Source organism: Odocoileus virginianus, chromosome 24 (genome assembly GCF_023699985.2).
Source record: "Odocoileus virginianus isolate 20LAN1187 ecotype Illinois chromosome 24, Ovbor_1.2, whole genome shotgun sequence".
Classification (NCBI taxonomy): domain Eukaryota; kingdom Metazoa; phylum Chordata; class Mammalia; order Artiodactyla; family Cervidae; genus Odocoileus; species Odocoileus virginianus.
The window spans coordinates 41,264,965-41,372,160 of NC_069697.1; the positions used below are offsets into that span (position 1 = coordinate 41,264,965).

General features: G+C 39.2%; 2 protein-coding genes, 1 non-coding gene and 1 pseudogene across 4 annotated transcripts; 1 reads left to right on the forward strand and 3 right to left on the reverse strand.

Moving 5' to 3' along the window:
* Positions 1-16,205: 16,205 nt before the first annotated feature.
* On the reverse strand, positions 16,206-33,510 carry SLC35E3 (solute carrier family 35 member E3). 2 transcript variants are annotated; one of them, XM_070454625.1, is made up of 5 exons: positions 32,869-33,509; positions 31,923-32,033; positions 27,932-28,090; positions 22,930-23,012; positions 16,206-18,639 (listed from the first exon to the last, which is right to left on the reverse strand). In XM_070454625.1, the coding sequence occupies exons 1-5, from the start codon at positions 33,268-33,270 to the stop codon at positions 18,453-18,455; spliced, it is 942 nt and encodes a 313-aa protein (XP_070310726.1). In that variant the 5' UTR covers positions 33,271-33,509; the 3' UTR covers positions 16,206-18,452. The 2 variants fall into 2 exon arrangements, with proteins under 2 accessions (XP_070310726.1, XP_070310727.1); XM_070454626.1 differs by lacking the exon at positions 31,923-32,033 and having other exon boundaries at positions 32,869-33,510.
* Positions 33,511-39,068: 5,558 nt separating this feature from the next.
* Positions 39,069-88,029, reverse strand: NUP107 (nucleoporin 107). Its single transcript, XM_070454627.1, has 28 exons — positions 87,921-88,029; positions 85,939-86,030; positions 85,338-85,424; positions 84,527-84,642; positions 82,531-82,675; positions 77,430-77,533; positions 72,501-72,628; positions 69,669-69,717; positions 64,735-64,806; positions 64,248-64,336; positions 62,021-62,099; positions 59,879-59,992; positions 57,360-57,450; positions 57,139-57,215; positions 55,219-55,278; positions 54,314-54,459; positions 54,139-54,187; positions 50,510-50,579; positions 50,077-50,195; positions 49,347-49,385; positions 48,881-49,031; positions 48,451-48,563; positions 47,739-47,841; positions 46,991-47,151; positions 46,270-46,395; positions 45,766-45,879; positions 40,015-40,182; positions 39,069-39,403 (listed from the first exon to the last, which is right to left on the reverse strand). The coding sequence occupies exons 1-28, from the start codon at positions 87,926-87,928 to the stop codon at positions 39,296-39,298; spliced, it is 2,778 nt and encodes a 925-aa protein (XP_070310728.1). The 5' UTR covers positions 87,929-88,029; the 3' UTR covers positions 39,069-39,295.
* On the reverse strand, positions 51,309-51,440 carry LOC139030966 (small nucleolar RNA SNORA38). Its single transcript, XR_011483401.1, has one exon. It is a non-coding gene; the product is annotated as a small nucleolar RNA SNORA38 (small nucleolar RNA).
* A 1,118-nt stretch (positions 88,030-89,147) lies between the features above and the next one.
* On the forward strand, positions 89,148-97,041 carry LOC110139111 (histone H3.3-like; annotated as a pseudogene).
* Positions 97,042-107,196: the final 10,155 nt, after the last annotated feature.

Genomic DNA, 107,196 nt, shown 5'->3' on the forward strand with positions numbered 1-107,196 from the left:
GCTCCCTCTTAAGCCCAGAAAAATGTTACAATCTAACTGTGGTTTTATTTTCAAGCCTAGAGGCCAGCTGTCATTTCTTTTAAAAATCTGGTCAGGATGTTTTCTATCTCTCATCACCTTATTTAAAGTGTCCTCATCACTTTAAGTTGTTTGGAGATATAAATCTAAACATAACGCATAAAAAACAGGGACAAAAATTAATAAAGTAATTTTAAAGTAAATTACTATTTTTAAAAGTAGACCTGGGGTAGTGGGGCTGAGGGAGATGTTGGTCAAAGGGTAAAAACTTGGAGTTGGAAGATGGGAATACTCTGCACCTACCAAATAGGGTCCTGATTACAGGAGAAGGGCTCGGGGCTCTTATGGGAAGAAGAGAGGAAGATGAGGCAAGTTGTTTTTGTTTTGTTTTTTATTTATTTTTTCCATTTATTTTTATTAGTTGGAGGCTAATTACTTTACAATATTGTAGTGGTTTTTGCCATACATTGGCAAGTTATTTTTTAAGAGGAGTTTGTTGGTGCAAGATGAGGTGATCAGTCAGGAGAAGTGTTCATTGGTAAAAGATGAGGAAAAGCTAGAGGCCACTAGGTTAAAGTTCACTGATCGGCCCTGGTCCTTTCAACAGAATATTCTCATTTCTTTTCTGACTTCTCAGACGATTGGCAGTTTGGTCTAGTTCAGAAGTCAAAAAAGAGGATATGCATGGCAGTTCCTCCAGAATGCGTGTTCCAGCTCTTTTTAAAATGGCTCCACTTATGTCATCTCCCACAGTATCAATTTTTTCAATTTGTCATATGTTTCTGCATCAGTGGATGTTTAAAAACATTTCTTTCTAAATGATATCAGTAAAGCTGATATCACTTATACTGGGAAAGTATATCCCTTAAAATTTAAACACAAATTTAAAAAAAAGTAGAGTCCTTATCACAATTAAAAATAAATAAGGTCTTTAAAAAAGGAAACCAGATCAGAACTTTGCCCAGCACAGCCACTAAGCAATAACGTGGAAAGATGAAGCCCATGTGACCAGCTGTATCAGAAGTTTCTGGTATTACCACTACAACCCTCTCAGCCAGGTTTCAAAACATTTTAAGGAGGAATTTGGCTGCGACCCTTATTTTTTTAAAACAAATATTTATTGGCACAGTGCACAACGTTTGAAAGACAGCCTGATCAAAACATACAAAGTCCCTGCCTTTCTGGAGCTTGCAGTGTGGTGAAGGAGAAAGGCTAGAAACAAAGAAAAGTGTAACTGCAAACTGGGATGAAGCATAATGAGGAAAAGAACTGGGTTCTTAAAAGAGAGACTAACCGGGGCATCTGGACATAGACGTAGACACAGCCTCCCTGAGATTTATATTAGGGAGAGTCAGCCAAGCAGAGGGTGGGGACAGCTTTGCGGGACAGAAACACTGACAAAGACACCGTGAGTAATGATCACTCAATTACTGAGAGAGCCACAGCGTTTTGGGACATGTTAACATTTTCTTGTTCATATATGTGTCACTGCACAAGTTTAGTATTTTGCATAGGGCTGGGTTCTCTGGCCTTTAGATTGAGAGCTCTGTGATAAAAGGAAATGTTTTCCTTTTCTTTCTACTTTCCTTGATTTAGCAGTGTGGTACACGCAAAGGTCTCTTGATTCATGCTACTCACTGAATAAAGGACCATTTCTTGGAGTCCACCTAATTGGGAAAGTCCCCTTGGTTAGACTGCTTCGCCCATGGATTTTGTATTCCTAGCATCAGAGTGTCTCCCATAATCAGTACTCAATAAATATTTTTGGAATAGTGAATAAAAGACTGAGTGGATGAATAAATCTTCTACTCTATTCACATATCTATTTCCATGTGTCCAGGGAAACCACTCAGCTAGTCATTAAATGAATGAATAGGGTGTGTCAGGCATTGTGCCAGGAATGGGGTATAAAAGTGAGCAGAAACAGACAAGACCCTGCCCTCCTGGAACTTCTAAGTCTACATATTACAAAAGTCAGAGGGAGAAAATTAAACCAGCACACATTGTGTTTTCTTTGTCGTCAAGAGAGGCTAGGTACAGAATCACACTTTGATTGAACCATGTAAGTTTTAAAAGCCCAGAGCAGGGCTCCCCAGTGAGCAGAAGCCAGACTCTACTATTTGGGCTAAGGTACAGATGGCGAAGCTGTGGAAAGGGGCTGGCCTCATAAGAAACACAGTTCTGTTGCCAACGAGAGGACAAAGGGCTCACAACCAGAGAGTAAGTCTGACTTCAAGTAACAGTGACTCTTGAAGCTAGGTTCCATCCCTCATCCAGTGCTGCAGATGGGATGCAGCCGAGAAGAAGCAAAGCAGAGAAGTTTCCACAAAGACAGGACTGAAGACGCTGCAGATCTGCACAAACATCTGAAGAACGTGACATGGGTGGTCTCACTATCCTTATTTCCAAAAGGTTGCCCTTTCCTGGTCAAAGCTGACAGTTAGGTCCCCTCACTGAGAGTTGGGGTGGGGATGAGGGAGTGGATGGGTGTCTCAGGCCAGGTTTGCTCCTAGAGAGGGAATTAGAACTTTCCTGCATCTCTGCATAGATTTGGCAATGGGACACCACACTTCTGTAACATTCCTATCAGACCACCATGGAAGTCAGACTAGTCTCAACCAGCAACCTGCACAGAGGAACCTGTCAGAGCAGACTGCTCAGCTTCACAGTTCACGGCGTCTACAGAGCATTTAGAATAAAACAAAACTTCATAAAGAATCAATGCCTCTCAGACTGCTCCCATTGAGAGAAACTTCTCAGGAGAATTATTCAGAGAAACTTCATTCACCAAGCTGATGGCTACTGTTCCTTTCTCAAGAGATAGATTCCTGTCTGTGACTTTAATAGCTTCTAGTTCCCTAGAAGAGACTAAGAAAAGGTGACGAGAACACTCGGAAGAACTATACAAAAAAGATCTTAACAACCCGGATAGTCATGATGATGTGTTCACTCAATTAGAGCCGGACATCCTAAAGTGTGAAGTCAAGGCGGGCCTTAGGAAGCATTACTAAGAACAAAGCTAGTGGAGGTGATGGAATTCCAGCTGAGCTATTTCAAATCCTAAAAGATGATGCTTTGAAAGTGCTTCACTCAATATGCCAGCAAATCTGGAAAACTCAGCAGTGGCAGGACAGGAAAAGATCAGTTTTCATTCCAATCCCAAAGAAAGGCAATGCCAAAGAATGTTCAAACAGCTATACAACTGTGCTCACTTCACATGCCAGCAAGGTAATGCTTAAAATCCTTCAAGCTAGGCTTCAGCAATGTATGAACTGAGAAATTCTAGATGTACACACTGGGTTTAGAAAAGGCAGAGGAACCAGAGATCAAATTGTCAACATTCGTTGGATCATAGAAAAAGCAAGGGAATTAAAAAAAAAAAATTCTCCATCTGCTTCACTATGCTAGAGCCTTTGACTGTATGGATCACAACAAACAGAAATTCTTAAAGAGATGAGAATACCATTGGAATACCACCAGACCACTTTACCTGTCTCCTGAGAAACCTGTATGCAGGACAAGAAGCAACAGTTAGAATTGGACATAAACAATGAGCTGGTTCAAAATCAGGGAAGGAATACAACCAGACTGTATATTGATGCAGAGTACATCATGCGAAATGCCAGGCTGGATGAAGCACAAGCTGGAATCAAGACGGCTAGGAAAAACATCAATAACCTCAGATATGCATATGATAGCACTCTAATGGCAGAAAGTGAAGAGGAAGTAAAGAGCCTCTTGATGAGGGTAATAGAGGAGAGTGAAAAAAGCTGGCTTGAAACTCAAAGTCCAAAACACTAAAACCATGGCCTCTGGTCCCATCACTTCACGGCAAATAGAAGTGGAAAAACTGGAAGCAGTGACAGATTTTATTTTCTTGGGCTCCAAAATCACTGTGGACAGTTAACTGCAGCCATGAAATTAAAAGACGCTTGCTCCTTGGAAGAAAAGCTATGACAAGCCTAAACAGTGTGCTAAAAAGCCGGGACAGCACTTTGCTGACAAAAGTCCATATAGTTAAAAGTATGTTTCTTCCAGCAGTCGTGTACAGATGTGAAAATTTGAGCATAAAGACTGACCACCAAAGAATTAATGCTTTTGAATTGTGGTGCTGGGGAAGACTCTTGAAAGTCCCTTGGATAGCAAGGAGATCAAACCAGTCACCCCTAAAGGAAATCAACTCTGAATATTCACTGACAGGGCTGAAGCTTAAGCTACAATACTTTGGTCATCTGCTGTGAAGAGATGACTCACTGGAAAAAGTCCTGATGCTGGGAAAGACTGAGGGCAAAAGGAGAAGGGGGTGGCAGAGGATGAAACGGCTAGATAGCATTACAGACTCAATGGACATGAATCTGAGCAAACTCCAGGAGACAGTGGAGGACAGAGGAGCTTGGTGTGCTGTGATCCATGGGGTTGCAGAGTCGAACATAACTTTGCAACTGAACACCACAAGTTCTCCAGACTCCAAGAAAAGAGGGATACATCTACCAACTTAAAAATATGCACAATGTGAGAGCTGGGAGTTAAGTTTTATTTGGGGCAAAATGAGGACTGTGGCCTGGGAGACAGCAACTCAGATAGCTCTGAGAAACTGTCCCAAAGAGGCAGGAGGAGAGGGGGAAGGTGAATATGTACGTGGTTTTGGTGAAGGGGGAATACACGCAATCAAGCATATATTTTTTCAAAAGGTTTCTACCAGTTTCGTGAAGAGGAACAGTCATCACCATTAAGGATTTTAGTGTTTTTCTAGATATGAGGAGACACAAGAATTGGGCTCATGAAATAGGCTCCTGAAAAGACCTACCTATCTGAAGAGCTGTCCTGCCCGTTGTCCCCTGAGCACAGAGCACCTCATGTTCTGCCCTTCACCCCAAACCCTTTTTAGGGGTGTTGAAGGTCAGTAGTTGCAGCAGCAAATGCACTCAATCCTTGCAGAGGTAGATAGGTAGATGGCAAGTGCCCATGGCAATGCCAATCTGTAGTTGACACATTAGATATATTACACACACACACACCCCTAAGGGTTTATGGGAACTAACAAAAAAGTTTTACCTACTGAGTAATTGTTTTCTCAGAAACAGGCTCTAAATATTACAAGCATAGGTTCCATGGCCATACAGCCTGGTGTACTAGCTCTAACACCAACTTTTCCATTCTCTGCAGGCCTCAGTTTCTTCATCTGTAGAATGGGGATAACAAGATTATTGCAAAGATTTGCTAAATACATATACTATTATTGTTAATGATAACAACATGGAAATTTCCCCTACAGGGATTTTAAGGGCTATAAATAATACTGCTGTTATCCCATCCTGACTACCTTCTTTCTTGTCTCTTTCAAATGCCGAGCTCTTTCCTGTCTCAGGACGTTGGCCTTTGCTATATGTAATCTTCCTGGGATCCTCTTCCCCAGTTTTGCACATAGCAGATCTCCTTTCATCTTTGAGCTCTAGGCTCAGATGCCGCCTCCTCCGAGGGGCCTTCTCAAAAACAGCCCCTCCTCCATCCCTCATGACTGTCTATCACGTTCTTTTTTTTTTCTTTTTTAGCTGCACTGCTCAACATGTGGGATCTTAGTTCTCCGACCAGGGATCAAACATGTGCCCTCTGTAATGGGAGTGCAGAGTCCTAACCACTGGACCACCAGGGACGTCCTCTACATTCTTGTTTATGCTCTTCACAGAGCTGATCACCCGATGAAGTCACCCTGTTTACCTCACTCCTTGTCACCTGTCTTCCATCATTAGAATGTAAGCTCCACTGTTGTCTTGTTTACCGTGACATCCTGACGGCACAGGGCCGTGGTTCTCAAAGTATGGTCTATGGAACCCCCGGAAAGGTCTTATAAGGTCAAAACTCTTTTCGTAATAACACGAAGACTCCTTTTGCTTTTTGACTTTTGCTCTGATGGTGCAAAGGCAACAGTGGGTAAAACTGTCGGCTCCTTGGCATGAGGTCCTGGAACCAGCGATGCTAGCAGTCATCATGTTGTTCTTCAGCTCCATGCACTTACAGGAAAAAAAAAAGCCAGTTTCACTTAAAAGTCAGTGAAGAATATCCTTGAAGAAGCAATGAAAATTATTTTTATTTAGTCTTTACCCTTGAATACATGATATTTCAGTATTCTGTAAGATAAATGGGAAGTACACAAAGCCCTCCAGCTGTACACTGTATATATGCTGGTTATTTTTAGGAAGAGCTCTCTCCTGAGTAAATTGCTTTTTTTTTAAATGAACATAATTTTCAGTGGAAAGAACAATGAACCGTGGATAGGAGCATGGAACAAAAGATGGGGGTTTTGAGAATTACCAACTTAGAGCTGACAGTGAAAGATAATATCCAGTAAGTACTGTTTTTATCCAATGGCTGATAGACAAGTTCTCTGCTCTCAAGGACCTTCTAAGAAAGTAAAGAAAGAGGAGAGGTCAGGATGGAGGTTTGCTGTGTATTTGAAGCTAGAGAAGAGGAAGGAAAAAGAGGCCAACAGGAAACCACTTAGGAAATGCATCAGTTAAAGAAACATCTCTGCAAAGCAATATTGCTTATTATCAGTAAAGCAGAGTGGTTATGGGCTACATGCCAAGATGTCGAGACAATCTTCTTGTAACAGTAACTGTTATGGTTTTATTCAGCAGAATGAGATTCTACTTATATGAATACTACTTTTAAAGATATTGCTTTTTTTTCCCTTTAACAGAGGATCCTTGCTCATCCAGAGAACTTTCAACATTAACTAATGGGTAAGCGGCAACATCACAGGCATCAAGTCCAGAAGTTTGTCAAAGGATAAGTCCTTATCCTTTCCTGTCACCTCTGGGTTCTGGCCCATCAAGAATGGAAGAATGAAAGATAGGAGGAATGAAAGACAGGGAGATGGGAAGGGTGATGCAGAGCACAAGAATTCCTGCCATTTTTAGTGGATAATTTAACCTGTGCATCTTTACAGCAGGACAGAGGTGACCAAGACTGGGTTAGAATGGAGATAAACAGAAGAGCATTTGTACCCATGGGTACTCATCAAGTATCCGTGATGAGAGGCCATGCTTCTTGGAGCCCCCTGGTGCTCTGTCAGGGGAGGAGTAGACAGAAGTTTCAGCTTGTTTCCTTGGCAAAATCCCTGAGTTTCAGAAAAGCATTGATTTTTTTTGAGGGATAAGAGATTCACAGGCTGGACATCCCTATGAGGAATGTGGTTTGAGTACAAGCACTGGATGTTCTCAAGATGTTCTTTGATTTCAGAAGAATAGTCCTCTGTTTGGCTGAATTCTCCACGGCAATCATTTCATTATAATGAGATGTTTCCTCTCAGCACACAGGTTCTGGCCAATGTCCATACTCCTTTGTGTGTGGGCACTGGGAGGCCCTTCAGTGATGCTCCATCTTCCTTCCCATGGTTTTATGGAGGTCCTGGACCATTACGAGAGGGAGTTTTTCCTATGTTCTTTAGTGAGTATCTGTAGAACCTTCATACAGATGCCTAGCTCCAAGACCCAGGCATGACCTTGCAGTCACTGGTGATCCTGCTTCCTTCATCTATCACCTTAAATTGAAGAACTGGGAAAAGTAGTGGAGACGAGGTAATGACTGAATAGATGGAAGGCTGCTGGGGCAAGGGAAGCTTGGGGTAATTAGGGATGACCAAAGTTAGGGAGCGCAAAGAGGACGGTGGAGGGCCGAGCAGGCCACCTCCCACTTGGTTGGAAAGTTTGCTTTTGGATGGAAATGGCTCATTCACCCCCAGGCCGGCAGTGCCATGTGTAGACTCCATCTGTGAGCCCCATGTCCATCAGACCACTCCCTTTCTTTCACCCACCTCACTCACCTCCTAAGGTTTGGTGCTCTATGGAATGCAAGGATGCCCGAGGGCAGGCTAGGTAACTAGTCTATTTTCGCTTTTAACCAGTTACATTTACTTATTGCTTTCTGGATTGTAAAGTCTATCAGATCAAGTCTTCCTTTCTTGCCCCTTTTTACCCTCAAATGTTCACTGTATACCTTTAGCTGCATGGATCAATTAAAACTGAATTAAACAAGTTGGGGTTTACTTTCCCACTAGAACAAGAAGACCAGAGACAAGCAGCTGATGGCACTGCTTAAGCAGCTCAGCTCTTCTGGATGAGCTTCCCTCACCTCGTCCTTATCAATTAGCACAATTCTAGACACCCACATTTTGGGGGGTGTGGCAACATGCTAATAAGAGAATTTAGCATTTCTAGCCTCTAGAGTGAAGGTGAACAAAAACAGGAATGGGTTTCAGTTAGGAAACCAACTACATCTTCCATAGCACTTTTGCCTTTTCCCCCCTGTATAGTGTTTTGTTGAACTGTACAAAGCTTTCTAACAAACATAGCCAGGGTATCATTCCATAATTCTCTAAGAAATCCAGTCCCAAAGTTAGTCTTGCTTTCAAACTCCAGGCAGAGAAAGACCTGGAGCGTCTGCTCATTCCTGTGGTAAAGCGCAGTTCTGCAGATTCCAGGAGATCTCAACAGACTAGTTGATTTTGAGCCTCCCACCTCCTGGGTTAAGGCCCACTCATCACCCTCCTGCACCAAACTGCTGGCTCTAATTTTAAATTGAGAATACAGGAATTGAGAAAACAGGAAACTGATTTTTTGGGGGGAGTGTAAGGACAAAATGAAAACAGGAAAAAAAATGAAGACATACGGTTGATTCGGATCATTTCATTTTAAAAGGAAAAATAATCTCATATGAGTAACGAAAAAAATCAAAATTTAGAGTGAACAGGAATCTAAAATGGCTCTAAAAACTAAAGTCCTCTTTAAAAAAGACATAGTACTGGCTGGTTAAATAAATATGCAGGCTTGCTCATGTGGCATGCCTAGTGTTTATGAGATTTTAGTTAAATAGAAAAATGTGAATTACTATGGTTTGGGTGATGTGCTGTTTTCCAAATTAAAAACAGTATAGCAAAAATAACCTCTAGATATCTATAAATAATTAAATTGGCAATAATTCACCTCCCAATGATTTCATGTTAAGTGTAAAGCAGCTTTGATAAATCAAATTAAATCATGTCTTCTAATATTTTATAAAAATAAATCCATTTAATGTTTTGCATACTTTCTAAAAACAGAATATATGAGTAACAAAGTGCATATGAACAAGAAACCAGCTCTCACAAGGACCAAACAAAAATCTTTCTCATTAATTTCATCTAATATACTCTCAATATAAGCAAATGAGAAATTATAATTTTAATCTGAAAAAGCACACTCTGGGGATTTCAGAGATGGAGGGGCCCTCGGGAATCATTCAGAGCCAAGCTCTCATTTTACAAATGAAGAAACTGAAAACAAGAGGCAAGGGGCTTCCCCACAGCCAAAGGTCACCCTGGTCAAAGGCAGAGTCTGGCCTGGGAGCCATGATTCTGAGGTCAAGGCCAGCCCTGCCCCACAGTGACTCACCTGCCCAGACTGGTCCTTTTCGTGGCAGGTTTATTTCCCCCTTTTTAACTTCAGCAGTCACAGAGATAAGAAACTGCATAACTGATCACCCCGTAGTGGGCCTGCAAGATTGTTTGCAAGTAAGCCAGCAGCTGGCAAAAAAACTGTTGATTTTATTAATCACCTCTCAAGAATATGTTCAATAACCAAAAATGAAACTCCTTTCCAGAGTAAAAGATCATCTGTTACAGAAGTATGTGCACCTCTTCTAGGGGTACACAGGAATATCTGGTGCTTTGCAATTTTAATCCTGTAATTAAAAAAAAAACCCATTCATGTCAAACAGCATTCAATATTGCCTGCAACAGCAATAGAATTGTCTATACTCTTAGATCCATATCCTTCTCTCATACACTGACCACTCAGCCTATTCCAACCTGCTTTTTGCCTCCACCACACCACAGAAACTGTCAATAAACACAATGGTTGTTTTTCTATGCATGTCTACCTTGACGTCCCAGCAACACTGTCACCTTTGGCCACCCTCTCTCCCATGATACCATCCCCATCTTCCTCCTAGCTCTTTGACTCTTCGTTTTCAGCTTCCTCTGTAGAAATACCTACCACTACCAGTATATGCTGGAGTTCCCCAAGGCTCAGCTGTAGACTTCTTGCATTATGCTCTCTTCCAAGGAAAACTCGTTCTGGTCTGTGTTCTCATCCTCATCAGATGTACCCCGGAAACTCCTTGTTTATCTCCACTCCACCCCAAAATCTCCTGTCCCAAAGACATACAGATAGGCACATGGAAAGACGCTCAGTATTGCTGATAATTAGAGACATGCACATCAAAATGACGAGATGTCATCTCACACCTGTCAGAACGACTATCTTCAAAAAGTCTACAAACAGCAAGTGTTGATGAGGATGTGAAGAAAAGGGTACTCTCCTGCACTGCTGGTGGGAATCTAAACTGGCGCAGCCACTATGGAAAACAGGATGGAGGGTCCTCAGAAAGCTAAAAAGAGAACTCCCATACGATCCCGCAATTCCACTCCTGGGTATATATCTGGAAAAATATGAAAACTCTAATTCGAAAACATTGACGAACCCCAATGTTCATAGAAACACTATTTACAATAGCCAAGGTATGGAAGCAACCTAACTGTCCATCAACAGATGAGCGGTAAAGATATGGTATATATGAATATATATGTATGTTATATATATATATATATACACACCACACACACACACATGTAAAAATACATAATGGAACTACTCAGCCTTAAAAAATAATTAAATTCTGCCATTTGCAGCAATGTGGATGGACCTAGAGATATTATGTTTAGTGAAGTAAGTCAGTAAGAAGCACTCCTGGATGGCACAAACAAAAGCTTATGCGCACCAGGACCCAGAAGCAAGCAGCAGTGACCCCACGAGAGACTGATGCAGACTTGCCCGTGAGTGTCTAGGAGTCTCTGGGGAGGCATGGGTCAGTGGTGGCCTGCTGCAGGGCTGGGGGCACTGAGTATAGCAGTGCGCGCCTGGGGCCTTTTCAAGGAGGTCGCCATTATCTTCATCACCTCCACCATAGTTTGGCCTCAGGTCAAACAACAGGGAGGGAACACAGCCCCTCCCTCAACAGAAAATTGGATTAAAGATTTACTGAGCATGGCCCTGCCCATGAGAACAAGATCCAATTTCCCCCTCAGTCAGTCTCTCCCATCAGGAAGTTTCCATAAGCCTCTTATCCTTCTCCATCAGAGGGCAGACAGACTGAAAACCACAATCACAGAAAACTAACCGATCTGATCACATGGACCACAGCCTTGTCTAACTCAATGAAACTATGAGCCATGCTGTGTAGGGCCACTCAAGATGGACAGGTCACGGTGGAGAGTTCTGACAAAACGTGGTCCACTGGAGAAGGGAATGGCAAACCACTTCAGTATTCTTGCCTTGAGAACCCCATGAACAGTATGAAAAGGCAAAGAGAGAGGACACTGAAAGATGAACTCCCCAGGTTAGTAGGTGTCCCATGTGCTACTGGATATCAAAGGGTAAATAACTCCAGAAAGAATGAAGAGATGGAGCCAAAGCAAAAACAACACACAGTCATGGGTGTGACTGGTGATGGAAGTACAGTCCGATGCTGTAAAGTGCAATATTGCATAGGAACCTGGAATGTTAGGTCTATGAATGAAGGGAAATTGGAAGTGGTCAAACGAGATGGCAAGAGTGAATGTCGACATTCTAGGAATCAGCGAACTAAAATGGACTGGAATGGGTGAATTTAACTCAGATGACCATTATATCTACTACTGTGGGCAAGAATCCCTTAGAAGAAATGGAGTAGCCATCAGTCAACAAAAGAGTCCAAAATGCAGTACTTGGACGCGATCTCAAAAATGACAGAATGATCTCTGTTTGTTTCCAAGGCAAACCATTCAATATCATGGTAATCCAAGCCTATGCCCCAACCAGTAATGCTGAAGAAGCTGAAGTTAAACGGTTCTATGAAGACCTACAAGACCTTCTAGAACTAACACCCACAAAAGATGTCCTTTTCATTATAGGGGACTGGAATGCAAAAGTAGGAAGTCAAGAAACACCTGGACTAACAGGCAAATTTGGCCTTGGAGTACAGAATGAAGCAGGGCAAAGGCTAATAGAGTTTTGCCAAGAGAACACACTGGTCATAGCAAACACCCTCTTCCAACAACACAAGGAAGACTCTACACATGGACATCACCAGATGGTCAATACCGAAATCAGACTGATTATATTCTTTGCAGCCAAAGATGGAGAAGCTCTATACAGTCAGCAAAAACAAGACCGGGAGCTGACTGTGGCTCAGATCATGAACTCCTTATTGCCAAATTCAGACTTAAACTGAAGAGAGTAGGGATAACCACTAGACCATTCAGGTATGACCTAAATCAAATCCCTTACAATTATACAGTGGAAGTGAGAAATAGATTCAAGGGATTAGATCTGATAGACAGAGTGCCTGAAGAACTATGAACAGAGGTTCATACAGGAGGCAATGATCAAAACCATCCCCAAGAAAAAAAGAAATGCAAAAAGGCAAAATGGTTGTCTGAGGAGGGCTTACAAAAATATCTGTGAAGAGAAGTGAAAGGCAAAGGGGAAAAAGAAAGATATACCCATTTGAATGTAGAGTTCCAAGAATAGCAAGGAGAGATAAAAAGGCCTTCCTCAGTGATCAATGCAGAATGGGAAAGGCCAGAGATCTCTTCAAGAATATTAGCAAAAAAAAAAAAAAGAATATTAGCGATACCAAGGGAACATTTCATGCAAAAATGGGCATAACAAAGGACAGAAATGGTATGGACTTAACAGAAGCAGAAGATGTTAAGAAGAGGTAGCAAGAATACACGGAAGAACTATGCAAAAAAGATCTTCATGATCCAGATAATCACGATGGTGTGATCACCAACCTAGAGCCAGACATCCTGGAATGTGAAGTCAAGTAGGCCTTAGGAAGCATCACTATGAACAAAGCTAGTGGAGGTGATGGAATTCCAGTTGAGCTATTTCAAATCCTCAAAGATGATGCTGTGAAAGTGCTGCACTCAATATGACAGAAAATCTGGAAAACTCAGCAGTGGCCACAGGACTGGAAAAGGTCAGTTTTCATTCCAATCAAAGAGAAAGGCAATGACAAAGAATGTTCAAACTACTGCACAACTGCACTCATCTCACACACCAGCAAAATAAATAATCCTCAAAATTCTCCAAGCCAGGCTTCAACAGTACATGAACCGTGAGCTTCCAGATGTTCAAGCTGGTTTTAGAAAAAGCAGAAGAACCAGAGATCAAATTGCCAACATCCACTGGATCATCAAAAAAACAAGAGATTTCCAGAAAAACATCTATTTCTGCTTTATTGACTATGCCAAAGCCTTTGACTGTGTGGATCACAACAAACTGTGGAAAATTCTTAAAGACATGGGAATACCAGACCACCTGACCTGCTTCCTGAGAAATTTTTACACAGGTCAAGAAGCAACAGTGAGAACTGGACATGGAACAACAGACTGGTTCCAAATCGGGAAAGGAGTACACCAAGGTTGTATATTGTCAAGGCACTTATTTAACTTATATGCAGAGTATATGATGAGAAACGCTGGACTGGATGAAGCACAAGCTGGAATCAAGATTGCTGGGAGAAATATCAATAACCTCAGATATGCAGATGACACCACACTTATGGCAGAAAGTGAAGAACTAAAGAGCCTCTTGATGAAAGAGGAGAGTGATAAAGTTGGCTTAAAGCTCAACATTAAAAAACTAAGACCACGCCATCCAGTACCATCACTTCATGGCAAATAGATGGGGAAACAGTGGAAACAGTGGCTGACTTTATTTTTCTGGGCTCCAAAATGACTGCAGATGGTGACTGCAGCCATGAAATTAAAAGACGCTTACTACTTGAAAGAAAAATTATGCCCAACCTAAATAGCATATTAAAAGGCAGAGATATTACTTTGCCAACAAAGGTCTGTCTAGTCAAAGTTATGGTTTTTCCAGTAGTCATGTATGGATGTGAGAATTGGACTATAAAGAAAGCTGAGTGCTGAAGAAATGATGCTTTTGAACTTGGTGCTGGAGAAGACTCTTGAGAGTCCCTTGGACTGCAAGGAGATACAAGCAGTCCAATCTAAAGGAAATCAGTCCTGAATATTCATTGGAAGGAATGATGCTGAAGCTGAAATTCCAGTACTTTGGCTACCTGATGTGAAGAACTGACTCATTTTGAAAAGACCCTGATGCTGGGAAAGATTGAAGGCAAGAGGAGACGTGGACGACAGAGGATGAGATGGTTGGATGGCATCACTGACTCAATGGACATGAGTTTGAGCAGACTCAGGGGGATGGGGAAGGACAGGGAGGTCTGGCTCGCTGCAGTCCATGGGGTTGCAGAGTTGGACACAACTGATAAACTGAAGTGAACACTTGAAATTAATATTGTAAATCAATTACATATCAACTTAAAAAAAGACTCCTGACTTGTAGACCTATATATGTGGTTACTTAATAACTTTAACTGGATTCCTCAAAGACACTTCAAAGTCGAGATAGCTACGTGTGAATTCAGTCTCCACACTCCCCAGTCCAACCTCTTCTCGTGTTTCCTATCGCAAGAGCACTCTCTTACTTCCTCTTTTAAGCTGCCCAAATCATACATATGTGATTCCTGACTTCATCCCTTCCCATGCTCTCCATTTCCAATCCATCTCAAGCCCACTTGATCCCACCTACAAGATCCTCCTGCTCTCCCCACTTCTGTCGTCTCGCCACAACCTCTCCGAGCGGTCACATCTCACTGCAGCCATGTCCTCTCCTAGCCTCTGTCTGGTTCTCTTTCATGTGTTTCGAAACAAACGCGCTGATTATGATGATGTGACGATGCTCAGAACACTCTGTCTTGCTTTACTAGATTCCTAACACAGTCTATAAGCTATTTTGTGGTCCAAGGACTGGCTTTCCTTTCCAATTTCAAATCATACCACATCTCCCCTAAATGTAGTTCCTACATTCCATCCTTTTTGCAGCTTAAAACTCATCACAAATTCCTCCAACCAAAGGACCTTTTACCAGAGTGCAATCCCCCTCTTTTTACTCAGCCCTGTCTTTGCTCAGCTAACTTCTACAAGCCATCAAGTTTTAGCTCAGTTGTCCTCTCCTCATGGACACCTGTGCTGACAGCCAATCCTGGGCCAGACTCTTTTGTTACATGCTCCAGAGAACCATGTGCCTTCTCCTATTTGAGTCTGAAATAATACATTTTTAATTAATTTCTATCTTTTCTGCTGGAGTAATGTTTAAGATCACAGGGAACACAGGAACTGTCTCTGCACAGTGGGTGGCACAGTATCTGGCATATAATGTATGTTTAATAAATCTCTGTTGAATGAATGAAATGATCATCCTAGTCCTGATGTTAGCAACTCTAATGTAGTTCAAGTTTGCATACAGAAAGGCAAAACAGAATATATCTAATAAATACGGTCTTCATTCTTTTCTTCAGACCTCTCCTTTGACCATTCTGCCTATTCATTCACCAACAACTAATCACCAATGAGGTCAACGTGGAGTGCTCCATTAGTTGTTTATAGATTTTTCAGAACAGATGACTAGTGATTTGAAAATAGCCAGGTTTAAAAAGTATTTTCAAAAATAAACAGGAGAAAATTTGCTTCATTTCAGAGAAGAGAATTTCTTCTTTATGTGATTTATAAAAAGATTTACTTTTTTACTTATTTGGTTATATCGGATCTCCCTTGTGGCGCACAGACTCTAGTTGTGGTCTGTGGGATTAGTAGTGTGGCACAGGCTTAGACGCCCCAAGTCATGTGGGATCTGAGGTCCTTGACCAGGGATCGAACCCACACTACCTGCACTGCAAGGCAGGTTCACAACCACTGGACCACCAGGGATGTCCCTCCTTTATGTTCTTCTAAAAGAGATAAGGACTTTCTTTGTTGTTGCTGTTTAGTCCCTAAATCGTGTCCGATCCTTTGCAACCCCGTGAACTGCAGCAAGCCAGACCTCCCTGTCCTTCACCATCTCCCTGAGTTTGCTCAAACTCATATCCATTGAGTCAGTGATGCCATCCAACTATCTCATCCTCTGTCGTCCCCTTCTCCTCTGTTTCCTTAGGGGATGCAGATTTGGGAGCTGGACAGGCCAGCGTCACTCCTGCATACACACAGATGCCATCCTTCCTCTACTAGTTCTAACGTGCAATTGGAAAGTAAAAACATCAGGTTCTCTTTATTTATAACAGGTAAAAACTGCAGTATGGTCATCTAACATACAATAAAAAAACAAGTGCAATTACATCCTTAACAAAAGGCCAGCCAGCATGTTTTCTCCCATAGCACAGAATTTCTGGTTTGTCTCCGTGGTTGGTCCTCATTATCTGGTACATTTTCCCCCCAGGAATTTCCTTTTCAACGGGAAGACAGTCTTCAGGGCAAAAAAAAAGTTTATCGGGCTATAGTTCCAGTAGTATATATTTTATTCACTTATAGATCCACAACCACCCCACCCCACGCTATCTTGCTCCAGCCTTCCCTGAATTCCTATTGACATCAGTCATTTATTACAGCTCTCCCCCAACATTTATTGTAACCCCCAAGTTGTATTTACAATTAAGAAGAATCTGTAAATAGCACAAATCGACTCAGCTGTTAGTGCACAGAAGTCACATGATCCTCTGAAATACTGAAGTACTTTTCTCCAGCTTTTGGGAAACAATTATACATTCATTTAAAACACAGAGAACATTCCTTAGACAAACATGACTCCTGAAGCTCATCTGGCAAGACAAATTGCTTTGTATTTCTTAGCACAATAAAATGTATCTTTGGAAAGTGAGAAGAACCAGAAGTATTTAAAACAATTAACAGAACACCACACATAAAAATCACACAACAGACTGACTGATACATTGAAATTCTGTCAAAATCGATTTTCAGTGAGGCTTTTCATTTCAAATAGGCCAGGGGGAAAAAATGGTCCTAAAAGGTGCATTTTTATACATGTGACGTTTCATCCTCCAGAGAGCTGTTTCTCTCACTTGAAGTTTCTAAAGAACATTTAGAAAAAGAATTATTATAAGAGGGATTTTCTGGCTCAGTCAATTTATTGTGAGAGGTTATCAACAACTGCTTTGGGTGCTCAAATGTCAAGAGTGGGAAGCCAGTAATAGATCTGGCAGTTCAGTATGTGACACTATTATATTCTTAAGTAAAATCATGGATTTCCCCTAGAACTTATTTAATTATCCCTTTAAAAAAATTCATGGAACTTGTTAAATATTGACTATTTCTCTACTTCTCTTTCAAATCTTTCCTCATATCTTCACCAAGTTTCTGCTTAATCTGATAAAATCTACCTTGACTTGCTCAGCCCACTTAGAAAGGTTGGCACAATTCACTTCAGACCCTTCGGTGTCAAAGAAAGTTCCACAGACACCTCACATGTGGGTGTGGGGGAGTGATGCCTGGGAGGGAGTCTTAGCAATTGTCGACACGAGTTGCTCAAAGAAGCCAGGAGAGCAGTCACCAGGATAAGAAGAAACCCGCTCAGTTTCTCCTGTAGGCTTCTCTTTGAGTCATTTAAACATGGAGCTCTTTTATTTTTGAACTTCATTAGTTTCTAGAGCTCCCTGAGAGCTCATCAAGAGAACACCCATAGAAACTGCAGGGTTTTTTTGTAACATTGACTTCTTACGTCCACTTTCTACTGGAGGAATAATACTTTCAGAACTGGTTTTTGCCTTATGGTCTCCTTTAACTGCACTGTGCTTTCCAGCAATCATATGTCATTTCCGTAAATGAAAAAAGCAAGACGTTATACTAAAACAACTAAAATAGAAATGCTAGCTTTAAATTCTGACTTGAACGCTTTGGCTTCAATTATAATAGAACTCATATTGCGGACCACCTATGAGCAAGCAGAGGAATCTTATGTGTCCTTCCTTAAAAGCCATTACACATTTGTGGTACAGTGATCTGAATTCCTTTGTCACCTTTATAAAACTGTAATTTCAGGTACTTCATTTGATATAACCAAACCATCCTATATACTTCATAGAACAGCCTTGGAAAAGCATCATGAGCCATGCTTTAGAGGATAAAGTTTTTCTTAAAAGGTACTCCAAAAGAGAAAGTTATATTTACTTTATTTTTTAATTAATTTTATTATTATTATTTTTTGGTCATGCCACACAGCTTGTGGGATCTCAGCTCCCTGACCAGGGATTGAGCCTGCACCCTTGGCAGTGAAAGTATGGAGTCTCAACCACTGGACCACCAGAAAATTCTCAAGTAAGTCATATTTATGAATAAAATTTCCTTTGCATGACTTTCTGTACACGATCATTTAATGAATGTTGCAACATAATTTTCATTTCTTCTTTGAAAGTAACTTGCCCACCTAATACTTCTTCTGTTGTCTTCAGGCAACTTTTTCTCTACAAAAACCTCATTAAGGACGTTGCACCAGTTTACTCTTACTTCCTTCTTGTTCACTGAGTTTAAAATGGGTATAGGCAAGAATGCCAAACAACGTACATAACATGCCAAGACCCTGATTAACTGACAGTGGATCCTTGAATAAAACATATCCTCCAAATAAAGTAATGCAGAACTTGAAGTGTCCAAACATGTTATAGCTGAGGTTTTCAGATAAGGATAAAAAAGAATAACAAGCCAGATGTTTTATATTCTCGCTCCTCACACACACACACACACACACACACGAAGCAAAGGCTTCCTATGGCGGGAGAGAAGTACATGAAACATAAGACTGAAGAGCAGCTCCCAAGTCTAAAGAACAGGAGCTTCAGTGAAGTCCTGGGCAAATCCTAGTTTCTGCGGGTAGCTTTTAGTAATTAATCAGAGACAGGAGATTCCCTCAACTCTCCCTGCCGACCTCCCCAAAGAAGAGAGAAAGGGGCTGTGATGCAAAGTTGGGAAAGGGATTCAGAACAAGGTACAGAGAAGCTCTTTTGTGGAGCGATTTGTGATGCTGTTTTATGGAGCCATTTCTAAACTTCCCTTGGCAAATGAGGTGAGCCGTGTAAGGCACCAGAGGGCTGACTCAAGGTCAACACAGCCAGTGTGCTTAAGTCTGGGAGGGAATCAGGGACAGGGGAGGGCTAGCTCTGAGCAGCAGTGACATGCCAGGCACTCCCCAGGTGCATAGCTAATACTGTTTTCTAATATTTAAGCATCATATTTCCCTTCACTGCAATAGCATTCTTCTCATTTACAGCAGTGGAGGCTTGCGAATTTTAAGTAACTTAGATCACAGAATCAGTAAGTGGCAGAGCCAGAGGTCAAACATAGATGGGTCTATTTAACACTAAAGTCCATGTCCGAGTTGAATTTACTGCCCGTAACTTGCTGCTGGGTGAAGGCATTTCCAAATCACTGTTCACTTAAAAGGCTAACTAAAGACACAACTGGTACCTTTACAAACTATTCTTACTGAATTTTCAATAGTTTTTTCTATATGAATTAGTACTTTATTATATTTCAGATGTCTGATACGTACCCATGGACTCTTCCTGACAACAATACTAGAAAGAGCTACCACCCTGCCCCGGCATCACAGCGAGGATTAACTAAGCGAGCATACACAAGGCTTCGAGCCGCCGGCAAGGTCCTATATGTGAACTATTCACAGCAGTGCTGCGCTGCGCTTAGTCGCTCCGCTGTGTCTCACTCTTTGTGACCCTACGGGCTGTAGCCTGCCAGGCTCCTCTGTCCCTGGGGATTCTCCAGGCAAAAATGGGTTGCCATGCCCTCCTCCAAAGGATCTTCCAAACCCAGGGACTGAACCCTGGTCTCCCACATTGCGGGCAAATTCTTTACTGTCTGAGCTACCAGGGACGCCCAAGAATGCTGGAGTGGGTTAGCCTATCCCTTCTCCAGGGGAACCTCCCGATCCAGGAATTGAACCGGGGTCTCCTGCATTGCAGGTGGATTCTGTACCAGCTGAGCTACCAGAGAAGCCCATTAACAGTGGTACTTACGCCTAGTAAACACTGGCCAGGCGCTGGACACATATTCTTTCAGACACTTACAGCAACCTAATCATGCAGGCACCATGACCCCCACTCCATAAATGATGAGAGCGGGACCAGAGGTCTCCCAGCACCCACTGAGGCAGTGGCAGAACTGCACCTGCATGCCCGGACGTGCCCCACTCAGCGCCCAGGTTCCCTCCTCTGCTCGGAGCCCAACTAAGCAACCAGGAAGTTCCTTCTGGCCAGGAGAGCACACGCCAGGTCACCGGGGTACCTGCCTGCCTCAACAGGGGTAACTTTCCTGTGGGACAGAGGACCTTCTCAAGGATGCTAATTATAACTGTAATAAAACAGGCTTCATTTTCAACTCTGACCTATCTTCAAGTGCACTGGCTCCCACATGTCAGCATTGCCTCACTCCTCAGCCTTTAAGTGGTCAAGGTCTGTTAAAGATATTTATATGAGAGGAAAGGCAAATTTAAAGAAATTCTTCAGTGAGTCCTTTTGTAAACTAGAAAAGAAAAAAACCAAGCAGGAGCAACCAATATTCAACATCTCCACCTCCTCTAATTCTCCACTTTCTTCCAGTCGGCTTCCACACAGGCACTCTGAAGTTCTTGTCAAAATCATCAGCGCCTCCACCTCACAAGCCCCTTCCTCAGTTACCTGGACGTGAGCTGGGAGCAGCCTTGGACACAGCTGACTCCCCTCCTCCTCTCTGGGTTTCTACACCCTCTCCTCCTTCCTTCCACCTCGACCGCCCCTTCCACCTGGCTCCTGTCATTTCCGCAGTCTAAGCACCGAAGTGACCCAGGACTCGGTCTTTAGACACCTCTTTTTCCTCTATCTGTGTGCTTAGGAATGTCAGCCAGACTCACTGCTTCAAACCACATCTACACACCACCAACTCTCTCCAGAATACCTGTGGGCAAGACCTCGATCCTGAACTCTCAGACTTGCTTCACCCCAAGCTGGGCACCTGGTCTTCCTCCCCGCCTCCACACCTCCTTCGGGCTGTGCTATTGCAGTCCCCGGCAACTGCCCTCCACCAGGGGCTCAGGCTCAACACGGGTGGGTCTACCTTCTTTCCTCTCATTCTCCACATCCAATCTGCCTGCAAAACCTGCTGGCTCTACTTGGAAATATACCCAGAGTCCAGTCACTTCTCACTGCGTCCACTGGGACTCTCCGGTACCAAAACAGCGTAGTTTCTACATGAGCGTACTGCAGCGGCAGCAGACGGCTCCCCTTCATCGCCTGCCCATTTCAGAGCAGCAGTTCTCACCTGGGAGCGATTCTGGCAAGGACACGTGTTTGGCTTTCATAATTGGGGAAAAGGCTGCTATAGGCATCTGGTGAGTGCAGGCCAGAAATGGTGCTGAAGATCCTCCAATGGACAGGACAGGCCTCTGCAACAAAGAACTGTCTGGATCAAAAGGTCAGTAGCACTGAGGTTGAAAATCTTTGCCTTGCCTGTTCTCAACACAACAGCCCAGGGGGATCCTACCAAAACAGACATAAAATCATGTCATGTCCCTGCTCAATGGCGTCACATCTCATGTAAAAGCTCTGCTCAGTTTGACCCCCTGTTACTCTGAGTCCTCCTAAAGCCACCCTGTGTTCCCCTGCTCCAGCCACACAGTCTCTCGCCTGCTGTTCCCTGCCTGGCCATGCTATCCACCCCACTGTGTGGGGCAGCCTCACTTCCTTCAGGTCTTTATTCAAAAGCATCCGTTTTGCGAGGCCCTCCTGACTACCTTCTGTAAAACTTCACCCAATATTTCACAACCCCTTCGCTGCTTCATCTTTTTCTCCTTATCACTTAACACTATCTAACACTGCATATGCACATTTTTCTTCTTTATAGCCTTTCTCCCCAGAACTTAAGCCTGTGAGAGCAGAGATTTTCGTCTCTTCGGTTCACCACTGTATCTTCAATGCCTGACATACAGGCAATGATACTCAGTATGTGAACATTTACTAAGTCAAGGAATGGTTTACAGTGGGCATTTAGTTAATATTTGCTGAATGAATGAATGGATGTTCTTAGTTAGGGCACACACTTGGATGCTTTGATCTGGCAGCATAAGTCCTGGCTAGACCACCCAGGTTCAAACCTGGACATCACACTTCTCGGCCGGGTGACTCCAAATGAGTTATTCAACCCCTCTGCACCTCCACTTCCTCTTCGGCAGGATAGAGACAGAATTTACTTCATTGAGCTGCTATAAAAACTACATGTTAATACACAGAAGGTGTTTCAAACAGTGCCGGGCACAGAAGAAACATTTAGTAAGTGTTGTTTTTGTCTCCTCTGAATTATTACTATTAGAACTGCTGTTATTTATTGTTAGCTGTCAAACGCTGCTTCTATATTTGTGGACAGCTCAGCATTCACTCATTACAAGCGAAATGCTAAAAGGGGGCAGCTGCGTTTGATTAAGATCTTCCCAAGTCATGACTTCACTTCTTGATGTGAAGTAATACTGAGAAAGCAGGCACACCCAGCCAGACAAGTACAAAAATAAACTCACAAGTCAGAGTGACTGGTCTGAAATTATTGTTTACTTAGATTAACCACTCCTTTGTATTATTATCAAACTATCAATAACTGAAAGGTGATGGGAAAGTATTTACCTCACTATTCACTCAACAAATGTTTATGTGCAAGGAGTGGTGCTCTGCATTAATTCTGATAAGGGAAAAGCTCACCTATTCCTTAAGAAAATTCAAAACCATTTACGATACAGAAAGCTAACCCACCTCCCCAGTTCACAGTTTGTTAAATCTCCATAAAGACTAAAAATAACCCATTCTACTCAATTTAGGCCATGCAACAGTAAGTGTGAGACTCAAATAAAGAAATCAATATGACAGAGTTTTGGAGAATATAAAAGACTATGCATTTGTGAACTGTTAAGAAAAGGATACGTGACTGGTGAAGTGTTCCCAATGATCCAATAAATCGACAAGTTCACCATGAAAGCTATTACTCCAGAGAGCAGGACCATCAGCTGCAAATAAACCAAAAGAATCATTAATGAAAAGCAGCTGCAATAATTACAATCATCAAGTGAAAATATACTTTATCAAGCACTTCTATCAACCATTAAAAACAAGACTTTTTTTTTGGCCGCACCACCGTGCCTTATGGGATCCTAGTTCCCCGACCAGGGTACCAAAACTGGGACCCCCTGCAGTGGAAGCCTCGAGTCCAAACCACTGGACTGCCAGGAAATTTCCCAAAATAAGATTTTTAAAAAGAGATAATCAATTTCGGAGAAAGCAAGAACTGAGGGTAAAAAAGCAGAATGAGCAGTATTTGAAACTGCAATTTTGTCTACAAAATGCAATGGAAAATTCTTTCAACAATATGCTGACTCTGAATGTAAATTTCCAGGTTAGTTTTCCTTATCTATCCAGTGAAAAATTATTTTCTAATAGTTTCTTATTATAAAAGTAATATATATTCATTATGGAAAAATTAGAAAATAAAGATGAGCAAAAAGAACATAAGGCATTTTTTTCCTTCTACTTTTACTGAGATGTAATTGACACAGCCCTGCGTAAGTTTCAGGCATACAGCATCATGATTTGACCTACACACATTACGAAACAGGATTCCCTTGTAGCTCAGTCGGTAAAGAATCTGCCTGCCATGCAGAAGACCCATGTTCGATTCCTGGGTGGGAAAGATACCCTGGGGAAGAAAACGGCAACCCACTCCAGTATTCTTGCCTGGAGAATCCATGGACAGAGGAGCCTGGCAGGCTACAGTCCATGGGGTCGCAAATGTCGGACACGACTGAGCGACTAAACCATAAACAGGCCATTATGGAATGGTTACCACAGCAAGAATAGAGAACATCTACCATCCATACATATACATAGTTAAACATATAGAAAAAAGTATTTTTCCCTGTGAAGAGAACTCATAAGGAATTCTTATAATCCCAACCACTCACCACAGTTAATACATTGGCATATATCCTTTTACACCTTTTTTCCTTTGAATTGCTCATTTTATTCTGATTTAAATTGAATCAGTAGGCATTCATTCGCTATCCACAAAACTAGGCCAGGCCTTATAAGGAACACAATGGGTTCTTGCCCTCAAAGATTTCAGAAACCACTCAAGGACATCATACAAATCTTTATAATATAATCACAGCTTATACTTACATAGAGCTGACTAAGCAACAAGAATCATCCTAAATATATTACATGTATTAATTCACTTAATGCAAACAGCCATGAGAGACTAAAATACTTTCCCTTTTTACAGCCAAGAAAACAGAGCACAAAGAGGTCAAGTAACCCGCCTAAGACACACAGCTAGGAAGTGGAAGGGCCGGGACCTAAACTCAGGGCAGTCCACTCCTGCAGTCTGCTCCTAACTGGCTCTGCTGTGCTGCCTCTTAACCCAATGACGCTCCCCCAGCGGCTCAGCAGTAAAGAATCTGCCTGCGACGCAGGAGGCCTGCACGAGATGCGGGTTCGATCCCTGCATCGGGAAGAGTCCCCGGAGAAGGAAATGACAACATGCTCCAGTATTCTCGCCTGAAAATTCCCATGGACAGTCCACGGTGTCAGAAAGAGTCAGACTCAACTGAGTGACTAAACAACAGTACAATACAAAATGCGCAGCTCAGGCAAGAAAAGAAAAGTAGTCTTGAGCTCTAACCCCATCAGTAGGCAAACAGACAGTAGGTTCTACAGGCTTCTCTAGACAGGAGAGGTCCTTTTGGGCTGGAATAGCAAGAAAGTCTTTGGATTAGAAAAAGAAATAACAGGGGCAGGAAACAGTATGGGTCAAAGCAGAGGAATAAACGCCGAGGTGTGTGCATGGGACATGAGTAAGCCTACTCGGCTGAGGATGGGAGACAGTGTGGCTCTCCCACTGTAGACACGCGTGACATTCTGTCCACACATATCCCACCATTTCATTTGAAAAGTTAGAAAACAAGTCAGACAAAGAGAAAGATCATATGATGTTGCTTATATGCGGAATCTTAAAAAAAAAAAGACACAAATGAACTTTTGTATAAAACAGAAACAGGCTCACAGACTTAGAGAACAAACTCATGGTTACCAGGGGTGAAGGGTGGGGACGAGGGATAGCTAGGGAGTTTGGGATGGACAGGTACCCACTGCCATATTGAAGATGGATAACCAGCAAGGATTTACTGTAGAGGATTCTGCTCAATATTCCATAACAACTAATTGGGAAAAGAATTTGAAAAACAACAGATACATGTATAACTGAATCACTCTGTTACATACCTGAAAATAACATAACACTGTTAATCAACTATACTCCAATATAAAATAAAAAGTTTACAAAAAAGGTTATAAAACCATTATCTACTGCTGAAATAGAATTTAGAGAAAATATTAGTTATAATTTGAATTACTAAGGAGTTTAAATTCCAAAGAAAACATGTCATATTTGAAGACTCTGTCCCCTATGGGTTTTCTCAGTTTTTAAATCAGTGCAGTTCTAACTGAATCAGGGGAGTTGGATTTGCAGTCTTTTAATTAGAAACAGTAATATCTTATTTTTTTTTTTAAAACAACAGTGAGGCCCATTAAATTTTTAACTAAGAGAAATTTGCCCCTTTTGTTTCTAGGAACGTATCACTGCTAATTTTACAGAGTTTACAGTATGTCACAAGCCTATTTCTTGATGACCTTCACATCATTAGACACAGTTACCCTCTCCTTTGAGACAATGATGCCCTCTAGAGACAAGAAGAGAGGAAGGTGATTCTCCCGTACCCAGCGGCCTCAGACGGCTGTGCTCTTGTTCCTTTGACCTTTATTTTTGGTCTTTCTGCTGAGGTCCTCATTTTTAAATGTCAGAGGCCCAGGCACATAAAGCCTCTCCCCTCCTAGTCTAAGGTGCCCAAACTGCAGTGGTTTGATAAATTAACACCACCAACAAAACAGACTTGCCCATGCCCTGCGTTTAACATACGGGAAGCAGAAGTTCCTGAGTAGGGGGACTTACTTTCTAACTTTATTAAAACAACGCGCCCAAAGTACAGACCCCTTTGATCTGGCAATCCCATTCTAAGACTATTCCACAGAATGAAAAGTACCAGTTGGTAAGGCCACATGTACAAGGCTGTTTACTGCAATACTGCTCATGGTAGTTAAGAACTAGAACTATTTTACAGGCATCAAAAGAATGATGTGAAGATATTTTTATGAGACATTGCTAAGTGAGAAAAGCAAGATACAGAAAATCCGAAGTCCCTGCTAACACAGCAGGGGCCCCAGTAAGGACTTGTTTGAATTTCTAAAAAAAAAGAAAATCTGTGGAATATGATCCCACTTCTGTAAAAGAAACAAGTGTATAATTTAAGTATACATGCGTGTATGCATGCTTGTGCATGTAGTATGTGTTTATATGAGGGCATGTACAGCACAGAGAAAAATATGCAAGAACAAACACTAGAATGTTAACATGACTTACTTCAAGAAGGGGTTGGGTAATGGGATGATGAAGTGTGTATGGGTAGTGGGGCTGGGGAAAAGGAATCCAGGATAAAAACAGCATAAGTAATATGGTTACATATAAATGAAATTAAACATATACACACATGCATGTATCTGTGGATACAAAAGGATCCATGAAATGGTCATTACCAAAGCGGTAAAGGTGATTATCCCAGTGTGGCAGGATTCAAGGGGACTTTCACTTTATAATTTTATGTATGTTCAAAAATATTTACTATATATATATAGTATGAACTACTTACATTATTACAATAAAATAAACAAAGCTATATTTTCATTATAAAAAAATAAATGCCCCAAATATTTGTGGGCTATAGCCTGGCATCACTGTGGAAGGTGACTGCAGCCATAGTGGAAGAACCAATATGGTTTTTCCAGTAGTCATGTATGGATGTGAGAGTTGGACCATAAAGAAAGCTGAGCGCCGAAGAACTGGTGATTTCAAACTGTGGTGCTGGAGAAGACTCTTGAGAGTTCCTTGGCCAACAAGATCAAACCAGTCAATCCTAAAGGACATCGACCCCAAATATTCATTGGAAGTACTGATGCTGAAGCTGAAGCTTCAATAGATTGGCCACCTGATGATGCAAAGTGCCGATGTGACGCTGGGAAAGACTGAAGGCAGGAGGAGAAGGGGGCGACAGAGGATGAGATGGTTGGATGGCATCACTGACTCAATGGGCATTAGTTTGAGCAAGCTCCGGGAGATAGTGAAGGCCAGGGAAGCCTGCGTGCTGCAGTTCGTGGGGTCGCAAAGAGTCAGACACGCCTGAGCTACTGGACAACAAAGAGGCATGGTTAGCACAGTAGCCAGGCATTAGAAGACCTGAATTCTAGCCCTGGTTTTGCCACTGACTAGCTGTTGCACCCTAAGCTAGTCCCTTCATCTTTCTCTGCCTCGGTTTCTTCATTTAAAGAATAATCTTTGGGGTTCCTGGTGGCTAAGTGGTAAAGAATCCACTTGCCAATGCACAAGACACAGGTTCAATCCTTGGTCCGGAAAGATCCCACGTGCCTCGGAGCAACTAAACCCAAGCACAACTACTGAGCCTTGTTCTCGAGACCGAGAGCCCCAACTACCGAGCCGACATCCACAACCGCTGAAGCCGCACCCCCAGAGCCCACCTCCACCAGAGAAGCCCGTGCACCGCAACTAGAGATTAGCCCCTGTCTGTAGCAACTAGAGAAAAGCCTGTGCAGCAACAAAGGCCCTGAACAGCCCCAAAATAACTAACTAAATAATAAAATTGAATTACAAAAAAAGAATAATCTTCTACCTTGCCTCCCTTAACATGTGATTATAAAGATTAAATGTGAGGATGGATCTGAGCTAGCACTGAAAACTAAAAATTGCATCAATAATTATTACTGCCTTGTTTCTTAGACACCCACCCAAACAATTAGAACTTACCAAAGCAGAGACTGACCAGGGACCGAATATTCCTCCTTCTGCGAACACTGGCTCAAAGAAGGGCACAGCGACCAGCAACATGGCAGATGACATCGGGGCCTGGTAGTATAGCAGCTGCATCGAGTTTACTTGCAATTCATGCTGTTTGGCTCCCACCCACTGAAAATAAGAAGAGAGAACAAGCTAGGCAAAAAAAATAGAGGCACTCAACAAAGCAAAGATGCAACTTTGGCCACAAACGTGGGAATGCGGGCAGGGCTGAGGGAAGGGAAAACGCCTAAGATTTCAAAGATCAATAATATATATGTATATCCTGAAAGCTCCTTGGATAAAAGGAGTTTTCTGTTCCATGTCTGATAATTGATTTTCTTCTTACTATGAAAGGAGGAAAAAAAATCCTCTCTTCCCTCCAGATCCTAGTAAATATGGAAAATCAATGCATAGGTATCAGAGATCTTGGGAAAATTAGGCAGGAATGGATATTTATAAGCAGGAATAAGCATGCTAATCTTCATAAGCAGGATAAGCAGGAATACAGATGCACTGTCAGACTTCCAATTTCTTCTAAAAATGGCCCCCAAAATGAAGACTGGGAGGCAGGGTGGACTCTTAAATGGAGACTAACAGAAACCTCATTTATCCCAGGTGGCCACCAACGTGTGTGGTCAGAAAGGTATGTGAGGGCTTTTCATTAACTTCAGAAAACTCAATCAGTGGCAGAGTAGAAGGAACTTCCCTCTCTATGGCTGACTTTTCTGCGAATAATCCCCCCCAATAAACTATAGATAATCACAACCCCTACAAAGGCTATCCTTAGAACAGACACTCCACAGCCTCAAACCCTTTCAGTTCTCAAAATGCTTCACAAATAGAACTGAAAAAGAGGTTTTAAAGCAAGTTTGATAGGACTGTCTGAATCTAAGACCTGGCAAAAACAGCCCGGCTTTTTTGAATAACTGCTCCTACATAATTCTTTTTCCTGTAGGTCCGGGTATCCTGTTACACAAATGCTAAGTCTATAGAAATTCACCAAGACAAAAATAGAAGAGCGGGAAATGTGAAGCACACTCCTGCCAGCCTTAATAAGAGTCTGTTGCGAACGTGAAGGACAAAGAGTTGATTCTTTGGCTTGGGACACCACAGTGAGCGAAAATGAATGCAGACGGTGTACGCACAGCCCTGCGTGGCCTTAGCAGCCGCGATGGGCAGCTGTGCGCCTGGCACGAGAGAGCAGGCCTAGAAGGGTGGGGACTCTCAGGCCTCCACCTGCCCTCACTGCAGCACAGCCTGGCTTCTGCGGTCCCCCTCCCATGAAGCTGCTCCAGCGGCCACGCGGACGGACTGCCCTCGGCCCCCTTCCAGCTGCAGCCCCCCCGCAGAGCCTGCAACTGCTCTGGGAAGAACCCGCCTCTGGTTTGTGCGGCTTTCTCACTCACCTCTTCCTTCTGCCTGGCTTTCCTTTTACCTCCCCACCTTATCTTTTCCCCTCCGCTGACACCTAGAGCTCTGACCTTCTTCCCTGAGCATCCTTTAGGTCACTCCTTTAACAGCTTATTGACCATTTCACTTAGATCATCTGCAGGAGCTTATTTAAGATTAAGCTGATCGCTTTTTTCCCCAAAAGAGCTCCCCCTGTGTTGCTCCAATAATTCATGATATAATCTCCCCCAAGGATCAGACTCATTTTCAGTAGGCTCTGCACTCTCACATTCAGTTGGGCCTTACTAATTCTTTCTCCAAAAGGTGTCTGGAGTTTGTTTTTTCCTTTCCATGTCCAGGACCACCGTCCTGTTCACGTCCTTCCAGTCTTCTCCTTAAACCATGGAGCACTTCCTGACTGCTCTGCCTGTCAACCTGTCTTCCCTCTTATTCATCCTTCACTGCCCCCAGAAGCTTCTAGAACACAGGGAATGATCAAGTCACTGCCCTCTCTGAACTCCTGTCCTGGTGCCTGCAAGATAAAGGGCACACTTTCTCCGCATGATACTCAAGACTCGGCCATCTGGTCTCACCCACCTCTCAGCCTTGTCTTTCCACCATGCAACTACAGTCCAGTCTCACCAAAAGAACCAACTTCTCCAAAAATGCTCTGTATTTTCACACATCATTGCAAAGAAAGACCTCTGCTATATTTCTCTGCTAAGCAAATTCCTATGCGTTCTTCAATTTGAACTTTCCCAGAGAGCCTTACCCGACCACCACCTTCTTGCAGAACACTCTCTCTTTCCATGGTGTTCCTCAGAACTTTCCTCATACCCTGAGCTATACTACCTGTGATCAGCTTTCTCCATGCATTTCTTTGATACTGGATTATAGCTGCTTTTCATCTCTGTATCAAGGTTGAGTATAAAGCAGAAATGTCTGCTGAATGGATGAAAGACTCAATCGTCTTTCTACAACTAAATCTAACACAGCTCTTAATTCATCTTAACTCATTCAGCTCTTAACTCATCTCTTAATTCCTTTCAATGTCCTAGTACTATGAGAAGAAATAACTTGGAAATTATACAAGGATACAATAGGAAAATACAATTTTCCTTAAAATGAATTTTTAGGGGGATATATCTATTCTGTAACCATACTTTTACCACTTAGCAATAATCAAAAACTTTGCCCATAACTTAGTCTAGTCTACAATCAGTCCTTGGTCAACCTCATTTCATATATCTACCTGAGAAATACAGAATTCTTTGACTCCAATCTATAGCAATTTTGAAACCTGTCTGAACAAAAATGGTCATATTGGCATGGCCAGTGAGTACTGTGAGTACTCTGAATTGACGTTATACATAAAGGATACAAGAAATTCTAACGTTCAACAAATAAAATTTCTTGCTCTAACAAATAATTCGTACTGAATCAAAAAAGTCCATTTAACAAAAAACGATAAATAGTATCTAATTAAAAATTTAAACTCATTGACGTATGCCCAAATGCAGTTTTCTTAAAGCACAAACCTGAGCTTCCTCTGATTTCTCTCTGTAGTAAAAGAATATCTTGGGGCCAAGTGACAAGACTGAGTGGGTACTCCATCCTTTCATGTCACTGCTCTCTTATATTTAAACTGCTTCTCTGCCACTAAGAAATTTATTCAACCTCAGAATTTTCTCATAACAATGTTTCTGAACTAACCAGTACTAGAATATGCTAAGGCTGCATTATTAAATCCCTAACATTCATAATAAAAATGCCTTAGTTTACAACTAGTGGATGCTTGTGAACAAAGTAAAATTGATCACACATTTGGCTCTGATTCCCCATGCAGGCACACCCAGAATTTTCAGTTCAAGGTCTTCAGTATAGACAAAATACTGTTTCACTGTACCCTTCGCCATTCATTATTCTTTCCCCACTATATAAGAAACAAACAAACAAAAAAAACTTGTTGAGATTTTACAGTAATGAAGTAAATAAATCCATGAACAAGTTTTCAGTAAATGCCTCCCACAGGCAAGGCATCAGGCTAGTGCAAGAAGTGAAATACCCATTGCTATAAAATACTGACAGAGACAAATAATTAGAATATACAAGCTGTAACAGCAGAATATCTTTTGAGGCAAAGATTTATAAATCTGAAATTTTCCTTTCCTGTTCAATTTTTTGGATTTGTACTTACTCCTTCATAGTAACATCATAATTAAAGAGTAAATGATAAATACCATAAAACCCATGAACACAATCCTCAAGTAAAAATGTCTTATTACTCATTTTATAAGGATTTCCCAAAAAACATTATACCATCACCCAAAACTCAGAGTGTAAAGTGTGGGTATTATACACTTACGAACAAGTAGGGAGATACTTGGTGAACACTATACACCCACGTTTCTGTCTCCTTTCTTCTCTTCAACTTGAGTCAGACAATTTATGCAATTATGCTTTCTTCCCAACAGTCTATTGTTTCTACACTGTATTGCCTAAACCTTGAGGCACAGCTTCAAAATTTATGAAATCTGCTAAAAGGCACATAAAGAAAAAAAAAATTACCAACCACTTGATAAAGGGATGTAACTAAAACACCAAGAGCAGCAAACACCGTTCCAAGGAAATTAAACTTCACATCGTAATAAGAATTTAGGATTACACCTAAAGTTATAGGAATCTGTAAAGAAAAAGAGGTAAACGTTGTTCAGATTAAATTTATGAGACATAAAATTATTATTCCTTTCACAGTGTCTTGCAAAGTTAACCATAAAAATGTCACTAGGAAACAATGAACTTCTACAAATATTCTTCCATGTGAAAAAAAAAAAGAACTGTTAATCCTACTTCCTCAAAGTTGAATAAAATAATTCTATATTTTTGTTCACATTTAATTTTATCTAAAATTCTGAGTAAAACAATGAGTCCATACATTGCACTTTGCATGAAAATACCACATGCGAGCACATCGGAGTAAATGGACTACAAAACTAGTGTCTAAACAACATATAAACGCAAGGGTATAACAAAAGCATTAAGATTTTAAGTTCTGTAAGTTACGAGGTACTAAAATTATTTTAGCCCATCTTTTTTTTTATGTAAAGACTATGAAACCTCCGCAGTATGTCAACGCAAACATATCCTGAGAGACATTTAACGTTTATCATAAAGTCAGTTTGAGATTTTCCACTTAACCTGATACAGATTTGCATCCCTCAATACAGCTTTCTTTCTTCCTCAGAAAGAAATCACAGCATAAGGATTTCCATCAAACAGTAGTTACCAGAACTCACACAGGTACACTCCACTGTGCTGAAAGCCCAACAGAGGGCCAAGATGGCTTTTTTTCACCTTTCCCAAATAAGCGTGAAGTTCACAAATGACTCAAGTGTGGATTTTAGGATCATGGGAAAGAGAATGGCGCAAGGTTACTTCCCTCATTCAAACTTCCCCGGGGGGAGAAAGATGGTCCAGGTGAGTTAAGAGGTGCACCTCGCCCGGCTGAAGCTACTCACCAGCGTGAGCCGTATTTTGGTGGAGAAGGTTTTCTTGTAGCAGAGGGTCTGGATGACTATGATTACCGGCGTGGTCATGGCCTTGGCCAGCTGATAGGTGCCTATGGTGTTATTCTGCAAAGATAAGTTGGTGAAGACCACGAAGCCACAGAAGCTGAGGGCCAGGAGGAGGAGCTTGGAAGGCGGCAGACTTTTGGGGGCAAAGATGTCCAGCTTCTGGCAGACGTACAAGCCCAGCCAAGTGACCACGAAGTGCACCAGGGTCAGGCTCATGTTGGGGAAGCCGTAGTGGACATAGATCCATTTGTTAAGGAACACAATGCAGATGGACACCAGCAGGTTGAGTAGGAGCCCGGCGGCGATGCGCCCGTTGCCCCGTACTCGATCCGCCAGCGATGCCATGACTCTCGCGTAGCCGGGGGCCGTCAGCCTCGGAAAGGGGCTCCCGGCCTGTCTCCGGCTGCCCTCTGCCTTCGCCGCCGCCACGTTATCGCAGCCGCCGGCTTCACGGTCCGGCTGCGGAGAGACATTCAACCTTCGGATCCCAGCCGAGCAGCAACCTCAGGGAGGCACACATGTTCTGCCGCCGCCCATTCAGCCTGCGACTACGCGGCGGCACGTCCCGCGCGCCCCGCCCCTTCCATCCGTGGTCACGTGGCTCAGGGCACCCGCGCTTCCGCCCTCTAGCAGTTAGAGGAGCAGCCTCACCTGCGCAGGCGCGTGGCGCCCCGGGTGAGGCGAGCCGAATCCTCCTTGCTCTACCACCCGAGTTAGCTAAACCCGGCTGTACCAATCTGGGACCCCTTTATTGGACATTTCCTGTGTGTTGGTTGGATCGACTTGTCAGCTGCTGTTAGTGTTGAGCAAATTTAGTCCTTATCAGACAGGGGAAAGCATTACTTCTTTTTTTTTTTTTAGCATTACTTCTTGAAAGCATATTTTTAAACATTTTATTTATAAAATCGAAACATACAGAAGAGTAGACTGTAGGATGAACCTACGTATATACTCATCATAGTTACTATTCAGATATTTTTTTGAAAAAAAGCTTGGCTTTTCATTGTCCTAGAAGTGTCCATTTTAGATGTTCTAATGTATTTCGTCAGAACTGTGCATAGTGTTTTACCATATTTTCAATTTATTTCATCTGTTGTTACATCACTTTATTCTAAACATGCATTTTGGTTTTCTTTGTCCTTTGATTAGCCTTGTGGGTAACTATTTTACTACCTTTTTTGAAAATTCTGATTTTGTTTCATTACTTTTTTCATTAATTCTCTCCTGATTTATTCAATAGAAAGTTTAATTCATTTATTTTTATTCAAAAATAGAAAGATGTAAAGCTGTGAGAGTCCTCTTTTCGAATAGCTTTGCACACAGTCTTCAGGACAATGTAATATTCATTTTCCTTAATTCTTTAGTTTGACAGTTTTCATTTCCTCTTTGAATTCAGAATTATTCAAATATTGAGCACCTGTTTTGTGCAAGGCACTGTATTTGGTACTTGGGAGATACTGGCAAGTAAAGCCAGACAAAACCCCTTCTCATAGATGTCAGTGAGAGAAGACATACAATTATAAACTACGACAAATGAAAGTTCTGAAGAAGTAACAAAATATGTTTCTATGAATGTGTACTAAGAGAACCTGATCTAACTTGGGGAGGAAGTCAATAATTCCTTGGGTCAAGGAATTACCTCAAGGAAATGATTCAAATTAAGATGAGAAGTTAATTAGGGAAAGTCTAAAGTCTGTCTTTCCTAACAGGGTCTTCCCGATAATGCTTTTCTTCCTGTCATGCCCGCAAACTCTACCAATTCTTACTAGAATTGTGTGCCTTTTCAATTGTATGTTTATACTGCCATCCTGTCTTCCAGTTTCGATCTGCAGAACCCTACCAGTGATTTACTAGCTGTTTACCCTCATTTGCTTCCCAGTTAAGAGCCTAGCCTTAGATAGCCTGTCTTCTTTTAGTCTACTCAATTCACTGTTTCCTTGTGATAACAGATTTAGACTGATAATCTTAACATGGTTGATAAATTTTTTTTATCACTCCTCTGTTTCTCTTAGAATATTTGAAGTTAAAACATGAACTCTGATATTTGGGTTAAAATATAAAAATATCTAATGGATTCCAACTGCCTTGATTCAAGGCATCCATGAGCCTAACCTCAATTTCTGACATTCACCCAGTTGCCCATTATTTCAGAACTTTTGTACATCTCCAAGGCTGATGTAGTTGGTTAAGTGGCTTTCTCTACCTTCTTCACCAAAGCATAGGAGCCCTAATCCTTACTAGTCCTGAAACGTGATTATTATCCTTAGTCTCATTGACAGATGTTGGAATAGAGGTCATGAGTGTTATCTTGCAGCTAGAATAGATGAGGGTAAGATTCAAACCCAAATTTCTATGGCTTCCAGCCCATTTCCCCTCCTTTTCATTATGAAAAATTCCAAACATATGCAAAATTAAAATAGTACGGTGAACCTTCCTGTACCCATCTCCTGGCTTCACCAACTGCCATTTTTGTTTCTTGTATACCCACTCCCACATTTAATTTTTAAACAGCCAATTTACGTTCATTCAAATGCGTAAATCTTATACAGTTTTTGACACTTGGATTCACTTTGTAATCCACACCCCTCTCAAGGTATAGAACATTTCCATCACCACACAAATTCCCTAGAAAATCCCCACCCCACACCAAAGAAGAAATCAGTTCTAATTTTTCTTCACCTTAGATTAGTTTTGACTGTTTTAGAACTTCATGTAAATTATCATATAGTATTTACTATTTGTGGCTAGGTTTTGCTGAACAGATCAGTTCTTTCCTTTCCACGTTGCTGCATAGTACTTCTTTGTTTAGTCATTCTCCTATTGATACGCATTTGGGTTTCCAATCTGAGGCTATTATAAATAATGCTGCTATGAATATTTTGTACAGGTATTTGTGGAATTTATTTTCATTTCTCTCATGTAAATATGTAGGCATGAAATTTCTAGATTAAAGAATAAGTGATTATAATAGTTAAAATGTTCCCCCAAGGACTACCCATTTTACTGTGTCCAAGTCAGTTACTCCACATCTTCTCACACACTTGGTTAAGTCTTATTGATTTTAGCCATTCTGATGGATGTGTAGTGACATTTCATGGTTTTAATCTGTGTTCACCATTGATCTGAGCATTTTTCATGGGTACACTGGTTAGGTATTTGTCCTCCTTTAAGAATCATCTGTTCTAAAAAAAAAAAAAGAATCATCTGTTCTAGTATTTACTTCTTTTTTTTTTTTTTTTGTCTTTGTATTAAGTTGTAAGAGTTCCTTTTTATATGTTTTATTTTTTGGCCTCGCTGCAAGGTGTGTAAGATCTTAGTTCCCCCACCAGAGATCTAACCCAAACCCCCTGAAATGGAAGCGCAGAGTCCTAACTACTGAGACTGACAGAAAGTTGCAAGTTCTTTATGTATGCTGGAAACAAGGTTTTTTTGGCCAGTTATTCTTTGGCAAATATTTCCTCCCACTCTGTGCCTTATTGTCTTAATGGTATCTTTAAAGATTGTTGTTGTTCAGCCACTAAGTCATGTGCAACTCTTTGTGACCCCATGGACTGCAGCATGCCAGGCCTCCCGGTCCTTCACTATCTCCCAGAATTTACTCTAACTCATGTCCATTGAGTCAATGGTGCCACCCAAATATCTCACCCTCTGTCGCCCCCTTCTCTTGCCCTCAATCTTTCCCAGCATCAAGACTTTTTTCCAGTGAGTCGGCTCTTTGCCTCAGGTGCCAAAGTATTGGGAGTTTCAGCTTCAGCATCAGTCCTTCCAGTGAATATTCAGGGCTGATGCCCTTTAGGATTGACTGGTTGGATCTCCTTGCTGTCCAAGGGACTCTCAAGAGTCTATTCAAACACCACAGTTTACAGGCATCAGTTCTTCAGCAGTTTTCTTTATGGTCCAACTCTCACATCCGAACATAACTGGAAAAACCTCAGCTTTGACTATATGGATCTTTGTTGGCAAAGTGATGTCTCTGCTTTTTAATACGCTGTCTAGGTTTGTCATAGTTTTTCTTCCAAGGAGCAAGCATCTTTTAATTTCATGGCTGCAGTCACCATCCACAGTCACCATCCACAGTGGTTTTGGAGCCCAAGAAAATGAAATCTGTCACTGTTTCCACTTTTTCCTCATCTATTTGCCATGATGGGATCAGATGCCATGATCTTCGTTTTATGAATGCTGAGTTTTGAGCCAGTTTTTCACTTTCCTCTTTCACGTTCATCAAGAGGCGCTTTAGTTCCTCTTCACTTTCTGACATTAAAGTGGTGTCATCTGCATATCTGAGCATAAATTTTATGTTTTGATGAAGTCTTAAGTAATCAATCTTTTTCCTTAATGTAACTGCTTCCTGTCTGTTGTATAGTAAATCTTTACCTACCCTCTAGGTTACAAAGATAGTCTCTATTTTTCTTAAAAGTTTTACAGTTTTAGTGTTTTTATTCAGGTTTATAATCTTTGTGTACAGTATCAACTAAGGGTCAAGGTTGACTATTTTCCATACAGATATTCAGTTGTTTTCCTCATAATTTACTAAACTCCACCCGAATTTTTTATTTGAAAAAATTTAAATCTTGTGCCCTTCCCATAGATTCACTGGTCCATAGATTCACTGGTTAACATTTTTTCATATTTGCTTTATCTATGTAGACTTTTATTTTAAAGCTAAACCATTTCAAAGTAAAGTACAGACTTCATGACCATTCATTTCTAAATATTTCAGTATGTTTCCTACCCAGAATACTCTCCTACCCAGCCACAATACCAGTATCACACCTAAGAAAATTAGCATTAATTCCACTGTACCAATTTACATATTCTGTCTCATGCTAGCATTTCAAAGGAATTGTGTTAAACCTGTATACCAACATGGAGAGAATTAAAATTTTTACTATGTTGAATCTCCAAATAATAAACATGGTATCTCTCCCCACTTATTTTGCTCCTTTGGTTTCATTAGCATTTTGTAGTTTTCTGAATAAAATCCTGTACACATTTTGTTAGATTTACACTTTGACGTCGGTTCATACTGCTCTACCTCATTTTTTAAATGGATGCATATTAGGTATAAGAATTAAAGAGGTTTTGTTAGGTAAACAATTCATCTTTGGAACACTTGAACTAGCATAAATCAAAACTTGAGGCAGAGTCTGAAACCTCTACACCTCTTCCCAAGTGATGCCAGGCCAGTTTCATAGTCAACTACTGCCGGTTTGCCTTGGATACGGATCAAAACCCATCTCTGATTTAAGCCAGAATGTCCTGAACTTAGATCACTTATGGCGTATCAAGATCACTTATGGTGTATTATATTTACGCCAAATACAAATTCTATGACTCCTATCCCAGGCTCTTGGGGCAGCATCTGTAAATACATATAAGAAACTCACCAGATGAGTCAGACGAGCAACCAGCTTTGGGAGCTGCTAATCTACATGTCATTTCCTCTTAGAGCCACATTCTCCCTTTTGGTTATCTCCTATTTATGAGTTCTACACGCTAGTCAATTTGGCACAAATGCTGAATCACAAACATGCACTCATCATTTGCAGGCCTTGCTCATACGGATTTCTTAAACTTGTAGTGCCTTCCCTTTCTTGATCTGTCTTTGCAAATTCAATGCATTACCCAGACTCCAGCTCAAATACTACTTCCTCAGAAACCTCTTAGCTGGAAATAGTTCCTTCCTACTCAGATTACTTGTATTTTTTAATGGCATTTAAAAGACATATTTATTGTATTTCCCCTACTAGAAGGGCTAGATAAGATCTTACTCATTTTATAGTCCCCAATGTATTCAGTGTTTGCCGTGTGCCAGATGCTAAGTCTTTACATGCTGCAATTTATGAGATAAGGTTTACTGAATGAGAATTAATCAACTAGAAGTGGCTTCAAAGTAAGATAACAACATAATATTATTTTAGAAAACATTCTTGCTTTGTTCATCTAATTAATTCTAATATTTAAAAACCACTAAATTTTATGATGAGGAATTACGTTATCTGGCTTAAAAATGTATCAGGACTTTCTATTTTTATAATTTTAAGATTTCAGAGTACTTATGATCACAGAGAAAAAGGAGAATAGAAAATTTAACTTCTTATTACATCAAAGAGGGGCATTCCTGGAATTCATATGAACAAAAATTTTAGTTTTTATATAGTTTTATTAATAAACACAGGGAAATGATATAATACATTAAATTTTCAAAGTTTCACCATAATATTCTTAAAAGTACAAAATTCAATGCCTAAATTTTACAGTTTCCCCATGGTAATGGAAAAGAAAAAAAACCAGTAATTATAAATACATGTATTTTACAAAAACACTCCCTTTATCATGGAAATTATCTAGATTACAAAGACTGAATGAATTATGACTGAATTTCATATCCTAGTGGATCAAGGCCCTGGTCGAGGAGCATCAGAGAGGATTCCCTTAACTTCTGTAGCAATTTCCTTAATTCTTCCTTAGAAAACACCTGTTTTTAAAAAAGAGAAAATGTTAAGAACGAGAACGAAGAAGAGTGTAAATTTATAGTTACCTAATCAACCTGATTAGCTTAATGCAAGAAGAAATTCCTCTTTTAAGATTTATGTAGCCAGATTTATTTTAAGCCAGAGGTCAGTATATTAGCATAGCTCAAAGCTACTTCTCTGGGCCAGTCTATAAACTTCTAACTGCTTACATATACAAAAATATTCTGTATAAAAAAGCACAAACATTAAAACTGGATCATTACTTGAAGAAAATCTAAGAACATTTAAAGAATATATGCATCTCACAAAATTAAATATTACTACGTGCGTGCATGCTAAGTCACTTCAGTCTTCTCCAACTCTTTGCAACCCTATACACTGTAGCCCACCAGGCCCCTCTGTCCATGGGGATTCTCAGGCGAGAATACTAGGGTGGGCTGCCATGTCCTCGTCCAGGGGATCTTCCTGACTCAGGGATCAAACCCGAGTCCCTTATGTCTCCTGCATTGGCAGGCGGGATCTTTACCACTAATGCTACCTGGGATGCCCCAAATATTACTACAAAGGCCATCAAATCATTAAAATTTAAAAGTGCAAACGCTCTAGCACTTACCAGATACAGTTTGTGGCGCTCAGAGGACACCATATCTGCTAACTGCAGGCATTCCTGATACTGACCAGTACTATGCAATATGGTGTGAAGCAGAAAACACAACATCGGCAGACAAAGCTTTCTCAGTAGAACCATTTGATGTGTTCTTTCATGGTCTTCCTCAGCATCCTACACACAAACCAAAATGCAACAAGCAGAAGCTAACGAGTTTCTGTAAAGCTTATTAGGCCCATTAAAAATAAAACAAGGCGAGGTTTCAATTTTTTTTTCGGTTGTGCCACTCAACTTGTGGGATATTAGTTTCCTGACCAGGGATCAAACCTGTGCTCCCTGCAGTGGAAGCTTGGGGTCCTAAATACTGGAACACGAAGATATTCCCAAGGTAAGGTTTCAATCACAGTATCGAGTAGACATGATTTTTTGGCAAAAAAACATGAAGATGAACAAAATACACTTCAGAGGAGTCACAAGGCTGATAAGGAAAACAAAATGCTTCTGAAACTGTATTTACTATGTCTTAAATAGACATCTGCATAAAAGGAAAAATGTTAAGACTAGAGCAAAATTCCCCTGGACATACATGGAAGGAACAGGCAGATATCGGGCATTCTGCAAGGGCATTTCACACCCTGTGGTCCTGCTGTGAAAAAGGGTCAGGACGAGGGGAGAGGTGCGCAGGGAGGACAACTTCACTGCAAATACTTATTCATGATGCTTTTGTATAATTTTTTAAAAATAGAAAAATTAAAAGAATGCAAAGATTTGAATAATACAGTGAATGGGACAGGACTAACATATATGAGAAAACATATATGAGAAAATAATGAGCATTTCTTTATAAGTATACAGGGATCTTTCTAAAAAGTTCTGTAGACACTCAAGAGTACAGAAAAAAGAATAGACCTCTTAGGTTCACTATATTTTCTTATAACAAAGTTGGAAAGTAAAATAATTCAAATAATAAAAAGGTACCCAAAATTTCCGAAATAATCTTAAAACTTGAAAGGAAATCCATAGGACTAAGTGTAAAACAAAATGTAAGGAGTTTCCTGGTGGCCTCATCAGGGATTAGGATTCTGGGCTTTCACTGCCATGGTCTGGGTTCAGTCCCAGCTTGAGGGAACTGAGATCCTGCAAGCTAGGCAAGACACAAAAAATAACATGTATCATATATTGTGTGCTATGCTTAGTCGCTCAGTCGTGTCCGACTCTTTGTGACCCCATGGACTGTAGCCCACCAAGCTCCTCTGTCCATGGGATTCTCCAGGCAAGAATACTGGAGTGGGTTGCCATGCCCTCCTCCAGGGGATCTTTCCAACCCATGGATTGAACCAGGCAGATTCCACCGTCTGAGCCACCAGGAAAGCCCAGGAATACTGGAGTGGGTAGCCTATCGCTTCTCCAGGGGGGGGGGGTCTTCCCGACCCAGGAATCGAACTGGGGTCAGCCTGCATTGCAGGCGGATTCTTTATCAGCTGAGCTACCAGGGAAGTCCTGCATAATAGTGTAAAAGAAAATGGGACAAACAACAACTGCTCCTTTGAAAAGCCTAATAAGATATCTAATTAAAATTTTTTCCTTATGACAATTATATTCATCATTAAAAATGTGTTCAGATGAGAGATTAAATTGTTAAAACATTTTTCAAAGGTAGATATAAGTAGAAGTGTGAAGCAACAGAATGTAATCTGGAAATTATACCAAAGAGTAATTGTACTAACTTTGACATACGTCAGGTTTCTATGCACAGGAAAAATTACTATCAATCTTTTGTTCTGTTTTGAGATACAGATACATGGAAGCAAATATTAAGAAATGCAAGCTTTGTATTTTCTTAGCTTTAAAAGGGAAAGCATCTTCATTTATTTTCTCAAATAAGCACTCATTCCCTTCAGAGACAGATTTAAAACACCTCAAGGCCTCACTCATAATTCATATTGGTGATTCCTACTTGGAGCCTAGTAAGAATGAGAGGACCGCTTCTTTCTGGGTCATTCCATTTGTGCTCCAATATACTCTTTTCCCCTATGCTAAAGAGGCAGAGTACCTGTGGTTCCTAGATCTCTTACCAACTCAAAGTAGCAGCTGGCTTTTTGATAACCTGGTCTCACAGGATGGATTCTGGCACCTGCCTCTCCTAAATCCTGTTGCTGCCGAGTATCAGGGTGTGAGCGCCTCTGCTGAGCGCAGGGGCCTGCCGCCCAGCAGACTGGTCGCCATCAAGCATCCAGAATCATGCCTGACGGGCCCAGCAGTCTGCCACGAGGAAGACAGAACAAACTGCTCTGCTACCACCTATGATATTTTTCTCATCTGAATGAATAAAAGCTTTGAAAAATCCTGTAAACATATAAAACAAAAAGATTCTATCAGGGATGTACAGTGCCTTATACGTGAGAAAAAATCATTAACTGGGATGTGTTGCTATGTATATATATGTATGTACCCTACTGAGGATGGGGGGGTGGGGCTGCAGCAGGGCCCCTAAAGAGAGAGCACACTGGAGTGCGCTGCTAAGGAAGTAAGGAAGTCATCCATGCAGATACCGCAGGGAAAGAGCATCGTAGGCAGAACAGCAAAGACGCCAGAAAGTTAGAACAGATGAGGGGAGCAGCATACAAAGACTGGGGAGGCAGTCAGGACCAGTGTATGTGACTTCGTTGGTCAAGAAAAGAACTCTGGTTTTTATTCACAGTGTAATGAGAAGCCGTCAGAAGCATCAGAGGAGGAGAGTGCTATCTCTTTGATTTTAAAAGGATTACTAGCTGATCTGTATGAAGGGACTGCCTGCGGGAGACTGGAAGCAAGGCAAAGACAGCTGGCGCTTCCAGCAGAATGTGGCCGCGGCAGAGGTGGTGAAGAGAAGATAGAGGTGGCCTGCCTGCTCCCCGTGCTCTGCCATCCCTGCCTGTGTGCCACCGGCCTCCAACATGGATGGGACCATCCTGCGGTTATGTCAAAAGTGAGGTGCAGATATAAGAGCCAGATAGCAGGTCAGGGCTGTGTTGAACAGCTGTGCCTTGCACAATGGTGCTGGACAGTAAATGAGTGGCTGCTGAAATCTACAGGTCATGTGCACTTGACACAGAATCTATCTGTGTAAGAGAATGGGTACCATTTCCTAATTCTTATACAAGTTATGTAAGTGCTAACAGGAGCCCTGAATAATTTTCTGCTTAGCTGAATATGTAAGAATATTAAGCTAAACTCAACTCAAAATATCATCCTTTATAATTAGTTCAAGAAATTGCTTCTTGTTTGGATTAGATTTGAAGAAGTGATTGACACAGAATGTTGATTTAAAAGTGTTTGTAAGCAAAATGGTAGCATTCATAATTTTCCATTCCAACTCCATTTTAAAAATATTCCAAAGTGCCTGTGACTTTCACTATCTAAGATTAATTAATACTTAGAATAACAAATACATAAGTATAAGTAAGGCATCGAGTCTTTTCAAACCTTAAATACACAATAGCATTTCGCAACACTGACAGTTTATCTTCATGAGCATCAACATAAATCAGGGGAGAAAAGTTTACCGTTAAGGAACCTGCTAAAGATTCACAACCACCGTACTTCCCTGGCAGCTCAATGGTGAGGAGTCTGCCTGCCAGGGCCGGAGACAAGGGTTTCGGTCCCTGGTCCTGGAAGGCCCACATGCCACGGAGCAGCTGAGTCTGTGCTCCGCAACCACGGAGCCCATACACCCAGAACCTGTGCTCCCCGGTGGAGAAGCCACTGCAACGAGAAGCTGATGCACAACTAGGGAGTGGTCCCTGCTCGCCAAAACTAGAGGAAAGCCCGTGCAACTATGAAGACCCAGCACAGTAAAGAAGCAATTAATGAATTAATTCAATAATAATAAAAGGAACCCACACATACACAAAAAGGTTCAAAGCTATGAAGCTAGCAGGGTTCTATTATGAATTTATATGTAAGATGTGGAGACTTTAAGATTATTACTGTATCAGGAGTAGCAGCAACAGTAGTAGTAAATTAAGAAAGCAGGACTGGGTTTCACCTCCACAGACTCTGGTTTACTTGGTCTCAAGTAGGGCTGGGCCTTTTTTTTTTAAATTAAATTACTTAAGAAGCTTTAGTATTTAAATTACCTGGGAAGCTTTAGTATTTTTTAGTATTTAAATAGCAAACTGTCCTTAATGTTTTGCTTCTGGTCAGAAAATGGAAGCCAATAAAGTGAGGAAAAAATGTAGTATTAAAAAACAAAACAAACAATAAGAAAGAACTTGACTATATTAGAATTCAGGGGATGCAGAAGGAAAGATACCAAAAACACTCTTAGGATTTTCCTATTCAAAATAACGTTATCCAAGAATCCAGCATTTATAATCCTTGGAACTGAGCTAAATGCACTGTTTCTGTCACGCCCCAGGAGCGAGCCTCAATACCTTTCCCTCACAACATTACTACTTGCAGCATTCTTCCTTTCCCCCACTTCTACTCATCCAAATTTACCCCTCGTTCGAGGTTCAGTCAAATGCTGTACCTTTTAAGGATTCCGTCCAGATCTCTTCTGCGTAGAAGCAGGTTTTTTCTTTTCCTGAAGTCACAAAATACTTCATATGTGCTTTTTTGGGGGCATTCAGTACTTCTGTAGCTGATTCTCAACCCAGGCTATACATTCACGCCTCCAGGTAATTTAATTTTTTTTTTTAAAGCCCAGCCCTACTTCAGACCAATTAAACCAGAATCTGTGGAGGTGAAACCCAGTATTTCTTTTTGGTATCTAAAAATATTTTTAAATTGAAAATCATTTCAAACAAACTAAATTACAACAATAGTACAAAGACTATCTCAATACCCCTTACCCTGCTTTGCTCATTCTTTACCCTACTTTACGACTTGCTTCTGTGTGTGTATCTATAAACACATTTTTTTTAAAAACCCTTTGAGGGCAAGTTGCATAATCATGTTCTATTACCTCTAAATGCTTCAGAGTTTATTTCCTAATAAGGAGAATTTTTTTCTAATATAGTCACAGTGCAGTTAACGACTTCAGAAAATTTAACAGTGATACAATACCTTAACATCACCGACTCAACACTGTCCTTTAATAGCATCTTTTTTTCTCCAACACAGGATACAGTTTAGAATCACATGTTGTATTTAACTGTCATGTCTTTTTGGGACTCTAAAAGGTTTTTTTGTTTTAATACAATTTTTAAAGGTTACAATCCATTTAGCTATTACAAAATACTGACTTTACTCCCCATGTTGTACAACATGTCCTCCTAGCCTACTTTACACCCAGTGGTTTGTACCCCCTCCTCCCCACAGCCCCATGATGTCCTCCTTTCTTCTCCCCACTGGTAGCCACTAGTGCAATCAACCCAGTATTTTTAAAAGTTCTCCAGGTCATTTAAATACAGTTGAGAGGTGCGAGCCACCGCTTTATGTATGTCTTATTCACTCTACTAGACTTACCTTCACCTCGAAAGACTGAGTTGAATACATGAACAATTGATTTTTGGTCCAGAATTTTAAAAAATTAGATTTCACTATACTGACTGAACATATTAAATATGGAGAAACAGTTTACCCAGGAGTCAGACATTCATATATTCCCTAACTAGTATTTCAGGTTAGACTTAAATTATGGAATGTTCAGTTATAATATAGTACAAAGGTTATACAAGATCTGTAACTGCTCCTATTCAGAAAGAACTTAAAAAAAAAAAGATGTAGCTTGTTTGATTTTGCTTTTAGTTATAAACAATGCTCAGAGCTTACCTCTCTAACATCCACCATCCACCCTCCATCAACAAACAACAAGACATTGTACATTTTTTCCTTCACATCAGCAGTTAGGGCATCCAAATGCCCTTTCCAAATACCATAATCCATCTGGAAAACAGATATAAGGCAGATATATAATAGACTATAATATATTTGCAAAGTACAGAGACATATATGGAAGACATATATGGACATCATTCTAAAGAACTGACATTCAGTAAGCCAAATATAAACTAAACATCAACAGATTGCAGTTTAATAAAACACTAAAATGTTTACCATGTAAATGAACACTATTGTCACCTGAAGGTACGTTTCATATTTGGTTAATTATCTACAAAAAGGTAACTAAACAGATTTCTTTCTTCAAAGCAGAACAGTAATAAGGAAGATCAACTCTTATAACAGGAATGTAACAGTTGAAGAAATGATCTCCTTAAATATATGACTTGTATTTTTGAGATGCAATGAGACATGTCTCATCTACATTTAACTTACTTCATATTTCTTTTCTTTGTGTTCATGGGCCACTTTCTCAGTAAAAGTTGCTTGAGTTGTCAAGGTAGGTTTTTGTGGAGCTGAATTCATATGCTTAAACCACTCATTAAAGGTTTCATGGGCTTCCTAAAATTAAAATAGAAAAATACAAAAAATGAAAACTTTTCACATATGTTCAACAAAATTTTTGGTTCTTAGAAGTAATTTTGCAGCAGTAAGAAATAAAATTGTTCAATATTTCTTTTTTATACAAAAAAATGACGAATATGTTTGTGATATTCACATGCTTATCTGTGTCCTTGACGAGCCTATTAGCTTCCAGAAAGAAAGAAAGAAATTCAGACTTAGTCCTAAAACCTAGCTAATCACTTCATTATTTGTTGAATGAATTTTGCATGAGTATGCTGTTATTTTAGTCATAATACAGATTATCTTGTTTTTTTTTTTCCAGCTGTTGCCAAAAGCAGAAATGCTAACGTTGAGTTAAGAATTCAAAGAATCTTAAGAGAACACACTGTGTCGGTTAACAATGATTAGAGGCGCATGCACAGGAGAACAAGGTCAGGACGTCCAAGCTCTTAGGGATAGTGAATCCCATAGTCACAGGGGAGGTGAGAGAGCAAGTCAATCACCACTTTTCAAAAAAGTTGTTGAAGGTTTGAGAGTGATCAGGAAAGTCATCATAAAGAAGGGCACTTCATGGTTTTCTCTACAATCTCACCAAGTAAGCTCTGATGCACAAATGTTCTCGGATAGCATTATCATCTTCAGCAGGAAGTGGGCTGTCCATTCCTTGCTCCTCCCACTGGTTATAGATTTCTGCTATTGAATCCTGAGGAATTTTCACAAATACTTCTTTTGCAGCTTCGTGCTTTTTTGAGGCTGTGGAAAAGATACACAGTTTTTCAATATATATGGATTTCTGTGTAGTGGTTTCTAAAGGAGTCAAATTATTAGTCTGCAACTTTCATAGCGATCTGTAACCATTCCAGGTCCCAAGTACTTCTGTTAAAGGTTTGGGTGATCTTTCTACCTAATGGCTGGGCATTTCCTTATTTTAGTGTGACAGTCACATAAAGGATTGATTAAATGTAGCTACTTTTGTTTTCATTATTTATTTATTTCAATTTTTGGCTGCACTGCATAGCATGACAAATCTTACTTCCCCAAGCAGGGACTGAACCCAAATCCATTGCAATGGAACATGGAGTCTTAAACACTGGATCACCAGGAAATCCCGAAGTTACTTTTACATACTACGTCTTAAAAAAAAAATTCCATTTTTCAAAACCTTGAGATTATATATAAAATTGAGTGGGACATAAAAAGTCACTATTAAATATGTTTTGTTTCACAATATCAGCCATAAGAGTGGGTATTTTGTACCTTACCCTACTGGAAGGGTTAGAAAAACAAAGTTTAAGAACAGAAAAAGAAACTCTGAAAAAAGAATATAAAATGGAGCATACCCAAGAATTTCCTCATTATCGCATTGCCTTGCTTTAGTGCTTCTGCTCTCTGTGCTGGGTCGAACACCAACCAGTCAATTACATCAATTTTTAATCGGTCTTCCTATTCATTTAATTGGAAAAAAAGAAATGTCAGTTGTGCTTTTTTCCTAAGATATTCTGCACATTAATAGAATTGGCTTACATCTGTACTACTAATGAATATTTTCCTTTGGGTTATACAAAATTATGAGAAAAAATAGCTTTTCTTGGTTGATTTTCACATTTAATAACTCTCTATTAAATTATAGAAAAAACTTACTGGACTATCAGTCTGGAATTATATATCTGAAGTGCCACCAATTTAATTATCTGATTCCTTTAAGTGCTATTCTACAACTTTTTCTTTCCTAGATAAAACTTTCTATTCTTTTCTGAAAATAAGGAATAAGTAAACTACATAAAAATTAGTTAATTGATCAAGTATCTAGGTGAGTAAAAATCCAATGCTCAGGTTTTTACTATTAAAGAAGCTTCCTTTAACATAACACTACTGCTAAGCAATTCCTTACACAAGACCTTAAGTTTGCTGCCAATTTTCATAACTAGGCTGACAAAGAAAAATTCTTAAAAAAAGAAAGAAGCCAGAGTATTTTAAAGTAGACATTTAGAAAAGCATAACATGAGGGATTATTCAGAATTACATAATACACCTCTTTTACCCTCATATTACCTCAGTAGTACCCGTATCCAGCGCTGGGGACAGGTCATGATGACTGAATTCACCATCATCTTTCTTTCGAATATTCTCAACTACAGTTTTTGTTATAGCTGCAATATCCAAATCTAAAGAATTTTTTGAAGGGACAAAAACAAGAATCAATCATTCACACTAATATTCTTTAATTACAATGATTTAGTGAATCTGGGATGACAATTCTTTAAAATATTAAAGAAATTATAAAAGAAAATGCCACAACTAAAAGATATTTTACACAAGTTACAGTATGAGTTATTTCATTCCAAAACAGAATTTCATTGAAAACTTAATTTCTTCTTTTACTCTCAAGAGAAACAGGATTTAAAACTAGAAGGCTATATGTTACTAAGACAAAATGATAATCTGCCTACAGAGCCCAACAGATGAAGCCTTTCATTTTTACCTGCCTCTTTGGCCAGCTCCAGGCAATGGTGGCGCTGTTCAAACTCTGTAACACCTTCCAAAAATAATGCATACTGGGCAACAGCAAGGTCTTGAGGCAAATGACAGGTATAAAATGCTATGAGATTTGTATGTTTCTCATTTATTAAAAGCTGAAAAATAGAAAAGGATCAAAATGTTAATATGTCAATAATAAAGCAAGTTCTAAGAAAAACAGCGCGATTCAATTCAAAATTTTAAACATATTTAGGAGAGATGTATACAGAGTTGTACTGCTAAACAGGATTAATTTTAAATTCCAGAAGAAAGTATTTATGATAATTAAAAGATATTTATGTATTCTGATGACCTTCCTGCCACTAGATATTAAAATACTATCATTCTGACTTATGTTTTCATTAAAATGGTCAAAGGAAAAAAAAGAATCAAATTGTGGATTTGATTTTACCTGTTTTACCAGAGTTTACCTGTATATATGTCTTTAAAACGTCAATGGAAATTTCTTCCTTCATAGGAAAAAAAAATAATTAAATTATAAATATAGCTCTTTATGTGTACCACCAATGTATCTAATAAAAATCCTGCCATAATGATTTTTAGTATTTACCACTGAGCAGTAACTACATGTCAGGGTAACTGCTTAACAAATTTCTTGTATTAACTTACCCTAACTCTTTGTGGGTAATTAGTATTATTGTTCACATTTCAGAGGAAGAAAGTAAAACTTAAAGAGGTCTTATTTACCCAGATTTACATGACTAGAAGCTTCTGAATAAGAATGTGAATCCAAGATTCTTAATCCAAAACCCCAGCTTTCAACTACTACGTCATTCTGCTTTCTATGAATACTCTGCTCAAAATGTTACCAATCATTTAGGACAGAAGAAAAAGAAAACAAAGGTTTAAAATCCCACAGAAAACTTAAGTCTGGTTCAGCTGGATTAGCTGGTTGATTCAGAGTTGGGTACTGATGAGGACTGAAGTTATAAACTGTCTCCAAACCAGGTAGCCATCAGCATTCTGCAGTCAGATTAGAACATTAATGAGTCATCTGCAGTGAGTTATCACTGAGTGACAATGTGAGACTATGGTCACCATTTCTAGAAAATAAAAACCAGAAAGTAGCATGTTTTCCTGACAACAGGTGTATAAAGCGTCAGCCTTGCAGAGAAGAGCATACAGCTCATTTTTATTTACTTTGGTCTGTAGTCCCAGAGTGCGGAAAAACAAAATGAGGTGAGTCATGAAGCGGAGGAGGTGTCCAGGTAGACTGTTCCTGCTTTTAGAAAGCCATTTGCTAAATTCATCCATCAAACCTACAAGCCATTAAAGCAAAGATTTAGATGGATACAAATCAAAAGAGATATAAACACTATCCAAGGACATTTATTATATTCATATAACACTCTTATCAATTCACTGGTCTTACTGTTATGAACTACCAGAAAAAACAGCCTCTGGATTAAATTCAAACTTTATTTTCTAAAAATTATATAGTTGCAGTCACATAGGTTGATATTTATAGAGATGATAAGATGTGGTAAGTCATATACACTGTTTTGATAACTTTTTACAAAATTACTTTAAAAAACCAAAGAACTCGTGCAAAGTAAAATAAAATATATCTTACCATCAATGTCTCCCAGGATAAGGAATTTTTGAACTACATGATAATGTTCTTGATTTTCTTCTAGAACTCTCTGAAAAATTTTTTACATTTTCTGTAAATTTATTATGGTCATTCTATAGTATATACTCATTGGTAAGCTAAAAACATAGTGTTGAAGGAACATATACAAACAAAGGGCTTCCCAGTGGCTCCGCAGTAAAACAATCACCCTGTAATGCAGGAGCCGCAGGAGACATGGGTTCGATCCCTGGGTTGGGAGGATCCCCTGGAGCAGGGCATGACAACCCACTCCAGTACTCTTGCCTGGAGAATCCCAGCCAGCCTGGGAGGCTATAGTCCATGGGGACGCAGAGTCAGACACGACATGCATGCATACAAAGAAAAGGCTGGAAATGAAGGGTATTAGGAAACCTAAATCAAGTATGAGAAAGATACTGCCATTGGGACTCAAGGCTGAACACTATTTTTGAAACAGAGAACTGTGATAAAACATTTAATCTCTGTGAATGTTATGAAACTTTTATTTTTAATATATTTTACTGTTTTCCTTGACAGTCCATGGTGAACCAGAAGAGAAGGGCACAGGGACCAAAGCAAAATAAACTGTAAGATTTTCTTCAACATAAACAGTGGTTTTTGAAAGCATTCATCTGCAAATGGCACTAAGAGTAATAAAATCCATCAAAATAGTGATTAGGCACAGAGTAGAACAAATTTACAAGTAATCTGCTGTAACTTGTTGTTACTTGTTATTTTTCTAAAGAAAATAATTCCTACATTTTTGGTCAATTTTTTTTTTCTATGTGGGATAGTTGATCTGGAGTCTGCAGCAAGGAAGCTGGCACCAGACTTCTCCAAATCCACATTTCCTTGCCTCCAATTCTTATGTGTCCAAGAGATAGGAAATCATAGACCCGCCTTTGTAGGAGGGTTTTAATTTTTGTTTAAATTTTCTTCCAGCAGTCTTTCATTTTTACAAATATTTTCTCCACCTGGGACTGTAATGCATGTCATGAGGCAGAGATCTAGCTTTGTTTTATTTCAGATGGAAAATCAATTATGTCCATACCATGTATGTAAATAAACCACCCCTCCTTCTCTGAAAGAAAGGTCACCTGTCCTTTATTAAGTTCTCATATATACTTGAATGTAATACGGACTTTTGTGTTCTGATGATCTGTTTATTCCTGTGCCAATTCCACTGTTTTATTAAATCTTTATATTATTTTATTATTGAGGAACAACATAACTACTGTTCTTTTCTAAATCTTATTTCTATTCCCACTTCTCTGTTACTTGAAAATTTTCTGTTCAGAAATAATACCCCAGAGCAATAGCTTTCAACATTAACTTTGGAAGGACTGATATTAACAACAAATCATCTCATCCAGGAATGTGCTAAATCTATTTACTTGTGTCTTTCAATAAGATTCTATAGATTTTTTTATGGAAGTACTCAAACCCTTGGTTATTTATTCCTAGGCATCTTACAGTTTTGGTCAGTAATTTAAATGAGACTTTTGGGGGATATTTAACTTATATGCAGAGTACATCATGAGAAACGCTGGGCTGGAGGAAGCACGAGCTGGAATCAAGATTGCCGGGAGAAATATCAATAACCTCAGATATGCAGATGACACCACCCTCTACTTTTTAATATGCTGTCTAGGCTGGTCATAACTTACCTTCCAAGCAGTAAGGAAAAGGAGTATATCAAGGCTGTATATTGTCACCCTACTTATTTAACTTATATGCAGCACACATCATGAGAAACGCTGGACTGGGGGAAGCACCTGGTTTTTCTAGTAGTCATGTATGGATGTGAGAGTTGGACTATAAAGAAAGCTGAGCGCCGAAGAATTGATGCTTTTGAACTGTGGTGTTGGAGAAGACTCTTGAGAGTCCCTTGGACTGCAAGGAGGTCCAACCAGTCCATACTAAAGGAGATCAGTCCCGGGTGTTCATTGAAGGACTGATGTTGAAGTTGAAACTCCAATACTCTGGCCACATGATGCAAAGAGCTGACTCATTTGAAAAGACCCTGATGCTGGCAAAGATTGAGGGCAGGAGGAGAAGGGGATGACAGACGGTAAGGTGGTTGGATGGCATCACCAACTCAATGGACATGTGTTTGGGTGGACTTTGGCAGTTGGTGATGGACAGGGAGGCCTGGCCTGCTGCGGTTCATGGGGTCGCAAAGAGTCAGACATGACTGAGCGACTGAATTGAACTGAAATCCTTTTCTTATTAGCTGTAACAAGTACAAAAAGGCTATAATTTTTTCATAACTTTATCTTGAATTTAGATACTTTAAAAATTCTCTTAATTATAGTAACTTATTGAGTCACAATTTTCTATATTTATACTTTTATCATATGTAAATGTTCCCCTCTTTCTAGATTTGTATCTATTCCGTGATTTTCATTTGCTGGAAAATGAAATGACTCTCATTTGTTTTATTTTCATTTTCTAGAATCTCCAAAACAGACTGAATTTAAAAAAAGAAAAATTTGATAGAGAAAGTATTAACTTTTTTTCCCACTATACAAAGAGATCTTACACAGCAAAAAGGAAAAGATAAAATTCACCAGAAAAATAAGTGAAATTTCTAAATAGGAAATTCAAAAATGGTCAATAAACACAGGAAAACTTGCTCAGCCTTATGAACAGACAGGGAAATATGAGAACAGTGAGTTTCTACTTCCTACCTCATCTGATGGGTTGGTAAAAACAAACTATGACATGTGGGACTAGTGAGAAGGCAGGGAAATGGTCATATTAATAAATTATTTGTAGGAATACGAATTAATTGCTATAACCAGGGAATTAAAATAACACTAACAAGAACATTCACTGCAATGCTACAAGTAACCCAAATGATTACCAAAAAGGGAATGATTAAAAAAGGATATATCATTCTATAGAATATTATATACCTATTAAAAATAATAAGCTAGGTTATTAAATTTATATCCATTAACTCAAAGACAGTCTCATTAAACAAGGCGGGGGGGTGTGCAGAGGAGGTAGCCATAAACTAATGCAGGTAGAATGACACGAAAAACAAACTCAAAAAAACAAAATCCTATATTGGAATATCTACATATATTTGTAAGAGTATGGAGAAGGACATGAAGGATACATATCCATGTTTTATCATCTTGGTGAATGAGAATAATCATAAAGAGGCTGGGAGGAAATTTTATAAAGGTCTTTCTTATATAATACATTTTTAGATTATTTTGTTACAAGTATATACTAAGGTCATTTTAAAAGTTTTAAGAATATTACTTTAAAAAATACTAGATTATTTTGAGATCTAGGAAAATAAAGTTTTGTTCATTTTCCATTCCAATTTTAATTTTTCAAGAAGAAATCAATCAATCAGCATACACGCATGCCATGTATTTCAATGAAATAAATTCTAAACCAAATAAACAGAACTGATGTATCATTTAAATATGCAATTAAGTTTCTTCCTTTTAAAGCATATTCTTACTTGAGTAAGCGGTGAGGAAAGGAAGAGAGGATATAACAAGATTCCACATACTTTGTGCCTTTCAGCTATAGTACACAACAATGTAACATCTAGTCTCCGATTCCAATTATCCTAAAATATTAATATTTACCTTTTTATCAGTAGCTTGAAGTTCTTCAAAAACCTTTTCTAAGGTCCAACTTTTGAAACAAAAATCAAGAACACGGATAAAGTAACATTAATATATAAAATGAACAAAGACTACAGAATAAAACTTCAGAGCATGCTACAAATCCTCATGATAAAAAACTAACCAATACACTCACTTTGCTTCCAAATACTCTCTAGGGAGTTCTTCGGTTTCATCCAGAGTCATTACTGATGTCCTGATCTCCTGTTCAACCAGACTGTCCACCATCACCCTAAAGTAGGCCCACACTGTGTCCTCCCAAGTATCACAGACAGGAAGCAGCTTTACCCCGTTTCAAAACAGAAACATGCAGACATAGGCAACAAAAAAAAGGAAAAGCAGTTGAACCTCTTGATATGAACTATAAAATCACTATAACAACATAAAACATGTGGATTATAAACTATCATAGCAAATAACCCTGTGTCTCCAACTTCTCCCCAAACCACAACTTCTTTGGGTGGAGGGGCCAGTGGGCAGCGTGTGGGATCTCAGTCCCCACATGGAGACAGTGGGACGGAACCAGTAGTTCCTACAGTGGAAGCGCAGAGTCTTAACCACCGGACCATCAGGGGAACCCCTCAAGCCACATCTTCTAACAAGTTTGGGCTCTCATAGCATCAATTTTCCATGCTGATATAAGATGGTGCTTCAACTAGTTAAGATAACATCCCTCAAAACAACTATGAAATGTAGGGATAGAGGGAGCTGTGAGAAGCACACGTATGTGAGACAATTCTAACAGTCATACTGTGCCTTAGTGGTACATTTCTGGATAAAGCTATGGTAACAAAAGTTATAAATAAATGTGTATTGTAATTGTATTTACAATTCTGAGAAACTGAAGTCTGACTGCACGGATTAAAACATCATTTGGTATATGGGATACATCAAATTAAGTAGCTCAAGTTACCATTCTATTTCATAATTATCACTGTTATTCTTAGAAACTAGCTTAAGCTCTATGATTACTATATTAGAATATTTCATGCAGCTGATTCCATTCCACAGGAAAAAAGAATTATTAAAATCACTGCATACCTGCTTGAGATTCCCACTTAGAGCTGCGTACATTGCTCTCTCATGTCTATTAAAGAGCTCCTGAAATACAAAGAATAAAACTGAACTACTGTTTATCTCAGTATGTCAATTTTTTCATAATCTGGAATTCTGCAGTATCTTCTAAACTGAACTTTTTCTTCCCGAACAGTCTCTAAACTTTAGTAAAAGATCTACTGGGGAACTAAGAAGGAAGGATCCCTTAGTTTGATGTAGTCAATGCTGAAATCTTCCAGAAAAGAGCTAAATTTCAAATACAGAGTGAAAGCAGATTCAACTCTAATGGATGCTTTGATTATTTTATAGTCAAATTGTATTCCAGATAGAATCCGCATAGATGTTTTCTCCTATAAAACTTCTAAATACCTAACACTGGTACTGATCTAAGAACAACATCAAAACAAGGCCCTTGGTGTACCAGTTTGCATCAAATTCCTAAGCAGAATTAATTATTTTCACCAAATTATCCTATTTTACTTTTGGATTCTATTAATGACATTTCCTGTTTTCTCACCATCCAAACAAGAGACTTCAGAGATTCTCACTACATAATTGAGTCTTCCTCTGCCTTCTATTTCCAGTTTCTGGTCCTGATCATTTTTCGTTCCTTTCTTTTCTACTCGCCATATTAACCGAGGACAGGCCCCTATTGTGTCTGAATAATTCTGATAGGCTTCTAACTAGTTTCTCGGTCTTTAGTTCTTCAATTTTAAGCCAATTTTCCACTGCCACGCTAATCTTAAAGCACTGCTGTCACGTGCCCTCAATGGTTTTGAGGGTTCACTACTCTCTATGGTACAAAGTTCCCATTCCTTGGAGCAACGTCTGAGAACCACCACTGCCTGCTCTTAATGTTTTCCATCATCTTCCCATTACAGTCAGTTCTGCTACAGTGCTTTACTGAAAATGTGAATTTGTTCCAATGCAATTGATTTATCAAGGAACAATTTGAACATAATACAAACTTCCCATTTCTTTATGCACAATTTCATTCACAGGAAACACTGGTCAAATACAGGAAACAACACCTAACTGAACCAAGCCACTTAGAAATACACAAAACTGAGACTCCTCAAACACCTACCAGCCCCCTGGGCTCTCCAGGTATATATTAAACTAAATTTTTTTCCATCAATTGTTACAATTTGGTTTTGACTTCAGATAGCCTCCTTCTATCACTTCTCAGTAACTCACAAGCTGCAACCCTCTGATATCCAGTATCACAAGCAAACTCCAGTTCTTTTTTAAGGTAAACTGCCATATTTATTGCAGTTACTTATATATTTCCTGTTTATTTAACAGAGTGAAACTGTGTGGTTTTTATTAAGTTTTTATCTTTTTAAGCATTACTGATGGTTTTTGAGTACTGTGCTCTTAACTCCATTTTCCCTCAAAGCTCTGGATTTTCTCCACCATTTGTCCTGCTGCAATGACTGCTAGGAATGCATAGGTCATGTCACAACAGAACTGACAATATTTCCTTTCGTGAGCCTTCTGCTCCAACCTGATAGACCTACCTTCCCTTGAGTTTTCCCAACCTAGGTATCCTATCTAGAATTCCCTCCTCTGTTTTTCATGACCAACAACTCAAATTTTTAAAAGATCGATTCAGTTCTCTCTTGGGAACCCAGCCCAGTGCTTATTCTGTGACTTCATTTGCTACTCCTTTTTTTTTTGGGGGGGGGGGGTATTTTTTGCCTTATTTCAGTGCTTAATTCTTGGTACTCAATGTCTGAATAACTCTCATTAGTAAAGCCTACCCTATTCTTCAGTCTGATTGAAAGTTCTGAAAAACAGGAACTTTAGTTCTTAACTACTCTCAAACATCCACAGCATTTTCAGCAGGCCTTCAGTGTATTAAAAGTAAAAATCAGTATCAGTAAATATTTTATTTTATCTTACATCTTCTGCCATTCTCCAACAACTTATTTTCCAAATGCATCTATATGGATTCCCTTCAACAGGTTCTAATTCTGTTCCTATAAAACAGTAAAAGAAATAAAGTTTACAGTTTAAAATGAAATCTTACTTCAACAATTTCTAAAAACAAAAGCTATACTTCACAAAATTGCTATTTAGAGTTAAGTATATCCCAACTCTCAGAATAAAATCTATTAAAATACCTCCATTAACATTGGGGTCATGATAGAGTTTCCAGCCTTCAAGTGTTGCAGCTCTCCACGCCTGGCCACAGCGTTTGCAGAGTCGCTGTGCCTTTAGAAACAAGAAAAAGAGCGGTTGGCCATATAACCAATGCAGTACCAAAGAAATACACGTGCTTTGTAGAAAAATATAAGTGATTTCACAAAGGATTAGACAACTTACAGCATAGATGTCGCAAAGGACGGTGTGGACAAATTAGTAATAGCATTTCACATATGCACGTCTTTCTGTGGTCCCTCCCCATCTTCCTTTCCCTAATAATCCCTTTGCTCTTTGATTTTGGGCTCACCACTAGGTGCTCATGGTGCCCGCAAGCATTTAATTCTGCTAAAGACAAATGGGTTAGAAGGGGTGATGACCCCTGATTTATGTAAAAATAAGTCTCTATAATGACAGGGGTGCTACTACTCATTCAGGCCATAAACATGGTATGTCTTTATGTTAAATGTGACCAATCAAAGGCACCTGATGTACCACTGAGATAAGACACATGCTTGTTGGTCCAGAATCTCTTCAGGAATGATCTCTCCCCCATTTAGTTCATATGGTTTGAGTAAATCATATGATTCCACCTCTGAACTCAACCATCAGGCATATGATCGAACAAGAATCATTCCCAGGACTATTGCCAGAGATGCTGGGAAAGAGACACTCCTTTTGCTGGGGCTGCTCGCTTGCAGGAAGATTCAAGGATGGAGGCGCTGGTGGCTGTTACTGACACAAACGGCTTCTTAAGAATGAAGTCACTGAGACGACAGCAGAGTCAAGAGCCTGGACATTAAGTGACATCGTTTGAGTCCCTGGATCCTGCCAGATATAACCCTCTACACTTCTCTGTTCTAGGGATCGACCAACTCCCGGCTTGTAAGTAATCTGAGTTAGGTTTCTGTCATTTGAACCTACAGAATCTCATTACTACACCAGTTAAAAAGCATCATACTCCAAACATATTTTGAATTTTATGGCTAATAAAAGTTATAAAAGCTATAATCAAAGCTATAATGTAGCAACATGGAAAAATACTTTTTAAATATTTGATATGTTATCTAAACAAAGGCAGGACAAAATCTGAATGCAGAATCTTAAAAACATTTGTCTAAGTGAAATTAGCTGGACAGAAATGAGCAACTATTATATGATTCCACTTACATCATAGCTAGAATAGGCAAATTCACAGAGACAGAAAGTAGACTGGGTTACCAAATACTGAGGGAAAGGGAGAATGGGAAATTATTGCATAATCATTACTGAGTTTGTTTGGAGTGACAAAAAAGTTTTAGAAACAAACAGTGGTAATGGTTGCACGACACTATGAAAGCACTTAACACCACTAAAATCAACATTTGAAAACGGCCAAAATGACAAATTTTGTTATATATCTTTTATCATAACAAAAAAATCAATAATGCAATATACCAAAAAACTACTGAGTCAGTCACCTGAAGTGGATGAACAGTACAGTGTTTGAATTATATCTCCACAAAGATTAAAAAAAATACCTGGAGGTGTACTACGTTTACAATTATGTTAAAAACAGGTAAAAAAGAAAAAGGGTTGTAAGTAAATTTTTATTTAAAACCTCACTATCTGTGATTATGCAAAAGTAGTAGGTCCTTAAAAGTTTTTGTTTTTCAAGCCTCTCAGTAACATGATTATATTTTTGTTTTCTGTTGTCAAAGTTACATCTCGTTTGCCATTGTGACTCCTAATATCCTGCACATAACTCGGCACAGTGGCTGGGCCTTAAATATTTTCTGAATAAATGAATATATGTTGCTTCTTTTCTTAATTAAAAAATAAGAATGATGTTTAGTAATCCAAGGGTTACTACTATAAGAAATTATTTAATATATGCTGGTGGTATGTAACAGAGAAGAACAAACAACACTTTGGACTAACATATTTCTATCTAAAGAACATCATCTAGAGTACAGCAAAACAGGTACAACATAATATTTGATGCTTGAAGCACCTATGCATCAGACTATCCCATTTAAAGGCGTTCACAAAACCATTCAGTAAGCTGTGTTATTAGATACTTCACATCCTACATGCAAAATCTTAACTGTCACAAAGGAGGTTACATTTTAAAGAGGCGAAGTTAAAAGGAAGAAGTATGAGGGCACCATAGTCTTCAAATGCTACACAGTGTCAACTAGAAGAGCAATCAGAGTCAGATTTATTCTTAACTCTTAAAAATCCAAACTAGAAACAATGAGGCTATGCCTATAGTACGAAGTACAAATATGGGAAGCCAAAGCTTGACTTCTTATAAAGAATTTTCTACCAGAGATATGCAAACTAAAGTGCACTGCTTTCTGAAATAATGTGTTCTTTATCACTGATAATGTTAGGCGTTAGACCCAGAAATACTGTGAAAAACATTAATGCATTGAGGAAGTATACTAAGTTGTCACAAAACTCCCTTCAAACTTAGTCTCTGACCTTCTGACACAGGACGAGCAGGGTGTGTATTTACCTCTTCTGTCATTCCAGCACGAATCAGAGTGAAAAGATATTTGAGTAATCTGACTTCATCTTCTCTATCCAGATCATCAAGTGGCATCTTCTGTCTTATAGGAGCATCAGGGTCCTACAAAAATTAATTAATCAACTATAAATTCTTTATAATGCATATATAATTTAAACATCATTGAGACATGATAAACGTCTGAGTTTATATACTGAAATAAACTAATTTAATTTAGTTAGGTAACAAAGGGAATTGAAAAAGTCGTAAGTGTTCCAAATAGACATAATTGTCTGCTGCCCATTCAAAACAGACTCCACTGGTCCACAAAGCTGCATGCCTTAGTCAAGGCAAGGCAGAGATATCACTAGCCCAGCCCAGAAACTCTAGAAATTCTACTCATAATTTAAGTAGACTTGAGTTCTACCCTGCTGTAGCAACTATATGGCCAAGTTAATCCTAACTAGAATTAGGCCTCGATGGAGAATGAGCAGAGAAACTCCAGGAATCACAATGCAGGCAGTGACCATAAGGTGCATAGCTGGTTCTTTCTGAGAATGTACCAGAAGGGAGCCCAGTATGGGATTAAAACTACATAAAAATAAACCCATGTCCAACAAAAGAAGTTTTAAAATAGATTTCTGATAAATACCTCTACCCTCCAACAGCTATTCCTAACTACCTTTCACGAATAGAAACAAATGAGCATTTAAACACTAGGGAGAACACTGGCCTCACTTCTGAGGCAAAGAACACACATGATCTACATGATGAATTTCAGATGAAAAGCTACTTTAATATGACTTCAAGGGAGGAAGTAATTCTTATTCCAAATGTTACTGAGTAATATGAGTATCAGTTCAAAAAATGGAATGCACAATAGGTCAACTGGCTAGTTCCACAAATATTTTTGCTGATATAATCATTCAATTTTGGAAGATGGTTTCTTTCTGACAAAAGGAAATCACTTTCCAGAAGTTAAGGATAAATGATTTTTAGTTGTTTGTTGTGGGATAATTTTCTACAATTTATTATAAGCACTGTCAGTGGTTTCTAAATAATTTTCATCAAAACACACTTTTGTTACGAAATAGAGTTTTACCCATTTTTTCAGTTCTTACCTACTTCTCTCACTCTTCACTATAAACTTCTAGTTCACATGCCTCCACCTATCACAAAGCTGTTTTGTCATTTCTACAGTTATTAGACTCTCATTTTTTTCAAACCCACTGTTACTCCCATTACTCATATCCTAGAATCACTTTTTTCCAACCTCAAGCTAATTCACAAAGCTTTATTTTCTCTTCCTGCTTTCTACATAGAAGAACCTTCACAGGTCACCATCTTATCATTAAAGAGTTAAACCTTGCTATAAGGTCCAAATTAATTTGTTGTTTTTTTTTTTCCATTTATTTTTATTAGTTGGAGGCTAATTACTTTACATCATTACAGTAGTTTTTGTCATACATTGAAATGAATTAGCCATGGATTTACATGTATTCCCCATCCCAGTCCCCCCCTCCCACCTCCCTCTCCACCCGATCCCTCTGGGTCTTCCCAGTGCACCAGGCCCGAGCACTTGTCTCATGTATCCAACCTGGGCTGGTGATCTGTTTCACCCTAGATAATATACATGTTTCAATGCTGTTCTCTTGAAACATCCCACCCTCGCCTTCTCCCAGAGTACACAAGTCTGTTCTATACATCTGAGTCTCTTTTTCTGTTTTGCATATAGGGTTATCGTTACCATCTTTCTAAAGTCCATATATATGTGTTAGTATACTGTAATGGTCTTTATCTTTCCGGCTTACTTCGCTCTGTATAATGGGCTCCAGTTTCATCCATCTCATTAGAACTGATTCAAATGAATTCTTTTTAATGGCTGAGTAATATTCCATGGTGAATTAATTTGTTTTAATGTTGGCAAATCAGAAATACTTTCTAGACTCTCTTTTACAATTTACAATCCATAGGCCACAGATGGGCTCAATACATGCCATTAAATTCAAATGCAACTTAGTACTTCTTAAGATTTAAACAGTATATGCAGTCCTTCAGAAATCTAAAACAAGGATTTAAGAGAAGAAAATTCTCAGTCTTTAAGAAAATCACTTAACTTTGAGGGCAACTTTCATTTCAAAGAACACTTACCAATTCAGTAACAAGAGGACGGACACTTCCTATATAAGAAGATAGTTGCCGCTGTTTCAAGGTATGCAGAGTATTTTCCCTGAAAATATATGTACAACTTCTTTTTAGGAGAACAATTTGCATATGTCTACTTAAAGAATCAAGTCAAGTCACAATAAGAGTACCAACTCAGAAAAAACATGTAAAACACTAACACAAAAGGGCATTTTAGCTCAGACAACTAATGATGTTGAACATTTTTTCATGACTTATTGACCATTTATTTATCCACTTTTGTAAGGTATCTCTTCAGATCTTTGTCTTTTTTATTGGGTTATCTCTTTGTTACAAGTTGGAGTTCTTTATGTTTCTTCCAGTCTGTGGCTTGCCACCAATTCATTTTGTCAACTATATCTTTTAATAAGAATTTTTAATTTTGGTAAAGTCAAATCACTCTTTCCCTATTACTGTTTTCTGTGACAATCACTTATTCTCCAAGTCACAAAAATGTCCTCTTATATTTTCCTCTAAAAAGCTTTAGGTTTTAGCTTTTACAACTGGGATTATGATCCATCTTGAATTAACCATTGGGTACAGTGCAAGGGGGGCTTCCCAGGTGGTACTAGTGGTAAAGAACCCACCTGGCAATGCAGATTAGACCTAACAGATGCAGATTCAATTCTTGGGTCAGGAAGATTTCCTGGAAGAGGGCACAACAACCCACTCCCATATTCTTGCCCGGAGAATGCCGTGGACAGAGAAGCCTGGCAGGCTACAGTCCACAGGGTCACACACAGTCAGACACGACTGAAGCGACTTAGCATGCACACATGGTGCAAGGGAGGTGTCGAGGCTAATCTCTGTTCACAGAGACATGCAGTTTTCTCTGAATGGTTTGTTCAAAGAACATTTCTTTCCATCTTGGGCTGCTTAGATGCCTTATTAAAAATCATATGACCATATATGTGTGGCTTTGTTTTAGGATTCTCTACTCTTTTTTATTGATTGGGAAAAAAAAAAGGAGACCAACAGGTAAAAACTTGCAAAAATCTTAACAGGTAATTAAACAAATTTTTTTTCTGGTGCTTCTCTGGTGGCCCAGTGGCTAAGACTCCACACTCGCAATGCAGGGGTGGGGGCCTGGGTTTGATCCCTGGTCAGGGAACTAGATTCCACTTGCCACATAGTTAAACAAGCATTTTAAAAATTTTTCTGAAAATTGAAATTTCCTTCAGAAAAATCAACACTAATCAACATTTAGGATTTTTTAAAAAATATACATTTGGTAATATTAATTTTCTAGTTGAGCAGAAAAAAATTGATTTGCAGACTTTACACATGTTACTGAATTCAAAGGCAAACTAAATGCTTCTCTTTTTTATATTATTTTTTATTGTTTCTGCTGTAGAGCAAAGTGAATCAGCTACACGTGTACACATATCCCCTCTTTTTTGAGTTCCTTCCCATTTAGTGAACTTTTTCTTTAACTCTTTAACTGTCCCTTTAACCTGGGGGTTGCTTTCTGGTTTCAAGGTTTTAACAATAAATCAGAAGCATTGCAGAATATAGGGAAAAGGGGGAAAAAACACACACATAAGTAGCTAGAAACACGGTAGAATTTTCTTGATGCTCAAACTATGATTATTTAGAAAATATAACAAAGTGAGTGCCTGATAACATGATCATGTCATTCTTTTATTCTTGAGGCTTCCTATCACATTTAGGATAAAGTTCCAAACCTTTAGCTCGGCTGACTGTCAAAGTCCTATATTAGCTGGCTCTCTTCAATCTCATTAACTAGTGTTCTTTTTCTTTGCTGTGTTCACACTTGCCTTCATGTGCTAATACTTTACCTTCTGAAAGTCTCTGCAGTTCCTGCTCTTGCCCAGAGCACTCGTCACTCAAGTTTTGCATGCTTGACCTCCTTTATTTCTTAAAAGCCTCTCACTCTTACTACCTGTAACCGTATTTCTCCAGAGAGGCTTTCCTCGGTCACCTCTTCTACTTAAAGTAACTCCCATTACTATCCTCTATCCAACAACTCATGATTCCTTTTTCTTTCAAAGCTATTAACACCTAACAGGATGTATTTACTTGCCGTCTTACACAATTATAAATCCCATAAAGGCAGGGCTTTTATGTTTTGCTCACAGACCAAATTCAGCAAGAAGTGAATAAATGTTTGTTGAAAAATGAATCAACAAAATCAACATTAAGTGACTTCAGGAATAAAAGTTTAGTGACTTACCAATACACCGATTTTGCATAAAATTCAATGTTATCGGAAAAATCTCCAATTTCATCTTTGGCAATGCTTTCTAACCAATCTACCACCAGCTAGGGAAGGGGGTGAAAAAAGAGCATTAACTATAAATTTTGCTGAGGGTTTTATCTGAAGTAGTACTACTCCTACAATTAAAAAAAAGTTTCTAATTCAAAAAACACCAAGTAACAATTTTTTCTACCACTATTTTTACTTTTTAAAGATGTAGAAATATTATGGCAAAATAAATTTTCTAGAAGAATAATACAGTTAACAGACTATTCCTGTAAATGCTAGGGCTATTATTTGAAAACTAAAAAACAAGGTGCTTACTTCCTTATAATTATAAATTAAAAGATGAAAAAGAAAAAAGTTTAAGGAAAAAGTTTCAAACCTAAAAAACTTCATTTTTTAAATGTCATTTACCTTTTCTCCATATTTCAACCCCAAAATGTGAAAACTCTAGTCATACCTGACTTTGTCGCACAAGTGAATCTCTCTGAAACAATGCTTCCACAACTGCTTTTTCACTGGCATTAAGAGCCTATTTAAAAAAATTGATGGAAAAAAAGAAAAGAAGATACTCAAGGAACATTATCTCAACAGAATGGTAAAAGAGAATCTGAAATAAGTATATTTCATCACCCATAACTATTTTAAGACAGCAAATCTGTATATCCATCTTTGAAAATTTTTTATAAATAAATTTCAAACTGCTAGATCAATGAGCAGCTACTCTTACTTGATATTTTAATTCTTGGTTACACTTAAAATTTTTAAGTTCTATTTCTCCAGAGATGTTGTTTTAGAGAAAAATAAAATATAAAGCAAAATGAAACAATTAATAATAAAGGGCAGGATGCAGTCATGAGGCATATTAGGAAATTAACATTAAAAAATTTTTAAATCTTTTCATTCTACACAGAAGTTGACAGATGATAAAACTTAAGAACAATCCAAGGTTCTAAAGACTGACTTAGACAACTTGACATAAATATTAACAAGTTATATCAAGCAATACAGTACAAGGATAACACACAATGACCAAATCTATTAATTAATTCATCTTATTCATGGTTCAAGGAAAAGAGAAACACACGAATCTTGCAAACATGTATGTGTGCTCAGCCGTGTCCAACTGTTTGTGACACCATGGACAGTAACCCTCCAGGCTCCTGTCCATGGGATTTTCCAGGCAAGAATCCTGGAGTCAGTAGACATTCCCTTCTCCAGGAGATCTTGATTGATGCCAAAATGTCATTTGATAAAAATACCCTCATAAATTAGAAATAAAAGAATATTTTGCCAATGTAATGGAGTATCTATTAAGAGTTGAAGCCTAGAGCAAATATACTTAACTATAAAGAAAGATACTCCTTTTAGAAGATAGAAAAAATTAGAATTGCTGTAATTATTCAAATTTACTGTGAAAGTTCTAGCTAATATATAAAACCAGAAAAAGCACTAAGTAGTTAAAAATATGGAAAAAGAGTCACAGTCATCACTATTTGTAGATTAATAGGAATGCCTACCTAGAATACCATGATAATCAACAAAAATCTATTAAAATGTATAAGTGAGTTCAATAAATAGCCAAATATAAGATAAATAATCTTCCAAGATGTGCATCTCATTGGCTGGGAATGAAATAAGTATTTGTAGAATAAATAAAAGATTGAAAAAATATTTTGAAATATCTTAAGTGAAAACGTAAGTTAACAAACATGGTTGAAGTCATTTATTATAAAATAAAAGTATCTTTTCTTCTTTTTTTTTCTTTTCTTCTTTTTTGACTATTCATAGTTGCTTTAAACATAGGTTACTTTTTGTAATGAGAACGCAAAAAACAATTAAACCCTAAAAGAGCACCTGGTCTTTATGGTTTTAAAGGCATATTTTTACCAAGGATTCAAAGAACAGGTTAATTACTATAATATTCAAACAAAGCACACGCACGCACGCGCGCGCACACACACACACACACACACACACACACACACACAGCCGGAAGATGTGCAGAGCTGGCACAATTCTAGGCACTAGAACTAGATAAGAAAAAGTCACTGAAAAGGAAAATATATTTGGGAAACTTCTAAAAAAAAATTAGCTAATAAAATTTAGTGGCATATTTAAGAATATATCATGACTCAAAGTTTATTCTGTTTGAGGATAGTTGAACATTAGGAGAACTATTAATGCAAACCATTATGCTAATAAATTAAAACAGTTATCTATAGGACTTCCCTGGCGGTCCAGTAGTTAAGAATCCACCTGCCAATGCAAGGGACATAGGTTTGATCCCTGGTCTGGGAAGATTCCACATGCCACGGAAAACTAAGCCCATGAACTTTAGAGACCATGTGCTGCAACTAGAGAAAACCCAGTGCAGCCAGAAATAAAATAAATTTAAAACAGGTATCTACAGAAGATAAAAAGCACTTGACTGCAACTCTTAGCTAGTTAGGAGAAAAAAAATTCTTATTCTTCACTAAAAACAAAATCATTCTTATCAAAAGTCAAGTACAAGAAAGGAATACCTGCTATCACTGATATAACTGTATGGGAGTTCTTAGTCCATGATATTAGGCAAGGGAGTTCTTAGTTCATGATATAAGGCAAGTAAGAGGAACAACAGACTATGGACTTCCTTGGTGGTCCAGGGGATAGGAATCTTCCTGAGAATGCAGGGGACATGGCTTTGATCCCTGGTCCAGGAAGATTCCACATGCTGTGGAGCAACAAGCCCATGCGCCACAACTATTAAGCTTGAGTGCTAGAGCTCCCAGGCTGCAACCACTGAGCCTGTGTACCCCAACTACTGAAGCCCACTCGCCCACAGCCCGTGCTCCACAGCAATGAGAAGCCCAGGCAATGCAACCAAGAGGAGCCCTCGCTCGCTGCAACCAGAGAAAGCCCATGCAAGAAAGGAAGACCCAGCACAGTCAAACAAAATTAAAAAATTAAAGAGTAAAACGTTCCTGAAAAATATAACAGAGTAGAAGGATTAAAAGAAATTATTAGTAGATGATTTCTGCCAACAGGGAAAACCCAATAAAATCACATTTAAAACTTACTGGAGCTAATGAGAGGTCCAAAAGATGGTCAAATATGAGCTTTAAATGTAAATCATGATTTGGCAGTGATAATTAATTAGAATATGTAATAGGAAAGGAACATTCTCAACATTTCTCGTACTATGACCATGTGAACTAGTACATTTCATCAGGAAGCCAGCACGACAATCTCTCAAACTCTGTCCCAACGATTTCACTTCCAGAAATACAGGAGATCCTCGAATATGTAGGTAAGTGTGAATGTTCAATGCATTAGTTACTATAATAAAATTACGGGGAACAATTTAAGTATGTCCAGCAGAATGTCTGAAAAAAATTACGGTACATTTATACTTTACCGTACTATGAAAAAATAAGGTAAACATATATGAATTGACATGGAAAAAACTAAAAAATATTGGTGAATAATAAAAACTCTCAGTGGACCTTCCTGGGGGATGAGAATCCGCCTGCCAGTGCAGGGAACACAGGTTGAACCCAGGAAGACTCCACACGCCACAGAGAAACTAAGACCCTGAGCCGCCACCAACAAGCCTGCGGACGACAGCGGCTGAAGCCCATGCACTCAGAACCTGCGGGTCTCAACAGGAAAAGTGACCACAGCGAGGAGCCTGCTCACCGAAACTAGAGAGCCCGCACAGAGCAGTGAAGACCCAGGGCAGCGAAAAATGTAATACATTTTTTAAAAAAATTTAAATTAAAAAAATGAAAAAAAAAAAATGAAAACTCTCAGTATAATGTATAAATGAGAGTATACTATACGGTAAAAAAAAAAAGAGAGAGAACCCCCTCTCCCCCCACCCAAACTATCCCTGCCACACGAAAGCCAGGGAGACTAGACAAAAGGTACTGCCATAATTCCTAAGAAAAATGATGGAAGTTTTGGCTTAAGTGGTGGCAACAGAAACAAGATGAGAGATCAGAAATGCAACAGGAGACAGAGTCAGCAAAGTCTGATACACAATGTGCTGTTGCTTCTGAGACGAGGCAGAGACCAGTCTGGACCCTGGTTACTCAAAGTGCAGTTTACAGACCAACTACACCAGCACCATCTGGGAGCTTGTTAAAAATGCAGACTCGCAGGCCCATCCCAGACCTACCTAGTCAGAATCTGCACGTTAACAAGATCCCCAGGCGACTGATGTGCACAACAAAGTTTGATAAGTGCTGGCTTAGGGAATGTTCATTGGTCATGGTGCTACCCACTGAAAAACAAGAGTGGGTTTGACTTTTGACAGGTTGGACTTACGGTACTTGAAAATTATTTTGCTTTAAAAGAAAAAAAGAAATACATTTGACCCTGGAACAACGCAAGGGTTAGTCAGGGTTATCGAGCCTCCTTGTACTCGAAAATCCAAATATAATTTTACAGTTGGTTCTCTAAACTGCCGGTTCCTTTGTATTGGAAGTTCTGCACCTGAGAATTCAACCCACTGCAGATGGCGTAATACTGTAGTATGGGTTTAGTGGGAAAAAAAAATGTGCATATTAAGTGGACCCATGTTGTTCAAGAGCAAGCTGTAGAAGGTGCTGACTTCTGAAGGGGGGCAAAGTGGCTAGGTTCCCACAGGTCTGCTGGGAGGTGAAGAAAACTGTGAGAAGACGATTTACAGAATGAGAGAGTCAGGTGACTCATTCCTTCAAGCTCTATCTTCTCTCTGCTTGGAGTCTCTAGAAGAGGACAGAATACATTCAGCACTGCAGACAAGTCTGCATGATTTAACAACGTGACTAATACCTGGCATGCTGCAGTCCATGAGGTTGCAAAGAGTTGGACACGACTTGGCAACTGAACAACAACTAATACCTTTACTAGGGACCACGTCACTGCAACAGCCTACCCAAACTGCACTAAAAAAAAGCTTCTGCTGAATGGCCTAAGGGACAACTCCTTCAAATTTCCTTGAAATTCAATGTTTCAAGTTCAGTGAAACAAACCCTTCACTGTCTTAGAGGGTCCTTTGTCTGAAGGAAGGCATTTTTAGAACACTGTGATTGCTCTTTCCAAGGTTTAACTAAATATTCAAAATGACATTCTCAACTTGATCTTAAAAAACACCCATAAAACTTGTGTATATATATGTATAAAGATGCAAAGGAAATGTCTGGTAGGATACATACTAAATTGTTAGACTGAACAGTATGAAGGCTAAAAGAGAACTTACACCTTTCACTCTACAGTGTACATCAGTTTTGCTTACTGTACCTTTTATTTACTTGTAAAATTTTTAAAATGGAGAAACTCTAGATGGAGGGTCAAAAATCAAGTTCTAATATTAAAACCATTTAAATGTTTAAGCATTTATAAAGGAAAAAACAACATAAAACTTACAGTAATTGCAAACATACTTTCATCTTCTAATGCAGACTGTATTCGGTCTCTGGGGAAAAACAACACAAAATGAAAAACCTTATTTCACAAGAGTAAATGAAATCACCATTAAGCTAATACATGCACAAACCTGCATTCCATCTGGGGTAACTCAGCCAACATGCTTTCAAAACAAGAATCAAGTAGTAAATGCCTTCTGACTCTAATATTGACAAAAATCAGGTCAGTTCAGTCACTCAGTTGTGTCCGACTCTTTGGGACCCCATGAACCGCAGCATGCCAGGCGTCCCTGTCCATCACCAACTCCTGGAGTCCACCCAAACCCACGTCCATCAAGTCGGTGATGCCACACAACCATCTCATGCTCTGTCGTCCCCCTCTCCTCCTGCCCTCAATCTTTCCCAGCATCAGGGTCTTCTCAAATGAGTCAGCTCTTCGCATCAGGTGGCCAAAGTATTGAAGCTTCACCTTCAAAATCAGTCCTTCCAATGAACACCCAGGACTGAGCTCCTTTAGGATGGACTAGATGGATCTCCGTGCAGTCCAAGGGACTCTCAAGAGTTTTCTCCAACACCACAGTTCAAAAGCATCAATTCTTTGGCACTCAGCTTTCTTTATAGTCTAGCTCTCACATCTATACATGACCACTGGAAAAACCACAGCCTTGACTAGATGGACTTTTGTTGGAAAAGTAGTATCTCTGCTTTTTAATATGCTGTCTAGGTTGGTCATAACTTTCCTTCCAGGGAGTAAGCGTTTTTTAATTTCATGCCTGCAATCACCATCTACAGTGATTTTGGAGCCCAGAAAAATAAAGTCAGCCACTGCTTCCACCATTTCCCCATCTATTTGCCATGAAGTGATGGGATCAGATGCCAGGATCTTAGTTTTCTGAATGTTGAGCTTTAAGCCAACTTATTCACTCTCCTCTTTCACTTTCATCAAGAGGCTCTTTAGTTCTTCACTTTCTGCCATAAGGGTGGTGTCATCTGCATATCTGAGGTTATTGATATTTCTCCCGGCAATCTTGATTCCAGCTAGCACTTCCTCCAGCCCAGCATTTCGCATGATGTACTCTGCATATAAGTTAAATAAGCAAGGTGACAATATACAGCCTTAACGTATTCCTTTTCCTATTTGGAACCAGTCTGCTATTCCATGTCCAGTTCTAACTGTTGCTTCCTGATCTGCATACAGGTTTCTCACGAGGCAGGTCGGGTGGTCTGGTATTCCCATCTCTTTCAGAATTTTCCACAGTTTATTGTGATCCACACAGTCAAAGGCTTTGACATAGTCAATAAAACAGAAATAGATGTTTCTCTGGAATTCTCTTGCTTTTTTGATGATCCAGCGGATGTTGCCAATTTGATCTCTGGTTCCTCTGCCTTTTCTAAAACCAGCTTGAACATCTGGAAGTTCTAGGTTCACGTATTGCTGAAGCCTGGCTTGGAGAATTTTAAGCATTACTTTACTAGAGTATGAGATGAGTGCAATTGCGCGGTAGTTCGAGCATTCTTTGGCATTTCCTTTCTTTGGGATTGGAATGAACAATGACCCCTTCCAGTCCTGTGGCCACTGCTAAGTTTTCCAAATTTGCTAGCATATTGCATGCAGCACTTTCACAGTATCACCTTTCATGATTTGAAATAGCTTAACTGGAATTTCATCACCTCCACTAGCTTTGTTCGTAGTGATACTTCCTAAGGCCCACTTGACTTCACATTCCAGGATGTCTGGCTCTAGGTGAGTGATCACACCATCGTGATTATCTGGGTCATGAAGCTATTTTTTTGCACAGTTCTTCTGTATATTCTTGCCACCTCTTCTTAGTATCTTCTGCTTCTGCTAGGTCCCTACCATTTCTGTCCTTTATGGAGCCCATCTTTGCATGAAATGTTCCCTTGGTATCTCTAATTTTCTTGAAGAGATCTGTTGTCTTTCCCATTCTGTTGTTTTCCTCTATTTCTTTGCACTGATCGCTGAGGAAGGCTTTCTTTTCTCTCCTTACTATTCTTTGGAACTCTGCATTCAAATGGGAATGTCTCCTTTTCTCCTTTGCTTTCTGCTTCCCTTCTTTTCACAGCTATTTCTAAGGCTTCCTCAGATAGCCACTTGGCTTTTTTGCATTTCTTTTTCTTGGAGATGGTCTTGATTCCTGTCTCTTGTACAGTGTCACGAATCTCCAACCATAGTTCATCAGGCACTCTGTCTGTCAGATCTAGTCCCTTAAATCTATTTCTCACTTCCACTGTATAGTCATAAGGGATTTGATTTAGGTCATACCTGAATGGGCTAGTGGTTTTCTCCACTTTGTGGAGATTTTCTCCACATTTACTGACAAAAATAGTATTTACTAAAAATAAACACAATACAAAGTCTTTGATGGCCACCTGCTAATGCATAAACTTAACTTTTCAATGTAACGTTTTCACAAGGCCAAAATGAAAAAATACGATTTTCTCTTGAAGTATTCTCACTGGGATGAGAAAGCAACAGAATGAGAGCCAAAACCAAGGAGGATCTAAGAAAAATTTGGTTAACTTCTTTCAGGCTTCTACATTACATAAAGTATATCCGTCACTTTTCCCCTTAATCTGTCTTCTAAATATTGCTGAGTTTTTAACACTTTCCTTAAATCTTTCCAAATATCCAATTTTTGGTAGTTACCAACTTTATGATTTAATATTCCCCCCTCTCCTCCTAACTTACCTCTGACTGCTAAAGGCATTAGACATGAAAGCATCATAAAATGGCAGAACCTATTTCCAAACACACCTCATTCTAACTTCTAGGTTAACTGCCAGTTTATTTCTGAGTCCTACACAACTTTACCTATACAAAGAAGCCAGCAGCCTCCATGTGACCATCTCCTGTTGAAGAAGCCAGAGCATGCTGGCTGTTTTTGAAAACTTCTGAAGTCCAGGTGTTGCTCGGCTCACTATTTTATTCAGTATATTTACCTGAATGAAAGACACAAATGTAAAGAGGTTCTCTGTAACTCTGAGTCACAACTTTGTATTTTTCAAGTACATAGTGCCAAAGTACATATTTACATTACAAATCTTTCCTGTCTACTGCCTTTTTAAATTAAATGTAACATAACATTCCTAATAGAAAGGGCCTTAATTTGAAGTAAGGTGTGTCTAGGTGAGTGTGTATGTAAGTTTAACATACTTGAGATTTCAGATTCAACAGTAACAGCCATGAGTACATTTTTCTCCCTGTAGATCAACTAGAAGATAGCTAAATCTAACCTATGCCTGGTAAAATCATATATCATGAACCAATACAGCAGAATGAACATTAAAAATAAGATACTTTCAAATAATCTGAAAAAGTTATACTATATAAAAAAAATTAAGAAATATTCTCCAACTAGAGTCTTTTCCTAAGACTGGTACAAAAACATTGCCTTTTTTTTTTTTTTTGTCAAAACTTAACCAAAATCCCTCCTTGCTGTAAGACAGCAGTTCTTTACCACTTGAGGACTTTCTATGAAAGTCTAATGAAACATACACATATTCTCCACAAACACACACCAAATCACTTAACAGATTTAAGAACCCAGGGTAAAGGAAACTTTTCTCAAAGGTTGTGAATATCACCTTTTATCAAGGGAAATTAAGAAACAGGATTGGTCTCATTCAGAAAATGAAGAAAAACCACCGAAACAACAGGTTTCCCTACCTCTAAAAATGGATTCACAAAGTAATGTTGCTTCTGTATTAAGGTCAGTGTTTTAAAAAGGTACTACCTGTACTTCTCAGTCCTCTAATAAATCCTCTATTGGAACCCGAACTCCAGTGATTCACTAGGTGATTATTATTGCTTTTGTTATGTAACGAAGCTATTGATTTTATAATGGAACAATTCAGAAACTCATTATTGAAATAACATTCAGTTCAGTTCAGTAACTCAGTCTCCTCTGACTCTTTGCGACTCCATGGACTGCAACACGCCAGGCCTTTACTCAAACTCAGGTCCATTGAGTCGGTGATGCCATCCAACCATCTCATCCTGTCATCTCCTTCTCCTCCTGCCTTCAATCTTTCCCAGCATCAGGGTCTTTTCAAATGAGTCAGCACTTTGCATCAGAGTTTCAGCTTCAACATCTGTCCTTCCAATGAACACCCAGGACTGATCTCCTTTAGGATGGACTGTTGGATCTCCTTGCAGTCCAAGGGACTCTCAAGAGTCTTCTCCAACACCACAGTTCAAAAGCATCAATTCTTCAGCACTCAGCTTTCTTTATAGTCCAACTCTCACATCCATACATGACCACTAGAAAAACCATGGCATTGACTAGACGGACCTTTGTTGGCAAAGTAATGTCTCTGCTTTTTAATATGCTGTCTAGGTTGGTCAGTTTTTCTTCCAAGTAGTAAGGTCTTTTAATTTCATGGCTGCAATCACCATCTGCACTGATTTTGGAGCCCCAAAAAATAAAAGTCTCCCACTGTTTCCCCATCTATTTGCCATGAAGTGATGGGACCAGATGCCATGATCTTACTCTTCTGAATGTTGAGCTTTAAGCCAACTTTTTCACTCTCCTCTTTCACTTTCATCAAGAGGCTCTTATAGTTCTTCTTCACTTTCTCCCATAAGGGTGGTGTCATCTGCTTATCTGAGGTTATTAATATTTCTCCCAGCAATCTTGATTTCAGCTTGTGCTTCCTCCAGCCCGGTGTTTCTCATGATGTACTCTGCAGATAAGTTAAATAAGCAGGGTGACAATATCCAGCCTTGACGTATTCCTTTTCCTATTTGGAACCAGTCTGTTGTTCCATGTCCAGTTCTAACTGTTACTTCCTGACCTGCATACAGATTTTTCAAGAGGCAGGTCAGGTGGTCTGGTATTCCCATCTCTTGAAGAATTTTCCAGTTTGTTGTGATCCACACAGTCAAAGGCTTTGGCATAGTCAATAAAGCAGATACAGATGTTTTTCTGGAACTCTTGCTTTTTTGATGATCCAGCAGATGTTGGTAATTTGATCTCTGGTTCCTGTCTTTTCTAAAACCAGCTTGAACATTTGAAGTTCACAGTTCACAAACTGCTGAAGCCTGGCTTGGAGAATTTTGAGCAGTACTTTGCTAGTGTGTGAGATGACTACAATTGTGCGGTAGTTTGAGCATTCTTTGGCATTTCCTTTCTTTGGGACTGGAATGAATACTGACCCCTTCCAGTCCTGTGGCCATTGCTGAGTTTTCCAGATTTGCTAGCATATTGACAGCAGCACTTTCACAGCATCATCTTTTAGGATTTGAAATAGCTCAACTGGAATTCCATCACTGCCACTAGCTTTGGTCATAGTGATGTTTCCTAAGGCCCACTTGACTTCACATTCCAGGATGTCTGACTCTAGATGAGTGATCCACCTTTGTGATTATTTGGGTCATGACGATCTTTTCTTCTGTGTATTCTTGCCACCTCTTCTTAATATCTTCTGCTTCTGTTAGGTCCATACCCTTCTGTCCTTTATTGTGCTCATCTTTGCATGAAATGTTCCTTTGATATCTCTAATTTTCTTGAAGAGATCTCGAGTCTTTCCCATTCTATTGTTGTCCTCTATTTCTTTGCAGTGATCACTGAGGAAGGCTTTCTTATCTCTCCTTGGTATTTTTTGGAACTCCGCTTTGGAACCTATTCAAATGGGTATATTTTTCCTTTTCTCCTTTGCTTTTAGCTTCTCTTCTTTTCATAGCTAAGGCCTCCTCAGACAGCCATTTAGGCTTTTTGCATTTTTCTTGGAGATGGTCTTGATCCCTGTCTCCTATACAATGTCACAAACCTCTGTCCATAGTTCATCAGGCACTCTGTCAATCAGATCTAGTCCCTTAAATCTATTTCTCGCTTCCAATGTATAATCGTAAGGGACTTGATTCAGGTCATATCTGAATGGTCTAGTGGTTTTCCCTACTTACCTCAATTTAAGTCTGAATTTGGCAATAATGAGTTCATGATCTGAGCCACAGTCAGCTCCCGGTCTTGTCTTTACTGACTGTATATACCTTCTCCATCTCTGGCTGCAAAGAATATAATCAATCTGATTTCACTGTTGATCACGTGGTGATGTCCATGGTGGTGTAGAGTCTTCTCTTGGGTTGTTGGAAAGAGGGTGTTTGCTATGACCAGTGCATTCTCTTGGCAAAACTCTATTAGCCTTTGCCCTGCTTCATTCTGTACTCCAAGGCCAAATTTGCCTGTTACTCCAGGTGTTTCTTGACTTAAATGCTCAAAAAAGGTTGGCTATTACCATTATTTCAATTATTCTTGAAGCTGTTTTCCTTTTCTTTAAAATAGACAACTTTCTGTGCAGTTATAGATTCATAGCAAACTAAATAAAGTACCGCAACTTCTCATTGCTTTCTGCCCCATATACACCCACGCTAACCCCCGACTATCAATATCCAGCACCTGAGTCGTACATCCGTTACAATCAATAAAACTCCACTGACATGTCATCATTACCCAATGTGCATAACTCACAGAAGGGTTCGCTCTTGGTGCTGTACATCCTACGGGTTTGAGAAGCGTGTAATGATGTACCCACCATATACATCATTATAATGCACTCAGTCTCATATGACTCGGCAACCCACTGGACTGTAGCCCACCAGGCTCCTCCACCCCTGGAATTTTCCAGGCAAGAATACTGGAATGGGTTACCATCTTCTACCTATCCTACTTCTACTCATTAAATATCACTCCCCTAAAAATCTACTGTGCTTCACTTTCTATCCTTATCTCTCCCTGAACTCCGGCAACTGCTGATCTTTCTATTCTCTTTAAGTTCTCCCGTTCCCAGAATATCATACAGTTGGAATCATGCCACATGTTCCTTTGCATAGCAGCTTCTTTCACTTAGAGATACATATTCAGGGTCCATCCTCGACTCTTTACGGCTTGATAGCTCATTACTTTCAAGGGCTGAGTAAGATTCCACAGACTGGATGAACCACAGTTGATTTACCCATTCTCTTACTAAAGGACATCTTGATTGCTTCCAAATTCAGGTTACCACGAATAAAGCTGCTATGAACATCTATGTGTAAGCTTTTATGTGGACATAAATTTTTTAATCTTTGGGGTAAATATCAAAGAGTATGAATGCTGGATTATATGGCAAGAGTATGTTTAGTTTTCTAAGAAACTGAGAGATTATGGTCCAAAGTGCTATCATTTTGCATTCCCAAAAATAATAAATGAGAATTCATGTTCCATATCTTTGTTAGCATTTGGTATTGTTAGTGTTTCAGATTTTGGTCATTCTAATAGGTGTATAGTAGCATCGTGTTTTAATTTGCAACTCCCTAATGACATATGATGTGTTTTAAAAAATTTTTTTCAATCTTCACTTTATATTGGAGTACAGTTGATTTACAATGTTGTGTTGATATTAAACATCTTTTCATATACTTATTTGCCATCTGCAGATCTCCTCTGATGAGGTGTCTGTTTACATGTTTTGTCCATTTTTTAATTGGATTGTTCATTTTCTTACGGTTGAGTCTTAAGTTCTTTGTATACTTTCGGTTTTCCTTTCTCAAAGTTGCAGAATCCTTCTGTCCTTAAAAGAAATACTATAAAGACTCTCAATGTGTAAAAAGTAGATCTGCTCTGGCTGACTTTCTAACTATTCCATGCCTGCTGCTACATCTGTAAGACGTCTTCCTTAAATACAGGAAGGAAATTCACAAGCTAACGTTGTTCAGAAAAACCAATTACTGAAGTCTGACCAACAATGAAGTGAAATAACTTACCTGACTACTACAGATGTTCTCATACTCTTCTACAAGGTCAAAAACAGTAGTTGAAGAGTGCTTCAAAAAAGACTGCAGGAAATCAGAAAACATACTCATGGATGCTAGAACACAATAAACAGAAGAGGAACAGACAAATTAAGTCTCATATTTCCAAGTCATTCAGTTTGTTTAAAAACGTAAAACATAACTCTAAATCCTTTTTTGAAACTACTGTGTTTTTGAAAGTACATAATTGTGGTAAAATACACATAACCAAATTTATCATTTTAACCATTTTTAAGCATTCAGTGGCAGAAAGTACATTCACAGAGCTGGGCCACCATAACCACCATCCAACCACAGAACTCTTTGCAAAGAGTTTAGGTTTTTGCAAACCTAAAACCCTGGAGAGCCAAGGCAATCCTGAGAAAGGACAAAGCTGGAGGCATCACACTTCCTGATTTCACACTATACAACAAAGGCTAGTATTCAAAACAGTACTGGCATAAAAACAGACACACAAATCAATGGAACAGAATAGAGAATCCAGAAGTAAACTCCTACATATATAGTCAAGAAATATTTGACAAGGGAGCCATGACTACTGAATGGAGAAAGGGTAGTTTCTTTAGTAAACAGTGCCAAGGAAACTGGAAAATCACATGCAGAAAACCAAAACTGGATCCCTATCTTACACAACTCATAAAAGTGAACTTGAAATGGATTAAAGACTTAAATGATGACTTTCCTGGTGGTCAAGTGGTTAAGAATCTGCCTGCCAATGAAGGGGATAGGGATTCAATCCCTGGTCTGGCAAGAATCCACAGGCCTCGGGGCAACTAAGCCTGTGCATCACAGCTACCAAGTCTGCACTCTGAAGGCCATGTGCTGCAACGATTGAGCCCTTGGGCCCGAGAACCCATGCTCTGCAACAAGCAAAGCCATCGAAATGAGAAGCCCATGCATCGCAACTAGAGTGCAGCCCCAGCTTCCCACAAGTAGAGAAAGCTCATGAGCAGCAATGAAGACCAAGCACAGCCAAAACTTGGAGGAAAAAAGAAAGACATGAAACCTAAAACTGTATAACCCTTAGAAAAAAATATAGGGAAAAAGCTTCTTGACATTTGTCTTGAGAATAATTTTTGGATATGACACCAAAAGCACAAGCAACAAAAGCAAAAAACCAACAAGTGGGACTACATCAACTAAAAAGCTCTGTATCAACAGCAAAAGATACAATCAACAAAATGAAATGGCAACCTATGGAATGAGAGAAAATATATGCAAACCATATATCTCATAAAAAGCTAATCTTCAAAATATAAGAAGAATTCATAAAACTCAAAAACAAACACGATTTAAAAACAGGCAGAGGACTGAACCGACATGTCTCCAAAGATGACATACAAATGGCTAACACGTACATGAAAAGATGCTCAACATCACTAATCAGCAGGGAAACACAAATCAAAACCACAGTGAGGTATCACCACACATCTATAACTATCATCAATCAATAAGACAAGAAATGGCAAGTGTTGGTGAAGATACAGAGAAAAGGGAACATTTGTGCACTACTGGTGAGAATGTAAATGAGTTTAGCCACTATGGCAAACAGTATGAAGGTTTCTTAAAAAATTAAAAATAGAACTACCAAATGATCTAGCAATACCACTTCTGGGTATATATTCAAAAGAAATGAAAACCTAACAAAAAGGTATCTGCAGGAACTGCCCTATAGATACAATGGATGGGAATCTGCCTGCCAATGAAGGAGACACAGGTTGATCCCTTGTTTAGGAAGATTCCACATGTCATGGAGCAACTAAACCTGTGGGCCACAACTACTGAAGCCCATGTACCTAGAGCCTGTGTTCCACAACAAGAGAAGCCGTCGCAATGAGAAGCCCGTGCACTGCAACGAACAGTAGTCCCAACTCCCTTAACCCAACTAGAGAAAGCCTGCACACAGCAATGAAGACCCAGTGCAACCAAAAATAATAAATAAAAAGAAAAGGCAACTGTACTCTCATTCTCACCGTGGCATTGTTCACCACAGCCAGGATAGGGAAAAAACCCAAGTGTCTACCACCAGATAAACAGATAGAAAAGTGGGGTGTGTATGTATACACACACACACACATACACACACATATATATATGTATATATACATATATACACATGTACATATACATATATATATGTGTGTGTATGTATATATATATATATAGGTCTGCCCTGGTGACTCAGAGGTAAAGAATCTGCCTGCTGATGCAGGAAACGAGGGTTTGATCCCTGGTTCAGGAAGATCCCCTGGAGAAAGAAATGGCAACCCACTCCAGTATTCTTGCCTGGGAAATGGCACAGAGGAGCCGGGCGGGCTACAGTCTATACGAGGTCACAAAAAGAGCTGGGCATGACTTAGCAACTAAACAACAACATATTAATACATATATAAACACACACACACACAACCAGAATATTTTTTAACCATGAAAAAGTAATCTGCTATTTGCAACAGGATAGACCCTGGATAAACCCTGAAGGCATTAAGTAAAATAAATTTAACAACTAACCAAGAGACAAATACTGTACGTATCACTCATGAGGAATCTAAAAAAGCTAAATAAACTCGAAGAACCAGAGCCTGGAACGGTGGTTTCCAGGGTCTGGAGGATAAGAGAATTGTGAGATGTTGGTTAAAGTGTACAAACATGCAGTGAGAAGATGAGTAAATTCTGAAAATCCAACGCACAGCATTGTTATAGTCAATAAATCTGCACTACATAGTTCAAAGTTGCTAAGAGATGAGATCTTAAATGTTCTTATCACAGAAATGATAATTATATAATGCGAAAGCACCATGGAGGTGTTAGCTAACACTAATAATAGTATTACAATATGCAAGTGTATCAAAGCAATATGTCATACACTTTAATGTTGTCAATTTAAATAAAAAACAAAAACAAAAAACCTTAACACTGTAACTCTCCATTCTCCCCTGTTCCTACACCTTTGCAAACATTATTGCACTTTCTATGAGTTTGACTACTCTAGGTGTCTCATATAAATGAAATCATACAGTATTTGGTCCCTATGCTACTGGCTTATTTCATCAAGCATAAAGTCCTCAAAGTTCATTTATGTTGTAGCATGTGTCTAAATTATATCCCACTAAAAAGTTATTAATCATATTTTAATCCTTTATCCATCAATGGGATTTGGGTTCCTTCTATCTTTTGTTCACAGGGCTATGAACAAGGAAATACAAATCTCTTTAAAATATGGTTTTCACTTCTTTTGGAATATACCCAGAGGTAGAACTAAATCATAAGCTAATTCTATTTTTAATTTTTTGAGGAACGACCATATTGTTTGCCGCAGTGCTGCACCATTTCGCATTCCCACCAACAACATATAAGAGTTCCAATTTTCCCATATCCTTGCCACCATTTACCATTTCCAGTTTATTTGGGGATTTTTCTGTTTTTGATAGTAGCCATCTTAATGGGTGTGAGATGCTACCTCATTGTGGTTTTGATTTGCATTTCCCTAATGATTACTACATCCATCCAGTGCTCAGTCGTGTCCGACTCTTTGTGATTCCCTGGACTACAGTCCACCAGGCTCCTCTGTCCATGGGATTTCCCGGGCAAGAATACTGGAGTGGTTGCCATTTCCTTCTCCAGGGCACCTTCCTGACCAGGGAGTGCATCTCCATCTCCTGCACTGCAGGGGGATTCTTTACCACTTGAGCTATACAGAGCAAATTTTCATGTGCATAACAGCTACTTTTGTATTTTCTTTGGAGAAATATCTATACACGTTCTCTGTCCACTTTTTAGTTGGACTGTCTTCTGCTACTGTTGAGTTGTAGTTCTTTTTATATTCTGAATATTAATTTTTTTGAGATATTTGACTTGCAGATATATTCTCACATTCTGCGGCTTTTTGATTCTATTGACTGCATTTTCTGACCCATATTTTGATGTAGTCCAATTTATCTATTTAGTCTTCGGTCACCTACAAGTCTTTTAAGATTCCAAAGATATATTAGTTATTAGTCTGTCAACAATTACTACAAAAACATGAGCCACATTTTAAAACACCTGAATTACATTTTAAGTACACCATAACAAAGTAACTGGGAAAGTTGTAGCAGGTTCTAAAATGACATGCTTTATTCAGGGGAAATATATACACCCTACTATAATACTGTATAATATCTAAGGCCTCAGCCATGGTTCATACTAAACAGGAAATCCTTATATTTTATATATTAAGTACAAAGCATTTTTGAGTTACTCAATATCTGAATGCTTATCACTGTCATATACTACAAAGCAGTGGTCACCACAGTGTTACAGAGAAGGGTGCTGAAATCAAACTGCTCAGTTTCAAATCCTGGTGCCATCACTTCCTAGCCAGGTGAGCTCAAACAGGTTACTTAATTTTTTTGAGCAGCTGATCCCTTTCCATAAAAATGAAATCGTTATTGTATCTATTTAATGGACCATGAAATGAGTTAGCGTGCATACAGTGGTAAGCATACTGACTAGCTTGTTAGTCTATGATGATAAATTAATGAAGAATCTATGTCATAATGTGCAGGTACAAGCACATTAAAAGCAAATGCTTTTTCCCAAAAGGGAATGGTAATAACCAGCCTAAAGTCAGAATGCTCACAATACTATTTGAAGAAACAGTATTAGCATTCAGGCCAAAATAAAATATGTCAACATGTCAGATAAAAATTAAACAAAAAGAGAAGCTCTCTCAACAGCACAAGTTTGGAAAGAATAAAAGCATTAGTGACTAGTCTAATAACCTAAGAGGCAGCTATTTACTGAAAAGATTAAATGGCAAGATGCTGCTCCAACTGAGAACAAAGGTGAGGTTCTCATCTAGAGTTACTACTGGGTTGGCCAAAAATTCCACTGAAAAACCCAAACAGACTTTCAGCTAACCCATTATCTTCAAGTGGCAGAGCCATTACCGTAACTAATAAGCATAACAAAAAATATTTTTTAATATTCCGGAATAGGAGATAATTTCCTTGATTGATCTCAGTAAAATGACAAACTATTGAGTTATAAACAAAGTCCAAAGCTATTTTACCAGCTTCTCCAGGATCATCCTCACGTAACATAACAGCACTGAGGGTCACATCCTCTGTCACACTGTGGGGCTCTGCGTTTGTGAACAGCCCCGCACGCTGTGATGAGAAAGCAGTGGCCCAGTTACTGTCATCCAGGTTAGTCACCTAAAGATAAAGGAGATATAGAAAAGTAATGTGGTTATTGCCACTGCGTGAAAAGACTTCAGTACTACTAACATTTTTTTAAAAAAAACATATGTGGTTTTCACTTTTACAACATAGCCACATGTGCTCGCTTCGGCAGCACATATACTAAAAAGATAGCCACATGACTATTTTGTTAAGGATATTATGGCTTCGTTTTCTTCTTTGCCCTACTCCATACCTTTTTGCTCTAGTGAAAAGTGTTAATCACTCAGTTGTGTCCAGTTCTTCATGACCCCATAGACTGTAGCCCACCAGGCTCCTCTGTTCATGAATTTTACTGCTCTAGAACTACTTCAAATCAAAGTTTTAATTTTGGGAAATATTATGGTATAAATGACTCAGCTTCTTAAACAAATAAATGATAATGAAAAAAAAAGGATGATTTAGAAAATTACAGATTCAAATACTTGGGACATACCAAGCAAATGCAATGTGTTAAAAAATCCAGGCATGAGCAACAATAAAAATGTACCGTTAAATTAGTCTCCCCAAGGGAAAATGCTGAAGATGGGTGCTGGGACCCTATATATTAATGAGATAGTAACTATGGGCTGAGGAGAGTTTAGCTTCAGCTATCAAAAGACTGATTTCCTTCTGGGTACTCATCATCATTAGCACCCAGATCAAACTGAAAATCTTACACAGTAGTGATATTCTACATTCACAAAAATGTTTTGTAGGTCAACACATGATAAAATCAACCAACGTAACAAATAACTGTACTTCCTTCAACCACCTCTCACAACTGATACTAAAATTGGCAAAACAAAATCAAGAAAACATTTCTGACTACAAAGTAATTTCCAAACATTCTGTAATAATCAATACATATTTACTCTATCCTGGCCTTTGGAAGAGTAATAATTTTACTATTAAACTTGCAGTTCTGAAGCACTAAATAATAAAAGTCATCATCTTATGCTGAAACCTAGAAGCAGTCATTTCACTCATGTTTCTAAGTAGAATACGAATAAACGTTGCCAAAATAAACCAGCTTCATAGCCAGAGTAAAACTGTTCAATGACTAGATCACTGTTAGATACTAACACTCTAAAATATTTCAAAGATTGATTTAACCTTCTAAGACAAGGAGAGGTTTAATATGCAAAACCATTCCTTTGAAAACATATAATTTAGACAATTTCTGGTGTGTGTAAAACTCTGTTTTATTAATAACGACAGAGCCAAATAAAGAGCCCTTTTCATCTTGTTCTTGGAACTAAATGAGCCATAATACTCTACTAGTCCAACAAAACTATTCTGTTTTAATCTTCTCAGTTAGACACAATTCTTTCTTTCTCTATAGGGTATTTTAAGCACCTAGGTCAGGTCATTCTGCATTTACAGTCTATATGACATTTCTTTTGCTATTTTAAATACTGTACCATAATGATTCCTAAAGAGTTTCTAACTTACTTTTCCTCAAATTTTCTCTTTTCTCTCCTTTAATGCTCTGTTCTTCTTCCTTATGAGTCTTCATTGATTACTGTTGGCCTCCTCTTCTATGCTTCAAAACAGGGCTCAGTTTTTACAGAAGCTAGCAACCAATCAGAATTTATTTATTCTGATCAGTAAACTGTCAGATTAATACATTTTCTCTGCATCTAACTACTGCTGGTGTCACAGTTTCCACCTATGACGTGAGATGCGTACGGGTCTCAGTTTTCTGGAAGTCTAACCAAAAAATGATTTCAACCTACATAACTGAGTTACTTTTACTAAGAATAAGACTTCAATTAAAGTTTTTAAGCTAAATATCATACCATAATTAAAAAAGGGAGAAAATTTCAGCCCCATTTTTCTACATACCATAGACAGATTTCCCAAGAACCCTGAAGACTGTGTAAGCCGGGGAGACTTCCCTCCAGTTCCAAGAATGCAGGATACATCTGGCTGCCTCAGTAGGCTCCGGCTTGGTGGAGTAACTACAAGCAAGAAGTTAGTAAAAAGAATTTGAAGCGCATGAGCATTGATCATGAAAATGAAACAAGCAAATAACAATTTTCACTTTTCAATTATTTAGATTCTAACCAAATAAATACTTTCAATATTAACATTTCTATAGTATGAAAATGTAACTTATTTTTCTAAACATGAACTTTTGGTACTACTGAGCCCACCAAAAAAACTTTACTGCAAACAGAGATGTTTTCATTATAACATAACTGAACATAAAAAAAAAAAAAAAGACACTCATGAGTTCATGAACTTATCAAATTCTAATTTTATAAAGCATATTATAGTATAGAGGACATGGGCTCTAAAGTAAGCAGATTATGATTTGAATTTTGAGCAAAGGATCCTAAGTCAGTCAAGGCATAGATCATCCCAACTGCCAAAATTCATATATACTTACATACTTATCTAGCTATTTTATCTGCATTAATCAACTTTTCTAGGTCTCATGTACAGTTTCAGCAAAATAGAGACAATATCTACTTCACAGCTATTACGCAATTATGTAAAGCCTTACACATGGTAAGAGTTCAACAAATAGTAAGTGCAATCCCTATTATTTGCTCTTAATTAAAAATAACTTATAAAATATAATATATATTATAGTATTAGCTGCTATTACTGTTATCATTATTAAATGCTTTAAAAGCAAAAAAAATCTTACAAGGTTGTCGAAATGAGCTGGGAGTTCGGGGCATAACCTGGTTTCTTGGAGTGGTATTAGAAAAAATTTCATCTTGGGATGCCCGAACTACAGGAAATGTTAAGGAAAGTTTTTCGTATAGAAAAAAACATCATTAAAGTTAGAATGAACCATATTTATACTATACAAAATATGTGAATACGTTTTTCAAGGACAAGGTATTTTATAGCTACCATATTTTCTATGCAGGGAGTAAATAATTCCCTTTCCCCTTTAAATTCTAGTTATCAGTTACTACAGTTCTGAACTAAGAGCTCAAGTCTTAAGTTACCACACACTGAACTAAGAGTTCTTAGATCTCAAATAATAAAGAAAATCTAATCTCAGCAAAAGTTAACCACAATATGATAGCAGTAAAAGAGAACATCCTTATTTTCAGGGAAATACGAATCTCACTGAATTCCAACATTTGCCAAATAACACATCAGGAGAGTTAAAAAAAATTAATTTCCACAGTATTTTATTATTACAGCTAGTGTTTAAAATCGCTCATGAAAAGTCTGTAATGCTAACTCCAAACATGTTACAATTTTTATACTGATGCTTAAAATGCAAAGGATACTCAAAGCTCTTTTTTGGGCACTCTGCTTGCGTGCAGTCCGAGTCACCTCTGCCTCCCGGATCACAGGAGATAACATCTCTCCAAAGCCACTCCTAAAATGGCAATAATCAAATTCACGTGAATGAAATGAGAACGGACCATTTGCAAAACCTTTATCATTAAGACTGGAGCAAAGGATCCTAAGTCAGTCAAGGCACAGATCATCCCAACTGCCAAGTCTTTGTTTTCTTGTTGCTAATACTTCTCTGGCTCCAAATCCAACTTATCTCTCAAAGTCCTGCTCAGATTTTACCTGCATAAAGTCTTCTCTGACTTGTTAATGTTTTCCTCCTCTGGAATTACCTTAACACTTGGAATCTAAATCTGTATTCTAACACTGCTTTAAATAATTGCTTCATGAAGATAAACCTTTTTTTGTTGAATTGAGGAGGTTCCTAAAGTTGCAGGAACTCTTAAAAGGATGTTCTGTAGTCTCCAAAGTACTTCAAACCATGGATACTATTGTTTAAGCTGGTGACTTGGGAGGCTAAGTAAAAGATAAACCTAATAAACTGGAAAGAAATGATCCTTCAAGCTTTTCTTCCCAGAGTACACTAAGGGTGTCTCCTGTCTCAGCACTATTATAGTCCCAGACATTCTCAGCCCAACGTCTAGAAAATAAATTGTGTGTATTATGAGACCTGTATCTTAAGAATCTAATGTGTATTTCCTCCACTTAAAATCTTCAGATAGATATCTCTGGCCTACAGAATCAAGTCCAAATTTCCTACCATGGTTTTTATAATCTTACCCCAGCTTACCAGTTCAGCCACAAAGGTCACTTCCATACAAACACACACTGCATGTGACCACTCAGCTACACGTTCACATCCTTACACCTCTGTACCCATGCTTCTTTTCAGAGGCCTACATTCACCTCTTTGGTCTATCTGGTGAATACTTACTCATCAAACAGCCTCCTGGAGTCTAGAAACACATATCCAGGTTGGCAACTTGTTTCTTAGCTTCCTTTGTTAGCTTCCTAACTGATCAAGTTCCTTAACCTCTTTTAGCCTCAATGTTATGTATGAAAAGAGGATCACAGTAGCTACCCTCATAGGATTGTTAGAAGGATTAAAATAGTTAATATACCATCACAAATGCTTACACACACACACAGATCCGCCGGCAAAGTAGGAGACGCGAGTTCAATCTCTGGGTTGGGACGATCCCCCGGAGGAGGGCATGGCAACCCACTCTAGTATTCTTGCCTGGAGAATCCCATGGACAGAGCAGCCTAGCCAGCTGCAGTTCACGGAGTCGCAAAAATCGGACACCACTTAGCGACTGAACAACAATAATACATTTAAAGCGGTTAAGGCAGTCGATGTAGGCTACTGCCACTATTCAAAGACCACCTAGAACGTATCCTCCTTTGAGAGGTCTTCCTGATACTTTCCATGACAAGGAGACTTCATTGCTCCGTTTGTTTTCCCACAAAGTAGTACAAAACACTTGTCATTCCGCACTGCTCCGTCGTCTCCTCCACTATACATTCCCCGAGGCCAAGAACCTTGAATAACTCATCTTTATGCAGGGGCCTACCATCGTTCGGAGGTCATAGAAAGATTAACTATCTTGTGCTGAAACCTGTAATCAGGGAGTCTGGGGTGAGAGCCCGTTCCGTCCCTGTCTGGCTTTGTGATCTCGGGCAGTAACTCAGCATCTCGAATGCCAGGCCACCTCCGACCTCGCCCACCCCTGGAGCGCGAAAGTGAGTAGATGGCAGAGTTGCCATGGGAACCAGAAGATTATCATTAACCATACCCGTCCCCGGCCCAAGCGGCCTTTCTCCCTTAGCTGCAGTCTCCCAGCCGGAAAAGGAGGCCTAGGATCAGCACCCAGGCCCTCCTCTGCTTCCTGAGTCGGGTTTCACCTGTTTCATTCCTCCAACACGCCGAAGAGGAAAGCGTCCGAGCTCAGCCGTCACCACCAGAACTCACCTGTCCATGGCTACAGCCTTCTCCACCGAGAGCTGTGCAAACTCAGCTACAGTTTCGCCACCGCGTTTCAGCCTTCCCGCTCTCCGGAAGTAAACCCTTCGACCCGGAAGCAAGTTCTCAAGTTCTCGCGAGGGGTAGGAGGGAAAAAGAACCAACTTTCCCTCTAGGCGCATGCACAAATTCTTTCGCCGGCAACCGCACGTGCGGTCTGCGCAGGCGCAAAGTTGTATCGGGGATTGATGGCGCCGGGCTGGGCAGGGCCGGACCAGGGGCGGGGCAGGAGTGGGTGAGAGGCGGGGCCTGACCGTTTAGCCGTGCTGCGCGGCCGCCACTTTCTTGACTGACATTTGTGGGCGTGGTCCAGGCGCTGGGGTTCGGCTGGAGGTCCTGATGTATGTTGATGGTATAGAAAAACGTGAAGCCATTTCCTCGTATTCTATGAGAAACAGCCTGGACGTTGAATTCAGACGTGCCGGCTCTGCCCTTACATGTCTGCTTGTATGTCTCTGACTATACTCACCTTGTTTGAGCTGTCGTGTAAACCCCTTACAGTTTTTGAAACTGTTTTCCATAGTGACTAATTATTTTTTACTTGGTATGTTTCCCTATTAAGGAGAAAATGATCACCTGTCTTAAAAAGTATAAAAGGCGTTGGTATCGCCCTCTATTTCAAAGTGCAGTAGTGAAAAAGCTGTATATTCTAGCCCTAAAGGAATAGGTTTACGTTTTCTGTAGGCATTTGTTGATATATTCCACCCTAATCCTGGGAAACGTCGTTACAGGAGGACTTCTTCATACCTAATTCCCACTGAGACAGCGTGGGGTTTTGAAAAAACGTGGCTTTGAGCTCCGTGTAGGTTAGAAACCCCGGCGCTGCAGATTCCTCGCCTGTAAAATGGAGATAACGCGTTCATCACCGAGTTCTTGGGAGGATTAAAACGAGATGTCAAATGTGCATTGCACATAGTAGTCATCGAAATGTTAATTTTCTCCTCCTTCAATAACTATTTGAATCTCACCCTAGTATCCTCGTTTTTTCCCATATTCTAATTTTTCTTGTACAAAAGAGTACTTGTCTCTTAATGGAAAATGAAATGTGGTCTTAATGTTTTTTTTGTCAGTACTGGAATCAGGTTTATTCAAAGTAGGAGCCAGTGTTTCAGGTTCTTGCCATGTGTCCCCTGGCAAATGAATTGTAAAGTGTTTTATTCATAAAATGCGTTTGCGATGATTGACCATAAGGCACACAGTAAAAGGGAAGAGCAGTTTGGAGCAAAAGATTACCTCCAAGGTTCAGTTCATATGTAAAGAGGGAACGTTGTTTAAAAAGTGTACCAGGACACTGCCCTGGAGGTCCAATTGTTAAGACTTTGCCTTCCACTGAAATGGGTGTAGTTTTCATCCCTGGTCAGGGAGCTAAGAACCCACATGCCTCAGAGCCAAAAAGGAAAAAACAAAAAAAGCCCATAAGTAAACAACAGAAGCAACATTGTAACAAATTCAATAAAGACTTTAAAAATGGTCCACATCCAAAAAAAAAAAAAAATTAGAAGTGCCCCATCGGAAAGGCAAGCCCAGAAACAAGGAATGATTTTTTTTTTTCAAGGAATGATTTTTATGGGCTGGGTAATTTCATAGACTGGGGCTTCCCAGGTGGCTCGTGTGAAGAATCTGCCTGCCAAGCAGGAGACATGGGTTCGATCCCTGGGTCAGGAAGATACCATGGCGAAGGAAATGGCAACCCACTCCAGTATTCTTGCCTAGAGAATCCGTGGACAGAGGAGCCTGTAGAGCTGTAGTCTATGAGGTCCCAAAAGATTCAGACACGATTTAGTAACAAATCAGCCGCAGTAATTTCATTGGCTAACAAGTGGAAGAATTATTTCAACTATTTAGGAGAAGGCGAGAGGATTTCGAGGAATTGGGCCACCACCACTTGATGGCCTTTTATGGTGGGTGGGCCTCAGAACTGTCATGGCAACTGTTATTTAAATGCTAATATATTACAATGAGCTTATGAGGCTCAGGCTTCCGTTTTGGCTCAGCTGGCAAAGAATCCACCTGCAATGTGGGATACCTGGGTTTGATCCCTGGGCTGGGAAGATCCCCTGGAGAAGGGAAAGGCTACCCACTCCAGTATTCTGGCCTGGAGAATAGTTCATGGGATCACAAAGAGTCAGAAACAACTGAGCAACTTTCACTTCACTTTATGAGGCTCAGGGTCTACTGGAAGTTGAATCGTCTGTCGTCTTGGACCTAACTGGTTCTAACAGTTGATGTCATATTCTCAAAGGCTATGTCATTTTTTAAAATAATTTTATTTATTTCTTTTTGGCTGTGCTGGGTCTTCGTTGCTGAGTGGGATTTTCCCTCCTTGTGGCGAGCAGGGACTGCTCTCTAGTTGTGGCGTGCAGGCTCTTCATTGCGGTGGCTTCTTTCGTTGAGGAGCACAGGCTCTGGAGCACGCTGGCTTCAGCAGTTGGGGCTCCTGGGCTCTAAAGCACAGGCTCGGTTGTTGTGATGCATGGGCTTAGTTATTCATTTGGGATCTTTCCAGGGATGGAACCCAGGTATCCTGCATTGGCAGGTAGATTCTTTACCACTGAGCCACCAGGAAAGTTCAAAGTCTATATCATTTTTTAAAAGGTTGTACCCTGCCCCGTTATGTTCTGTTTCAGTTTTACACCATGACATTTGGGGGTTGCTTGTTACATAGCCACAGATAACTGGAACACATAGGATTAGACTATAGCACTGTTTTATAATCTGCTTTTCCAATTAACAGTGTGAACATTTTATCATGTCAAGTATCACTCATCTCCATAATTCTTAAATTAGCCAAATATTTTGAAAGAGGAAACTTCTGTCTCTATTTACATTAACGATACAGCTTAACACAGTCTGACTTCAACCCTCACTGCTAAACGAAAACTGCTCCCAGAAAAGTCACCAAAGATGTCTTTGTCAGTACAAGTTTACTTTTCATCTCTCATCATCTTGGGTGCATTTGACCCTGTAGACCACTTTCTTGTCTGCCACCTTCCTAGAGGTGGGTGTCAGGACTTTACTAATGGGCTTCTCCGGTCTGAGTCCTCTCTGGCTTCTCTTAACTCGTCTCCTATGTGGGCTTTTGAAATTTGGCTTTCCCTTAAATGTTGATTCATTTTCTTCAGAATCCTAACCAAAGCTCTCTTTTTTTCAACACTGCACAATCCTCAGTCTTTAAACTACCAACTCTTCCCTCCAAGATTCTCACTCTATACTTCTAGTCCATATCTTGCTTTTACTGGACATGTCCACTTTGAGGATACAGAGTATCTGAAATTTAATATGTTCTAATTCTAAGCTTGAACTCAACAGATCTGCCTCCTTGCTCAAGTCCCACCAAAACACAACTACAACCCTATCTCTCCTCCTGTATTTTGCATCTTCACAAATGGCCATATACAGTTGCCCAAGCCAAAAGCTGGGCTTTGATTTCAGTAGGAGGGAAGTTTCACAGGGCACAGGTATTCATCTCTTCACTGTAGGTCCTCCAACTGAACTTTTTTCTTCCTCTTGCTGGGAGAGTGATCTTCTAAAAATATAAGTCTGATTGGGTCACTCAAATTTCAATTTCTATGTGATCTCAATTTTTACCTTCAAACTACTTTACTCAGCCTTCTGGCATCATCTCACCACTCTCTTTATCTCAAATTCTATGTTGTAGACATATTCAATTACAATTCCAAACATTCTGTGGCCACTTGCCATATGTTCTCCACTTCTACCAAGCAGAGGCAAAAAAGGAGTAATCAATGTCCACATCACAGATGCTATTCAATCATAAAAAGATGTTTAGAGATAGTTCATAAAAACTTGGAAATGTTTCTGTTTTGTTTTAAATCAGGGAAGCAGGTGGACATGTATTATATACATCAATATGCTCAGAAACATTGTAAAAATACTAAATAGGGGCTGGGATGATAGTGATAAAGGATGAATTGGTGGATCACAGTTTTTTTTTAGGGCACTGAAAATATTCTGCATGATAATATAATGGTGGATACATATCATATATATTTGTCCAAACCCATAAAATGTACAACACAAAGAGTGAATGAACCTTTTTGTAAATATCAGGAGTAAACCCTTTTGGAAACTCTATGGACTTTGAGTGATTATGATGCTAATGCAGGTTCTTCAGTTGTGAAAAAAATATACCACTCTGGTGATACAGGTTGATAATGGGGGAGGCACTACATGTATGAGTGGGGGTCGGGGGGAGATATGGAAAATTTGTGTATTTTCCTCTTAACTTGTGCTATGAACCTAAAACTGCTCTTAAAAAAAAGAAAGTCATTTAAAAAATATCTGAAAGATCACACGAAATTGAGAGAGTCATTTCCAAGGCAGGTTGATAAGAAGTCTAGGGGTCCCCAAGGAGAAAGAGGTCTGGAATATTCAAGGAGGAAGGAAGGACAAACTTGTTACTTTTTTTCCTCTACATTCCTTAGGATTATATAACAATAATGTATACTGCCTGAGGACAGTCTTTGGATTAAACCCTCTGGCTAATTCTGTTATCTTAAGAAATAAATTATGGGAGTAGGTCTCGTGAGGTCTTTACAACCTCCAGACATTCTTTGGATTCATTGGAGAGTATATAACTCCATTGCTAACACTAGCAAGTGGGTAGTCTTTCTACCCCCTTCTGATGTCTATGTCAGAAGCTTTCTCTATCTCCTTTATACTTTAATAAAACTTTATTGCACAAAAGCTCTGAGTGATCCAGCCTTGTCTCTGGCCCCGGATTGAATTCTTCTCCTCCGGAGGCCAAGAACCCCAGCGTCTTTGCGTGATTAAGAAACAACCTTTCAAAATGTTGATAGTCATTGTCTTTGGTGAGATTTGATGACTTTGTCTTGATTGTTGTTATTGTCTAGTTTACTTTTGTCTTTTTTCAAAAAGTAGTTTATTTTCATAACATATAAGTTGAATTGAAATTCAAAGGAATATTTTAATAAATTCATTAAAAATTCAATAAAAAAATAAAAAGGAACAACAAAAAAAATTCCAGTGAGTCAGATATGAATCAGGTGAATTAAAGTATGGTAGGTGCTTAAATTTTTTTGCCATATCCAAAACATTGAAGAATTTTGAATATAGTTGTAAGATACACTGTCAGTCAGTCAGTTTAGTCACTGAGTCGTGTCCGACTCTTTGTGACCCCATGGACTGCAGCACACCAGGCTTCCTTGTCCATCACCAACTCCCAGAGCTTGCTCAAACTCATGTCCATTGAGTCAGTGATGCCATTCAACCATCTCATCCTCTGTCATCCCCTTCTCCTCCTGCCTTCAATCTTTCCCAGCATCAGGGTCTTTTCCAATGAGTCAGTTCTTCACATCAGGTGGACATAGTGTTGGAATTTCAGCTTCAGCATCAGTCCTTCCAATGAATATTCAGGACTGATTTCCTTTATGATTGACTAGTTGGATCTCCTTGCAGTCCAAGGGACTCTCAAGAGTCTTCTTCAACACCACAGTTCAAAAGCATCAATTCTTCAGCATTCAGCTTTCTTTACAGTCCAGCTCTCACATCCATACATGACTACTGGAAAAACCATAGCCTTGACTATACAGACCTCTGTTGGCAAAGTAATATCTCTGCTTTCTAATATTCTGTCCAGTTTGGTTACAGCTTTTCAAGGAGCAAGCGTCTTTTAATTTCATGGCTGCAATCATCATCTGTAGTGATTTTGGAGACCAAGAAAATGAAGTCTGACACCGTTTCCATTATTTCCCCATCTATTTGTCATGAAGTGATGGGACCAGATGCCATGATCTTAGTTTTCTGAATGTTGAGCTTTAAGCCAACTTGTTCACTCTCCTTTTTCACTTCCATCAGGAGGCTCTTTAGTTCTTCACTTTCCGCCATAAGGGTAGTGACATCTGTATATCTGAGGTTATGATATTTCTCCCCACAATCTTGATTCCAGCTTGTGCTTCCTCCAGCCCGGCATTTCTCATGATGTACTCTGCATATAAGTTAAATAAGTAGGGTGGCAATATACAGCCTTGATGTACTCCTTTGTAACCAGTCTGTTGTTCCATGTCTGCTTTTAACTGTTGCTTCTTTTTTTTTTTTTTTTTTCTGGTCTTTACTTGATAACTGTTGCTTCTTGACCTGCATACCTTACCTGCCTCATGAGAAATCTGTATGAAGGTCAAGAAGATACACTGTAGCTTATATAAAACAGTAAGTTATTAACAGGATGTTCAGATATTAGATAATGGTGGCTTTTGTTTTAATTCTAACATTTGGGGAGCAGTTTTCTTCTCTGAGCTCAAAACATTGCCAACATGCTATTAAAATTTCCTAGTAGTCTTTTTATCTAGAGAAGTAGAATAGATCAAGTGATTTATTTCAGGTCATGGACTTGAACTAAATTGAATCACAAACCAAAAGTATAGTAAAGAACAATGAATCATTAATTGAATACAAATATGAGTTTTTGGCTGAAACAAAACCACATGTATAAAGAACCCACCTGCCAATGTAGGAGACACAAGAGGGTTTGATCCTCAGGTTGGGAAGGTCTCCTGGAGGAAGGCATAGCAAGCCTTCGTGCCTAGAGAATCCCATGGACAGAGGAGACTGGCGGGCTACACAGTTCGTGGGGGTCACAGAGTTGGACATGACTTAAGTGATTTATCACGCAGCACATTTGCTGTCAGAATGTATATCAAAACTGTGTGCAGGTTTTAAGATCTAGCTTGACTCAGACAATATTGCCTAGAGGTTAAGAGGGGTCTTGGAATTCAGGTTTCTCAGGTTTGAATCTCAGTTCTGCAGTTTATCAGCTATTTGTACTATCTCTCACCTCTGAAAATGAAAATATTCTCTTAAGGTAGTTGAGGACTAAACACAAAAACAGCAATAGAGCAAAGTGGTCAAACCTCAGATTCGAGAGTTGGATTGCCTAGGGTTTCATCCTAGATCCTCTGGTCAAACCTCAGATTCGAGAGTTGGATTGCCTAGGGTTTCATCCTAGATCCTCTTAAGTACCAGCTACATGACTTTGGGTGCAAGTGTCTGCCTCCATTTATTTTTGGGGGTTGTAACAGTATACAAGATCATAAAGTTATTATGAAAATTTAGTGAGTTAGTGACTGCAGCCATGAAATTAAAAGACACTTGCTCCTTAGAAGAAAAGCTATGTCTAACCTAGACAGCTTTAAAAAGCAGTCATTATTTTGCCGACAAAGATCCGTCTAGTCAAAGCTATGGTTTCTCCAGCAGTCATGTATGGATGTGAGAGTTGGACTGTGAAGAAAGCTGAATGCTGAAGAATTGATGCTTTTGAACTGTGGTGTTGGAGAAGACTCTTGAGAGTCCCTTGGACTGCAAGGAGATCCAACTAGTCAATCATAAAAGAAATCAGTCCTGAATATTCTTTGGAAGGACTGATGCTGAAGCTGAAATCCCAATACTTTGGCCATCTCAGGCGAAGAGCTCACTCATTGGAAAAGACCCTGATGCTGGGAAAGATTGAAGGCAGGAGGAGAAGGGGACAACAGAGGCGGAGATGGTTGAATAACATCACTGACTCAGTGGACAGGGTGATGGACAGGGAAGCCTGGTGTGTTGTAGTCCATGGGGTCGCAAAGAGTCAGACATGACTGAGCAACTGAACTGAACTGAGTATGTGTAAAGCCTTAGAATAATAGCAGTCATTATATGTGTGGCATGATATACATGTTTAAAACTTTCTTATTCTTACTCTGGTATTAATTATCCATTTGTTTTACCATCAAACTTGAGATGTAGTGATAGAGCCATTAGTAGTAACATAGACTGAACTGAACCAATTCCAATCCTTTTTTTTTTCCTCTTGTGATGCCTTTTTTTTGTGATGCAAAAGCATTTTTCCTTGTTTATATAAAGAGCTCAAAAAACTTTATACTGATACTTTATATTTAATACTTTTTATTGATAAACATCGGCTTCCCTCATAGCTTAATCGGTAAAGAATCTGCCTGCATTGCAGGAGACCCAGGTTCAGCCTCTGAGTAGGGAAGACTCCCTGGAGAAGGAAATGGCAACCCACTCCAGTATTCTTGCCTGAAGAATCCCATGGACAGAGGAGCCTGGCAGGCTACAGTTCATGGGGTCACAAGCGTCAGATACAACTTATTGATTAAACCACCACCACCACTGATAAATATAACTGCAAAGCTTCCTTTTATTCTCCGTATAAAGCAGTTCAATAGACATAATCTTGAAGAATCCTTATTCATCCATTCACAAATGATTACAAAGTATCTATTATGTACTAGCACTGTGTTCGCACCTGGGAGATATTGATTGGGGGATAAAGGACATTTGCTGATTTTTTTAAATCATGCAAACTTACCTATTCAAACATCTTTAATTGATAATAAACTTAGAATACATAAATATTTTAGATCACCATTGTAATCATAAAATTTGGCCATTATTTTCTTAAAATAGTCTCAAAACCTATTATGAGAATTGTGTTCGCAGCCGCCACCATGCCGCTGTTGCTCTCCAAGGCCAGCACCGCCTCTAGCTTACCGAGCTCCAGCCAAAGGAGAAGGCGGGTAAGTAAGGAGGTCTCTGTATCATGGTTCGTACAAGCAGACTGCCCGCAGATCCACCCGTGGTAAAGCACCGAGGACGCAACTCGCTACAAAAGCCGCTCGCAAGAGTGCGCCCTCTACTGGAGGGGTGAAGAAGCCTCATCGTTACGGCCTGGTACTGTGGTGCTCCGTGAAATTCGACGTTATCACAAGTCCACTGAACTTCTGATTCCAAACTCCCCTTCCAGCGTCTGGCGTGGGAAACTGCTCAGGACTTCAAAACAAATCTGCGCTTCCAGACTGCAGCTATTGGTGTTTTGCAGGAGGCAAGTGAGGCCTATCTGGTTGGCCTTTTTGAAGACACCAACCTGTGTGCTATCCATGCCAAACGTGTAGCAATTATGCCAAAAGATATCCAGCTAGCACGCCGCATACATGGAGAACGTGCTGAAGAATCCACTATGGTGGGAAACATTTCATTCTTTAAAAAAAAAAAAAATTCTCTTCTTCCTATTATTGGTAGTTCTAAACGTTAGATATTTTTTTCCCATGGGGTCAAAAGGTACCTAAGTATATGATTGCAAGTGGAAAAATAGGGGACAGAAATCAGGTATTGGCAGTTTTTCCATTTTCATTTGTGTGTGAATTTTTAACATAAATGCAGAGACATAAAGCATTAATGAAAGTAAAAATGTTTCAGTGAACAAGTTTCAGCAGTTCAACTTTATAACAATTATAAATAAACCTGTTAAAGTTTTCTGGACAATGTCAGCATTTGGATTTTTTTTTTTTTCTTAGTTCTACCATTTTATTGCTACCAACCCATCTCCCTCCACCTTCTGCACACGTGCTCAGCCATGTAACCCCATGGACTGTAGCCCGCCAGGCTCCTCTGTCCATGGACTTTTCCAGGCAAGAATACTGGAGTGGGTTGCCATTTCCTTCGCCATGGATTTTTTTTCAAAACAAGTAAATTTCTTATTGACTGCGACTAAATGGTGTTTGTAGCATTTTTATCATACAGTAGGTTCCATCCATTCACTATACTTTTCTAACTGAGTTGTAAGGTTGTCTGTCTTCTGTGCTGTTCCTATGTTTGCTATTTTTTTTAAGTTTGCTATTAAAATACATTAAACTATTAAAAAAGCCTATTATGAGGTAAAGCTGTTAGATCTTGTAAACTGATATTAAAGCTTGGTTGGCAATGTTTTATTCTTTTTTTTTCCTTCTTGACATTGACTAGATCTTTTAGCTTTTATTTATTTTAAAAATTGTGGTGACATACATATCATGTAAAACTTAACATTTTAGCCATTTTCATGTGTTCAATTCAGCGGCATTGAATACATTTCACATTGTTGTGCAAAGAAATATTTTAGCCTTAAACATATAAACCAAACTATAAACCAAAATGAAACATTATTTTTTGTTTAATTTGGCTTCCTGCTCAAGATGCATCTTGGTAGTCAGAATGAAATTCTGACACACATTTTATTTATAAGTAGAAGTGATATTGTAAAGCAGTTAAACACCAGTGATGGTAAGCAAAACAGAATTTGAATGGATTTCAGGGGGGAATCTGCAAGATATAAATTTGGTCTGGAGAGATCATGGAGCAAAAAGGATAGAAAAAAAATATTAAATATTAGGAAGTTCATGAGTCAGGGAAGGAAAAATATATTTAAGTGTGGAGTGTAAACTGCATGTGCTCTCGAAGATTCAGATGTATTATTGGAATCTCTGTATAAGAAAAATGCTAATGGAAGGACTCCCTGAGGCACTGACAGGAGGCCAGGAAAGGATGTGGTCACTGCGGTGATCACGGGAAGCTACGGTTTGAGTACGTGTCTTTTCAAATATGAATTTTTTCTTTTTTTTTTGCAGGAGGGAGGGGTGGTGGTGGTATCTGGTTCAAAGGCAATGCTTTACCCTGAGGTCAAATGGGGTCAAAGTTTAAATATGGAGCTTAGCTGACCCTTGTTTGTCCATCTTAGGAACGCAGTGTATGGTGGGTAGGATCTTGTCAGTTAACATTTGATGAGTTATTTCACCTCTTCAGACTTCAGTTTCCTCTTCTGTAAAATTAAGAGTATTGTCCTCAAAAATTTGCCCTGGTGATTAAATATTACTTATGTAGCAATTTGAGAGGTGGCAGGGAACACAAAGACTCCTTGGGTTGAATTCTGGCTCCGCCCTGACTCTGTGGAGCTTTGGACAAATTACCTCCCTGCTTCTGTATAATAACAGTGCCTACTGAAGAGATTCACCATGAGGATTATATGAGTTTACATAGACAAGTCACTTAGCACAGTGTTTGGTATACAAAACCCCCAAAGCTGTTGCTGCTTACTCACTCAGTTGTGTCTGACTCTGCCGTCTCATGGACTGTAGCCCACCAGGCTCCTCTGTCCATGGGATTTTCCAGGTAAGAATACTGGAGTGGGTTGTCCTTTCATAGGCTAATACAATAATGCATCACACACAGTATTGAATGGATACCTATATGTAGTTATACAAAGGTTTAGTAAGTTCGGCTCCAAGAAGCCAGGGACTGTATCTGTTTTATTCATCTCTACCTTCTGTCACTTTGTAGGTGCTCAAACTTTTCTTGAATGAGTGGCTCATTTCCAACGGATACAACTACATTCAAAGTGAAAGTGAAAGTTGTTCAGTCGTGTCCAACTTTTTGTGATCCCGTGGATCCATGGAATTCTCCAGGCCAAAACTCTGGAGTGGGTAGCCCTTCCCTTCTCCGGGGGATCTTTCTAACCCAGGGATCAAACCCAGGTCTCCCACATTTCGGGTGGATTCTTTACCAGCTGAGCCCAACTGGGAAGGGAAGCCCAACTACATGCGCTACATTCAATTCCTCAATGAATAAGAGTATCTACCTTTATATAATCAGACTGAATTTACTTGCACTTATATGATTTTCATTCGTATACAGACACCTCACAGTACTCTCTACCACTTCAAAAGATTTCTTTATCATCTCAATCTTGTGGAGCTTAAAAACAGGAAGAACTCTTGAATAATTTATGTGTTACAGCTTCTTAATCCTTTCAAATTGTGTGCAATGTGAAGAGGAAAATGGAATGGTGAAATGTAAAATTTTGTAATTTCAAGTTACTGGTATTGCTGAATTGTGATTTAAACAGTGATGTCTGGGAGATTTTTAACATGAAATCATAAATATATTACTGCTTCTTAAAATTCTGACGGTAAGGGTGAGCTCAATACAGGTTTCATTGTGGCTTGTGCTTGAAAGCACTGAGCGGTCAGTGACATTTTGAAGGGAGTGGTGAATTTGCTGACAAAGTTTGCTGGACAAATAAATCAATTTCAGTGACTCCTTACAGACATCTCAGGCATCATCAATAGAAAACATGATCTTGGGGGCAATTGAAAAACTAAAATCATTGTTCCCTGTTGATACGGGACATTCTCCAGCTAAATCACAAACTAGTATTGCAGTTTATGCATTCTGCTTTGGTGTTTTTGCATACTTCTCTGCTTGGCATAGAAATCCTGTAAATCAAATACACACTCTCATTGCTGGTGAATGATTTCTTAGGACCCTTGAGACAGCATTGCTTTGTTGTTTTCTCTAAATAGCATGATTTACACTCTGTTTAGCTTTTATTACAAAAAAAAGGGAGCTAGCATGAAACTTACCCTATAAATTCGACTAAGAAAAGTCACATTAAAAATTTTCTTATATGATCTTATTTCTGACTGAGCCCTCATCCTGCCTGGTTTGGAGGTTTGAAGGCAGAAAATTCAACCTCACACATCACGGGGGCTCTTTCCTCTTCTATGGGTTTGCATAAGAATCCATAGGGTGGCTTCTATGGTGCTAGGCACCCAGATAAAGATATCCACGCTTCACTCCACTTTACCGAATGCAGGTCATTGTCCAGATCTCTGTGTCTGACAGATGTCAGAAAGAGGGGAGACACATGCAGCATACCCAGTGGAAGAGGGCAAGGAGGGTTTAAAAGGAAACACGGAAAACAAGCACAGTATTGTTATGTGACTAAATGATAACTTTTTGAGAAACAGCATAGCAAATAATTTAAAAACTTGAATGGACACCATATGTGTACAGTTATCTTTTTCAGTAAGTAAATATCTTATTAGATGTTCTATGAAAATGTATCCTGAAGAGGATGCATCATGCACCCACGATGCTATGAATCTGTTCTTTAACAGCACAATTTTCAAGGGGTTATTTTAATGACTGAAAATGTAGCATATGTAGTTCATAAATCAAGAGCAGGAATTGACTTTTAAAATACTTAAAGGATATTTTGAGTCACAAACATATTGTCATATAGGAGCCAACTATGCAGGTTCTATAAATAGAAGAACATTTAAAAGGCTAAAATGATATAATGTACGTATTGGCAGTGGGATATAATGCCAAGAAAAAGCTGTGTCAGTCTGCCCTTGAAATTTGTTAAGAAGCTGGAGTCTGTGCCACAAAAGGGCATTGGGTACGTGTGGGCTTCCACATCCATCCTGGTTTCCTATTTGCAATTTTTAAATGATTGAGTTTAATTCTTTAGGAAACTGCCTGCCATCCTAGGGGAGTCCTTCTGCTTCTTCGTCCTTCACAAGATCAACTGAAGTTCTTCAGCTGTGTAAGAAGGTTGAATTTCAAGTATTAGAAGAAAGCTAAACTCCTTTGGTTTTTTGAACAATGACTTTTTTCTTTTTTCTGATTTAGCTCCATAAAGTTATGACTTTACTTAAATTTTTAAAAATTTATCTTTACTTAAAGGTAGCATAAGAATGTTAGGGGAAAAAGAAATAATTTAAGTCATCCATATTACAACTGCTAGGACAGTAATTTTTATTATTGCATGTTATCTCCCACACGTTGACATTGATGCTTTACATACAGTAATGATATTCAGATAGCTTTTATATTCCAGAAACTTATTTACCTATTACTGACAGTGAGGAATTCTCTGTCTTTCTGATCCTGATTTGTTTTCCCATAGGTATGTTTTTGCTTTTTGTCCCTTATGTACTGAAATCTCCCTAGCTCTAACTTCCTTAACCTTCCTCTCCTCTATAACCATGTTAACCTGGAAGGTATTTTTCAGTACCTTTTCCAGGCTCATGTAATACACACACATACATGCACAATCCTTCCTTGCATTTTCCTTTGTTCACTTTCAATACCTCAGAGAAATCCCTCTAAGTCAACCATCAAACATCACATTCATTTTTAATGGGTGCATATATTCTATATTGTGACTGCATCATAATTTATTCACTTTTGATGGTCATTCACCCTAGTTCTGTTTTTTCTACTACATTGTATCAGCCTTGAATGTGTGTGTGTGTGTGTGTGTGTGTGTGTCTTTGCTCTAATTATCAGGAGTAGGATAGCTGAGTCAAATATGCCTAGTTTGACTTTTAATAAATAATAGCAGACAGCAAATTAAGACTTTTGCTTACCAAAATCTCTACAAGGCACATTTTCATGAGCAATATATGACTCCTTTCTTGCCCTCTAACCTTCCTTCTCGGATTGTTGTTATCTCTTTTTCAAATTTTCCCTGTGTTTGGGGTTCTTTGGTACATGGTTTTGCACTTCTCTGGCTACTAGTTATTTTGAGCAACTTTTTATGTTTATGGGCCATTTGAATTTGCTCTTCTCTGAACTGCTTACTAACATCTTTTCTTTCACCCACTTTCCTTTTGGATTGTTTCTTTTCCATTCTTAAGAACCTTTTGTATTTTATAGATATTAACAACTATATATTTTATTGTATCTTTCCAAATCAATTGACTTTGTAATATATTTTGCCAAATTTAAATTTATAAATTCTTTAATTTCACTAATTTAAATGTATAAAATATTTTCATTTAAAGTAGCTTTTGAGTTTCTTAAATTTGCTGAGAAGTTCTCCCTTACCTCCAGACTATACTTCCAGTCTCTTAGCTTTGTTTTCAGTTCAGTTCAGTTCAGTCACTCAGTCATGTCCGACTCTTTGCGATCCCATGAATCGCAGCACGCCAGGCCTCCCTGTCCATCATCAACTCCTGGAGTTCACCCAAACTCATGTCCATAAAGTCAGTGATGCCATCCAGCCATCTCATCCTCTGTCATCCCCTTCTCCTCCTGCCCCCAATCCCTCCCAGCATCAGGGTCTTTTCCAATGAGTCAACTCTTCGCGTGAGGTGGCCAAGTATTGGAGTTTCAGCTTCAGCATCAGTCCTTCCAATGAACACCCAGGACTGATCTCCTTTAGGATGGACTGGTTGGATCTCCTTGCAGTCCAAGGGACTCTCAATAGTCTTCTCCAACACCACAGTTCAAAAGCATCAATTCTTCGGCACTCAGCTTTCTTCACAGTCCAACTTACATTCATACATGACTACTGGAAAAACCATAGCCTTGACTAGACAGACCTTTGTTGGCAAAGTAATGTCTCTGCCTTTTAATATTCTATCTAGGTTGGTCATAACTTTCCTTCCAAGAAGTAAGCATCTTTTAATTTCATGGCTGCAATCACCATCTGCACTGATTTTGGAGCCCAAAACAATAAAGTCTGACACTGTTTCCCCATCTATTTGCCATGAAGTGATGGGACCAGATGCCATGATCTTAGTTTTCTGAATGTTGAGCTTTAAGCCAACTTGTTCACTCTCCTCTTTCACTTTCATCAAGAGGCTCTTTAGTTCGTCTTCACTCTCTGCCATAAGGGTGGTGTCATCTGCATATCTGAGGTTATTGATATTTCTCCTGGCAATCTTAATTCCAGCTTGTGCTTCTTCCAGCTCAGCGTTTCTCATGATGTACTCTGCATATAAGTTAAGCAGGGTGACAATATACAGCCTTGATGTACTCCTTTTTGCTTTACTTTATACTTAATTAAAAAAATTTAATATATCTGGAAGTTTCTTTTTGTGTGATAAAGGGGTTGCACTTTCATTTTCTTCCAACGGATAGCTAGTTGTGTCAGCATTTTCCAAGTAACATTCTTATTGAAATAAAATTTTGTCATAGAGTAACTTGTATACTAGAATCTACTTCTGGATTCAATTCAACTCTACCAATTATTTCTCCTTTCACTTGAACTTTAAGATCATTCAGTTCAATTTTAACATGTCACCCGTTGAAATTCAAATGAGAATCGTATTACATTAAAATGCTAATATGGGGAAATTTATGATACTGTCTTCCCATTCAAGAATAAAGAATTTGTTTAGATTTATGATTTATGTTCTTTAATAAGACTTTTTTTTTTTTTTAAATAGTTTTGGGCTTCCCTGGTGGCTCAGAGGTTAAAAGTAGTTTTTAATTGCCTTTTGGCTGCGCTGGATCTTCACTGCTGCACGGCCTTTTCTCCAGTTGGGGGGGGTGGGTGTGGGTCTCCCATCCAAGTACTAACCAGGCCCGACCCTGCTTAGCTTCCGAGATCAGACGAGATGGGGGTGGGTCTCTTACTGCGGTGGTTTCTCTCGCTGTGGAGCTCGAGCTTCAGTCGTTGCGGCTCCTGGGCTCCAGAGCACAGGATCTGTAGCTCTCTGCACCAGCTTGGTTGCTCTGTAGCACGTGTTATCTCCCCAGATCAGGGATTTGAACCCGTGTCTCCTGCATTGGCTGGCAGATTCTCTACCACTGAGCCACCAGGGAAGCCCCAATGAGACTTTTTTTTTTTTTTGTAGGCAAGGTAAGTTAGATTTTATTTTTCAAAAGCGAACGGCTACAGAGGTTCTCCTCAATCATAGCTTTTGCATCTTGTGTGTTTTTTTTTTTTTTTTTTTAGTTGGAGGCTAATTACTTTGCAATATTGTAGTGGTTTTTGTCATACCCAATAAGACTTTTATATAACTCTTTCTTGTTGGCTTTATTCCTTGAGTCATTTATAATTTTTGTTATATTTACCCTCATATCAATTCCTAAGTACTTACTGTGAATACAGAAAAAAAGCTATTGATTTTTGGCATATTTATTTTGTATTCAGTTACCTTCCTAAGTGAAAGTCGCTCAGTCATGTCCTACTCTTTGTTACCCCCATGGACTACAGAGTCCATGGAATTCTCCAGGCCAGAGTACTGGAGTGGAGAGCCTTCCCCTTCTCCAGGGGATCTTCCCAACCCAGGGATCGAACCCAGGTCTCCCGCATTGCAGGCATATTCTCTACCAGCTGAGCCACAAGGGAAACCCTACTTTCCTAAGTTCCTGAATAATTCTAATAAACTTTTTGAGCCTTTACGGTATTCATTTCTAATAATTTCATTTTCTAGTGTTTATGTTTCAGTCTATTGACAAGGCATCCTTAAGCACTACTAGGGAACACTAATATTTTGTAGTATTTTATAGCATTGTTCTAAAAGCTAAAGAAGATAAACATCTGAAATTGCTTAGAGCAGTGGGTGGCACATAGTAAGGGGTCCAAGAAATAACTAATATTGTTATTACTTCTCAACTATCAAGAGTTTATGAGTTCTTCAATCTCAAGTTTCTCATGGGAACATCATGCCAAAGAATAAGAATTTAGCTATCGCTGATTTTTCTTCTTTCATCATTCTCCATTTTAACTGGTTTTGGGGAGCCTTAAGCTCCCCAACTTTCTTAAGCTTTTATTTGTGATTCTCTCATCATGATATGATGACAAGAGAGCAGAGAAATAGTCTATGTTCAGAAATGATTCATAGATTGTTATTATGTAATAAATAAAAATAAAAATTAGTACATAATTTTTACAACAATCTCAGGAAACTACCACTTCACAGTTATCTTCCTTTCGAAAAGAGGGTGAAGTCGCTTAGTCGTGTCTGACTCTTAGCGACCCCATGGACTGCAGCCTACCAGGCTCCTCCATCCATGGGATTTTCCAGGCAAGAGTACTGGAGTGGGCTGCCATTGTCTTCTCCAAACTAGGTTTAATGCTAGATTGAGAAACCTGTATGCAGGTCAGGAAGCAACAGTTAGAAATGGACATGGAACAACAGACTGGTTCCAAACAGGAAAAGGAGCACGTCAAGGCTGTATATTGTCACCCTGCTTATTTAACTTATATGCAGAGTACATCATGAGAAATGCTGGGCTGGAAGGAGCACAAGCTGGAATCAAGACTGCCGGGAAAAATATCAATAACCTCAGATATGCAGATGACACCACCCTTATGGAAGAAAGTGAAGACGAACTAAAGAGCCTCTTGGTGAAAGTGAAAGAGGAGAGTGAACAAGTTGGCTTAAAGCTCAACATTCAGAAAACTAAGATCATGGCATCTGGTCCCATCACTTCATGGGAAAATAGATGGGGAAACAGTGGAAACAGTGTCAGACTTTATTTTTTTGGGCTCCAAAATCAGTGCAGATGGTGATTGCAGCCATGAAATTAAAAGATGCTTACTTCTTGGAAGGAAAGTTATGACCAACCTAGACAGCATATTAAAAAGCAAAGACATTACTTAGCCAACAATGGTCTGTCTAGTCAAGGCTATGGTTTTTCCAGTAGCCAAGTATGGATGTGAGAGTTGGACTATAAAGAAAGCTGAGTGCCGAAGAATTGATGCTTTTGATCTGTGGTGTTGGGGAAGACTCTTGAGGGTCCCTTGGACTGCAAGGAGGTCCAACCAGTCCATCCTAAAGGAGATCAGTCCTGGGTGTTCATTGAAAGGACTGATGTTGAAGCTGAAACTCCAACACTTTGGCCACCTCAATGCGAAGAGCTCACTCATTTGAAAAGACCCTGATGCTCGGAAAGACTGAGGGCAGGAGAAGGGGATGACAGAGGATGAGATGGTTGGATGGCATCACCAACTCGACGGACATGGGTTTGGGTAGACTCCAGGAGTTGGTGATGGACAGGGAGGTCTGGCATGCTGCATTTCACGGGGTTGCAAAGAGTCAGACACGACTGAGCGACTGAACTGATTGAATGCATTTTGACCTAACTCATGGGGTGTTTTTGAGTTTATTGTGTGCAGATCAAGACCTGTCACAAAATCTATGGTTTCCTAGAATTTGTTCTCTCTTCTTCAAAGTGAGAGAGAGCAGTTGAGCCAATTCTAATTCTACTGCCCCTCTGTGAGTTTCACAAGTAACTGAGCTAAGAACAAAAGTCCTCTCATATGATGCAATAGTCTTGGGGAGATGAACTGTTGGTATCTTCCAGTAGATGACTGGGGCGGGGGGGAGATGGCACTGTAAACTGTCTTCACTCTCCAGGGCTGACATGTTTCGACATTTTACTTCTATCCTATTTGGATGACATCCTGAGATCTGCCCTCTTTACCCTCCCTGAACAAGAGCCTTGGCAGGGGGCCCAGGGCAACAAAATCATTAATTCTGTATCCAGCATTAACCACATCCTGACAAGGGGAGGAAGTCCTGACCACCACAGTATCCTGTACTGGTTCAGAGTGGAAGGATGAAGGGAGACATGGTGGGTGCCTCTTTCTTCTGTGGTGACATACTCTATGGCAGCACTGGGTGGCATGATGGTGGCTAACATCATCTTGTATGATCTAAGTCATGCTTTAGTGAAGTTTGAAGATCCAAAGGAATAAATGAATGAAATGAGAACATTTTCCAGAATAGTTCTGGTAGAGAATGATTGAATCAACTTCTGGGAACTCTAAGTTTGTATCTTAAACATGTAAATACCACAGGTGGTTACTCTCTCCTTTTACCATTACCTCAAATAGTTACCAGAAATAATA

Coding starts and splice junctions, on each gene's coding strand:
- SLC35E3 (XM_070454625.1), bottom strand. CDS start 33,270: ATGGCATCGCTGGCGGATCGAGTACGGGGCAACGGGCGCATCGCCGCC. Junction 23,013..27,931: donor CCTGGTCAGTCTCTGCTTTG/GTAAGTTCTAAT, acceptor GTTTATTTGCAG/CTGATGGTCCTGCTCTCTGG. Junction 18,640..22,929: donor GGGAACACTTCACCAGTCAC/GTATCCTTTTCT, acceptor TGAAAACCTCAG/CTATAACATGTTTGGACACT.
- NUP107 (XM_070454627.1), bottom strand. Junction 59,993..62,020: donor GTCCTCTTGTTACTGAATTG/GTAAGTGTTCTT, acceptor TAATTTTTGTAG/GACCCTGATGCTCCTATAAG. Junction 54,188..54,313: donor AGAGAGTATTTGGAAGCAAA/GTGAGTGTATTG, acceptor TTGTTTCAAAAG/TTGGACCTTAGAAAAGGTTT.